The 144,179-nt window shown below is 38.8% G+C and overlaps 1 pseudogene; it reads right to left on the bottom strand.

Moving 5' to 3' along the window:
• Positions 1-60,972: 60,972 nt before the first annotated feature.
• LOC149207354 (uncharacterized) lies at positions 60,973-130,273 on the bottom strand (annotated as a pseudogene).
• Between the last annotated feature and the right edge of the window lie 13,906 nt (positions 130,274-144,179).

The following is a 144,179-nucleotide window of genomic DNA, read 5'->3' as shown; positions in this document are numbered from 1 at the left end:
CAGCATAACAGGACATCCTGGAGGAGAAAATCTGGAACATGCTGACCCTCCAAGAGTGTCTGGTATGTGTCACCAAATTCTAGGTCGCTTTCGTAGATAAGTGGCCAACTAGAAGTCTCGTGCCCACAAGAGATGAGCATAGTGGTTAACGCCAGATCGGTGGTCGACTGAAGTAATCTGCAACAATATTGGTGCTGCCCTTCTTATGCTTGATATTCAAATGGAACTGTTGTAGGTATGTTGACCACTTCTGATGGCGATCATTCTGCAACTTCCCTCGAGTCTGTATGAACTGTAGGGGCCGGTGGTCTATGTGGATGATCGTTTCCTTCCCCAAAATGTCATGCTTCCATTGTCAGTAGGCCTACACAATGATATACATCTATTTGTCATAAGTGGGATACTTCCGTACTGTGTCTAAAAGTGCCTCACTCTGATATGCCACTAGATGCCCATGTTGACTAAGAACTGCCCCAATAGCATAGTCAAAGGCATCTATCTCGATCTCAAATGGTTGTTGCAAGTTTGGTAATGCAAGCACTGGTGCCGAGCAGAGATGATGTTTCAACTCTTGAATGCCTTCTGTTGAGGTTTATACCAAAACAATTTTGCTTTCGCTCCTCCCTTGGTGACTTAACTCAAGGGCCAAGTGATATGAGAAAATACCAACAAGAACCTACGGTAGAAGTTGGCGAGACACAGAAAGCTGCGGAGCTCTGTCAGAGTGGTTGGAAATGGCCAATCCCGAATGACTTGGATCTTGGCTAAATCCACATGCACCCCCCCGTTCATCAATAATGTATCCCAGATACTGAACCTGAGTCATGCAAAAAGTGCATTTCTCCAAATTGGCACATAACTTGTGTTGTCGCAGTGTTTGGAGAACCTGCCAGATGTGGTGGAGGTGCTCTTCCCAACTCTTGGTGAAAATCAAGATGTCATTAAGTATACCACTACAAATGAGTTGGTGAATGGCCACAAGATGTCATCCATTAGCCTCATGAAGGTTGCAGGAGCATTCATCAACCCGAAATTTGAAAAGGCCCTCCTTGGCTTTGTAGGCATTCTTCCACACATCGGAGGGTTCGATTGGTACCTGGTGATATCCTAACTTTAAATCGATCTTGCTGAAATATTTTGCCCCCTTCAATTGGTCCAGAAGGTCATCAATCTGTGGGATCGAGTACCTATTCCATACAGTGATCTTGTTCAGCGCCCAATAGTCAATACAAAGACTCCAAGTTCCGTCCTTCTTCTGTGCCAACGCATTTGGGCTCCCATAGGGTGATAAACTCGGCCGAATGTGACCTTTCTGTAGCAGCTCCTGAATCTACGTCTTAATTTCATCGTTCTCCCTAACAGAGTGCCGATAGATTGGTCCATTGGGCAGCGGCGCACCTGGGGTCAGGTCGATGGAGTGCTTAACTTGATAGTGCAGAGGAACCCCTGCGTGGGAGGTGAAGATTTCCTCGTACTCCTCCACGACCTTGTCCATCTGTAGTTGTCGTGCAGAGGGGCCCTGTCTAGAGGTCGTGGCCACCGTCTTCTTCTTTCCTTGAGGGCGTATCATCAGGAAAACAAATTTCCCTGTTTTGGAAATGAGCTTACTGAGTTGTTTTGCAGTAACCAAAGAGATGGCGGTAGACGGTGCTACCTCCGGTATCCTGTACAACTTATTTCCCAAAGTAACAATAACAGCACGAGGCCTTGATTCATACACAGCATGTCGCTTCCACAAGTATGGTTGGCCTAATAATACATCACAAACATCAAGGGGAGCAACGTCACATAATACCTCATTCGTGAAGGGATTGATGTTGTATGGAAGGTGACACTGCTAGCTCACACGAAGATCCCATCCTTGGTGAAGCCACCTGATGGTGTATGATTGTGGCTGTGTTGTGGTCGGTAAGCCCAGCCGCTTCACGACCTCTACCAAAATGAGGTTCTTTTGGCTCTTGGTATCGACAATGAACTATAGCAGGGAACCCTTTACCCACATTTGGGAGTGGAAGAGGCACTCCTCCTCCTCTAGATCTTTGGATTTCTCCTTCTGGATCTTCGCGGTGGAAACAGTGGCATTGGGCCCCGCATCGATAATATGCTTCCCTTTGTCATTCCCCTTGTCAGGTTCTAACTCAGAGTCGGAACATGCACCTGATTCTGAAGCCTTTAGCTCAGCCACCAGTGACTGCTTGGCCCAAAACTCACTTGTGTTATGAGTGGAGCTCTTATGGAACTCACACAACTTTCCCTTGTCCTTTTTTGGCTTCGCGGGGCTGTTCTTTGCTTGCGGCTTTGGCAGGTTGTCCTGGGTCACCCCGCCTTGGCTTTGTCCTTTGTTCTGAGGTTTTGGGGCACCTTTCCCCTACTTCAGATTCGCAGATCCAAAGTCTCGTTTCTTCTATTTAAACTTTTGCTTGATCTTGATGGCATATCGGTATGTCATGCCGAGCGAGGAGATGTTCAAGAATTATATTTCGTCCTAGATGTACCTATGCAGGTAGTCGCAGTATTTGAGTACCAAATGCTGCTCTGAATCTTTGATACCCAATTTTGTGCGAAGGGTATGAAAAATATTGGTAAACTCTGGAACGTCTTGGTCCCTTCCCTGCCACAGCGTGGTCCACTTTATGTATTGATCCTCATAGCTTCCGACAGGGTAGTACTACTCCTTGATGGCAGCCTGGAATGATTTCCAAGTGGGTGCAGCTGAAAATAGTGAGGACATACTTTCCTCCTTCTGCTCGCAGTAGGTTTCCCACCAATCCTTGACGTGGGGGGTAGCTTTGAGAAGAGCGAAAGTAATCTTTTCCCAATTGGAAAAATCATGAAAAAAAATACCCTTCTAGCAAATTTAACCATTTATCTACAATGTCTGCATCTATCTGACCCTCAAATATGAGAATGTCAAAGTTAACTTGTACCTTAAAGGGTGTGGTGCTTCCAGAGTGCTGGAAGTAGATGTGTCGCCTCTGGGTAGCCATTGAAGGATCTGGGCAAATTTGTCCATCATCGTGTTCCTTTGTCGCTCAAGGGCCTCTTCGAGCAAGATATTGATAGGATCTCCTACCCCCTCTTCTTTCTTTTCATCCGCCATGGGAGGTCATCGCGATTTGCGAGGCTGGTCTTGCAAAGGTTCGACCAGTTCAAGACCTAACTCCTTATATCCCAACCTCATTGGGGACATCCAAGGAAAAACAGAGAAAGAGCAGGCTGCTCTGATACCACTGATCTAGATTTAAACAGGAACGCAATAAAGTACAAAAATAAACACAAATACAGAGATACAACAGAAATAATACTTCATTTCATTAATGAAGAATACTAAAATATGCTTACAAACAAAAATGGAAATAAACTAGCTCTGGTGATGGTAGTTTATCTCTGAGAAGAGATGTGGCGGCTACATGCCTTTGAATTGCCTTACAATGAGGCTCAAGGGCCTTTTTAATATTGAACAATAAAAGCAAACCCTAAACAACCAAAACCCTAACCCGAGCAGATGTAACACCAATAGTTTATGTGGCCACCGTCTTCTTCTTTCCTTAAGAGCGTATCATCAGGAAAACAAATTTCCTGGTTTTGGAAATGAGCTTACTGCATTGTTTTGCAGTAACCAAAGAGATAGTTGTAGGTGATGCTACCTCCAGTATCATGTACAACTTATTTACCAAAGTAACAATAACAGCATGAGGCCTTGATTCATACAGAGCATGTCTCTTCCATAAGTATGGTTGGCCTAATAATACATCACAAACATCAAGGGGAGCAACGTCACACAATACCTCATCCGTGAAGGGATTGATGTTGTATGGAAGGCAACACTGCTACCTCACATGAAGATTATGTCCTTGGTGAAGCCACCCGATGGTGTACAGTTGTGGATGTGTTGTGGTTGGTAAGCCCAGCCGCTTCACGACCTCTACCGAAATGAGGTTATTTTGGCTCCCACTATCAACAATGAACTGTATGGGGAGCCCTTTACCCACATGTGGGAGTGGAAGAGGCACTCCTCCTCCTCTGGATCTTCGGGTTAATCCTTCTAGATCTTCGTGGTGGCAATAGTGGGGTTGGGCTCCGCATCGATAATCTACTTCTCTTTGTCATTCCCCTTATGGGGTTCTGACTCAAAGTTGGAACATGCAGTTGATTATGAAGCCTTTAGCTCGGCCACCAATGACTGCTTGGCTCAACACTCACTTGTGTTGTGAGTGGAGCTCTTATGGAACTCACACCACTTTCCTGTGTCCCTTTTCGGCTTCACGGCACTATTCTTTGCTTGCGGCTTTAGCGGGTTGTCCTGGGCCACCCTGCCTTGGCTTTGCCCTTTGTTCTGTGGTTTGGGGGCACCTTTCCCCTGCTTCAGATTCGCAGATCCAAAGTCTCGCTTCTTCTATTTAAACTTTTGCTCGATCTTGATGGCATATCTATATGTCGTGCCAAGCGACGAGATGTTCAAGAATTCTATTTCATCCTAGATGTACCTATGCAGGCAGCCACGATATTTGAGTACCAAATGCTGCTTTGAATCCTTGATACCCAACTTTGTGTGAAGGGTATGAAAAATATTGGTAAACTTTGGAACGTCTTGTTCCCTTCCCTACCACAGTGTGGTCCACTTTATGTATTGATCCTCATAGCTTCCGATAGGGTAGTACTACTCCTTGATGGTAGCCCAGAATGCATTCCAAGTGTGTGCGGCTGAAAGCAGTGAGGCCGTACTTTCATCCTTCTACTCGCAGTAGGTTTCCCACCAGTACTTGACGTGGGGGGCGGCTTTGAGAAGAGCGAAAGTAATCTTTTCCCGGGAGAAAAAATCATGAACAGAAAAATACCCTTCTAGCACATTTAACCATTTATCTACAACATTTACATCTATCTGACCCTCAAATATGGTAATGTCAAAGTTAACTTGTACCTTAAAGGGTGTGGCACTTCCAGAGTAACTGCTGGAAGTAGATGTGTCGCCCTTGGGTAGCCACTGAAGAATCTGGGAAAAATTTTCTATCATCGCATTCCTTTGTCGCTCAAGGGCCTCTTCAAGCAAGATATTGATAGGATCTCCTGCCCCCTCGTCTTTCTTTTCATCTACCATGGGAGGTCGTCGGTATTTGTGAGGCTGGTCTTACAAAGGTTCAACCAGTTGAAGTCCTAACTCCTTATATCCTGACCTCATTGGGGACATGCAAGCAAAAACAAAGATAGAGCAGGCCGCTCTGATACCACTGATCCGGATTTAAACAGGAACGCAATAAAGTACAAAAATAAACACAAATACAGAGATACAGTAGAAATAATACTTCATTTCATTAATGGAGAATACTAAAATATGCTTACAAGCAGAAATGGAAATAAATTAGCACAGGCGATGGTAGCTTATCTCTGAGAAGAGATGTGGTGGCTACATGCCTCTGAAGTGCCTTACAATGACGCTCAAGGGCCTTTTTCATTATTGAACAATAAGAGCAAACCCTAAACAACCAAAACCCTAACTCGAGGAGATGTAACACCAAGAGTTTATGGGCCCTGTTGGGGTGAGTTGGACAGCCAACTTCCTGGGGTCGCGACTTGGTCATATTATCTCTGTTTGACGGGCATGATAACCTATTGGAAATATCTCTCTGAGGACTACGACGGAAAATATGATTTTAGACATAAAATCGCTAGCGATATATTTCCCAAAAAACATCATTTAGGGCCTCAAAACGACTCCTCTGAAAGTTTAAGATTCGAAAAACTACTAAAAATAGTAAATTGTGCTACAATTAAGGAAACTGAAAAACTAAAAGAAGCAAGGGTGGGGGTCCAAATGGAATTGGCGGGTGGCCACCAATATCCACCCAAATCATTCCTCCCCCCTTAGGAAGCAATGGTCCCCATTGCATTGAGTTCCTCCATGAGATGAGGAAACTTTTGCTGAATTTGGTCCATGGTGAGCTACTTGCCCTAGTGAAGGAGTTGGCTTGCTTTAACAACCCGATACAGTTGGATCTTCTGCAGGAAAGTGTGCTTGACCTGCGTGTCCATAATCTGATCAGTTGCAGATTGTTCCATGCAATCTGGATTTAACTCTGTTGGTGTGAGCCATTCTGCAATGTCAAATGTGTCTAGTAATGGTGGAAAGTATGGCCAAAGGTAGTTCACATTGAACACTAGGTGCAGGCCAAGGAAAGGGAGAATGTTGAGCTCAAATGCATTGTCCCCCACAGCCTTAGTAATGGTGTAAGGACCATATCGGAGTGGTCTGAGTTTCTGATAGGCTCCGGTAAGGCGTTCCTTTTGCAAATGCAAACAGACATTGTCGCCCACCTAAAACTTGTGTGGCACCTGATGTTGATCATGTCGCTGCTTGTACTTGGCATTTGATTTCTCTAGAATGTCGTGGACCTACTGGTAGATATGTTGGATGTGCTCAATGAAGTTGTTTTCCTTATCTGTTTCAGACTGGACATGAGTTCAATCTACCTGACTAGCTGCAAATGGCATGGCCACATCAATGGGACATAGTGGTTGGAATCCCAAGCCCACCTGAAAGGGTTGTGGCTAGTTGAGCTATGGAGAGCTCAGTTATAGATGTGTTGAACATAGGGGAGGTTCTTATCCCATGTGCGTGGATACTTTCAGTTGTACATGTGCAGAATATGTACGATCATCCTGTTGAAAACCTATGTCTGGCCATCAGTTTGGGGATGGAAGGCCGTGGACTTAGTGAGTTTGGTGTCCAGCATCGACCAGAGACTGGACCAAAATGTACTGAGGAAACCTGTTGTCCCGATCTGAGATTATAGACTGTGGGATCTCAAAGTGTACCCACACTCGTTCAAAGAAGAGTTTAGCAGTGGCTTGTTTTGTGATATTCTTCTTGTAGGTCGTCATAATGGCCATCTTCGAGAACCTATCGACGACCCAAAAAACATAGTCGTTTCCATGCTTAGTAGATGGAATTTCGGGCATGTAATCCATGGAGATGGATTCCCAAGGTCGACTAGGGGTAGGCAGCGAGGTATATAGGCCTTGCTTATTGATGGTCGGTTTGACAATGGCGCAGGCAGTGCAAGATCTGATGTATTTCCCGACATCCTGTCAAAGATTCGGCCAGTAAAAATACTTTGCAATACTACCACCATTTTCTTAACCCCGAAATGCCCAGTAGCATGACTGTAGTGTGCTTCCCAAATCATCTTGGCACGCTCGCTTGAAGGAACACAAAGGTGACCTAGGTGGCATAACAGGGCATCCTGGAGGTGAAAATCTACAACATGCTGACACTCCAAGAGCGTCTGGTATGTGTGGCCAAATTCTGGGTCACTTTCATAGAGAAGCGGCCAACAAGAAGTCTCGTGCCCACAAGAGTTGAGCACGGTGGTTAATGCCATGATCGGTGGTCAACTGAGGCAATCTGCAACATTATTGGTGTTGCCCTTCTTATACTTGATATTCAAATGGAACTGTTGCAGGTATGTTGACCACTTCTGATGGCGATCATTCTGCAACTTCCCTTGGGTTTGTATAAATTGCAGGGGACGGTGGTATGTGTGGATGACTGTTTCCTTCCCCAAAATGACATGCTTCCATTGTCGGCAGGCCTGCACAATGGAATACATCTCTTTGTCATCAGTGAGATACTTCTGAATTGTGTCTCACTGTGATATGCCACTGGATGCCCGTGTTGAGTAAGGACTACTCCAATATCATAGTTAGAGGCATCTGTCTCAATCTCAAATAGTTGTTTCAAGTCTGGTAATGCGAGCAATGGTGTCGAGCAGAGGTGATGTTTCAACTTTGTGAATGTCTTCTATTGAGGTTCAAACCAAAAGAATTTTTCTTTCGCTCCTCCCTTGGTGACTTGACTCAAGGGCCAAGTGATATGAAAAATCCCAACATGAACCTGCGGTAGAAGTTGGCAAGACCGAGAAAGTTGCGGGGATCTATCAGAGTGGTTGGAGATGGCCAATCCCGAATGACTTGGATCTTGGTCGTATCCACACGCACCCCCCATTCATCAATAATGTATCCGAGATACCGAACCTGGGTCATGCCAAAAGTGCATTTCTCCAAATTGGCACATAACTTGTGTTGCCACGGTGTTTGGAGAACCTGTCAAATGTGGTGGAGGTGCTCTTCCCAACTCTTATTGAAGAACAGGATGTCATCCAAGTATACCACTACAAATGAGTTGGTGAATGGCCACAAGATGTCATCCATTAGCCTCATGAAGGTTGCAGGAGCATTCGTCAACCCAAAAGGCATAACCAACCATTCGAAAAGGCCCTCCTTGGCTTTGAAGGCAGTCTTCCACACATCGGAGGGTTCAATTGGTACCTGGTGATATCCTGACTTCAAATCGATCTTGTTGAAATATTTTTCCCCCTTTAGTTGGTCCAGAAGGTCATCAATTCGTGGGATCAGGTACCTATTCCAGACAGTGATCTTGTTCAGCGCCCGATAGTCAATACAGAGTCTCCAAGTCCCATCCTTCTTTTATACCAACACGTTTGGGCTCCCACAAGGTGATGAACTTGGTCAGATGTGAACTTTTTGCAGCAACTCCTGAATCTACTTGTTGATTTCATTATTATCCATAACAGAGCACCGATAGATTGGTCCATTGGGAAGTGGCGCACCTGGGTTCAGGTTGATGGAGTGCTTGACCTGATAGTGTAGAGGAATCCCTATGGGGGACGTGAAGATGTCCTCGTACTCCTCCACGACCTTTTTCATCTGTAGTTGTCGTGCAGAGGGGCCCTGTCTGTAGGTCGTGGCCACCGTCTTCATCTTTCCTTGAGGGCGTATCATCAAGAAAACAAATTTCCCTCTTTTGGAAATGATCTTACTGCATTTTTTTGCAATAGCCAAAGAGATGGCGGTAGGCGGTGCTACCTCTGGTATCCTGTACAACTTATTTTCCAAAGTAACAATAACAGCACGAGGCCTTGATTCATACATAGCATGTCACTTCCACAAGTATGGTTGGCCTAATAATACATAACAAACATCAAGGGGAGCAACGTCACAGAATACCTCATCCGTGAAGGGATTGATGTTGTATGGAAGGCGACAGTGCTAGCAGGCGACCATATCGGAGTGGTCTAAGTTTCCAATAGGCTCCATAAGGTGTTCCTTTTGCAAATGCAACCAGACTTTGTCACCCACCTGAAACTTGTGTGGCACCCAATGTTGATCATGTCGTTGCTTGTACTTGGCATATGATTTCTCCATAATGTCGTTGACTTGCTGGCAAATATGTTGGATGTGCTCAATGAATTTGTTTTCATTATTTGTTTCGAACTGGACATGAGCCGAATCTACCTGGCTAGCTACAAATGGCATGGCCACATCAATGGGACATAGTGGCTGGAATCCCAAGCCCACCTAAAAAGGGTTGTGGCTAGTCGAGCTGTGGAGAGCCTGGTTACAGTTGTGTTGAACACAGGGGAGGCTCTCATCCCATGTGCATGGATGCTTTGAGTTGTACATGTGAAAAATATGTACGATCATCTTGTTGAAAACCTATGTCTGGCCATCAGTTTGGGGATGGAAGGTTGCGTACTTAGTGAGTTTGGTGTCCAACATCGACCAGAGATTGGACCAAAATGTACTAAGGAACATGCTATCCCGATCTGAGATGATAGACTATGGGATCCCAAAGTGTACCCATAATCGTTCAGATAAGATTTTAGCAGTAGCTTCTGTTGTGATATTCTTCTTGCAGGCTGCCATAATGGCCATCTTTGAGAACCTGTCGACGACCACAAAAACACAGTCATTTCCATGCTTAGTAAAAGGAAGGCCCGACATGTAATCCATGGAGATGGATTCCCAGGGTCGATTATGGGTAGGCAACGGGGTATATAGGCCTTGCTTCTTGATGGTCAGTTTGGCAATGGCGCAGGCAGTGCAGGATATCATCTACTTCCCGACATCCTGTCGAATATTCAGCTAGTAGAAATACTTCTGTAGTACTACCACCATTTTCTCGACCGCCAAATGCCTAGCAACCCCACTGTAGTGTGCTTCCCAAATCATCTTGGCACGCTCGCTTGAAGGAACATAAAGGTGACCCAGGTGGCATAACAGGGCATCCTGGAGGTGAAAATTTGGAACATTCTGACCCTCCAAGAGTGTCTAGTATGTAGATTTTAATTCCATATAAAAATTACCTGCATACGAATTCTAAAACACAGAAAATAAAATCCGAGAGCATAACACATATACACAGAGATTTTCCCCTGGATCCCAAAATCGGGACTACCAGCTTGATTTTTCATTATTTTCCTTTCAATGTTACAATACATATTTATACATGCCGAAGCATCCAATATCATGGACCGAAAACCATCGCGTCCAAAACCATGCACAAAACCATAGGTAGGTCCGCCCAACCTAATATAGGGTCCAAAAAAAAAAATCTCGGGGCGCTACCTCAGACACCATAGAGGGGGGCTACCCACCCCCCTCAAACCCCCCTGTGACCCCCTGCTACGCAATCGGCGCAATGAAGGGGGGGTTCCACGCACCCCCCCCCCCCCTTCTAACCCCCTAGTTAACTACGTCAGCTAGTCATGGAAAGAATATAACACAACCCAACATTCTCCCACTTGTTGTTTTCTTTCCACAGGAGAGCTTAGTCATTTATCCAACCCTGAAACACCCATTGTTTCTCTACACCAAGAGAACTTCTCAGAGCTCACAGATTTTTTCAATTCATCTGCAGTATTCTTCAAAGTGTCCACCTTTACCAGCAACACCTTTTTGTCTTCTAACATATCCCTCACAAAGTGATACTGAACATCAATGTGTTTTGTCTTTCAATGATAAGCAGGGTTCTTTGCCAAGAAAATTGCACTTTGGTTGTCATAATCTATCCTTATAGCTCCCTGTACTAACCCCATACTTGAACACAATCTCTACAACCAAACTACTTCCTTGCTTGCATGAGTGGTTGCCATGTATTTTTCCTCTGTAGCTGATAGTGCCACTACAGATTGTTTCTTACTCATCCAACTGATCGCACCTCCAAATAGGTTAAACACATACCTACTTGTAGATCTTCTCTGATATAGATCTCCAGCCCAGTCTGCATCAACAAAGCCATGAATATCCAACACTTTGACCAATCTTGGTCTTCCTTGGTAGCACAAACCATAATCACTAGTGCCATGCAAATACCTGAAAACCCGCTTCACTGTTGTCCAATGCTCCTTTCCTGGTTTTGACATAAACCTGCTCAATACTCCCACTGCATGTGCAATGTATGGTCTAGTACAGACCACTGCATACATCAAGCTACTGAATGCATTTGCATATGGAACACAGGACATGTCCTCTTCCTCTTCTTGTGTCTTGGGACATTGTTCAGCAGATAACTTCACACCTACAAAAATAGGAACCTTCACTGGTTTACTATCCTACATATTAAACCTTTGCAGTATTGTCTCAACATACTTCCTCTGGTTTAACCAGAGCTTCCTCTTTGCCTAATCCCTTTTAATTTCCATGCCCAAAATATAGTTTGTAGCACCAAGATCTTTCATGTCGAATTTGGAGGACAACTGGGCTTTCAAATCCTGGATAATTTCTTTGTCATTTCCAACCAGCAACATATCATCCACATACAAGACTAGATAAATAACACGGTCACCAATTAATTTAAAATACACACAGTGATCTTCTTTTCTTCTGGTGAAGCCAAGTCCCCATATAAATGTATCAAATTTATGATAACACATCCTTGGTGACTGTTTTAACCCATACAAAGACTTCTTTAACTTGCATACCAGTTCTTTCTTACCTTTCACCGCAAAGCCTTCAGGTTACTTCATGTAGATCTCCTCTTCCAGATCCCCATGAAGAAATGTTGTCTTCACATCCATCTGTTCTACCTCAAAATCAAAAGTAGTAGCAACAGATAAAAATAATCTAATAGAAGCTACCTTGGCAACAGGAGAAAAAATATCACCAAAATCAATTCTCGGCACGTGGGAATAACCTTTTTCTACCAATCGAGATTTATATTTCTCCACCTTTCCTTCTAAATTTGTCTTCTTCTTGAACACCCATTTGCTGCCAATGGGTTTCCTTCCAACCAGCAACTCCACCAGATCCCATGCCTCATTTTTTTGCAAAGATGCCATTTCATCAACCATGACCTCTTTCCATAGTTTGCCATCCTCTCAATCTATTGCTTCCTTCACAGTTCTGGGATCATCATCAGTAATAGATAAAGCAAAATTTGAACAGAAAGCAGATGGACTATACCTTTCTGGATGCCTTCTTTCTCGAACTAATCTTCTCACACCCAGAGTTTGTGGCTCTTCATCTTCTGATTCCTCCTCTGTTGTAGAGTTTGATTCTTCCTCCTTAAGCTCAAACTCTATCTTCTCAAGTTCCTTTGGTTGGACTTCATGATTAATAACATCTTTCACCTCTCTTAACACCATATCTCGGCTGCACACAACCTTTCTTGTTACTGGGTTCCAAAACTTATAACCCTTTAAACCATCCTTATACCCAATAAAGATGCACATTTCAGATTTACTATCCAACTTGGTTCTTTTCTCCTTTGGAACATGTACATATGCATCACATCCAAATACCCTCAGATGTGAAAGAGAGGGTTTCTTACCAGTCCATACCTCTTGTGGAGTCTTATCCTCCAATTCCGATGAAGGTGATCAGTTGACCAAGTAACATGTTGTCTCCACTGCCTCTGCCCAGAATTCTTGTCCTAACCCGGCACCACTGAGCACGCTTCTTTTCCTTTCCATCAACGTCTTGTCATTCTTTTTGCAACTCCATTTTGCTCAGGTGTGTATGGATTAGTCTTCTACTGTGTTATACCACACTTCTTACAGAATTCTTCGAATTCCTTACTGCAAAACTCTCCACCGTTATCTGTCCTTAATTCCTTTATCTTCTTCTCTGTCTGGTTTTCCCCCAAAGCCTTAAATTCTTTAAACCTATCAAAGACTTCAAATTTCTTCTTAAGGAAATATATCCATGTATTCCTTGAGAAGTCATCTATAAATAATACATAGTACACAGACTTACCCAGTGATGGAACCTTCATAGGTCCAAACACATCACTGTGCACAACCTCTAATATCCGTTTCGCACTCTTACCACCAAAGGGGAAACTCACCCGATTTTTATTCCCATATACATAATTTTCACAGAAATCAAAATACAAAGAGCTATTACTCATACCTTCTACCATACCTCTACCATGAAGTATTCAAAGGCACTTCTCTCCATTATGTCCAAGCCTTTGATGCCACAGCATGGTCTTCTCTCCAGAAACCACTAGATTTTCTGCTCCACTTTCAGGAACCACATAACTGTTGCACCCATCAACATAGTGCTTCCTTGTAGCTTGTACAGAGTTCCAATCCGAACTCCCCACATCAATACCAGTGCTCCCCAAACCATCTTGCAAGTATCCTTCTCGAACATTGTTTTTACACCTGCATCATCCAGCTTACTTACAGAAATCAGATTTCTGGCTAATGCAGGAATATGCAGAACACCCGGAAGTGTTCTAACCCTTCCACCTTAAAACTTCAACTTTACTTTTCCAATACCAACTATTCTAGCCTTCCTATCATCCCCTAAGAATACATCACCACCATCGTATTTCTCATACTCGCAGAACCACTCTCTATGGGGAGTGAAGTGAAAGGATGCACTTGAGTCAATCAACCATGCTTCATGATCTACATGTGTACTTGAAGAAGCCAAGTACACATCCCCACCTTCATCTGAGGTGGTTTTCACCTCTGGAGAAGGAGCATCATTGGATCCCTTTCCTTTGTCAAGAGCTTTAGATTTATAGTCCCTTTTTTAGTGCCCTTCCTTTGCGCATTTCCAGCACACCACCTTTACAGGTTTTCCTGGAGATTTAGATCTCTCATTATATTTAGATCTCCCACTAGATGACTTATTTTTGTTTTTGTTCTGGGACCATCCTCGTACAGACAAAGAATCACCATTCTGGCTCTCCATATTTTCCCGTCTCATATCCTCTGTCAGCAAGGATGAGACTATTTCATCAAACTACAAGGCAGTTGCATTGCTACCTATTGCAATAACCAGACTATCCCATGAATCTGGTAGAGAACACAACAAACTAATGCACTTATCTTCATCTGAAATTTTAATATCAATAGAAAATAACTGCCTTACCATAGTATTAAATGCATTCAGATGCTCTATCATCGAGTCTCCACCTTTCATCCTTAGGTTATATAGATTTTTCCATAGGAACAGTTTATTCACCAGAGACTTAGATTGGTACAAAGTCCCTAACTTATCTCACAAAGCCTTCGTCATAGCTTCCCCTAATACATTCAGAAATACTGAATCCGAGACACACAATCATATTGTGCTCTTTTCCTTCCGATCCAACTTCTTCCATTCTTCATCAGACACTCCCGTTGGTTTAGTACCTGGATCTACCATGATCCACTGATATTTATCCACCAACAGATCCTCCATCTTGAGTTTCCACAGCTCAAAACTCTGACCATTAAATTTCTCGATCTCTATCTTTCCACTGCTCATCATCTTCTTTCACCACCAGAATCGATCCCGAAGATCTCCCACTGAACAGGTTCTACCACAGGTCTGAGCGAAACCCCTCAACAACAAAGGCATTCCCTTGAAGCCAAAATAGCTCTGATACCAAATGTAGGTTTTAACCCTGTACAGAAATTACCTGCATACGAATTCTAAAACATATAAAATAAATAATGTGAGAGCATAACACATAAAACACATACACAGAGATTTTCCCCTCGATCCCAAACCGGAACTACTAGCTTGATTTTTCATTATTTTCCTTTCAATGTTACAATACATATTTATACACATCGAAGCATCCAATACCATGGACCGGAAACCATCACGTCCAAAACCATGGACCGAAACCATCGCATCCAAAACCATGTGTGAAAACCATGCACAAAACCATAGGTAGGTCCGCCCAACCTAATATAGGGTCCAAAAAAAAATTCTTGGGGCAGACCCTGTAGAGGGGGGCTATCCACCCCCCTCAAACCCCCCTGTGACCCCCCCGCTGCGCAATCGGTGCAACGAAGGGGGGGCTCCGCCCCCCCTCTAACCCCTTGGTTAACTACATAAGCTAGTCATGGAAAGAATATAACACAACCCAACATGGTATGTGTGACCGAATTTTGGGTCGCTTTCATAGAGAAGTGGCCAACCAGAAGTCTCGTGCCCACAAGAGTTGAGCATGGTGGGTAACGCCATGATTGGTGGTCGACTGAGGAAATTTGCAACATTATTGGTGCTTCCCTTCTTATACTTGATATTCAAATGGAACTGTTGCAGGTATGTTGACCAATTCTGATGGCAATCATTCTGCAACTTCCCTTGGGTCTATATGAAATTCAGGGGCCGGTGGTCTGTGTCAATGACCGTTTCCTTCCCCAAAATGTCATGCTTCCATTGTCGGTAGGCCTGCACAATGGAATACATCTCTTTGTCATAAGTGGGATACTTCCGAACTGTGTCTGAAAGTGTCTCACTTTGATATGCCACTTGATGCCCGTGTTGAGTAAGGGCTACCCCAATAGCATATTTAGAGGAATCTATCTTGATCTCAAATGGTTGCTGCAAGTCTAATAATGCGAGCACTGGTGCCGAGCAGAGACAATATTTCAACTCTGTGAATGCCTTCTATTGAGGTTCAGACCAAAAGAATTTTCCTTTCACTCCTCCCTTGGTGACATGACTCAAGGACCAAGTGATATGAGAAAATCTCAACATGAACCTGCGGTAGAAGTTGGCAAGACTCAGAAAGTTGCGGAGCTCTGTCAGAGTGGTTGGAGATGGACAATCCCAAATTACTTGGATCTTTGCCGGATCCACATGCACCCCCCGTTCATCAATAATGTATCCCAGATACTTAACCTGGGTCATGCCAAAATTGCATTTCTCCAAATTGGCACATAAATTATGTTGCTGCAATGTTTGGAGAACCTATCAGATGTGGTGGAGGTGCTCTTCTCAACTCTGGGTGAAGATCGGGATGTCATCCAAGTATACCACTACAAATGAGTTGGTGAATGGCCGCAAGATGTCATCCATTAGCCTCATGAAGGTTGCAGGAGCATTTGTCAACCCAAAAGGTATAACCAACCATTCGGAAAGGCCCTCCATGGATTTGAAGCCAGTGTTCCACACATCGGAGGGTTCGATTGGTACCTGGTGATATCCTGACTTCAAATCAATCTTGTTGAAATATTTTTCCCCCTTTAGTTGATCCAGAAGGTCATGAATCTAGGGGATCGGGTACCTATTACGGACAATGATCTTGTTCAGTGCCCGATATTCAATACAAAGTCTCCAAGTCCTGTCCTTCTTTTGTACCAACACTTTCAGGCTCCCACGGGGTGATGAACTTGGTCGGATGTGACCTTTCTGTAGTAGCTCCTGAATATGCCTCTTGATTTCATCACTCTCCATAACAGAGTGCAGATAGATTGGTCCATTGGGCAGCAGCGCACCTAGGGTCAGTTCAATGGAGTGCTTGACTTGATAATGCAGAGGAAACCCTGCGGGGGAGATGAAGATGTCCTCGTACTCCTCTATGACCTTGTCCATCTGTAGTTGTCATGGCCATCGTCTTCTTCTTTCCTTGAGGGTGTATCATCAAGAAAACAAATTTCCCTCTTTTGGAAATGAGTTTACTGCATTGTTTTGCAGTAAGCAAAGAGATGGTGGTAGGCAGTGCTACCTCCAGTATCCTTTACAACTTATTTCCCAAAGTAACAATAACAGCACAAGGGCTTGATTCATACACAGCATGTTACTTCCACAAGTATGGTTGGCCTAATAATACATCACAAACATCAAGGGGAGTAACGTCACACAATACCTTATCCGTGAAGGGATTAATGTTGTATGGAAGGCAACACTGCTAGCTCACGCGAAGATATCGTCCTTGGTGAAGCCACCCAATGGTGTACAGTTGTGGATGTGTTGTGGTTGTTAAGCCCAGTCGCTTCACGACCTCTATCGAAATGAGGTTATTTTGGTTCCCGCTATCAACAATGAACTGTAGCAGGATTCCCTTTACCCACATCTGGGATTGGAAGAGGCGCTCCTCCTCCTCTGGATCTTTAGGTTCCTCCTTCTGGATCTTCATGGTGGCAATGGTGGAATTGGGCTCTACATCGATAATCTGCTTCCCTTTGTCATTCCCCTTGTCGGGTTCCGACTCAAATTCATAACATGCATCTGATTCTGAAGCCTTTAGCTCGGCCACCAGTCACTGCTTGGCCCGAAACTCACATGTGTTGTGAGTGGAGCTCTTATGGAACTCACACCACTTTCTTGTGTCCTTTTTCGGCTTCACGGCGTTGTTCTTTGCTTGTGGCTTTGGCGGATTGTCCTAGGCCACCCTGTCTTGGCTTTTTACTTTGTTTTGCGGTTTGGGGGCACCTTTCCCTTGCTTCAGATTTGTAGATCCAAAGTCTCGCTTCTTCTGTTTAAACTTTTGCTCGATCTTGACAGCATATCAGTATGTCGTGCCAAGCGAGGAGATGTTTAGGAATTCTATTTCATCCTGGATGTACCTGTGCAGGCAGCGGCGGTATTTGAGTACCAAATACTGATCTGATTCTTTGATACCCAACTTTGTGCAAAAGGTATGAAAAATATTGGTCAACTCTAGAACGTCTTGGTCCCTTCCCTACCGCAATGTGGTCCACTTTATGTATTGATCCTCATAGCTTCCGACAGGGTAGTACTACTCCTTGATGGCATCCTGGAATGAATTCCAAGTGGGCGCGGTTGAAAACAATGAGATCATACTTTCATCCTTCTGCTCGCAATAGGTTTCCCACCAATCCTTGACGTGGGGGGTGGCTTTGAGAAGAGCGAAAGTAATCTTTTCCTAGCTGAAAAAATCATGAACAGGAAAAATACCCTTCTAGCAAATTTAACGATTTATCTACAGTGTCTGCATCTATCTGACCCTCAAATATGGGAATGTCAAATTTAACATGTACCTTAAAGGGTGTGGCGCTTCTAGAGTAGCTACTGGAAGTAGATGTGTCACCCTTGGCTAGCCGTTGAATGAACTGGGTAGATTTGTCCATCATCGCATTCCTTTGTCACTCGAGGGCCTCTTCGAGCAAGATATTGATAGGATCTGCTGCCCCCTCGTCTTTATTTTCATCCGCCATGGGAGACCGTTGGGATATGTGAGGCTAGTCTTGCAAAGGTTTGACCAGTTCAAGACCTAACTCCTTATATCCCGACCTCATTGGGGACATGCAAGGAAAAACAGAAAAAGAGCAGACCGCTCTAATACCACTGATCCAGATTTAAACAAGAACGAAATAAAGTACAAAAATAAACACAAATACAGAGAACAGCATAAATAATACTTCATTTCATTAATGGAGATTACTAAAATATGCTTACAAACAGAAATGGAAATAAACTAGCTCGGGCAATGGTAGCTTATCTCTGAGAAGAGATTTGGCGGCTACATGCCTCTAAACTACCTTACAATTAGGCTCAAGGGCGTTTTATTATTGAATAATAAGAGCGAACCCTAAACAACCAAAACCCTAACCCGAGAAGATGTAACACCAAGAGTTTATGGGCCCTGTTGGAGTGAGTTGGACAGCCAACTTCCTGGGGTCGTGACTTGGTCATATTATCTCCGTTTGACGTGCATAATAACCTGTTGGAAAGATCTCTCCGAGGACTACGATAGAAAATATTATTTTAGACAGAAGATTGCTAACGGTATATTTCCAAAAAAAAGTTGTTTATGGCCTCAAAATGGCTCCTCCGAAAGTTTAGGACCCGAAAAACTGCTAAAAATAGTAAACTATGCTACAATTAAGGAAACTGAAAAAAATGAAAGAAGTAATGGTGGAAGTCCAATTGGAATTGGTGGGTGACCACCAATATCCACCTGGATCATTTTTGTACCAACAAATTATTTCCTTATCGGGACCAACAATCACAAGAAGTGGTTCGAAATATGGTATCGAAGATCTTTAAGAAGGAAATTAGGACCGGTGGGATAATTGAGTGGATTGGTTCATGTCAAAGCAGGCCACCCTTCGAAACTGATCTACCTCTAAGGTGAACGAAGAAATATTTTACTCAGAGGCTGCAAGCAATCAGTATGAGATATTCTGGTGCAAATTATTGAAGGAGCTGTACAACTGGTTACGGAGACTAAAAGTAAGAAACCAGCCAGAAGGACCGACATCAGTACGTCACGATTAGGTCCCTACAGATCTCACGGCGCTCCATAGCTTGGATAACAACCTGACGAGGGTAGTAGATTTCTAGGTACAAACTACCATATAGGGGTACGTGGTCGATTTTGCAATAGAGAGCTACCAGCCCTTCTCGAAAGCAGATGTAGTGTTCAGATTGGGGTTAAGAGGAAAACTATTGAAAGAGGTACCCATTTGGATTCAGATGTTGATGGTGGAGGAAGGTTTGATACCTTTCTAATGATTGAGAATGGTAGCGTAAAACTCCAGTACTGGGGGAAGGACCTAAGGTGAAGAACGCTACCATTTGGGGAACTCGGATGTTGCTTAAGGAATGGATATAGAAGGATCATGAAGAGCTAGAGATGTCAGAATGCAAAGGAGAGCGATGATAGTAGAAAGGTGGCAGGAAAGAGCGGTACAGGTGCTGAAAGAGAGAGTCAAGGACCCCACCAAGAAGGAGCGGTGTCGGAGGCTTTGAAGGAGATAAGTAAGATGGAAAAAGACCCAGAGCATGAGAGGTATGTCGACAGGACAGACGGAAGCCTAGAGAACGGTAGGAGTCCTCCCTCCTAGGTCGCAGGGAAGGTGTCAAAAGGAAGTGATTACAACAATCCCGAGGAAGAAATGGAAGATGTGATGTGCGATATGATAAGGCGATTGTTTATGGAGAATGATACTCCAGATAAAATCCGGCAGCCGAATCCCTAGTGTTCACCTCGACCTTCCCCTGGTGGTTTACAATAGCACTAGTAAATTTGTTGCTAAGTTACTTAAAGTGATACATGTACACATTGTGCATGTCAGATATAAGATGGGTTTTGGCACATCTAATAGTAGTGGGACTAGAAGTATTAGTAACATGGGATTTCAAGGATCTTAGTAGCCTCGAGCCCAAGGATCTGTGATCCTAGCATGTACTTTAACCAACATGAAAGGATCCTTTACTAGATATCCTGAGTTCTCCAGTCAGGGGAATGAGGATGTGGAACAACATTGGTACCTATGTGAAGCAATATGGGGAGCTCGCCAAACACCGAACAATGTGAAGTTGATTGAATTCCAGAGTACCCTGAGGGAGAGAGATTTAAGGTGGTTCATCAAATGGGCAGAGATAAATTAGAATCCCTCCATAGATGACATCAAGAAGAGCTTTGTGCAAGAGTTCAAACTACTGTAAACATATCAGCAAGGACTGTTGGAATTGTGGGATATCAAGCAGAAGGAAGGAGAGACTACTTGGGAATTAATGTAGAGGTTCAAATATGCAATCGGCAAGTTAAGCTATACAATAGACCCCAATCACTAGAGGGATTGGTTTATTAAGGTGATCCTACCCCTTACTCGGACCCCCTTAACACAATAAAAGATAGAAACTCTCCAAGATACTCTGGAGCAAGCAATGCGCATAGAGGCTATAGCAAGGTACCCCCATGAGTATCGGGGAGTGTTATAGATCCATTTGGGCACATCAACCCAACCTACAGATCAGTACTATTAGGGCCCATCAAACCCTAATTCAGTTGTTACATTCCCTAAATAAGTAAACCATCATAATGCCTAGCTTCCCAAGAAGTTTCATGACTGAAATCATCCAGAAACTGCCTCTAAGAAGATCAGCGCAGGCAAGCCTTCATTAGGGTGCATTGGGGTTTGGTAATATTCTTATCCATTGGATGCATCTAGAAGTTTCCCAAGTTTATCTACTCCTTTGAGCTCGTATTTGGATGAGGTAGGGAGTTAAGGAACATCAATCCCTTTATCCCTTCCTCCATGGAACTAAATCCTAATTTTGGGAGGGCATTCATTATCACCATTTATGGCATAACTTCCTTCATTCACCTATAAAAAGACCACTCATATAAGTGATCAAGGGCTGGAAATTATTGAATTATAGGGAGATGTTATTAGTATGAGACTTGAGTTGATTTCAAGTATTGTAATGATGTCAAAATGTCTTGCTTGTTATGAGGAGAGGATGGGATTGAACTGGAGGAGTGATTCTGAATCAAGCAAATTGGGTTATAACTCTTCCTTTTACTAATAAAGTGTTCAAAGCTTTTTCCATATGCTTTTGTTATTCATTTATGATTTCATATGTGTATCATGTACTTGATTCCATGCTATGTTTAATCAATAGATCATTATCATATGCTTTGATTGGTTTTTGTCTTCTGTCTGTGTGCAGGTACTCTTCAAGCGGATTAAGTACGGAGAGGAGTGACAGAATTGATAAAGGGAGATAAGGAGTAAGCGAAAGCTACAGGTAGGCTTCTTTATCTCTTATTTAATTTGTTGATCATAGAAAAAGTAGAGAATGCTTTTCACTATTTTTCTAGACTTAGCTACTAGTCTAGGGGTTTAAGAATTTATCCGTAAACACTAAAACTTCCCAAAACAAGGAGGAATGGGATCTCAGGATCCATCAATCATTGGCCTCCAAAACTAGATTGTCAGTCTGACGAAGAAGTTAAAGACTTACAATCAGTTTGGCTGGTGAGACCCAATGTATGGTGCACTCACTGCCTAACAAAGGGTCATGTAGCGATTGAATTCCCAAGACTGAGAGGCACATGTAGTTTAATGGGCCTTGTAGGATCATTAGGGGCCCCACCAACAGCAAGTGTTGCGGTGGTAGGATCACAAGGAGCCTTCCTAGGCTGGAATCCACCAGACTACTCTGAGGTTTGTAGAAGTTATGGACACATTTCGTGACTACGTCCAATATTACAGAAGTACTCCAATGTACCTAACAACAACTACTGTGAGTTTTGTGTATCCACAACTCACCACACCAACCAGTGTCATGCGTTGGATGCCTTAGCAGAGCGATTGGATCAGTCAACATTCAGGATTAATGAAATTGGTCGTGGAAGACAGAGAGGAGGTATGAGAGGAGGAAGAACATGGTATAGAGGACCCGTGAGGTGCTACAACTGCGACCAAGAGGGACACGTCGCAAGGGACTACCCACTCCTAAGAAGGCCTTGGTGCTCTCAATGTAGGGTCAATACACATGCCACAGAAGATTTCCCCGAGCTGATTGCAAGATGGGTTGAAAGGGCTAGGCAACAGGGAACTAACTTGATCAATGCAGAGCCAGGGACTGTTTACATCACCCCACTGTCCAATATAAACATAGTCACCTGAGGAGGTAAGAAGATAGGGGATGATCAAAGAGCATCATACCAACCCTCAATTGTTGGGGTGGCACCCCCAAAGCAGTCATACAACCCTACACAACAGAAGAAATACTATCAAGAAGCAGCCAAGTTGTTTGAGAACTTAACAGAGTCTCAAAAGGAAAAGGTACTGGACTCAGGCCCAGATGTGAGTTCTTGACAAATTAAGGAATGGTTCAGGCTATTCCTATGAATTGTTGATAACGAACAGATGCTAGGGGAGTTGCGCAGGAATCTAAAAGTAGTGTTACCGGAAGAAGAAGCAAGAGAAGGAGCAATCTTAGAAAATCTTCTTGAAAGACATACGAGGAGAGTCCAGAGGAACAAGAAAAGGATCAGTAGGGAATTTTGGATTGATGCTCAAGTTGTAGGATTCCAGATTAAAGATACAATGCTATATCTAGGGTCATATGTTAACATCCTACCCAGAAAAATGTGGGAAGTGTTGGGGAATCTGTAACTGAAGTACTCACCAATTCAACTGCGGATGGAAAACCAATACTGCATCTTACCCATCGAGAGGCTAGAAGATGTGGAGGTAGATCTGGCAGGGGTAAAGACACATGCCAAATTTGAAGTGATAGACATATTGGGCAACAAAGACCCCTACCCAACACATCTTAGTATCGACTAGGTATACGAGAACTATGCCATCATTGACCTTAAAAAGGAGTTTATGGTTTTTGAGGTAGAAGGGGTGTGGGTGATACAACCACTAGATCTGTACCAAGGTCCAAGATTCACTAAACTCGTAGATGATCGAGATGATCTTGGAATGCTAGATCAGTTGTACTGGTTAACTATAGGAAAAAGAGAATACTACATCAATCCCACAGCAGGAGGATCAGTTAGTTAGAGAAGCATACAAAGCTCACAAGTTGGCTCGAAAGCTTCTTGGGATGCTTGGCAGCAAGGAGGATATGAGGTTGATATTATACACTATGCCAAGATATGCCGAGTAAACTAGATTGGAACAGAGGTAAGTAATTATCCAACCTTCCATAGTATAGAATCAGTAAATGTTTTCCTAAATATAGTTCTATAAGGGAAAGCCACAAGGTCCCATTGTTGGACATTGCATTGCAAGACACCCCAGTGTGATGGTGGGGAGCACATCACAACACCCTTCATGACTGGGATAAGATCAAGCAAGCCATGAGGGAAAGGTTTAGGCAAGAAGGAGACCGCCCGCGGGAGATTGTGAAGTATAGGGGGAACTCTGATCCTGAGAAACATCTAGAGAACTGCATAGAGAGATGGAGAAAGGAGTGAGTCCCAAAGGATTTATGGGTACACATGTTCATACATACCTTGGGTATGATTCCCCAAGCATGGTATATATAGGAATAACTTCGAAGGCGAACCAGAGACTGGGACATTATGGCTAAACAGTTCAGTAGCAGTTTCTCATTCAGAGACAGTGATCGACCATTCACTGAAGCCCTACATGCCATCAAAAGAATTATTTTCACTGCAAGATAATTGTGGGAAGGGTGCATCAATGAGAGGTTCTTACAACACTTCTATGAATCAAGGTATCTGAAGTTCATGGCTTGCGGCAACGTTAATGCAAATCCATATGAGGATTACTTGGAAGGACTCAGGCACTTGATGTTTCAAGAAACTGAAGGAGAACGAGACATTCAAGAGGGAATTGCAATGGATGCCTCTCACTTGCTCCTAGAAAAGATGCAGAAGAAAAAAATTGGTTCAGAAGATAGACCTAATATGGTGTCCATTAGGGATTATTGGGATGAGAAAACAACTAAAGAAATTTTTTATTTGTTGTGTGAGTATGAGGACCTATTCCCAACTTCGGTCGCTGAGTTGAAAGGAATAAAAGGGGACATTGGGGAAATGAAGATTATGTTTAAGTCGGACACATGACCAATAAATCATAAACCATATAGGATCAACCCAAGGGTAAAATAGAAGGTCAAGAAGGAGATTGATAAGATGTTAGAAGCAGGACTTATATTCCAAGTAGATGAGGCAGAATGGATTAGCCCCATTGTAATACAAAATAAGAAGGATGCCATAGAAATCAGGGTCTATGAAGATTACAGGAGCCTAAAAAATGCATGTGTACATGATCCATTCTCGACGCCTTTTAGCAATGAGGTCTTGGATAACGTTGTGGGGAATGAAGCATACTCCTTCACCGATGGGTTCTTTGGATACCATCAAGTCCGCATAAAAGAAGAAGAAAAGAAGAAAACAATGTTCACCATAAAATGGGGATCTTACGCATATCATGTCATGCCATTCGGTCTGAAGAATGCACCTGTTGTTTTCTCCCTAATTGTCATAGATTCCTTCAGGGACTACATCCACTGATTCCTAGAAGTATACATGGACAATTAGACAATCTACAGTTTGTTGAAGAAGAATACCAACCTACTTCGAGTGATGTTTAATTGATGCAGACATCTGCAAATCTATTTAAACTTGAAGAAATGAATCTTTGCAATTCCATTCAGAACACTACTAGGCCATATTGTTTGCAAGGATGGTGGTTGCATGGACCCCGCAAAGGTTTCAGCAATCAAAAATATGGACCCACCAACCTTTGTGAAGCAGTTTCAATCAGCACTAGGCCACACAGGATATTATGGGTGATTCATCCACAACTACGCATCCATTACCTCTCCCATAGAGAGGCTGCTAAAGAAAACATAATCATTCAAGTGGACGGAGGTTTGTCAAGTAGCACTAAACATGCTAAAGGAAAAGCTGGTGAGCTCTCCCATTTTGGTATATCCAAACTGGGATAAATAGTTCCATGTACACATTGACGCATCAGGAATTGCATTAGGTGTATTATTGGCGTAAGCAGGAGAAGGGAACTTAGATCACCCAATCTACTTCACCATTTGGAAGCTACCAACCAAAGAAAATAACTATACTAGAACAAAAAGAGAAGCATTGTTCATGGTATACTCATTACAAAATTTCAGGCACTATCTACTGGGAGCTCCATTCAAGTTCTTCACGGACCATTCATCTTTGAAATATCTGGTCAATAAGCCAGTCCTGGAAGGAATAATTTGCAGATGGTTGTTGTTATTCCAAGAGTTCACGTTTGAAGTTGTTATCAGACTAAGAAGATTAAATGTGGTGCCATATCACCTTTCAAGACTGGATTCAAGGGAGAATGCAGGGTCACAGCATGACCAACTACCAAATGTTGATTTTTTCTGCATAGAGACCATACTAGATTACTTGGAGGAGATCGTTGCTTTCCTGGCGACAAGGCAGTGCCTAGAAGGATACACAGTAACGAAAAAAAGGTACCTAGTAGTACGAGCAGCAGACTATCAGCTAATTGTTGGGCATCTATACAAGCTAGGAAATAATCAAGTCCTGTGACATTGTCTCCTTCAGCACAAAAGGCACGAGGTGCTATGGGAATTCCACGTTGGGGTTGCGAGGGGGCATGTCGGCGAAAAGGCTACTGCAAGTAAAGTCTTATAGGTAGGGTTGTGGTGGCCCACCCTCCAAAAGGAAGCTAAGGAATATGTAAAGGAATTTGATGTTTGTCATAGGGTCAACAAGCCATCGCATCGGGATGAATTACCTTTACATCCAGTACACACAGTACAGATTTTTGAAAAATGGGTAGTAGACTTCGTCGTTTCGATTACGTCACCAACACATCATTCTCACACAAGAAATATTATCATAGCTACCGTGTACCTCACTCGGTGGGTAGAGGAAGCGCTAGTAAAGGACTGTACAGCTGATACAATTGCGAGGTTCATCTTCGAAAACATAATATCCAGGTTCAGGTGCCCAAAGATCCTAACCAGCGATCAAGAGACTCACTTCATAAATTAAACAGTTACATCTCTCCTGAAGAATTTATTGGTCCAACATCATAAGAGTAGCCCTTACCATCCTTATCCTAATGGCACAGTCGAGGCTTTCAACAAGATACTTGAGAAGGGTCTAACAAAGATTGTTTCAGCAAATCGAGATGACTAGGATGAGTGGGTGTCAGCCACGTTGTGGGCATACAGGACGATGGTAAAGCGGTCACAAAAACAAACACCATTCCAATTCGTGTACGGGAGAGAAGCGGTAGTAACAACGGCATTCACTGTACCAAGCATCTTCATTTCTCAGGCTACTAGAATGACAAACGATGCATCCTTACAAAAGAGGTTGGAGGAGCTAATGGAGTTAGATGAATCAAGGTTTTTAGCTTAATTCCACCAATCAGTCGAGCAATGCAAACAGAAGGCTTGGAATGACAGGCACATTAAGAAAAATCCTTTCGTAGTTGGAGATCATTTTCTGTTATATGACAGAAAATTTCAGAAGTTCTTGGGCAAGTTGCAAATGCATTGGTTGGGTCCATTTATATTTGTGAAGATCAAAGAGTCTGGTGTGGTGAAGTTAGCGCAACTAGACAGAATATTGTTACCAGGATGGGTGAATGGTGCATGCCTGAAACCTTTCCACAAGTCCAGAGTCATATCATCAAATTGAAGGGGTCTCAGAAATGGGCCCATAGGTAGGTTTAGATTCAATAACACTTAGTCATTCACATTTTCATTTCTTTTCCAACAATAAATCACGCATGTCAATTCGGTGGCGACATCAATGTCATGACACCGCAACCTACTTATGGTTAGGGTAGGTGGTCACACACTTTATGAGTCTTATCCGTTGTACTCAGAGTCTTTTCCATAATAAGTAGGAAATAATACACCTGTCAGATAAATTTCTGTAGGATCTTTTCCCGTTATGGAAGAAATTAACTAATAAGTATCTGCCATTCTGGAAACTTTGTTACCCATACGCTCCACTTTTTCCTTTCCCGTGCTACGTCATCTGAGTTAAGTCCAGGTCAAGCGACGAAAGAGTAACATGATTGAGTCTGCATAGGGAAAGTTTTCATAGTAATTAGTTAGCTATTCTAGTCAGAAACATTATGTCGAAGCTAGTCTACTTGATCTGCATGGCTACAAAGAAGTTCCAAAGTTTCAAATGTAGGTGGTAGAAGAGTATGAATTTTAATCTTAGCATCAGTAGCAGTAGAAGTGCAGTAGTTATCAACCTCTAGTAACCATAATTTATCAGAGGCATAGCAAAATGAAAAAGGCCATCGTATCAATCCCTGAGGATAAATTGGATGAACACAGTGAAAATCTCGAAAATCTATATGGCAAGTATGATAAGGCAATAGTAGTGGATAATGATCTTTTCGACTGTTTCCAATTCCCAACCTTAAAATGAGAAGTCTAGACAGAGAAGGTTCCCAAGGGGGATGGTACCAAGGTCACAAGAGTTACATATACATTCAAGGGGCTTTAGCACTCAACATTGACCAACCTCAAAAGTTTACAAATTTTTGGGACACAATTGGCTGCAATGAAGTGTACCAACCTCCTTGTAAGCAGGATGCATGGCGGGTCATTGTGGCTAGATAAGAAATACCCAATTCATGTAGATGAAATCCATTGATTAACAAGACTCTCGGTACCCGAGTGGCCACAGAAGAAATGGAAGTCGACTCAATAGAGTGGTACACCAGGTCACTCCAGGGTAATGGCACTCAAATGTCCTCAGGGGTATCCTTACTCCTAGGGTCAGGCCCACTTCCAAGTGAGGATCCGATCACCTCCACACTACAGTCTACAGGAACTGAACCCTTCCAGCCCACTTTTTATATAAATTTCCTTGTAGTCCCAGACCCCGTTATTATTCCACCCACTCCTTAGTTCACCACAACATCCCAGCCAACCACCTCACCCTGCACCCACTATAAAAAATCCATTGCCAGCTGCCTACCCTTTTAAAGTAACTTCCCATATCCACACAACATGCATACAAAGACTCTCCAACATTGGTCATCCTTGGAGTTGTTTGGATTCATCCAAGAGGTTGTGTAGCAAGCAGAGAGAATACACAACGACCTCGTCCAAGAGCATAAGTAGCAGAAACAACAGTTGCAGGTGCTCATAAAGGAAAGAAATCAGCTCAAATAGGTAAACCAGGACCTCCAGTCACAAGTAAGCCAAGTCACTGATAAGCTTCAAGTTCTCTGGCCAAAAAAATTTTACCTTGTTATCGAAGATCCAGAAGATTTTTCATCCTGCACATTGGTTGACTGCTGCGACCACATTTAGGTAGTGTGCTCGGGCTTGCTAGCCATAAACACTGAGTTGAATAAGAACTTAGAAACAGCCAGATCGTCACTACCTAATTTGACTGCGAGCTCCACCTAGGAAATTGACCAGAATCTCACCACTGTTGTCGCAATAAAGTAGTCCCTTACTGAAGCCCTCATTGATGGATATGACCTAATGGACCGGGTACATGATTGGTCGAGAACCCTGGCTCAAAAGAATCAACTGGTCTACCCTCTTCATGAGCAGCTACAAAAATACATCGCAGATAGAAAAAACTACATGGACTCAGTTCGACCGTAGCAGATTGATGAAGAGATCGCCTCCATCGAGGCCAAGTCCAGCAAATAGAGGAAGAATCTGCAAAGACCAAAATGAAGGAATGTGCCCTCTGACCACTGGTCCACTGCCATGTTCTTGCTCTACGGGAGGTCTGCAACAACATTGAAGCACAGTGGAGCACACTACACAGCAGTAGACCAGATCAGCCAACCTCCATCACGACGGACGATTTCATTCAACAATCCAACCCCATCACGACTGCATGGCAAGCAGCACTTGATGATTACACCTGCTTCCAGTAAGAAATGGCCATGGATGTCCCTAAATTGAGGCCTTCATTTGGAAAACAAGTCCAACCTTTGATTGAAAAAGAAGGCCAACATGTAGCAGAAGCAGCCAAAGTAGTAGCCCCACAAAAGGAAGGACTCGCACAATAGTAGGCAGGAACAGCGGAAACATCAGCAGCACTAGAGACCGGACCCATGATACTCGAGATATATTGACTTGGGGACAATTCAAAGAACTGTGGTCGGGCTTGTTAGGGCCTTTGTTTTGAATTTTGAAGTTTTATAGGAACCAAGGTGAAGAACAGGTGGCGAGAGCAATGGTTGAGTTGCGGAGATGACAACCAAGGATGGAGACAAGGACATATAGCAAATAGGAAGTTGCAGCAAGGTGGTGAGAACAAACAAGAATAGCTGAGTGGACAAGAGGGAGGGCGGAAAGAAGCCAAGGGTAAGGGAAATCGAACAAAACTAGCAGTGGGGACGGTGAAAGAAAAGATAAAAGCAGAAGATAGCAAGGGAAAGGGGTTGGTATCCGATAGAGGTCAAAAATTTAGAAGAACAGGGTCCTGAGGACCTAAGAAGTCATGGAAGGGCCCGAGCTAGACTCGAGTAGAGGGCTAAGGCATCTCGTGTTTATGTCATTCCATGTGTTTGATGAAAGGCTTTGTGCCTTATGTATTTTGTATTGAATGCTCATTATGTTGATGTTAATGAATGAATGAGATAGTTTGGATATCATATTATGGCCAGGTGCATTGTTCTAATTTATGGACTTGCTCAAATTTTAATTAATGGGTGTTTGCTTGATGAATATAATGATCGTAATACTATGATGTTGTGATGAATCATCTCTTTGAGCTATTGATGGTTGATGTTTGGATCTCCCTTGATACCCCTCCAACCCTTCCTGTCTTCGATCACGGCACACCTCGGGTGAGACTCCTTACCCCTCAGGTAAGGTGAAAATTTCGGTGTTTTCCTAGACTACAGCGAAGCCTTGTTGACCCCTTGTGCCTAAACCCAGGGTCTCTTCCCTAATAACATTTTTGTGCCAACAAGAAGGCTTATGCACCTCCAATATCTGTAAGGAAAAATTGTGTCATGGTAAATAGAATTTGAAAGACTATTTTTTCTTCTTTTGCAGATGCATAAATCAAAGGTAAATTTTTGCCAAATCTGTGGATGACCAACTAAGGATTGCATCCTAGAAGGTGATGAAAAACTGAGAGTTGTGTGCATGCTTTGTGGCAATGTTTTCTATGAGAACCCTAAAATGGTTAAAGTCTTTTTAATTTTTTTGATAATTCAAAAGATTTTTTTATTAGTGGGCATCTATCCAATATTTCAGAAAATATTATATCAAAAAATAAATTGCTTTTATTTTTTAGTGCACCCATCGTTAACCGTATAAAGCGTACCGATACTCATGCATGTGCAGGAAGGAAGGTTTTATCTCCATGACTTTATCACTTAACAGCTGGAATATAGGAATCAAAGCTACCATCACTCTGCAGTTGCAATAGAGCAATCACATCTACTAATTCTTAGGACTTAGAGTAGCAAGGGTGCATCACGTGAATTTCCCTCTACGCGCTTACTGGTCCCGAAGTCATCAATTTGAACTATCCCAACCAATGTGCGATAATTAAATCAGCGTGGAGAGTAACTATATTTGTAACTAAATAATAACAACTAATAATAATGTAGGAATATAGATTTTGTCAAAGTGAGCTTAATAACTAGCCTTAGTTTTAATATTATCTGAATAGAAACCCTGTAATTGCTCATGTAAAATGTAGTACAAAGGTCAGTTCAAATTTCACTCTCGTGTTTAAAAATGTTAAGAATAACTATTTTTTATTAATGGGTTCATCACTGCCTATTTAAAAATTTTCTCAGAACTTTGTTTTGAACAGTCAACAAATAGTGGACTATGGCAAAATATAACCTTCCTAAACTTTAATATGTATTGAACAGCGAGGTGGTAAGCATTCATTTCCTAGTAAATTCACATTAAGACCAATATCATTCAATAAATGATTGGCCATTCGGCAAAGGATATAATACAAATGAACATGCCTGGTTCAAATGAGGAGGCTAAGGACGCTGACAGAGTTCTTGTAGCAGCGACAAGGTGCAACCAACCTTGGCACCAACCAACTAACATTGTGTAGAAATCCTGCAAAACCTCCTCTAGCACCAACCAACCCTGCAAAATAACCAACAAAAAATTAACAAGTCTGCAAAAAACCATAAATTAAAAAAATTAAAAAATTAAAAATAAAAAAAAATAATAATAATAATAAATAAATAAATAAAAAATAAAAATATGGAAAAAATAATAAGTCATGCACATACGTGTACTTGATCGTTTCCTCCAATGCACTGATGGGCCAACCGAACTAACAGCGCAATAAAAAAAAATAACAATAACAAACTAACAATACAGAAAAATTTTCAACGGCATCAGGGCCCTCATATATATAGACTTTTTTTGGCTGAAAAAATAGTTTGGTCGAATATATAGTTCGACCGAATTATTTGTTCAATTGAATTATTTGTTTAGCCGAAATAGATAGTTTGGTCGAACTATTTTATTGCCGATTTTTTCACCTCCGAAAAAAAATATGTTTAAGGGTTGGTGTTAATCTAAACAACCAATTGTTAGGTCGAATGTTAGTATAATAGTTCAGCTGAATAAATATAGAAAATTCGGCCAAAGAAAATTTTGGTTCAACCGAACAATTGAGATTGTGAATTTTTCAGGGCCATTTCTCACAAAAGTGTAACCCAGCTTCATGTTTTCACCCTCATCTTTTGTTGTAGTAGAAGTTTGTTTCCTTTGTTACTTTGCAGAGAAAAGCGCTACTGGCATGTTCAATTTTTTTAGCATTGTCTTATTATGCAAAGCATCTGAGTTTTTCGTTTCGTATAGGTGCATGGAGTCTTGAAATGTTTGTAGCTCTTCATGTGTAAGAGAGGAATTTGTCCTTGACATTAGGATTTTCCAATCTTCAAGTGTAGGTGTTCCATTTCTAAGGTATGTGAGGATCTGGCATAAAGAAAACTGGGAAGGGTTAGCACCTTGCTGGCAAAGAGTAGTTGAAAGTGTTATGAATGTGTTGAAGTTGCGCCAAAGCAAAATGCCACATGATGTGCCAACATATAGAGGAATTTACTTCATAGGTGGTAGTTGGCCTAAATCTCCAACAAGGATAATCGAGCGATTACTGAATGGTGCATTTCGATGAAGGGGGAATGCCTCTCTTAGGCAATAGTCAAAGCGGGAAAGCATTTTTGGACTGATGAAGCTCATCCACGAATGAGGATGGACTCTACATGGCAGAGCTTCTCTTGCAAGTGTAGGAGTGACTGTCCTTCAAGAGGATTCATTGATTGGATAGGGATATGAAGGGCAGAGTGGATTTAAAAGGAAATTTATGTTGAAAGCTGCAACACTGGTGGGTGCAAGTAACAAGAAATGGTTTGCGCTTGTTGGGGAGTTTTCCACAAATGCACATTGCAGAGATCTAATTAAATGAGATTTTCTTGTCCCAATTGTCCGTTGTATGATGATTTTGAATGGGGGTTTTGGTGAAGGGTTTTTGAAGTGAGAAAGAACAATGGTAAAAGTTTTTTTTGAGTGGGAGAGAAGGTGTGATATTGGGGAAGGTTTGAAAAAGGATGATGTTGGTTTTAAATGTTTGAGCGGTTGAATTCAATGAATTTTATGGTAGTTTCTTGCAAGTGGAGAGGGATAGAAGTATGCGACCAATTGTGGTTAGCATCGAAGTCACGATGGCCAATCATTTCAAGGTCATCAATTTCAATGTTGTAGCCTGGGTGGATGTGAGAGAGGATTTTCCATTCATTCATTTACATGGGGTCAGGAGGGGGATTGGAAGGAGTAGCCATAGGAGTAGATTTATCTTCAAGCTATGGGGTTTGTGGGTTTTCATATTCTTGATGAACATGCCATGGTGTATATGTCCCATTATTTTGTTCCCAGTGTGCAATTATTTCCTCATCGATGGAACCAGTGTCATTTGGAAGTGTGCGGAAAGGGAAATACAATAGTATTTCACTCCAAAAAAAAGTGGCATAACAAGGATCATGAGAAGAAGGGATGGAAATGTATCATAGAAAAACATGTACAATCATTGGAGGGAATATTTGTTTCCATTAGCTTTTCTTTTGGAAAACATAAAATAACCAAGAGCGTGCATCTTTAAGGAGGGGCAACAATTCCAGTGAAATAGGTCTATTCATGTATGCAAGGATAAAAGTTGGTGTCAAAAGGGGATTCTCATAATCATGAGAAACACATATGAAAGCAGTGATGTTAACATTCAAAGGAACAAATGTATGACTACAGAGTGAGAGGGGTAGTTTTTGTAACATATGGCATACTTCTTGTGCACCAATGTCTCTATCTGTAATGGTTTTTGTAAGGAGTTTCTCGACTATAGTAATAGTAGGTTCTTCTAGAGTAGCATTTTGCGAGAGACATGATAACATTTGGTGGTAGCTCTCTAATCTTGTTTATTCTTTTGCTAAAAACTTTGAAATATAGCTTAACACAACATGGCATGATAGAACGGGTTCACAATCAACATTTTCTCTCTAGATAGAAAGTATATCGGCATTGTGGATATTCAATCTATCATCATTGCAAGAAGGGATATAGGTTTTTCTACCTTTATCATCAATCAAAAGTGAAGATGTGGAGTTTAAGTCCCACGGTACTCCATATCAACAACTAAGAACATTGTCTTTTTTGCGAAGGCGGGAAGATTCATGACACTTTGTGTGACATAGAACACAGTTGACAAGCTCTTCATAGTCTTCAAATCGAGTCGACGTGAAGATTGATGTTGTGTCAAGAAGACATGGGTTATGAATTGTTGATTGGTGAAGAACAAGATTGTGATGTTGGGGTGTTGTGGATTCCAATCAATTACGTAGTGATCAAAATATTTATGAGCATCAGCAACTTTTGTTTCATTGTTCCAATCGAGAGTGTCCATATTTGGTGCATCTTGCAACCAAAGGAAGCCATGTATGTGTGTGGATCCTCTATGTTTCCATTCGTACCTAAATATGAGATGAAAGTCAAAAATGGTTCAGACATTTTTGTAATGTATAAATTAATGCAGAGAGAATGTAACACCCTCCTCACACATCTACCCAAGTAACTAGCCAACTAGGGTAAACATGCGATGAGAGGCTACTATGATTGGATTAGACCTCCTAAGTGACCTTAAGGGAGTGGAATCGACGGAAACATCACACACAGTCATCCAACATCAGCTTCAAGACCCACAAAAACCAATCCAACACTTCAAACAGCTTTCGCTTGGGTCCTACTAAAGTTTTGACCATCTTAGGCCTCATTCGCTCCCATGTTATAAGCAAGAAAGCATCCAGAGACCCAAAGTCGCTCTCAAAGGCTTGCCTTCCAGTAACCAGAGACTAAATTTGTCAGTGCTATGCCAGCAACTCCAGGATTTGAGCCACTTTTTCAGGCCCATAGCCCAGTCACTGCCTAGAATGGAATGATAACTCGGGAATAGTAAAAGAACAAGGAAACAATGATGCAAAAGTAATAAGTTGAACAAGACCTTCATCAGAACCCTACTAGCCATGCCCGACATTTTGTCAAACGTATCATTAACATGTAACCTACAAGTGTAAACAACATAATTAAGTGTAGGGATGTGATACTTATCCGAGAATCACTATGAACCATTGTTCCCTCATTTCATTTTTTGCATTATCATCTATTAGTCCATAGATACATTATACATTCATTTACAAGTAAAAACATGCTAAGAGCCATACATAGTCGTTGACATAAAACATACATATAACCAGCATAATAGTGATAGAACTATCATAAGCATATCAACCATGAAATCCACATATACATCAATACATTTGCACATGAAAATCAAGGGAATGAATTTCTCATTAATGAATGCAACAAAACCAACAGAAGATGGGAATACCACATTCCACCCAACCATAGAATGGTTGAGCTAAATCTCTCTTCATCCATTCACCCCCGTGCCATATTCCAAGCATGAATCTGGGACTCAAATCAAAAGAACCAACCAAGGCATACCAAGGCTAAACCATCTCACCCTCATCAATAGAAATCAGGCTTTATCGTAATCCATCCTAGATCACTAGGTCAACATAATGAACACATCATAACAGGATTTATTGTTATCTCCACCTGATCACTAGGCCAAAAAAGCATGGATTCCATTGGATTTCTCCACCTAAACCATGAGGAATTTTCCTATCTCCTAGTCTATCAGGATTTACCATAATCCAAATTCAGTTCACTAGGCCCTAAACCGAGACCCCAATCTCTAAGGCTTTATCGCAATCCATAGTGGATCACTAAGCCCTAAACCGAGACCTACTCTCCAGGATTTACCGCATATCCAAATCTCAGGATTACTAGGCCCAACGGAGAGCAAACCACCTCTTGGCTTTACCGTATATCCTGTCATTCACCAGCAAGGATTCCTAGGCCATCTGAGGCAACACAAAATATGGCTTTACCGCAACCCACAATCTGGTTCAGGAGTTACTAGGCCATGTGTTCTATCATTTCGGGGATCCATCTCACTCAAATTCGAATCCATCCGGCAATCCATCCCCACCAAAACATGAGAACCCCATCACACCATGGTTATCCGAAAATGGAAAGGCTAGGATGAAAACACTGTTACACCTAGAAAAACCCATGCCACAACAGCAAAAGAACCACATCCAATACCATGCATGCCAAATCTAGCAAGGAAAATACACGTGCAAGTCGATACCTACAATGAAGTTTGTTGTAGTTACTTGATCCTGCCTTTCCCTGCTTGATATTTTCTTCCTCTTTCCTTCTTTCCCTTTCTTGCTCCAATGCCAAAATGCTCCAAGAAAACTCTAAGTATCCTAGAGTGAGATAGAGAGAGAGAGAATAATGAGAGAGCTCCAAAACTGAACTAACAATAGGCTACCAACTGATCCTCAGAAGCCTTTTTATGAATGAGGCCTCTATTTTCTTCATTTTCCATTATGTTCCTTCTATTTCCTCCTTACATGCAACATGTGACCTTTCACCTCCCTTTTCTCATAATTTCCATTATTTTTGTAAATAAATGTGCCAAAAATGCCATTTTTCCTTTCCAAATCCTTAGTCATTGCCTTTGCCAATTTCCTTAGCCATAAACAACCAAATGAAAACCCCCTAGGATGTATTGCCCAACATTTAGCTTGGAACAAGTGTCCCATCAACTGTGGTTATTATTTTTTCCTTTATTAACTTTTATTACATGGAATTGTCACTAGGGTTGTTACAAAACCCTCCCCCTTGGGGAACACTGTCCTCAATGTTAGTCCACACCAAGACCTCAGCAAAACTGCTGAAAAGCAAACATACTGCCCATGGAAATTTATAACATAGCTTAATTCAATATTTACAATGATCACCCTACTGAAATCAAACCAACATAACAACATAATTACATGACATCATAATGACATGATACCCATACGGCTTATTCGAGCTTCATAACTTAGCTCATGGTGGTATTTACATCCATATACATATGTACATATAGCAATATCATCAAAACATATACCAAAACATATACTAAGACATTATGAAAATCACACCAAAAGACCATGCCAAAACTGCTTTCCCTCAACCGAAAAACAAGGAAGGATACATAGACCGCATCTCATCCGCCATCTCCCATGTAGCTTCATCAAGCCCGAAGTGCTTCCACTGCACTTTAACTTGCTCGATTTCTCGATTCCGAAGCATGAGCACCTTTTTCTGCCAAATACACTAAGGCTCCGGTTAGAATTCTCCATCTAGTTCCAACTGTAATACAAACCAGTCAATCACATGATCAAGATCTTTAACATACTTCTTAAGCAATGATTCATGAAAAACATCATGGAATTTCATTGTCAGAGGTAGTGCAAGTCGATAGGGTACTGGCCCAATCCTCTCAGTGATACTGAAGGGTCCACAAAATCGTGGTGCAAGCTTAGCACAAGATCCAATCTGCAAGGAGATCTTCTTCGGTTTGATGCGTAATTACACCTAATCCCAAACTTGGAACTCCTTGAAAAACATGTTATGATTTGCATAGATTTTCTGCCTATCCTGTGTTGCCTTTAGATTCTTCTTTATAACCTACATTTCTTGTTCCATGTCTGCCAACATCTCTGTTCCAATCAACACCCTGTTAACCGGATCACTCCAACTGATGGGAGTATTGCAACTCCACCCATACAATGCCTCAAAATACTCATCCTCAATGACTCTTGATAACCATTGTTGTATGCGAACTCTACTAATGGAAAATACTCCTCCCATTTCCACTGTTGATGCATCACATACATCCTCAACATGTCCGCCAATATCCTGTTGACCCTATCTGTCTGCGGATGATAAGTTGTACTGAAGGCCAACTCTGTGCCCAAATGTGCAAATAACTCTTTCCAAAACTTGGAAGTGAACTTTGCATCCTTGTCTGACATAATCTTCTTTAGAACACCATGCAACCTGACCACATCTCTAATGAATACCTGTGCTACTTCGCTAGCTGAGAATTTTGACTTCACTGGAATGAAATGTGCAACCTTTGTCAACATGACCTTGATAACCATGATGGAATCATGATGTTTCACTATTTTCGACAACCCTATAATGAAGTCCATGGAAATGACCTCCCATTTCCACTCTGGAATTGTGATCGGCTGTAGCAGTCCACCTGGATGTTTGAACTCTACCTTCACTCATTGATAATCAAAACACCTAGCCACAAACTTTGCTACATCCCTCTTGAGATTCGGCCAATAAAAAAAAAATCTCCACTGTAGTCAGCATCTTTTGATAACCCGGATGACCTGAATAAGGTTTCACATGAAACTCTCTGAAGATCACCTTCTTAAGCTCGTTGTTATCTGAGACATATATCTTGTCTCTAAATTTGACCAATCCATCTATTGTAAGATAATGATCCATAACCAATGAACTTGCACCTATACCTGTACTTGTACATGTGCCTGTACTTATACTACCACTTGTACTTGTACCACTACATGTAACTATACTTGCACTTGTACTACCACTTGTACCTATACCAGTACCCTACTGCAACCTGTGCACAGCTCCATATACATGACATCCTACTGACCTGCTTGCAAGATCCTATCTTGTAGATCTATCCCATAGGAGCTCATAGTTGCCAAGTGATTTACATGTACTTTCCTACTGAGAGCATCTACCACCCTGTTCTCTTTTCCTTTGATGTAGCTGATCTCAAAATCAAACTCACTAATCGTGGCCAACCATCTAGCCTGCCTGGCGTTCAGATTTGGCTATTCAAATAAATACCTCAACCCAATATGATCACTCATCAATACAAGCCTCCTGCCAAGAAGATAGTGTCTCCACATCTTCAATGCATGTATAATCGCTACTAACTCAAGATCATGTGTCGGGTAGTTCTGCTCATGCTCATTCAGTTTCTGCGACTCATAGTATACCACCTATCCATCCTGTATAAGGACTCCATCAAGTCCTCTGTTGCAAGCATCCGTGCATGCTACAAAATCTTTGTCCAAATCTGCAATGGTGCATGTGTCAACAACTTCTTAATTTGCTCAACGTTAGCCTCACACTCCTCTATCCATTCAAGCTTCTTACCTTTCCTCTGCAATGATGTGATAGGATAAGAAATTTGTGAGAAGTTCCTAATGAACCTCCTATAGTAGCCTTCTAACCCCATGAAAGATCTCACCTCATCCACATTATTAGGAGCTACCCACTCCATGATGGCCCTTATCTTCTCTGGATCTACTACAATGAACTCCTTAGAGACAACATGTCCCAAGTAATGTGCCTCAGTTTGAAAGAAATTACACTCGTTGAGTTTAACATACAACTGATGCTCCCTCAGCAATGCTACTAAATGTTCGGCATGCTCTTCCTCATTTTTAGAATAGACCAATATATCATCAATGAACACAATGACAAACTTATCTAGATATGGATGCAACACACTATTCATCAAGCACGTAAATGTAATTAGAGCATTAGTTAATCCAAATGGAACAACGACAAACTCATAATGCCTATACCTGGTCCTAAACGTAGTCTTGTAAATATCCTCCTCTTTTATGCGTACATGATGGTATCCCTATCTCAAGTCGATCTTGGAGAACAATGTTGCTCCCTTCAGCTGATCGAACAAGTCATTAATCCTCGGCAACGGATATCTGTTCTTGATGGTCACTTTTTTCAACTGCCTGTAGTCAATGCATAATATAAGAGTTCCATCTTTCTTCTTCACAAACAATATAGGTGCACCCCAAGATGATACATTTGGCCTAATGTATCCCTTGTCCAACATTTCCTTCAAATGTAGCTTTAACTCAACCAACTCAGGTGTGCTCATCCTGTAAGGGGCTTTTGATGCTGGAGTTGCCCCTAGCACTAACTCAATCAAAAATTCTACCTCCCTGTGTGGTGGAAACTTTGTAATGTCCTCAAGAACTACATCCTGAAACTGCTGCAAAATTGGGTACCTACTCAACACGTCTTCATCCTCAACCTCCTTACCCTTATCACTAGAAATGTGTACTGCAAACAACATACACCCTTTCCTGTGGCTACGCTTTGCTTGCATAGTTGTCACAATCCTAACTAATGTGGATTTCTTCTTACCCAACAAGACTCTTGGTTCCCCATTGTCATCAACACACTCAATAGCTTTGTCATAATAGTCTACCTTGGTTCTATGAAGATACAACCAATCCATGCCCAACAACATATTGTATGATCCCAACGGTTGTACATTTTGATGTGTTGCGGTAGGCATGCCATTCAAATCAAATGGACAAGCTCTTACCTAATCATGAACTCGCTTCTTTGTACTTGTAGCCAACTGCACTAACCAAGACTCTACATGTAATTCCTTACTCAAACCACACTTATCCACCAAATCAATACTAACATAGCTATAATTAGATCCAGGGTTAATCAAAATATAAATAACTTAAACACAAATCTTACTATCCATCTCAATGGTAGATGCCTAGTGTTCTGCCTGTTTTTTGTCCATTACTACATAAATACGAGGAATACTCTGGCCAACATCCCTAACAGTCTGTGCCTCCTGTGCATTGTATATGTGAGGCCTACCACCCTAATTCTATGGAAAATCTATCTTAAGGTGTTACTTGCCACATGCCCAACACTCCAACTGACCAGTACCAACAACTTTATGATGTTGTGACTCATGTCCCTATCTAGCTACATTAAATCTCTTTTGCGGTGCCACATTCTCTTTCTCATCTTCATGTTGAGGCCTTTTCCTCTTAGGCTTCCATTTACCTTTGTCTTTTCCCTTCCATCCTTGCTGAGATTCTGTCTTACGCTTTGATTGTTCATAACAATGCTTCAATTTCCCAATAACTTCCTCAAGTGACCGAGGCTCATCATACTTAATCCGATATCTAAATTCTAATGGCAAACCATTGACAAACCATTGAACTTTAGCCTTCTCATTAGTAAGATACGGTGCATACCTCAATAGCTCCAGAAACTTGGTCATGTACTCTTCGTCTGTCATCAATCCCATCTTTAGCTCATATTACGCTTAATCCTTACTATCATAGTACCTTTCTAACAAGTACTTCTTCCTGAAAAGCCTCTTGAACTCCCTCCAACTCAAGACATCTGTCCTAATGTCTCTGACCCGCTTAACATCTTCCCACCAAATGTTTGCTTTACCTTTAAAGTTGAAGAGCGTTACTCTAGCCTTTATGTTATCTGTGTACTCATGCAACTCAAATAATTTGTTCATCCCAAGTATCGAAGCCTCTGCATCTTCTAGTTTATTCATATCTCCATCAAGAGTAGGTGGCTTCACTTTCTTAAACTCATCTGGTATGTATCCCCTATCATTCCTCCTATAATGATGAAAATGGTGATGATCATGATGTCTATCAGAACTAGAATTAGAATAGTATATGTATCCATCACCTCTCCTATCCAAAGTATCCAACAACCTGCCATCTCTTACCGTATTAGATACATCTAACCTATGGCTACCATGAGACCTACTTCCATATACCCCATTAGTTCTATCCTCATGTCCATGGCTAATTCTAAGTAGCCCTTGTCACTGCAAGTCTGACAAACTCTGAAGAAGTATAGCATTAACCTCTACTTGTTTCTCTTGTTCTTGTATGATCCGGTCATTATCTGCCTTACAACTCCTTATCTCTTCCTTCAAGCTCCTCAATGTATCTTCCAAATCAGAAGTGTGCCTCGCACCACATTGTTGATCTGATGCATAGGGAGATTCTATGTAGTCTACCACCTTGCTAGCCATTTGATCTTTTTCCTGCAATGCATAATATGTCAGATAAACCAAATCACAATAAATCAACATACCTTAGTATAGCTTGAGTAGGTTACCTCATCTGCAAGATCAACAAATCGACGTGACACATGTATAACATAAACACAACAGCATATAGAAATGCAAAAATAAATGCATCAACACATAAACATCATTCTAGGTAGGGTCCAGTCATCAATGCAAGGCCATATCAACAATGCATTCTATGACCTCATGCATGACAAAAACCATTACTCCATTATATACATTGTCGCATGCAACTATCAACATGCATAAGCATTGCCAAATCAACTACACATACGCATAAGCACATGTAGTAGAGCATAAGCGATCAATTCTTGTAATCAACCTACAAGACTGATACATGTAATAAAACCTACAAGAATGTAGCCTAACATAAAAGGATGTAAGTAGGAAAAATAAAATCAACATGTAAGCAACATATAACCATATGCAACCAGTCATATACTCATGACGATGCATTCCACAAAATCAACATCAAATTCTCCATAACAACCTTACTTCAACCATAATCAATCATCAAGAAAATGTAGCGAGCACATGGAAGGCAAGTGTAAGAGACACACCTGCAACTAACATGCATGCATGACCAACACACACTGCCCATCCAATCTGAGGGGTGAACCATGCTCTGATACTAATCTGTAACACCCTCCTCACACATCTACCCAAGTAACTAGCCAACCAGGGTAAAAATGCGATGAGAGGCTACTATGATTGGATTTCACCTCCTATGTGACCTTAAGGAAGTGGAATCAACGAAAACACCACACACAATCATCCAACATCAGCTTCAGGACCCACAGAAACCAATCCAACACTTCAAACAGCTTGCTCTTGGGTCTTGTTGAAGTTTTGACCATTTTAGGCCTCAGTCGCTCCCATGATATAGGAAAGAGAGTGTCCAGAAACCCAAAGTCTCTCACAATCTTTCTTTTCAGTGACCAGAGACTAAATTTGTCAGTGTTATGCCAGGGAATCCAGGATTTGAGCCACTTTTTCAAGCCCAAAGCCCAGATCATTGCCCAGAATGGAATGATAACTCGGGAGCAGTAAAAGAACAGGGAAATAATGATGCAAAAGCAATAAGTTGAACAAGACCTTCATCAAACGCCTACTAGCCATGCCCAACATTTTTTCAAACATATCATCAACATGTAACCTACAAGTGTAAACAACAGAATTAAGTGTAGGGATCTCATACTTATATTAGAATCGTTATGAACTATTGTTCCCTCGTATCATTTGTTGCATTATTATCTATTAAGACATAGATACATTATCCATTCATTTACAAGTAAAATCATGTTGAGAGCCATACATAGCCATTGTCATAAAACATACATATAACCAGAATAATAGGGATAGAAATATCATAAGAATATCAACCAGGAAATCCACATATACATCAATACATTTACACATGAAAATCAAGGGAATGAATTTCTTATTAATGAATGCAACAAACAAACTGAAGATGGGACTACCACATTCCACCCGACCATAGAATGGCTGATCCAAATATCTCTTCATCCATTCACCCTCGTTCCATATTCCAAGCATGAATGTGGGACTCAAACCAAAAGAACCAACCAAGGAATATCGATACTAAACCACCTCACCCTCATCAATAGAAACTAGGCTTTACCATAATCCATCCTGGATCACTAGGCCAACACAATGAACACATCATAATAGGTTTTACCATGATATCCACCCGATCACTAGTCTAAACAAGCATGGATGCCACTGGATTTTTCCACCTACACCGTGAGGAATTTTCATGTCTCCTAGTCTCTCAGGATTTACTGCAATCCAAACCTAGATCACTAGGCCCTAAACCGAGACCCCAGTCACTCAAGATTTACCACAATCCCCAACAGATCACTAGGCCCTAAACTGAAACCCACTCTCCAAGTTTTACCACATATCCCAATCCCAAGATTACTAGGCCCAATGGAGATAAAACCACCTCTTGGCTTTACCCTATATCCTGTCATTCACCGACAAGGATTCCTAGGCCAGTCGAGGCAACACAAAATCTGGCTTTACCACCACCCACAATCCAATTTAGAGGTTACTAGGCCATGTGTTCTATCATTTCATAGATCCACCTCACTCAGCTTCAAATCCATATGACAATCCATCTCCACCAAAACATGAGAAGCCCATCACACCATGGCTATCCATAAATGGAAAGGCTCGGCTGAAAACATTGCTACACCTAGAAAACCCATGCCACAACAGTAAAAGAACCACATGTAGTACCATACATACCAAATCTACCAAGGAAAATACACATGCAAATCGATACCTACAATGAAGCCTATTGTAGCTGCTTGATCCTGCCTTTCCCTGCTTGATCTTTGCTTCCTATTTCCTTCTTTTCCTTTCTTGCTCCAATGCCAAAATGCTCCAAGAAAACTCTAAGTATCCAGGAGTGAGAGAGAGAGAGAATAATGAGAGAGCTCCAAAACTGAATTGACAAAAGGTTACCAACTAATCCTCAGAAGCCTTTTTATGAATGAGGCCTCTTTTTCTTCATTTTCCATTATTTTCCTTCAATTTCCTCCTCACATGCAACCTGTGACCTTTCACCTTCCTTTTCTCCTAATTTCGTTATTTTCATAAATAAATGTGCCAAAATGCCATTTTGTCTTTCCAAAGCTTTATCCATTGCCTTTTCCAATTTCCTTAGCCATAAACAACCAAATGACCACCCCCTAGGATGTCTTTCCCAACATTCAGCATGGAATAAATGTCCCATCAACTGTGGTTATTATTTTTGCCTTTATTAACTTTTAATACATGGAATTTTCATGAGGGTTGTTACAGAGAAATTGTTATAAAAAAATATATGCAACAATAATCAATTGTGTGGAGGTCTATTTGTAGGTCTTCTTTGAGTAAAATTGTAAATTTGCAATGCATATAGTCAGATGTTAGATGTGGGTTTTTAATTATGTTTTGAATTCTCCATTGGTAGTGATTGTTCGAAATGGAGGGAACATTAGTAGGCATGATCATGTGCAAGTCATGTCATTTGGTATTAGTTGCACTAAGAGTGAAGAAGAATGTCGGGCTTCAAATTTGCATGATCATGTTAGTTAGTTCACACCATTGCCTATTCCAGAAAGAGCACGTTCCTTTTAGGCCTGAGCCGAAGCGCGTGACTTGTTCGGGAAATTTTGAATCTAGGAAGTCACAAAGACATTGTCGTAGACCTGAAACAGTTGATGGCAACTTGTTCTCAATGCATTTCTTCACAAAAATAGTAGCAGTTTCTTGGTTATGGTGGTGCATTAGAATGTTATACAAGTAGTAGCGAAATCTTAGATGTTGGCTGAATTGGTTATCATGGTAATGCAGCAAATTCAAAGCATATTCATTCATTTCAACTTTTGTAATTCTTAGTTGCATGATCATGGCAATGCCTGTAGGAAAGAGTGTGTTGAATTCCATAGCAAAGAGTCCCTCGGTTGTGTATTCATTCATAGCCAATAGAGATATTGCAAGTTAGTCAACCGAGCTTATTGAATTTGGATGGGTTGATTGCAAATAAGCACAAATGTGCTAAATTTCCATACATGAATTTGGGAGAATTGGAACTAAAGAAGGTTGGATATCTAATGGACTTAGCATGACATCAAAATTGTAAGTAGAATCAACTATGGTTTGATGGGGTTCAAAAGAGGAGGTGGTTACATTATGAAGAAGAGAAGAAATATATGTAGGTTGATCTAGCAAAGCATAAATTGCAGATGGGTTGAGTTGGACATCCTTGTAGTAGGGATCATTAGTTAGTTTGTATTCAAGTTCTGCAAGTACACATGACTTGCAAATGAAGAATTCATAATCCTTTTAAGAAGGATTGTGCCTTTTCACAATGAGGATGTCCAATTCAAAAACCATTTGAGGTAAGTATTTGGAAATAATAATGATGTCTTGATGGAAGTTGATTGTATGGCCACTATATTTGTATTGACCACCACAGGCATGAGTGACTTGTAGAATGGGGTTCACATGTGCAATGAGCATTTCCTCAACTTGCGTTAAATTTTGAAGGACACATCATTGTTCACCAAGGTCCATGTTGTTCGGATGAGAAAACGATTGGTAGATTTAGATGATGGACAACAAAAACAAGAAAGGATACTACGTAAAAGCTTTACTTGGGTATGATTCTTTGCATATTGTGAAAACATGCATGGTAGAAATTTTATCTATCCTTTGTCGAAAGTGACAGTGTTCATCATTAAGGGGGGGTTATATTGGTTTTGATGAAGGTGAGGTGAATAGTTTGCATAGTTGGGAGAGAACTTGAGGTGGGAAGGGATGTAGTGGAATTAGTAGGTTTTTTGTGGTTTTTATAAAGAATTTGTCGATGTGCATTTATTGTATCTTTGTTTTGTGCATAAAGAAGATGCCTTCATGTGTTTTTATCCGCATTTTCATTGTTGCATGGCATATCCAAGCAAGAAGAAATAATTTATCGCTAGTTTGGAAACATAAGCAACTTAGAGTGAATCATAAATGAGTTATGTATGCATATAATATGTGTTACAAGTTTTAGAATTCCATCTTTTTATTTGAACATCATTGAACGATAGAAGCAGTAGGTAAACAGACAAACATTAAATTTATAGACACATAAATGGCGAAGAATGAATTGACATTTCTACAGATGTTGATATATAGGTTATGTAAATTTTAAAGGGGCAAGCATACATATGTTGGAATTATTGAACAAGAGTATTGTCAAAATATATGCTATTGTAGCATTAAACATTGATAGAAAAAGAGCAAGATAAGCAAATTTCCAGCTTTTTTTAATTTGAAAGTCATTAAATGATAGCATGAATAGATAAACAAGAAAGCATTCAATTTATAGACATATAAACGATGGAGGAAAAAAAATGAAATGAATTTTCTACAGATGTTGATATGTATATTATGTAAATTTTGAAGGGGTAAACATACATATTTTTGAATTATTGAGAAATAGTCTTGTCAAAGAAAGTGTGTAGCACAACAACATGGATGTATTTTACAATATTATGGAACAATGATATATACAAAGATGATACTTCATGTACAAAATAGTAGCATTCCTTGCAACCATGAAGAAAGTTTAAAGGCAGCGTATAACAGGTCGTTGTGTAATTGACATTGCTTGAACGTCCTTGAGGACTTCTTTGCATGCAAATACATATTGAAATTCTTATGAATTAACTAGTATTGTTTGCAAGTGGTTGACTCAATTGAATAAGTTTGTTTTGATGGATAGTGTGAGCAGGAAGAGGCAGCCTGAAATTCGTCCACAAATTTCTCGAAGATCAGCTGGTTCGATAGAAAGAATGAACGGGTATTTTGTTGTGATGCCCATGAGCTCATTTCTTGTGTCATTGAAAGCTATGACATTTTCTAGGTGCCCGATGTGGTCATGTAACACAATTTTAAGTTTGTAATGGTAGTCACATTCTGGGAAGTCGTCATTACACTTTGTACAATGCCAAAGATTGTTAGAATGGTGCATCACTTTTTTTATGCATTGCTTTCCGTTGAAATCTAATGGACATGCAAGAAAATAAAAGTTGTCCATGTGAAGAGCAGTCACAATTACATGAACCAAAACCCATATTGCTTTCTCGGAGGCTTGTATGCAAGTAATTTCATGAATTTTCTTTTGTGCTAGGGCTCATTTAGAAGCAACATTGTATTTTCTACTCAAAGATGGAGAGGAAGAGTTATAGCTTGTTTCACAGAACCCTGTATGGAGTTGGTGAGTTTCTAAAATTTTTGGATTTATGATGAGAGTGCTAGCGGAGACTGTCCCTATGGTGATTCCATTGAATTCAAATACATGACCTCCTTTGATTGCAAGGATTAAAGGGTTAGTAGAAGAGCACAGTTCATAAAGGTTATGTCCTATAGAGTCACAGTGATCTCCCCACAATGTCGCATCAATTCTAAAACCCGGCTTGTCCTTTAATGTGAGTGTTTTCCTTAGTGTTTGAGTTTCGTCTCTTCGTTGAATTTTCGAGGAAGGTGAGGTGTATCTAACAACACCAATAACATCTACATTGGTATTTGGGCTTCCAGACTTGATTTCAACAATAGTTTTGAAATGAAAGGTTTTATAAGGAAAGGTTGGATCATCTACCAAACATGGCTTGACATTGGATGCAGCAAAAAATTAAATCTCCCATTTGTTCTTTAGGCGGTTGTAGTTTTGGTTTTCTTCTTTAACTGTGTCATTCGAAACAATGTATAGTTGCCCAACTTGGAGTAGATTATAAAGAGATTCAGCCAATTCAACAAATGCGGAAAGGTGGATCTCATCTCTATCACGATCAATAAGGTCAAATGCAAAGACTTTTCCTAATCCATGCGCATTGTTGTAAGTCTTCAATGTTGTCTTTGCAGATTCTCTAACCTTGATTGAACAATACTTTCGGTAGGGGAGCACCTTGAATGAGATATTTGTAGTTGTGGACGTAATTGTTAGAGTCACTACAAAGGGAAAGTTATCTTGTGTTGATGAAGAGCTAGATTGGGATGTTCCTACCTTCACATGTAGCAGTGTTGATGAGTCCTTAGTCAACGTTGTTTTACGCCTCACAACCTCAAGTTCAACAACTCGGATGGACCTTGTGTAAACGAATGAAAATATATATATATAATAAAAATAGAAATAAAATTAAAATTAAAATAAATAATAATAAATTAAATTAAAAAATAATGAAGAATCCATTTTTTTTTAGTAATGCAAGAAGAGTGTAAAAGATTAAAAAAAAATGGAAGAGGGTAAATTCAAATTTCAAGCCTTATAGATATTTTTGAAGCATCGTGTAAGCCACTTTTTTAAGCAGAATGATTAAGCCCACTTGGATGTCTTCATATGCAAATTATGTACTATATACAAATGGTAGCAGAGTCTTGTGTTGATGCATTCTGTCAGAGAGAGTAATGTGGAAGTGTGGGGATGTAGTTCTTGATGAGGTAACAGAGACAATGTTGATTATTTGGAGCAGTGGTTGAATCTTAGTGGAACCACTCAAAAGCAGAGGAATGTTGTTCTTAGTCAAGGTTGGCTCCATGATATTAGCACATGACAATTTGTTTTTCATGATGGCAATACCTATAATTTATTTTAATGCATTGGAAGAGATATTAAAACATAAAATGATAACATATGTAAGGGAAGCATGAATTAGAATTGCAAATTTAATTTTCTAGAATGACTTGCTCAATATGCTATGCAAGAAAGACCCCAACTCTATAAACAGGTGGACCAACAATGTAGTTTCTAACACCCTTCATCATGCATATGGATTTTCAAACATGGGCACATCAGTCTTGAATTTCATATAAACTTGAAGTTGGGTTAAAAATAGTAGCTCACGCCAGCCACAAGTCTTCATGTAAAGATAATCAAAGGTCATCTCAACTCTTATTTCAGGTTGGCCATGTTCATTATGTACACTTGAAGTCAGCCCACCAAGTATACAATAGTGATATATATATATATATATATATATATATATATATATATATATATATATATATATATATATATATATATTCCAAAACACTTTTTGTGTCTGCTGTTATCACCCCAAGAAACTCTCCTAGGTTGTAGCTCGGAGATGCTTAGGACATCACAAACTCAACTTAATGTTGGAAATGGATGAATGGAAGGAATGATGCATATTCAAGCCAGATAACCACTCCTACTTTGCTTGACTTCATACATGCGTGAACACCCCCAGACTACAAGACTTTAGACCACCAATTACTCACAGTTTAAGGATTGGGTGAATATGGAGAATACTGACCACACCAGCAGATGCACAGGACCCTGTGATGGCCGGCTGCAACCAGTAAAAGGTCTACAAATCTACTTCCCTAGTGCACAGACAGGATGACAGCTCTCTGCCACTAAGTGAAAAGAAACTTGATTAACAAATTCACTGATACATGCAAGATTATAACACAGAGGTACGATGACAACTCCTCTAATGCTACACATCAAGAGTTCAAGAAAAATGCACATCAAGCACAACCTATAACAGAAAAGAGGTGGAAATTGAGAAATTAACAGCAAAAGAAGCTTATATTAGCTGAAAATGCCGACGAGACGCTGCAAGTATCAAAGCAGTTACAGTCTCCAGAAGTTGAACCTTACATCAAAACAACAACCATCCAACCTTGATTAAATCTTTTTTTTGGGTATATATAGAGTTTGATTACAAAAATGTTCTGCTATTCTATGCGTGGAGGGGTCATAATGGACCACCAACCGCTTTAAGTGTCTGATAGATTTTCTAATGTAATCTACCTGCTTTTATGAACAAAATGGATCTTCTTGGATGCTCTGTTGTACCTCTCGAGCAGGTGAATTGTCGTATGGATGAAGTTCCATAACTGCTGAATGCGTTGATCTGCTCGAGGCATGTCCTTTTTCTTCTCGGCCATCCTGTTCATTGAATGCGGTGGTTGCAGAGGAAATACACCAGGTACAGGTAGATGGTCACCTTCGTCCTTCGGGTGCATGGCATGATAAGGGTGAGTGGACTGCATGACGGATGTACGAGCAGGGCGGAGGAGAGACATCAACTGTTGGATCGCACAGATGGACGGCGGACAGCGCTTGGAGGGAAGTATCGGGAGGATACGGGAGCAAAGTGATCGTGAGCCGTTGGATCTCGGGTGGATAGATCCAACGGTTATCAGGCAGAAGAGATGCACGGAGGTTAACGAGCAGGGACTAGCAGATGGGCAGTAAGCGGTATTTATCGCACCGCCGTCGAGGGGAAAGTGGTAATCGTTCAAAGGTGTGTGATACCTATCATCAGGTGACGCGTGGTGGACGCGACGTGACGAAAACCGCTTTTGATCGCGGGTTATTGGGTGGGCAGTGTGCGGGCGCGGGAAGTGCATACACCGTCCGATCGCGGCGGAGATGATCGGACGATGGAGGAAATAAACGGGCAATTTTTGTCAGATGTGACAAGTGAAAGGATTACGAATGCGCGCGGTCATGTGGTTATGGTTGTATGGGGCTTTAGGTCTTAGCGTGCGGGCTCAAGAGCAAAGGCTTTTATATGATTTTTTAAACCAAAAGTATATGTAAAGAAGATAAGAGGGAAATGGACGGGGAAATGGATAAGGGTGAGGACATCCGGTGCAGGCCTTCTTTGAATAGAACCAAGGTCCGAGCTTATTTCTGCTCCTTGGACATCAGCAATCTGTAGCAGATCTAACACTCTGGCTCCTTCTGGGGATGAGATCCTCCTTGTGAGGTCTCAAGAACTCGCAGATCAGTGCCTTCCCTGTGAAAACAAAATAGCAAAATTTCTTAGTGTTCCATTGGGCATGGAGTCTAACTAATCTTACACTAAAACTGATAAATCAACATATTTACAATTTTAAGGCCAAAAGACCTTAAACCACATAAATTTTCAGAAAACGCCCATTAACTGGGCCATCAAAAACTGCTTCTCCTCCCATACTTTGCAGTATGAAAGTGTTGTTCCCTTGGATCTGAGAAATGATAAAAGGCCCTGTCCAAAAAGCATTAAACTTCCCATGGTTGCCTTTCTTTTCTTTCAATGCATCCCACTTTAGAACCAAATCTCCAACCTAAAAATAATCTGATTTTGTTTTTCTGTCAAAGACTTCCTTGACCTTCTTCTGATGTGTTGCAGACCTTTCAACCAGTTGTTCTCTGATTTGATGTACCTTTGCTAAATCAGTGATCCTTCTTGCCATGTCCTCACCCTCATTCAGCTCTTCCTGTAGGAACTTTTCCATAGGGAGAGTTAACTGAATTGGGAATACAGCTTCTGTGCCATATACCAGCCTAAACGGAGAATTCCCTATGGATTTCTTGGTGGTTATTCTGTCAGCCCATAGTGCATATTTAAGCTTAGAATCCCAATTCTTTTTATTGTCTTCTAGCAACTTTTTAAGTATCCTTATCAGGCTTTTATTTGAAGATTCTGCTAGACCATTGCCTTGAGGATAATATGAGGTGTAATGAACGAGTTTAATGCCCATTGAATTGCACATATCCACCAATTCTTTTTCCCTGAAGGCTGCTGCATTGTCTGTGACTAATTTATGTGGACAACCAAATCCGGTGAAGATATGCTCTGTCAAAAACTTCATGACCACATTATGATTAGCCTTCCTAGTAGGGATTGCTTCAATCCACTTAGTGAAGTAATCAATGGCTACTAATATCCATCTGTGCTGGCCGCTGGAATGTGGATTGATTTCTCCAATGAAATCCAAGCCCCACTGCTGAAAAGGTCCATTAGCATGTATTGGTTTTAAGGGCAGGGACTTCAATTGTTATTTTCCTTCAAATCTTTGGCACCTGTCACATGATTTAACGAATGAAAAGACATTAGAAAACAAGGTGCGCCAATAGTACCCAACTCTGAGGATTTTTTGGGCTGTAGTTTTCCAATAGTGGTGTCCTCCACACATGCTGAAATGACACTGCTGCATAAACTCAATAGATTGTTCTTTGTCTAGACACCTTAGCAGGATTCCATAGGGATCCCTCTAGTAGAGCAAGTTGTCATAGATGCAATATTTTTCTGCCCTGAGCTTAACAGTTCTAGACTGGATTGAACTAAGGCCTGGAGGGATTTCTAGCTTCAGCAAGAATTTAGCTATTGCAGAGTACCAATCACAAGAAGCTAGATTTTCTGCTAATGACTGTTCTTTCCCTGGTTCAGTTGCTTCCTCTTCTTCTAATTGACCATTTTCTGCAATCGTGCCCAGGAAATCTATGTCCAATGATCTGCAATTTTCTTCAGCCAATAACTTGGCAAGGCCCTGACCTCTAACAAGCTTGTGGGCTTCAATTCTATATTAAATTCAATCAGCTTTGCAATCCATTTAGCCCTTCTTCCATCAGCATTAGGCTGTGTTAAGACATCTTTTATTGAAGCAGAAGGTACATATGCAATTATCTTGGAATGCAGGATGTAAACTCTGAAAGCCTTCAAAGATTTGATAAGAGCGTATGCATGTTTTTCAATGATATCATACCTCAGCTCAGCATCCCTCAATGTTTTGCTGAAAAAAGCCACTAGATGCTCTGAGCCTTCTTCCTCTGCTTGCAATAAAACTGCTGCAAGGGTGTCTTCAGAGGCAAAAGAAAATATGTGGAACTCCTTGCTGTAATCTAAACTGATTAAAGTAGGAGCTTCCATAATAGCTTTCTTAATGGACTCAAAGGATTTTCTTGCTATATCAGTCCATTTGATCTCCAACCCCTTTCTCAACATGGAGGTAATATGCTTTACAAGTTCTGCAAAATTTGGGATAAACCTCCTTACAAAATTTATTTTGCCCAGAAAGGACTAGATGTCTTTCTTTGATCTTGGGATAGACAAGGTCTGTATTGCTCTTACTCTTTCTGGGTCAATTTTGACACCTGCAGCAGAAACAACATGTCCTAACAGCTTGCCCTCTTCTAAAGCAAACTGTGACTTTTTGGGATTGACTGAAATTCCAAACCTTCTGCACTTCAGGAACACTTTCTTTAAATGCTGCAAATGGTCTTGATGGCTGCTGGAGTATATTGTTATATCATCAAGGTAGATAAGGACAAACTTATCCTTCTCTCCCACAAATGCTATATACATAGCTCTCTGAAAGGTGGCTCCAGCATTCATCAATCCAAAAGGCATCTTGGAATACATGAAAGTGCCCCAAGGAGTGGTGAATGCAGTCTTCTCTTGGTCATCTGGATGCATAGAACCCTGATTATACCCTGAAAATCCGTCCAGGAAAGACATCACTTTGGCTCCTGAGACCTTTTGCAGCAAATGCTCCATCTTGGGCAAAGGATAGTTGTCTTTTTTAGAGCACTTGTTTATGTTTCTGAAATCAACACAGAGTCTAATTTCTCCACTTTTCTTCCTCACCACCACCAAATTGGCTACCCATTTTGAATATCTGAGAGGGACTATGATCTTGGAAGCTAGTAACTTCTTTATTTCTTTCTCAGTCAGAGGAAGGAGCAAAGGATTTACTGGTCTCAGCTTCTGCTTAAAAGGGATGGTGTCTTTCTCTAAAGGGATTTTATGCTGGATAATCTTTTTGTCATATGTTTTCAGGTCATTATATTCCCAGGCAAAAACATCAGCAAATTGCTTCATTGAGTTGCAGTATTCAGCATTTTGGGCAGAAGACAGGCGAGTGGATAGACTTATGTATCTTGGCTGATCTGGACTCCCTATATTATGTTTAAAAACTGCATATTGGTCTTCTTTTTGGGCAGCCTTATAAGGCACATCATTCTAGTCAAACAATCTTTCTAGCGGAATTAGACCCTTAGGTATATGATTGTTGGGCAGTGGGACAATGCTATCTTTACCAATCCTATTTCTAAGTTGGGATTGGGGACTTTCTTCCAAGGCTTCATTTCTTGGTCAATTTTCATTTCAGAAAATTCATCAATGACTTGCAGGAACCTATTTACTTCATCATCATCTTCAAAGACTTTCCAATGCTGGACATTATCAGGCAAGGATGGTCTATATTTCATTTGGACTTCATAAACTAGTATGGGAGGCATGGGAGGAATAAACATGCTAGCAGACACAGTAAGGGAATCAGCAAGCTGATTTTTGGCTCTAGGGATGTATGAGATACAAAAACTATCAAAGGAATCTCTGAGTCTCCATACCTCATCTCTGTATGCTTTCAGCCTTGGGTTCTTTGCTTGGAATGTTTTATTTACTTGCTAAATGATAAGGTCAGCATCTCCAAACACTTTTATGTTTCTAATTCCTCTGTCTTTAGCTGCATTAAGGCCCAATAGCAGAGCCTCATACTCTGTTATATTGTTTGTGACTTGGAAAGCCAATTTGAAAGACAGATGTGTGCTTTCTTGTTTTGGAGATCTCAGCACCACCCCTACTCCTGCAGTCTCCCTGGAACATGCTCCATCAAAGAACATCCCCCAAACTAGACTTCCCTGCTCTTCCTCGGCCTGATTTGTTGGTTTCTTGATCTAAATTGCGGCCTTCTGGGATTCTTCTATTTGGAGAATACAAGCTCCGAAGTCGGTTTCCACAGGATAAATGGGATGATTAGAAGGATTCTTCCCATCACTGATGATGTATGCCAGTTGTGCTTCTCTGTACATTCTCCTGCATTCTCCTCCAAAAACTGGGACAGTGGCATAAGATAGATCATTCTGTAATGTCCCACCTAATCTCTTAATCCATCCTCTAGACAGCAGCATGCCAAACTTAGGAGGGACATCAGCCACCACAATATCCATCATCATGCTCTTCATGGGAAGTTGAGTTAGGGTAATGGCAGGGTAATGGTCAGTGGAGGTTTGTGTGGCTTTCAGCTCAAGGGCCTCAAGGATAGGCTTTCTAAACACTTCACTCCTTACAAGTTCTAACAGAGGCACAGATATTTTTAACTTCTGGACTTCTGACTCAAAATTGAAAGGGGAAGGGGACTTATCAGGACCTCTTACCTCTTGAGCTGGTGCTTTGAGGATGACTGGATCAGCTGCTGGCTTCTTTTGTCTGATATTCTGTGACTCTGTCTGGACAACAGCTTTTTGGGCAGGACTCTCCTTGACATTGTTTGCTTTTGACCTGAGATTATATCTTTTCTGTTCACCAGTCTACAGAACAGCCTCTCTGTCCCACTCTTGACTGGTTTGGTTCTACAGTAATGATTCTTCATACATAGTCAATGTCAAAAAGGCAGCACTACCTTTATCTTCCATGCAATGAATTTCATCCTCTTCTTCAAACTGTTCCTCCTCCATGACTACATTTTGGAATGGGACCTTAACTTTTTGTTCTTCATTTTCTTCTTTACCCCTTTGAACGACTTGTAATTGTTCATTTGCTCTTCTGAATGGATTTGGATTTCTTGGAGCAAATGTGTCTGAAACCTTACTTTCCCAGAACTCTGCTCAACTTTCAGCTTAGATATCTCAGCAGCCAATGACTCTATCATTTTAGTCATTTTATCTAACTTGGGTTCTGAAGATGAAGCAGAGGAAGAAGAAGCCTCACCTCTCTGCCTCCTTCTATCAACATGTGTTTTAAGCTTTTCTGCATCCATAATATTTGATTCCACCTCTAGTGTTGCATCTTGCATATCAGCTAGAGTGGCACATCTTCTTTCTCTCAAAAGCAGGCAGAAATCAGAGACAAAAGCATTGGCATAAGTGAGTTTGGCAGAGGTGGGGGTAGGCTTTACTTCAGTTGGTATCTTACTATACATACGGTTAAATATTTTATTGAAATTAGGTAATGATTCCCCATTTTCCCTCTTTAGGTTTCCAAACTTTGTATGGTAGTAGAGCAAGTCTTTCCTATCTCCCCATTGCTTCAGGAATGCATCATCCAATGCCTCAATGTCTATTATGGACCCATGGGGCAATTCTCTGAACCACTTTCTAGCCTCTCCATCGAGGCTCTGGACAAAAACTCTCATCCACACATCATCTTCACTGATATCTAAGTTATCAGCATAGTTATAAAAAGATTCAAGGTGTTCTTCGATTGTTACTCCCTCTGTACCAGTGAATTTGGGCATATATTTCTGATATTCTCCTACAGGCATGGGGTTCAAAGGAACAGGGAAGACCAAGGGTCCATACCTAGCAACTATAATTCTTTCCATCTTCGTGGGAGCTTGCTGGCCTACCATGACTGGGATAGGTGGAAGGCTATTGGCAGATTGAATGGTAGGAAGTAATGAAATAGATGACAGAAATGAAAGAAATTGATGGACTATATGGGAGGCTTTCTTTGGATTGAGATCCAAAGGGGAACTGACTGAACAAGGAGCTCTATTAATCTCTGAAGGAATTTCTATCCTAACAGTGCTAGGATCTAAGTCTTCAAACTATATATCCTCAGCTATAACCTTATCTTTCAGAGATACATAAGTTTTCTTAGGCTTACCTGATCCTGATGCTCCTTTCTGTGAAATGTTCTTCTGCTTAGCAATCTTCTCAGGGTTAGGCACTTGGTCAGCTGGTGATTTCTGAGGATTTCTCCGGGTGTGCCTCACAAACTGAGCCAGAACTGAAACGTGGAGTCGCCACCAGGTAGTTTCTCTAGTAGAGTCGCCAGATAGATGATTACAACTAGAAATGTGTCCAGACTTTGTCTATCATCAAAGCATGGAACTGTGTCGTTCTCCCAGGGAAGCTGAGCTTCAATCTCCTCTCCCCGGCAACGGCGCCAATCGATGTTATCACCCCAAGAAACTCTCCTAGGTTGTAGCTTGGAGATGCTCGGGACATCACAAACTCAACTTAATGTTGGAAATGGATGAATGGAAGGAATGATGCATATTCAAGCCAGATAACCACTCCTACTTTGCTTGACTCCAGACATGCGTGAACACCCCCAGACTACAAGGCTTTAGACCACCAATTACTCATAGTTTAAGGATTGGGTGAATATGGAGAATACTGACCACACCAGCAGATGCACAGGACCCTATGATGGCCAGCTGCAACCAGTGAAAGGTCTGCAAATCTAATTCCCTAGTGCACAGACAGGATGACAGCTCTCTGCCACTAAGTGAAAAGAAACTTGATTAACAGATTCACTGATACATGCAAGATTATAACACTGAGGTAGGATGACAGCTCCTCTAATGCTACACATCAAGAGTTCAAGAAAAATGCAAATCAAGCACAGCCTAGAACATAAAAGAGTGGAAAGTGAGCAATTAACAGCAAAAGAAGCTTGTATTAGCTGAAAATGCTGACGAGATGCTGCAAGTATCAAAGTAGTTACAGTCTCCAGAAGTTGAACCTTACATTAAAACAACAACCATCAACCTTGATTACATCTGTTTTTTGGGTATATATAGAGTTTGATTACAAAAACGTTCTGCTATTCTATGCGTGGAGGGGTCATAATGGACCACCAACTGCTTTAACTGTCTGATAGATTTTCTGATGCAATCTGCCTGCTTTTATGAACAAAATGGATCTTCTTGGATGCTCTGTTGTACCTCTCGAGCAGGTGAAGTGTCGTATGGATGAAGTTCCATAACTGCTGAATGCGTTGATCTGCTCGAGGCATGTCCTTTTTCTTCTCGGCCATCCTGTTTGTTGAATGTGGTGGTTGCAGAGGAAATACACCAGGTACAGGTAGATGGTCGCCTTCGTCCTTCAGGTGCATGGCATGATAAGGGTGAGTGGACTGCATGACGGATGTACGAGCAGGGCGGAGGAGAGACATTGGCCGTTGGATCGTGCAGATGGATGGCGGACAGTGCTTGGAGGGAAGTATCGGGAGGATACGGGAGCAAAGTGATCGTGAGCCGTTGGATCTCAGGTGGACAGATCCAACGGTTATCGGGCAAAAGAGATGTGCAGAGGTTAATGAGTGGGGACTAGCGGACGGGCGGTAAGCGATATTTATCGCACCCCCATCGGGGGGAAGTGGTAATCGTACAAAGGTGCACGATACCTATCATCGAGCGATGCGTGGTCGACGGGATGTGACGAAAACCACTTTTGATCACGGGTTATCGGGTGGGCAGTTTGCGGGCGCAAGAAGTGCGGACGTCGTCCAATCGCGGCGGAGATGATCAGACGATGGAGGAAATAAATGGGCAGGTTTTGTTGGATGTGATAGGCGAAAGGATTACGAATGCGCGTGGTCATGTGGTTACGGTTGTATGGGGCTTTAGGTCTCAGTGTGTGGGCTCAAGAGCAAAGGATTTTATATGTTTTTTTAAACCGAAAGTATATGTAAAGAAGATAAGAGGGAAATGGACGGGGAAATGGAGAAGGGTGAGGACATCCGGTGCAGACCTTCTTTGAATAGAACCGAGGTCTGAGCTTATTTCTGCTCCTTGAACATCAGCAGCCTGTAGCAGAGCTAACATCTGCCATCCACCTTTTTCTGAATATAGGAGCACTCCACAAGTTTGAAGCAGACACCCTACAACCTTCTAAATTTGTTGTAATAGTCGCCTTTAATCATTGTGTATTGGGTATTTTAGTAATTGCAGCTACAGGTCTTCTTTCTGGGAGATGATGCCATATATACATTACAGATAATTCTAAGCCAAGTGAATCCTTGTGCTAGGTTAGTGGCTAGACTATGTCCTGTACATTCTTCATACTTGTGGACCTAAAACAAAACTATAGCTACAGGTCTTCTTTCTACGAGATGATGCCATATATACATTACAGACAATTCTAAGCCAAGTGCATCCTTGTGCTAAGTTAGTGGCTAGATTGTGTCTTATACATTCTTCATACTTATGGACCTAAAACAAAACTATAGCTACATGTCTTATTTCTAGGAGATGATGTCATATATACATTACATAGAATTCTAAGCCAAGTGCATCATTGTGCTAAGTTAGTGGCTAGACTATGTCCTATACATTCTTCATACTTATGGACCTAAAACAAAACTATAGCTAGCTTGCCCTTCATTCGGGGAAAAAAACAACAACAACAACGACAACAACAAAAACAAATAAACAAAACAAAAAACAAACTAAAACAAGAAACAAAAAACAAAAAAAAACAAAACAAACAATTCTGGTTTCTCAATTTCTTGCTATAGTTTTATCTTCCAGCATAGATCCAACCTCTCCACTACATGGATACCCATGTCCAACATTATATCCACAACAAGCTACAAAAAATTTATTCAGAGAAATCCATCTTATAAAGTACAACAACGCTCTCCTTTCCATTAGAAATATATCCACATGACTTCTCTTACTATGGGGAGTAGCCTTCTTCAAGAGAAGGGGCACATAAGCTCGAAATCCAAGCTGAAAACCAACCTCTTCTCTTATTATTGAGAAATAGTAGTTGAAAATATGCATATATTGTAGCTCGATCGACCATGAAATACGACAAAAGTTTGTTACCATAGTTGAGAAAACAACACCCTAGCGAGCATTTCAAATGATAGTTTCTCCTGAAAATAGAACAAAAGTACCGAAAAAGTAGTTGAAAACATAGTTTCTTTTGGGAATAGAATAAAAATACTAGAAAAGTAGTTGTAAACACTTGATCAATATATTTAAAAGGATTTTCACAAAGAAATGGGTACACTCCAACCTCAAAGGTGAAGTTTATACCATCTACAAGTTTATACCATCTACCAACTATGTCTCGTTTTGTTTTTTAGAATCCTTACAAGAGGAGAATCAATTCTCTTTATCGGGCTTATATGAAAATTTTGACTCTAGCTCTGGACATCACCTTCCTACTTTAGGCATCCATTGTTTTCTCCTTTCCCACCAAACACCTTCAATTGAAAATTTGGTAGGTTGTGTGATATGTTGGTCTTCACTTTCAAAAAATATCACATCAGCAACAAACTCTACAGGAAATTTTCCAACAAACCAATCTGACATGCATACCAAATCTAAGGGAAGAGGAGGTTCAAAATGTCCTTTTAACCATATGAGAAATCGTTCATACTCTATCATATTCCTAAATCAGATTGATGTGAGAATACCAAGCCATTTATTACCCCATCCTGAAACCATCATTTGGTTGTATGCCTGCTAGTCACAATTCTTGTTTTCTTGCTTATTTCGATATCTTTGTGGCTATTATTTTCCACCATACACTATTGTGACATGGCACACAACATATCGGCTGATGGAAGATATTATAAACAATAGTTACAAGAATACTCTAGCAAATAAAAACATAGAGAATTCAAGTGAAGTGTTTTTGATGACCTAGTTGACAGATCCTCCTTTACTTCGTCTAGAGAATGAGGTCTATCAAGAACATCTTAAGTTGTTATAGAGTGTAACACATGGAAAACCTTTTCTTGCTAAATAAATTGAGGTAGAATCTCCTTATATTACAAAAAACCAAAATAATAAAATTAATGACAAAGTTATGCTTGGTATGAACAATCCATTGTCTGAGTGGGTTCTTGTTAAAGAAAGAAGTTGATCATTTCTAGTAGTATATAGTGGGATGTATCTTGGTTTAGTGATAGGATTGTCCTTGTCTCCAATTCTCATACTCAATTTTAGGTGGTCATCTATCTTTCTTTCAATTGGCTCCCTTGGTGCCATTTGGTTTGCTTTGTGGCAAAGAAATGTATATAGCCCACCACTTGAAGATCCATATCTACGTGCAAAAGAGAGATAGTTGATCATAGTGAATAGCAATCCAAAGGAATGTGTTGAATTCATACCATGGATATTGCTTATGTCAAAGCCACCAGTTTGGACATTGATTACTAAGATATACAAGCTTTGAATATTTTATAGATTTATATAGTATAGTTTTTACTATAACATTGTTAATGTAAATGACTTCACCTATTTCATTTATATAAAAATTCCAATTCTACAGGAAAAACAAGGAATACTTTGCAAATACGACATGTCATATTCTAATAATCCACAATCCGGTTGTCCACATAAATCGTATGGAATACATGATGACATGGCATGCAACAAAAACCCAGAATATGTTTGTCCACATAAATCTTATGGAATACATTATGATAAGGCAGGCCACAGATTTCCTCTCCTCCATGAAATTTCCTTAAGCATGCCACACACTCACCAACATCATCACCATCAGAACCAGAACAAGAGCAATAAAAAGGTGACTAGGATGATGTCACTTGAAAGAGTGAAATAGGAAGATTATATCCAATTTCTTCAGTGGTCATGGCCAACTTTGCAAGCCTAGAGCCCAATTCAACAACTTCTTCTTCAGCATATGCAAATGACCTAGAATATTGGGCCAATTTTGGTTGCTCAAGACCCAATTTTATGAGAAAAGCAATGAGAATGTTCCTCACCGTGGCTATTGCCTGCTAGGGTCTTACATAGCCTAAGAAGTAGCACATAAATCACATCTTCTATTTTCTTATAACATCTTTTTCCATGGGATTTAAATGCCTCGATTTTCATTTAAAGCCAATCTATACCTCAAAGATGATTAGCAATGGCCCAATTCCTAATTTGAGAAAAAAATTAAACTCATGATGCAATAGGGGAGAGCTAAATCCAATCTATACCTCAAAATTTATTAGCAGTGGCACATTACCTAAATTGAGAAAAAAAAAATTAAACACATGGTGCAACAAGTGGCTCTCCCGTAGAGGACACCTGATTATGGTCAAATGGTTATGGTATTGTCAACTTGCAGGTGAAGCACTCATATATCAATAATCAATCAACGTGAGGAAGCACCAGATCATGATTCTTTTCCTATACATATCCTCTTAATTAGTTATTGTTATCAATCACCAATTTTTTGTAAGCATATACAAGGTGTATTACATGAATACTTCAGATGTTGCAATCTCATAATTTATTGGTCTTTCAATCTAGTTGTTTCTTTTAGACTAATATATAACAGGAAAAAGTCTTAGAAATTGTTTTATAGTTGCCATTAAGTCCGTAAGATTTACTATTTTTATTTTGCTGGGGAATTTATTTTAATTTATAAATAATCACCGCGAGGGGTGGTGCTAAAGTTTCAAGCCAAAAAACTAGGGTTTCTCTGTAAACTACCACCTCTACCAGGACTGAAAACATATTTCTTATAGAGAAAAATGGGGGCTATGAAACTGACTGTTCAAACCTACTCAGGACTGATACATTACATTTTCATAGCTTTGGCAAAGTTTATTATTTAATTCGCTTTATTTTTTAAACTTTGTGTATTTATCATTCCATTAGAATTCCTCTTCAAATGCATCTTATTTTCCAAACTTTTATATACATTATCTCTGCTAGAAATTTTCTAGTGCAATGAAAATTACATCAGTGAAATTTGTTTTGAGTTTATAAGAATGTCTTGGTATAGGTGAATCCCCAAAATGTGAATTCATTGAACTATGTTATATCCTCTGAGTTTCTATGTAGCGTTACAAATTTAATATAGATGACAAAAGTTAGTTTCAAAATTTACCACATATATTCTTGAATCAAAATCTAGAAAACAATCTATGATTCTGAATGAGCAGGTTTACACAATTGAAAAGTTATTAACAAAATTCTTCTGGAAGACTTTGTCAACAACATGATTTTCAACTCTGAAAACCTGCTCATTCAGATTCATATATATTTTTCTTCTATATTTTGATCGTGCAATAATGTATATGCTGACTTTTGAAACTCCAAAGGCATGGCATCTCTACTTATTCATTTTCTTTGAAATTATGTACAGCATTAGTCATAGGCTATAGTCAATACTTTATGGGAGAAAATAATAAGGTTTGAAATAATTTCAGATGCAACCTAGTTATTGGTAAAAAGTCACGGTGCAGGAGAGGAAATAGGGTAGCAGGAGCATGTGAACAAAAATGTTTTGACTGTTGGATGATGATCTATTTCCATTAGTACTTGAGATTTTAAGTTGTGGGGAACAGTGTTGAAATACAATGGCTCTTGTGGAAATACATTTAGTAAAGCTTATGTTGAGGCGTGGAAATCTTACATGGATAGTCTCAGGAAATCAGCACCATCCTCAGAGATGAAGAGGATGAACTCCTATGGTCCCTGCACCCTTTAGGAATGTACAAACCAAATCCTTGTTACAAAGCTTTGGCATTGGAAGGCATGGATCAGCCACCAATATAGTGATGGGAATCCAATTGGAAACTCAAATGCCCAGCAAAAACAAAGCTTTTTCTAAATAGAAAACAAAATTATATGTTAAATTAGTCCAGGTATAATCAAATATTGTAACAAGATTCAAATAAAAATAAAATTCTGGATACAACTCGGTATGCAAAATATATGAAATGACATCATTTGGATTCCAAAAATATACGATGAATAACAATTTAAACTGTGAAAATTTTAGCAGTTTATGGCATAAAAAGCTCCCAAAAAAATTGAATAAAATAAATTGAACCGGAATAGTAGCCAAAACAAAAGCCTATATTGATAAAAGGTTTAAGTACAGAGGTAATAATCACTTATGTGAAGCTAGCACTACTCTATATGCCATTAGAATTTGTTTTTATTATTTATCTCAGCAATATTGAGAATAAAAAGTCTAAATATATGAAAAACCATGTGGCAAACATCCTATTAAGAGGTGATGAGTAACAACAATGATCTTGTCAAACAAGCCATATGACAGATACACTGAGTTTGGGATCCACTGCATTGATTTGGGTATCCAACCAGGTCAACTTGTTGAAACTAAATTTTCCAACCATAATCCATAATTGAGACTCTGAAATTTGAACAGTTGCACAATATTAAAGAGCTATGAATTTATTCAAAGAGCTCTCGAGCCCAAAACCCTAAAAAAGCAAAATTCAAGATCACTTATCTGAGCAACCAAAAAATTTGGGCACCTAAGATTTGTATGGTGTGGGCGCACGAGTGTCCTAAAAACCCCAAAGGAACCTGACGGTCTCTGGATTTTTTAAAATATTACATACATTCTATTTGTTGGTGGTGGGAGGGTGGTCAATTTGGGAGGAAGAGGTGGATTTAGTAGCTTAATCTTGAGAGAGCTAGAGGAAGGAGGAGAAACAGAAAGGTAATGGTAAAAACAGCGGGTGCAAAGGGAGTTCCTCCATAATTGGAGTTGGATGCCGAATTGGATGCCTATCTCAATATTACTTTGGGGTTGTCTACTCCTCCATTGTTGGAGCGTGTCCGGCTTTGCTCCTATTTACTAAATTTGATCTCAAAGCCCTATTGTATTTATTTCTTCATTTTGTGGGTGAGATTTTTGTCTATTGGAACAAGGGTTTTTATCAATGGAAATGTGATGTCTGGGTGGGATTCGCACTGTGATTCACAAGAATATTCTTGCTATAATATTCTTGTAATGCATGTTATTGTGGTGAATTTTAATGGAAACATGCGAGTTATATATGAAGATTGCAGGAAAAAATAAATTCCACCTCTGATAAATTTATAATATATACTTGTGGAATTAATTATCCAAGAAATCCCCCACAAGAACAAACTGAAAGATCCACAAAGCTTAGTTGAATGACTGACCTGCAATTCGATATTGGACTCATCTGCCTCGCAAAACCACCAAATCTAGAGAATCTCCAACTCTTCAAAGCAGGAGAGAAATAGCTTGAATTTAGAGAAGTCGACTGAAAATTGCTTTGTGACCAAGGTCACTCACAGTGCACATCGAACAGAGGCAACAACAATTCAAACTAGAAAAAAAAACTTGGTAAGAGGGATACTACATAGCACAGGGAACTAAGAAACAGGGAAGGATAATACATAAAGAAGATTGCTAATGAAATTTGACTTGACACATCAAGTATGTTTAATGTGTGTCATGGAAGTAGGTTTTGTTGGTCATGCACCAAAAAAATCATCACAGTATGGAGGTGTATCACCAGTTTTGCAGAGACCCTGAGCAAGGACAAAGAGGAACCAGATGTGAAGCGGAGAGAGAAGGGTGGGCCTATAAAAATATGTGTCAGATGTCAGGGGGAGAGGATAAGTGTAGAGAAAAAATAGAAGTGTACTGACTCAAAAGAAATGCCTATCGGTGTAAAAATAATTAAAAGAAGAAAGCAGTGGAAAACATGCCCGGAGACATGGGAATAACAGGCAAGCCTGACGTTGGCATGAGAGGGATGTCGATCGCTACAAACATTGATGTGAAATTAAATTAAATTTTGGGAATTGAATTAATTAGAGCTCGATTTAAAATAATGAGATTGGGTTTTGTGGGTACTTGAGCAGTGGGTTATAAAAGATGCAGTGGTATCATTACACATCACAGGAAGGGCGAGAACCTGTGTTTCATTGACGGAAAAACCCAGCATATTTTGAGTACTAGGAACTGGAAAAGGTAGATCGTTGCGTTTCTCATAATGGTTAACATGAAGCCATTGCAGCAAGCTGAGGTGATCATGTCGTTAGTCCCTGTGACGTATTTGGTACATGGTGACAGAACCGCGTTGATGTTTGTGTAGCTTACGGTCGTGGGCATGGATGCGGATGGATGCCTCACAAGTAGGCAGAGCTTGGATACCAAGAAGAACATCAATGCTACCATATTCAGCCTTCTCGTCATGAGAAGTACAAGAAGAGGAATGATCATTCAGTGTTCTCATAGTGGAGAAGTATAGGAAGAGAAATGATCGGCAAATTGGCGAGAAGGGAAATGACATAAAATTTGTAACCCTTTTCACTCCTCAAATCTCAACTGTAGATGAGATGTTAAGATGAAGCATATTCTCTAACGAAAAATCATGGCCATCAGTTCAAAAGTCAACAAACCTCTTTCCACCTTGAGGTTGAAATAGGAAGCCTTCTGCTAATTGTATTTTTTAAGGTTATTTCTTTATATATATGACGATGATGAGATTTTATGTTTATTATTATTTAGAAAATATTTTAGTGAAAAAAAGGAATTTGTTTATATTAAGCAAAGGTCTTTTGGAGATTAAAGGGAAAATAGATATGGCTTTAAGTGAGTCGTTTTTAGTTATTGATTCCAATTTTAATAGGAAATAATTATGAATTTTGGGCTATTAAGATGTATACTTTGTTACATTTTGAGGATGTGTGGGATCTTTTAGTTTATGGCTATACAAAGTCAAATAATGAGGCAACCACAAGCTTTGATGGATGCATAGAAGGATCAACTCAGAGTTAATAGAAGAAGAATGCAAAATCACTTCTTTCCATTCAAAACGACGTGGATGGGATTATATTTCTCAAGATATCAAAATGAAAGTTCACCAAGACAATGTGGGATGTCTTACGTTACAGACACTAAGGATCAATTTTGAGAATTTGAAGATGAAAGAGTCAAAATCCATGGACCAGTACATGACCCAAGTCATAAACATTGACAATCAACTAAAGAGGAATTGTGAAGAGCTTTCATATTCGAAAGTGGTAGAGAATGTTCTTAGATCCTTGCCTACGAAATTTTATGCAATGGTCGAAGCCATTGGAAAATATAAAGACTTTTTACAGATATTGATGAGCCCCAAATTTGGTAACATTTTGGGCTCATTTGGCCTAATTATCCTTGTTCAATCCTTCATTTTCATAACTTATGCATTATTTTTTAGTATGTTTCTGTCATTTGTACGAATAAGGGTAGTCACTCTTCCTAGGTGGCTAACACGTGCTCATTTCAGGTTTTTTGACACATGTTGGAGCAAAATCAAGCAGTAATGGGCTAGGAGACAGCCAAGCTTGGGTTGAGGATTCGTAGGGGGGTTGTTTATGGCATTAAATAGCCTCCCTCGGGATCTTCACCCCCAACTCCGAGCTCCAAAGGCCACCAAAACCGGATCTAGAAGGCATCCAAACAGATTTTTGGAAGGAGTTGTTCACTCACAGTTTGGGCAGCCAAGTCCCATAGATTTAGGAGGCCAGCTAGGGCCTCGTGGTGTATAAATGTTAAGGCCTCAGCCTTCTTGAGGGACTTTTTGGAAACTCTTGCATACTTTGCACTACAGTGCTGCTAGCTCCATTTTGTTCTCTTGTAGCCATTGTTGGCATAACTCTTGACTTGTGATTATTTTTTGATAATGAGAAGTAGTCAGATTTGATATCAGCTCTGAGTTTTCTATAGGAGCCATAGCTCTCGGGGTTGGGCCCAACCTGAGAGCCTAGGGCCTCCTTCTTTGTACTGTTATCTTTTCTTTATGCATTGTGATTTTCCTTTTTTTGAAACGTGGTTTTGTTGAGCAAGATTTAGTTGTGTTGGTTAAATAGGTCACCGTTGATAAATAGAATTGCTTCAGATGTGTAGAGTAGATTGGTAGGGTAATAACAGATAAAGCTCCAAGAAAAAGGGTTGACAACACTCTCAGTTTCACCTCTCCCTTATTGGATCAGGGGCTGGAATTGCAGAAGCAGTGCTGCCCAACAAAAACACTAGTTTGCTTGACCATGCAATCTTTGGTGTAATGTTTTCATTTGTAGAAGTTGGTTATGCGTTCAGGCTTTTGAAATGTTTCTTTGCTTAAGTGTTGTACATGGTTCTCTTTATGAATAAAGCTGTTGCTCATTCGTTTCATTGACAGTTAGATTAGATTAGCTAAGATTTCGATTATGTGCAGGACCTAGTTGATTCTGTTAAGTGTACACCGTGCAGGGCATCTCCACCTCTCTCTCATCCACCTAAGCTTCGTCCAGGCCAGCTTCTCCATCTCCTAGTTAGGTTCCTCGTCTCACAACTGTTCTTCTGCTCACGTAACCCTACCTTCTTGCTCCTTCATTGTCTTAGCCTTCTTTAAGCCAAGCCAACTTTCCACACCCTCTCACCACTCCATCCATCAGTCCCTGGGTCATTTCAGGCCCCTACCCTACCTCCCTATCCATTCATGCACCTTACCTCACTCACCCATCCTCCAAAATCTAATTTTAAAACATCCTGTAGAAATTTCTGAACATCCTGTAGAACCCCTGCAAACTTCCTGTAGAAGCTCACAAATGAGGTTGCTGGATAGCCAAACTTTGTGAAACTCTCCAGAAGAGTGTTAGGTACTCCTTAAACCCTCTCTGAACCTTCCCAACCTTTTCCAAGCATTTCTATTCCTTGATCCACCCCTGCACAGAAAAAACCAGTTAAAACACATGCATGATAATTCTGATAACTTATTCAAAAATACAAAAAGATGTTTCCTTCAGATAGAGGTAGCCTAGACATGTGCATTTTACCTTCACAGAAGTAATGGCATCTCTTTAAATAGTTTGCATTCTCTCCTTTGCATCAGTAGGACTAGCAGGTAGAATTAGGGTTTGCTAGGGTTTATGTTACTTTTTGGCTTTCAGTTTCTTTCTGCAAGTAGATCAGCTTCCTTTGAGTTAGCTTCCATCCATCAGTTAAAAAGCTTCTTCTAATAGCTCATAGAAGTTGGCTTAAACCCCTAGCGGACTTGTGCCAGTTGACCAAGTGACAGCTGCGGCAAGAGCTAGTACTTGTGCATACAGCACCGTCGCTTCCAAGTTTGTTACGAACTACCGGGTTGATAAAAGTAAAGAAGGGAGTCCCAGGAGTTGCAGCATTATTGCTGCAATACTGGAGCCCACCATCTTTTTGGCGCCGTTGCCGGGGAAGCGTCAGAGTATTGGTGATTGTTGCTTTTCTTCTATTTTCCTACACTCGCCTTCTGCTAAATAGTTTATTTCATTTCCATTCTGCAATTTCATTTCCGCAAAAGTAAAGTAGACATTTCCTGCTTTCATAGATTAGCATTTCAATTCTGCAATTTCAATTCTGCAAGCGTAGATTAGCATTTCAATTCTGCAAGCGTAAATTAGCATTTCAATTCTGCAATTTCATTTGAGCAATATAGATTAGTCCTTTCCTGCTTTCATTTCAATTCCGCATTTTCATTTCAGCAAGATAACTAGTTGCAGTTCAATCTATTTTCAGTTTTGCAGGTGCCAGAACAAAAAAAAAAAAAAAAAAAGCCTTTCCATTTCATGCCTCGTAGGAACAGAGATAAAACCGGCAAATTCTTACCCAACACCCCCACCACTTCACTGAGTCACCCTTCTCTCTTCTTTGGTGACAGTGATCCAGAAGAACCTATAGGTGAGCCTCCTGAGATATACGAAGATCCTATAACAGAAGAAGAGTTAGAGAACACTCCATCTGAAGCCATGGCTGAAAATCGAAACGGTAGAAGAGAAGATGAGAGAATAGAAGGTGCCTTTCCCATCCGAGAGACCAATGGAGACATGAAAATGAAAAACATAAGCCCCTCCGCTTTACCTCACTTCCATGGATTGACAACTGAAGACCCTAATACCTTCCTGTTTGAGTTTGTTGTCCTTTGTCGAACCTATGACTATACAGAAGATGAGAAAAAATTAAAACTCTTTCCCTCTACCCTCAAGGATGCAGCATTACGCTGGTTCATGGGCTTACCTGGGAACAGTATCACCACTTGGGCTCAGATGCAGCAAGCTTTCAATACCAAATACCGGGACTACTGTAGGTCCAAGGAAGCCAAGGGAGAAATTTTTCAGATGACCATGGGAAATGATGAGTCTTTAGAAGATTATGAGGAAAGGTTCCAACTTAGCTATAAACGAGCCAGGTGCACACTTGACCCTGAATCTCTCAAGTTGGTCCTACTCCGAGGAGTCCCTGAAGACCTTCTAGATACCCTTCACATGCTAGCTGGAGGAGATATTTACCAACTACCTTATGAGGATATAAAGACTGTGTTTAGAAACCACTCTAGGGCAGCCCGGAAAAGAGGCAGGGGAAACCCCCTTTCAGCTAGTACTACTTTCTCCAAGCATGAGTTTGTTAATCAGCTGGAGGACCTCAAAAGTGAGGTGAGACAAACCATTGCCATGCAACTTGATACATTCTGAATCCAGCAGAAGAAAGAGGACGCTGAGAGGGCTTTGGCCATCTTCTGTCCTAGGTGTACAAGGAAGCACCCTAAGAACGAGTGTCCATTACACTCGGTAGAGGTATGTTTCGTTTGTGAGGAGGACCACCCCACAAACCAATGCCCAACCTTACCTGGATTTAAGGCCATATACCAAGGAACTAAGGCACCCACTGAACCTCTCTACTTCCTCAACCAAAGGAGGCTGCATGGACCTAGACCTTACCAGCAGGGGATGCAAGGGACATCCAAAGCTTATTATAGCCCCAACCAATCTGCTCCTATGCCTTCTTGGGGCCCCCCTGCTCATCCTTCCTGGTCTGTGCCTCCTCCATGGTCTTACCCACCTCAATACCATACTCAGCCCACTACTCATTCGTTTCACTCACATGTCCAGCCACAGCCTCAGTGGAATGCACCTCAACCGGGGTGGAGGCCCCAGTACAACACTCCTCCCGCCATTTTGCCTCCACCACCAGCTCAACCACAACCATTACCTCATGCTCCTCCAAGACAACCCCAAATGCCTGCTCAACCGAACCCGAATCCCAACAACCGACAGGCCCAGCAGGTATATAGCGGGGAAACAACATGCCCTACCTATGCTGTGGAGATCCAGGAGATCAACTTGCGATCCGGGAAGACTCTTCCAAATCACCAACCTCCTCCTCCAGAGGACGAGGAAGATAAACAGGAAAGTGAACCCAAGTCCATTCCACCCTTTCCTGAGAGACTAACAGTAACCACACAACCTGACCCAGAAGAGAATGAGCTTCTGGGAGAACTCAAACAATTGTGTGTGAAAATACCACTTCTCCAAGCCATCATAGATGTACCGATATACAACAAATTGGTTAAGGAAAAGTGTTTCAGGCACCCAGGCAGGCGAAAAAGAGATGCCTCAACCATCAATGTCATAGGACAACTGTCTGATCTTATGTTGGGGCAAGTAATCTGTCCAAAGTATTTGGATCCTGGGAGTCCTGTAGTTGATGTCCACATCAATGGCACCATCATACCCCACACTTTGATTGATTTAGGGGCTGCCATTAATGTGATGACCAGGGATACCATGCTCAAACTCAACCTTCAGGTTTCCTTAAGGAAGACCTCGACGGTCCTGCAGTTGGCAGATCGCTCCATCGTGACTCCCGAAGGGATTGTGGAGGATGTCTTGGTCTCTGTTGACTCTTGGGAGTATCCTGCGAACTTCTTGGTTCTTCAACCAAAGGCAAAGCTTACTGGATACCCCCTTATTTTGGGAAGGCCTTGGTTAGCCACTGTGGATGCTTACATAAGCTGCCGAGCAGGAAACATGACCATCAAAAATGGTCCTATGTCCAAGCAGCTAGTCCTATACCCTCCTGCCCAACCTCTATTAGAGCATGACTTACCACTTTGGTTGGAATAAGGAGAAGAGGATGAGGTGTACTCTGCACCCTTGTGCACCTTAGAAACCACCAGGGGAGGTCCTCAAACCGAGGATGATTTGATTGAGACCTTGATTCAGAATCTTCCTCCCAGTGCATTGTCCTTAGAGAAATTGGTGGAGGATACTCAAGCCAGCACCTTAGTGGACCTTTGTGTGACTGATCCGATCTCTCCCAGAGTTAAAAATGTGGAGTTTGGCCCCGAGAGAACGTTAAAGATCAGCTCCTCCCTATCTCCTTCCCAGGAAAAGGAGCTGTATAGTCTGCTGGCCAGTCATCTAGATGCTTTTGCTTGGAGCTATAAGGAGATGAAAGGAGTCCATCCTTCGGTCTATACCCATCACATCTACATTAAAGAAGATTGTAAACTGGTCAGGCAACCTCAGAGGAGAATGAATCCAGCCCTTAAAGACATTGTTAAAGAAGAATTGCAAAAATTGTTGGATGCAGGATTCATCTACCCTATCTCGGATAGCGAGTGGGTGTCCCCTCTGGTGTTGGTACCCAAGAAAAATGGAAAGTGGAGAATCTGTGTGGACTACCGAGAACTAAAAAAAGCCACCAAGAAAGACCACTTCCCTCTGCCTTTCATAGATCAAGTGTTGGATGGACTGGCGGGAAAGAAGTTTTTCTCTTTCCTAGATGGGTTCAGTGGGTATAACCAGATCCAAATCAGCCCGGAAGACCAAGATAAGACCACCTTCACTTGTCCTTGGGGTACCTTTGCTTACCGAGTCCTTCCCTTTGGGCTATGCAACGCTCCTACCACTTTCCAAAGAGCAGTATTGAGCATCTTTTCTGAGCTGGTCCATGATTCGGTGGAAATCTATATGGATGACTTCACTCCTTATGGGTCCAACTTCCAGGAAGCATTGTCCAATCTGGGAAAAGTTCTAACCAAGTGCATTGAGATGAACCTGTCCCTTAGTCCTGAAAAATGTGAATTCCTGATGACTGAAGGGACCGTGCTAGGACATACCATTTCTCGCCAAGGATTGCAGGTGGATCCTAATAAAATTGCTCTCATCAAAAAGGTTCCACCTCCTCAGAAGGTAAGAGATGTTCAGAGTTTCTTAGGCTTAGCAGGATATTATAGAAGATTCATTAAAGACTTCAGTAAGCTAGCCTCGCCACTATTTGGCCTCTTAGCAAAAGATGTTGAGTTCAAATGGACGGACGACTGTCAAAGGGCTCTGAATGAATTAAAGGATAAGTTGGTGTCCGCCCCGATATTGAGAGGTCCAAACTGGGCCCTACCTTTCCACATCCACACTGATGCCTCGAACAAAGCCATAGGGGCAGCCTTAGGACAGGTTGAACAAAAACTCCCATATGCCATATACTTTGTCAGCAAAAACTTATCCAAGGCAGAAATGAATTATACTGTAACTGAGAAAGAGTTCTTGGCCGTGGTCCATGCCCTGAACAAGTTCTGACACTACATCACTGGCTATCAAACATTTGTACATATTGATCATGCTGCAATTAGATATTTAATGAATAAACTAGATGTGAATTCCCGTATTATTAGATGGTTACTTTTGTTGCAGCAATTTGATTTGACTATCGTTGATAAACCTGGTAAAGAAAATGTTGTTGCTGACTTCTTGTCTATATTGGATTTACCTACAGGTGAAGATGAAACAGTGGATGACCAGATGCCAGATGAACATCTGTTTGCTATCTCAGTGTCCTCTCCATGGTTTTCTGATATAGCAAACTATCTGGTCTCAGCACAGTTCCCTCCGTATCTATCCTCAAAAGAGAAAAGCAGAATTGTGAGGAAAAGTGCCTCATTCACTTGGATCGGGGGCAACCTGTTCAAACTTGGCCCCGATCAGATCTTAAGGCATTGTGTAAGGGAGGAGGAAGTCTTTGACATCCTCCTAACCTGTCATGATGGGCCTTGTGGAGGACATTTTGCAGCCAAGAGGACTGCCTTCAAAATTCTACAGGCAGGCTACTATTGGCCCACGCTTCATCAGGATGTCAAAAGATATATCAGCCAATATGACCGATGCCAAAGGATGGGGAAGCCGACTCCAAGGGACGAAATGCCTCTCCAACCTCAAGTGACTCTTGAACCATTTGAGAAGTGGGGTATGGATTTTGTGGGTCCTACCAATCATCCTTCAAGGCAAAGGTCTTACATTATTGTGTGCACAGACTATCTGACAAAGTGGGCGGAAACCAAGGCAATCAAAGCAGCGATAGAAGAAAGGGTGGCTGAGTTTTTAAGAGAAAACATCTTCTACAAATTTGGCTACCCAAGAGAGTTAGTCACCGATCAAGGAAGCCAGTTCACCTCCAACTTAATTGAAGACTTGCTCGCCCATCACAAGATCAAGCATAGGACTTCCACCCCCTATCATCCTCAAGCAAATGGGCAGGTGGAAGTCACCATTAGAGCATTAGAAGGGATTTTGACTAAGGTGGTGAGCAGCAGCAGAAAGGATTGGGCAGATCGCTTGGTTGAGGCCACTTGGGCTTACAACACCACTTGGAAGACCACAACCGGCTTCACACCTTATGAGCTGGTCTATTGGAGGAGAGCTTTGTTGTCAATTGAGTTCGAGTACAACACATTGAGGATGGCAGTTCAGCTGGACCTAGATCTCAGCCATGCCCAACAAGAAAGGTTATTGCAGCTGAATGGGCTAGATGAACACCGAATGCAGGCCCTTCTCCACTCAGAAGTGGTTCAACTTCAGAGGAAGATATGGCATGACCGACACCTCAATGACAAACAATTCCAGCCGAGAGATTGGGCGCTGCTATATGATTCCAGACATAAGGATTTCAAGGGGAAGCTGAGGACAAGATGGCTAGGACCATATGCAGTGGAGAAGTGTAATGATAATGGTTCTGTTCTTATTCGGACCATTGATGAGGAAGCCATCCCCATGCTCGTCAATGGGCATCGACTAAAGATCTACAGGAAACCTCTTTCGAGGCAAGAGTTCATCAAAACTATGGAAAAATCAGTGCTTGTCATAGAGAAGGGTTATGCCTCTGTTTTGGGCATACCCTGAGCATCATAAAAATATATATATATAATAAAAAAGATCATTGGGTGAAAACCTTTCTGAGGCACCCAAGGCAGATGGTAGGGGTGAAAACCTCATTGAGGCGCCCCTGTTGTCTCTCTGAAAAAGAATTGGAATAAAAAGACCCTTGGGTGAAAATCTCTCTGAGGTGCCCAAGGCAGATAGTAGGGGTGAAAACCTCATTGAGGTACCCCTGCTGTCTCTTAAAAAAAAAAAAAAAAAGAAAGAAAAAAGGAGGCAGAAACAGAAAAACGGGCTTAATCTTTGGAAATTGATGCAGGTTGCAGGTATTCCATGCAAAAAGGAGGCTTCTCAACTCAAGGACAAGGGTCCCTACCATGCTACCAGATGACCTCACAAGCACTCCCTCCATAAACACTCATCTCTTCCAAGGTTTGGGCGCAATCTGGTCATAGTTTAGCCTTCTACAGGAAGCTATAGGACTTTCTACAGGAAGTTCTGTATTTCTACAGGAAACATCCTGTAGAACCTTTGGACGGGCCATGACCAACTATGAAGAAGAATTTGAAGCTCGAAGTCCGATGAGGAGGCATGTAACCACTTTTTCTTCTCCATCCCCCACTGCTGTCGCCTCCTTTCACCACCAGTGCTGCCACATGATTGAAATACCTGCACAGTCATACCAGAACGATGGTTTCTCAGAAAAAAAAAAAAAAAAAAAAAAAAAAAAAAATTAAGTGGGAAATAAAGCATGTAGAGGCTCAACGCTTTACCTGTCAAGGCAATCTAAGGACCCTGCACCTGTGAACGTGACTCCATTATTTCGGCATGCACCCCAGGAGGAGAAACGGCTACAGGATGTCCTACAGGAATCCTGTAGCAGTTGATCCGGCTAGAGCACACACCATGAAGAAATCTGCAACTCATGAAGCCGGCACATGCAACATTCACAGCCAGGAAACCGGTCTCGCAACTAACAGCCGTCCATGAAGAGGAGCTCCCGTGCCTGTGCACAAAGCAGTAGCAAGTGGATCCATCATCCCTCGTCCTGAAGCCTGAGAAAAATCACGTCCACGGCCGCACAGGTAAGTGCCTCACCCTATTTCGTCAAATTACATAAGCTATACACTAAAATGTGTGTAACTATGGAAACGAACGGATTGAACAAGTCGGGTAGCCATTCAACTGGCCACCACAACTAGTCCGACGGCCTCGTTGGATCCGAAAGGCTTTGGTTATGTCGACAAGACACGAAGTGGACACGTGGGAAGCGTCCAGTCGGAGAGAAGCAGCGATCTAACAGGAATGGCGGCGGTAGATATACGAGGAAGGATTCGGCGGTTAGGCATACATGCAGCGGAATGATAGTGGTGACATCGGCCGACGGGGACAGCTCACCCCCGCACCACGAATTCCGTAGAAATTCAAATCAGCCGGCTGAATTACTCATGGCGCACTGCAATCATTTATTCTCAACCGTTTTGCAGCCGAGTACGCATCCTAAATTCTCTGAAGGCTGTTAACCCGAGTTCTCGGCCTGTTCCAACGTCCTGTTGCTGCACAGAAGGTCCAGAACCACTGAAGCGCTCCCCAGAATCCGTGCACGACTTCTACAGGAAGCCCAACATTACGGAGGAATTTGGACTGTTCACGTCGAAGGTGGCAATTCTGGAATGAGGTAAGCCTGAACATAGTTCTCCCATGCAATTGGTTCGAAAGGTGGTGAATTCGACGTGTTGAAGGGGTAGGAAACCGTGAATTAAAGTTTGTGCATGAATTTACAAGCGTTTTCTTATCGCTACATGAGAATTGTCGTCGTAGTATGTATGCGGGATTTTCTCCAGGGTTTAATTTATAATTGAGCCACTGTTAAGGCTCATTCGTAGAAAGTCGTGAATTTTATGAACCTGTGTGCATAACAGAGACATAGCTCTGCGCTCTGTCTAAGAAAATCTCGAAGATCCACTTATGTATATGAGCAGGCAAGCTCAGGACAACAAAGCAAGTTTTTACCATGCCGGGAGGGTTCATTAGAAAAGAGCCTACAGACTCAAAGAAGTTACGGGAAATCCCTGAGGTGGTGGACTTGTTTTCCCGTGCGCAATGGATGTCATTCTGTGACAAGCTTCAAGGTCAAGATGACAAGGTTGCAGAAGAATTCCTACGATCCTTGAAGCCAAAGTCAAAGACATTGGTCGTTGTCAACTTCAGAGGATTGACCCTCAGACTCATGCCACAGTTCATTAGCAGAGTAACTGATCTACCGATGGGGGTACCCTGGGATAAGGAGGAAAGAAAACTGGGTCAGAAAGCTAAGAAGGAGTTCTTCTTGCCAGAGGAACAATTCTCAGAAGACAAGAATGGAGTTCGAAGAACCAGCCTACAGTCATTCTGGAGTGAGGTCAGCCTCCAGATTATGAAGTATATTACGTGTGAAGGGTGATTTAGCATCGTGTATGGCTATCATTTCCGGTTGCTCACAGAACTCAGGCACCAAATGGACATACCCTCAGAGAAAAAGTTGAGCATTCCCTACTTCCTCCTGCAATCCATGACTGAGTGTGCCACCAAACTGAGAGAGGGAACGCCAGACCAGATAGCCCATCATGGGCTCATCAAGCTCCTCGTGGAAGATGCACTCCACATGTACACCATCCCTCTCTCCTGGGAAACTTTTCGAAATTTGACTAAGGATGATGACATCCAAATTTTGGCTAAGGAGCTCACCTCCTCCAGCAGCGAGGAGAAGGAACACACTCAAGCAGAGAAGAAAGGTAAAGGCCAAGAAACCCCGGGCAAAACACCAAAGAAAGAACAGAAGGGAAAACAAAAGAAAAACCAAGCTGCCAAAACAGAGGGTGACAGAACCACACCAACACCTAGGGAGAAAAGACTACAGAGCAAGGTGGAAAGGACTGAAAAAGTCCACGTCAGTGAGGGCACCTCTAAGGCAGCCTCAGCGAAGTTAAAAGAAAAAGCACCCTCAGCCAAACAGGCTAAAACGGTGCCGTATGTTTCTACAGGAAGGTTAAAAACGGCTTCTACAGGAAGCCAGAAATCAGCCACTACAGGGCTTTCTACAGGAAGTCCTGAAAAAGGAAAACAGAAGGAGAAAACAGCCGAAATTCTTGCTAGGGAAGCAGCAGTTGTGCTGGCCACCCTAAGTACCTCTCCCAAGCCAAAGGAAAAACGAAAGAGGGAGACTCCTCTGTATTTCAAAGCAAGGAGGAGTGTAAGAATTAAAAGCGGCAAGCCCCAACCTCCATCCAAAGACCTAATTACTATTGAAGACACCCCTACCTCGCCAAAGGAGAAGTCCCCCTCCAAAGTATCAGTCACTTATGAGCGAGGGAGCCTGAAGACAACTACCTGGAGGGAGAGAATGGAAAGGTTAGCTTCAAAAACCCCTCTACAGGATGTTGAAGCCGTTCTACAGGAAACATTGGCCAGGCTCAAGGAGACCGAAAGAATGGAGGGGGAGGCAATCAAATCACCACAAAGGGAAGAAGAGGTAGAGCACATTATGGAACCTAGCCCCCAGCCCAGCTTGAGCTCTTATTATAACTTTTTGGAGGCCAGGAAAATCATTCCACAGAAATTCATAGTGCCACTTTTCTTTGCACTGGAGGAAGAAAGAGTGAGGACCCACACATGGATGAGAATAGCTAAGTCTAAAGGAGTAGCAGATATAGGCCCCTTGGAGGAACAATTCAAGGATGCAAGAAGAGAATTGTCTATGGCAAAACATGTGGGAAACTGCCAGCGAGTATTTCTACAGGAAGAGAATGAGAAGCTCAAACTGCAGCTACAAGGACAGAGGAAAGAAAGGGGCACAGCATCAGAGGACACCACAGCAGAACCTCAAGGCAAAGAAGGAATGCAAGCTGATCTTGAGGAACTAAACCAGCAACTACAAGAAAGAGAATTGCAAGCAAACATAGAGATACAAGCTCTCAAACAGCAGGTGCAAGAAAAGGAGGCACAACTGGCTTGCATGGCCAGTTGGGCTATGGATGCTCTGCAATGTAGGCAGGCGACCAAATCTTATGTCCTATACGTACGGGACCAGTGGCTGCAATTCCAAATTAATGCATTGGCACAGAGGGGTATCTCCCAAATCCAAAACCCCCAGCAGTTCACAGATTTATGCAACAGCAGCTCAACAGAGGACAAGGCCAAGCTATCAGAGTTCTACCTCCATAATTTGGCCCTTCCAAATGTAACTTCATGGGACCCCAACACAGTCGTGGGAGATATGCAGCTGATGGCACTAACCTCATGGTTAAACCACGAAGAAAAGAGAGCGGCAGAGGTCAAAGATGTTATGAACTGAAAGTTACATGAACCACTGCTGATTAGAGTAGAGCCAGGGGACCCCACCGCATTGATATCAGCCCACCAGCACCTAGCAACCAACTCTCAGGCTTTATTAAAATACATGGATCAGCAGGCTCAGGCTATAGCACACTTCGAGGATATGGAGCGATTATTAGGGGACAATTGTGTTCATGCTTGCACCCGTAGGTGGAACACATTGTCCCACAGCCTCAAAATCAGGGAATATCACACTCCAACTAGAATGAGGGAGGCCCTGGCACGGGTGCCTCTCAACAAGAAGTCCATGCAGAACCTCCAGGCCAGCTGGATCGGCCTCAAGCTAAGCCCACCTTTGCTTTTGGGATTGGTAGAAGGAAGCACAGAAAAAGAAGAGCATAAGCAGTGGGAAGAGGTGGAAAGGAAGGCCGGGTTCCATGACAGTGAGGAGGATACTACTTCAGAAGCCTGGGATGTGAGAGTGGTGATTAAAGCAATGAAAGACGAGGAGCTGGACTAGTTGCTCAGGGATGAGCAATCATTTTAGCAGGGGGGTGATGATGAGCCCCAAATTTGGTAACATTTTGGGCTCATTTGGCCTAATTATCCTTGTTCAATCCTTCATTTTTCATAACTTATGCATTATTTTTTAGTATGTTTATGTCATTTGTACGAATAAGGGTAGTCACTCTTCCTAGGTGGCTAACACGTGCTCATTTCAGGTTTTTTGACACATGTTGGAGAAAAACCAAGCAGTCATGGGCTAGGAGATAGCCAAGCTTGGGTTGAGGATTCGTAGGGGGGTTGTCTATGGCATTAAATAGCCTCCCTCGGGATCTTCACCCCCAACTCCGAGCTCCAAAGGCCACCAAAACCGGATCTAGAAGGCAGCCAAACAGATTTTTGGAAGGAGCTGTTCACTCACAGTTTGGGCAGCCAAGTCCCATAGATTTAGGAGGCTAGCTAGGGCCTCGTGGTGTATAAATGTTAAGGCCTCAGCCTTCGTGAGGGACTTTTTGGAAACTCTTGCATACTTTGCACTACAGTGCTGCTAGCTCCCTTTTGTTCTCTTGTAGCCATTGTTGGCATAACTCTTGACTTATGATTATTTTTTGATAATGAGAAGCAGTCAGATTTGATATCAGCTCTGAGTTTTCTATAGGAGCCATAGCTCTCGGGGTTGGGCCCAACCTGAGAGCCTAGGGCCTCCTTCTTTGTACTGTTATCTTTTCTTTACGCATTGTGATTTTCCTTTTTTTTGCATTTGAAACGTGGTTCTATTGAGCAAGATTTAGTTGTGTTGGTTAAATAGGTCACTGTTGATAAATAGAATTGCTTCAGATGTGTAGATTAGATTGGTAGGGTAATAACAGATAAAGCTCCAAGAAAAAGGGTTGACACACTCTCAATTTCACCTCTCCCTTATTGGATTAGGGGCTGGAATTGCAGAAGCAGTGCTGCCCAACAAAAACACTAGTTTGCTTGACCATGCAATCTTTGGTGTAATGTTTTCATTTGTAGAAGTTGGTTATGCGTTCAGGCTTTTGAAATGTTTCTTTGCTTAAGTGCTGTACATGGTTCTCTTTATGAATAAAGCTGTTGTTCATTTGTTTCATTGACAGTTAGATTAGATTAGCTAAGATTTCGATTGTGTGCAGGACCTAGTTGATTCTGTGAAGTGTACACTGTGCAGGGCATCTCCACCTCTCCCGCATCCACCTAAGCTTCGTCCAAGCTAGCTGCTCCATCTCCTAGTTAGGTTCCTCGTCTCACAACTGTTCTTCTGCTCACATAACCCTACCTTCTTGCTCCTCCATTGTCTTAGCCTTCTTTAAGCCAAGCCAGCTTTCCACACCCTCTCACCACTCCATCCATCAGTCCCTGGGTCATTTCAGGCCCCTACCCTACCTCCCTATCCATTCATGCACCTTACCTCACTCACCCATCCTCCAAAATCCAATTTTAAAACATCCTGTAGAAATTTCTGAACATCCTGTAGAACCCCTGCAGACTTCCTGTAGAAGCTCACAAATGAGGTTGTTGGATAGCCAAACTTTGTGAAACTCTCCGGAAGAGTGTTAGGTACTCCTTAAACCCTCTCTGAACCTTCCCAACCTTTTCCAAGCATTTCTCTTCCTTGATCCACCCCTGCACAGAAAAAAACTAGTTAAAACACATGCATGATAATTCTGATAACTTATTCAAAAATACAAAAAGATGTTTCCTTCAGATAGAGGTAGCCTAGACATGTGCATTTTACCTTCACAGAAGTAATGGCATCTCTTTAAATAGTTTGCATTCTCTCCTTTACATCAGTAGGACTAGCTGGTAGAATTAGGGTTTGCTAGGGTTTATGTTACTTTTTGGCTTTCAGTTTCTTTCTGCAAGTAGATCAGCTTCCTTTAAGTTAGCTTCCATCCATCAGTTAAAAATCTTCTTCTAAGAGCTCATAGAAGTTGGCTTAAGCCCCTAGCAGACTTGTGCCAGCTGACCAAGTGACAGTTGCGGCAAGAGCTAGTACTTGTGCATACAGCACCGTCGCTTCCAAGTTTGTTATGAACTACCGGGTTGATAAAAGTAAAGAAGGGAGTCCCAGGAGTTGCAGCATTATTGCTGCAATACTGGAGCCCGCCAGATATCAATAGACAAGTTATTAGGATTCTTGTTATCACATGAATATCAAATAAGCGATCATGATTAATATCTGGAAAAAGGCATTCAAATCGCAAGTTTTTATCTCAAGAGGTATAGGAGGATCAAGATGAATAGACAGAGGGGGAACAACTGAAGCAACAACCAAAGAGAATATTCAGAACAAGAAAATAATTTGTATCAAAATCTGCATAGTTCAAGCAAGAGCAACGATCTAATTTCACAATCAAATAAAAGGTATGACAAATCAAAAGCTAAGTGCTTTTATTGTAATAGGTTGAGTCATTATGCACTTGAATGTAGCAAAAAAAAAAAAAAAATCTTTGTAGACAAGATGTAAACTATTCTTCTGAGAAGTGTAAAAAGTATTTATTCCTTACATATGATGTCACTCAAATTTTATCTAATGATATCTGGCTAATAGATAGTGGATGTAGAAATCGTATGATAGGAAACTGAAGCATAAATGCAAATATGAATGATTCAATAAAAATTAGTCAAGTTGGGCTTAAATGATATTCTAAAAGTAATGGGAAAATGAATTGTTAAAATCTTTACCAAACAAGCTCAGAAGAGGAACATACCAAATGTATACTTTGCTCCAAGTTTAAAACACATTCTTAGTGTTGGCCAACTTACTCAAAAAGGGTATAATGTAATATTTAAGGGATATCACTATTTTATATATGATAAACCTCCCTATACGATATTCATTGTGAGATCAAAGGTGATAAAGAATAAGATTTATCCTCTTTCCATAAAGTATGATAGCGATGATGGCTCATTTTCTTGAAAATTAGTTTTCTTGGATGATTTATGGTTATGGCATTTCAGGTTTTTTTATCTACATTCGATTCCCTTAGACTATTACAAGGACAAATATGGTTGACAAGTTTCATTCCATTCAAGAGCCAACCAGTTCATGTGAGAGTTGCATTCTAATAAAGAAAAACAAATATAGTTCTTTGAAGAGAGTATTTTATAGAGCAAAGGCATGTGTGGTGTTGGTTCATTCAAATTTGGGTGGTTTGATGTAAATGCAGTCACTCAATGGAATTTACTACTTCTTAACCTTCATAGATAATTACAAAAGATAGAATTGGGTGTATTTTCTTGCAAAGAAGTATGAAACTTTTAACAAGTTTTGAGAATTCAAGGTAATGGTTGAGAAACAAAGTGGTCAACGGATTAAAGTGTTAATATCAAACAGAGTATGTGAGTATGATTCAAAATATTTTCATAACTTTTGCAAGCATCATGGGATCAAATGCAATTCACAACAAAGTACACACCACAAAAAAATGTTGTAGTTGAAAGGAAGAACATAACCACCATGAATATGACTAGAAGCATGTTGAAGAAAAAAACGTCTATCAAATGAGTTTTGAGGAGAAGAAATAACTTTTTTAGTTTATGTTTTGAATTGATATCTCAATAAAAGTGTGAAAAAAAAAAAAAAAAATCTCAAGAAGAATGGATATGTGTGAGCTATACTATAGCACACTTCAAGGTATTTGGTTATGTAGCATATTCTCATGTGCTTAAAGAGTTGAAAAAGATTCTAGATGAGAAAAATGAGAAGTGCATTTTTATTGGTTACATTGATCACTCCAAGGCATACAAGTTGTACAATCCAATAACAAAGAAGTTTATAATCAACATAGATATTGAATTTAAATAAAATGAAACATGGGATGAAAGCATTGATAAATTTATAACATTTATAGTAGCAATAGCTAAAGTAAAAGATGATGGAGAGGAACAAGTTCTACAAGGAGATCAACAAGATTTGGAACCCGATTATCGATTATAAATAATCCAACAAGAACTCTATGACATTCAATTCAAGGTGAGTCATCTTCTCAAGTAATTAAGTCTACTCCTACTCAATCAAGTAGTGAATTTGATCCTATAATTGATTCCTTAAGGTCTACAAAGACTTGAAGTTTTAGATACATCTATGAATACTTAGATGTGAATTCAAAATTTTCATTGTTTACTTGTCGCTAACATGTTTTGATAAGAAATGAAAGATCAAATTGGGTAAAAGAAAAGAAAAAGGATATGGATTCCATAGAGAAAAATGATAGATGGGATCTAGTAGAATAAACAAAAGATAAAGATTGCATAGGTTTAAAATGGATTTACAAAACAAGGCTCAATGGGAAAGGAGACAAAAAAGTTATTGAAAACAAGTAATTACTGAGAAGGGGGATGAATCAATAATTATGTATTTTTAAATGACCAATTTCAAATTATTTTAGCAGCCTTATATCTCTTTCTTTAATCAATTAGCATATTTATATGTGTTCAAACTTTTAACACTCTATTTTATGTATTAGCATATTTATATCAGAGTTTGGCACTTAACAATGAATTCACGGGAATACATGTAAGCAGTTCATGCAACACATTGAGACACCAAGTATATATGGAAACCAATAAATAGAAAAACCACAGATTTTGGTTGTTGATGAAAAGGAAAGAACCCACTCCTTTTACATCAATTTTTTGCAGGCTTATACTTATAGGAGACTTCTCCCTCAATTTTTGTATGCAAGCTACAACTTGCTAGGAGAACCCATTCCCTCTTCTACAAGCTCCAACCTACTCTTTATCATGATACTCCCTGAAAGGAGACACCAATATCCCGATAAGATTATAAATTAAATTTGTTGATTTATTTAGTCTTTGTCTCTGATCTAAACTTTGTCTATGTCATTTTTTAAAATGTTTATCTCCTCTACTCTTCTTCCTCAATTTTTCTTTACTTCTGCTCCTCTTTCTCTTTCTCTCTTTACCACAAAATGCATGAACTTGTTCTAAGAGAAATTTGAATTTACTTGCAACTTTATCATTCAAAATAAGTCTTTTATATACAAAGTTTGTTAATTGTTTGTATTCTGATGCAGAAATTTGAAGTGAAGGGTTTCATGTTTGTATTCGAGGGATCTTTATGGTTTATCTCTTCATTTTCACATTTGAATATCAAGTCAAGGCAAATAGTATTCAAAAAAGATCAAATAAATTAGAAATGTAAATTTAGCATATATTTTTGCCCTATATAGTGCCTTCCTGAAAATGTAAACTCAACATATGTCATATTGAAGGATGATAATAATATTTATATACAATGAAAGTAAAAATTTCTTCAGTTTCCATGTATTCACTTTACTTATATGAGTTTAAATAGTATTGATCTTTTAAATATTTTTGTTCTGGGTTTAAATTATTGTCAAGTCTTCATTGGAGAAAGCCACTTCTAATTATTCCATGTGTTGGTTTCCATGCCCATTTTACATCAATTCCAACACTATTAACATTCTTCCCCTTTGGCACTGATGGCAACATTTATTTGGTCCTCCCCCCTTTGTCCTGAGAATCATATTTCTCCTTATCTCTGCTAAGAATCACTTCTCCTTATTTCTTCTAGCCTCCCTTATTTATCCTAACCCCCCCTTTGACATCAATGGTGAGGGGTTCAGTGGACAATGAAAATAAGTAAGGACACTCCTATGTTTTCATAAACAAAAAATCCCTTTGTTGTGTGTAACTTTATGTGAATATTGAAATTTATGTCAATACATTTATGGCACTAAATTTATGATCATGAAAACAATATTGTTCGATTCCCCCTGAGGAACAAATACATGAATTTGATTGCAAGTTTTTATCCTTTTATCATAGTCTTGAGTTTAAAATGCATATATATTTATTGAAGGCTAGAGATGAGAGTTGTGACTTCTCTACTTTCAAGTTGGTTGATCTTGAACAGATAGTTTGGTGTTCCAACCTGAACATCTCAACAAATCTTGATAAAACCCAGCAGTTAACAGCCCTGTTGATTTCCTCAAGGATTATTCAAAAATGATTCAGGCATAGTTAATGAAATAATAATTCAAATAAGAAGTGATTGGAAAACACATCTACAGTCATCACTAGCAGCTAGTCATGGTTACAAAATTAGTCTGTAGAAAAACCCATAGTGAAAAAAAATCCCAATGATAGTCCTCGATTGAATGTTTGCACTCTGATCTATAAAAGAACCCTAGAGCATTCCTGTGTTGCATTTCTTGTGATTAATATGACATGTGCACATACAATATGCAGGTTTTTCTATGTAAGTCCGCTAGCATACCTCTGCATACATATAACACCTTGAATCCTTCTTACAATGGCTAGACTTTTGGCACTAATGAACATTTGGATCTCAAGACTTAATATTGAGATTTCACCTAGGCATTCGCCTCTTGATCTGTGCAACTATACACCTAAGCATCACTTCCAATTCAGAATAGTTATGGACATACAATTCATTCTCTGACATCATTTCATAATGTTTGTCATCCTGGCACCCTCAACACATATTTATGGCATAATGAAAACTAAGTAATAAACACCAATGTCTAGGAAGATTATTTGTATCAAGATACTGATTAAACCCTCCATAATGTATCTCTAGCATCCTATTTCCTAGCTTTTTGTGACCTGGCCCCTATTCTGACATGACTTATGTTGATCTTACTTGGAAGACCTTTGACATCCTCTAACTATAACACTCCTCTTATATGACCATAATGCACCTCTAGTTCACCACGTTCTAACATAATTCTTGCATATAAATACCAAGTAATGTTTCATTCAAGGGTCTTTGCATACAAAGACTAAGTAATTTTTTTGTTCTGACTTGTCTTCCATCTGGAACCTATGCATCTTTTTCATCATTGAAGCTTCAGGTTCATTAGCATACCTCTTCATATATGTTTTTCTTTGTTACAAATGATAGCATTTGTAACTTCTTTGTATGTCTAAGCCCTTGATAGTTACAATTCAATTTCTCTATAAGTTCACTATCAACTGAGAATGTGTTACCTATTAAAGTTCTATTTCATTGAATATCTACATCCTTTCACCTCAGCTTCAATCCAATACAAATATTCATGCTCTTGGTTAATGAGGTCTATTTAGGTCATTGTTTTCTTTGCTCTGTATGTCATCATTTGATTACTCTTTGAATGGAATCACTATGTTAATATTTACTAATACTAGAAAAATCTTATCCTAGTTTGTCATATCCTTGAAAATTTCCTTGAGACTCTAATCATCTATGACATGCCCCTTCTCCTACATCTCTTTGATGATCACATCATATGTGTCAGCATCCATCTCCATCGATCTATCAACAAGCAATTTATCCTCTATATATTTAGCAGCATTGTCAATATTCTTGATCTTTTGGTCAGTCTCATAGGCTTCCTAAAAGTATGATTCGAAATTGGAATCATGAACATCCTCCGTAATATCCATTTGTAGTGCATCTATTAACTCCTCATCACTTTGATTGTTTTTTCTTGAGAGCACTCTTTTCATCACAAGTTTTGTAATCACCTCCACATTATCCTCCTTATCGTCATAGTACTTTCTCAAGTCCTTTAAAATTTCAATGGTTTCAATGTATCCTATGGCAACGTTGTACCAGTTTTCATGTCATCCTCTCATCAGAATATTCAATCCAAAACTAGTGTTGATTGTTCACATAGAGCTCTTTCAAGTACCAGTGGCATGTCAGTTATCTACATAGGCTATTCGAGTCTTCTCTCTAAGACTAGTGCAAAGATACATTAAAATTGATGTCATGGTTGGATGTTGTGTTGTCATCCTTGTGATGGTGTGCCCCCCCTTATGACCAATATATCTCTCAGACAATGCTATAGTCGCTCCCATGGTCTTCAGTCTTACAGTTATTCTCTATGAACATATATTGGTTTTTCTGCAATTCACGTGATTGTTCATGTTGAATGTATCAAGAGACCATACATGAATGATAACTTAATTAAAATTTTAAAGTACAAAAATTGGTTCATTGTATGTATATTTAATAATAGTATGTTAAAATCATGATGTTGATGAAGTTATGGCTTGTATATTGAATTAGGTCGGTTCCTAGTGAATATTTCTCAAGTGTTATGAGTTTTATGCCTTTGAAATCATATACTCTTAATGTATTATGTGTCAATATATAGTGATGATTATTGTTGTTACTGTAATTATGGATTCTCCTTTAATATTGATATGTCTTTGTTGTATGTTGGTCACTCATTTATTGCATAATATTTTTGCATATATAACTTCTAAAAGTTGAATCAATTTTATGATTCTCCTCATGACAAAATTGGTTTGACTCTATGGTTAAGCCCCGTTTGTTCATTATGTACAAGCTATTCTCTATTCATATTATTTCAAAGATAATATTTGTCTGCCTCAAGGTCTTGATGTCTAACTCAATGTTGTCGTATTTCCAAATATATTAGTTGTCATAATAGCTTCAGAGATGCTTATTTTAGCAAGGATATTGTTTCTAGAATGTTATGTGCCAAGAATTGTAATGCCACTTCTAATATACCACATTTTTTAACAAGGTTGCCCCTCAAATCATATGTCACTTTTTCAAGCATCCAACAGTCCTTTGATTCTCCTCTTTGAAGTTAAACAAATGATAAGAAGTAGCAGTGACTACTCCCAACTTTTTCCTTGGATATTCAAAGGCTTTTTTTCCAAAGGCTTGGTGAATATGTCAGCTATCTTCTCTTTAGTTGATATATATTCCAGCTTCACTATTTGCTTAGCAACCTACTCTATGAGGAAATAACACTTTATGTGAATGTGTTTAGTTTCAGAATGTAGCACTAGGTTCTTTGATATGCTTATTGCACTTGTATTATCTCTCTCAATAGATATGGGTCCATTGTACATTAAATTCATGCCTTGTAGAGTTTTCTTTATCCGAAGTACTTGTGTGCAACAAATTGTTGCTACAATGTATTCAGGTTTAGAAGTAGATAATGAGATTGAGCTTTACTTCTTGGTCATCTAGGCAACCAATGATTCTCCTAGGTAAAATGCACTGCCGCTTTTATTTTTTTATCATCTATGTAGTTGTCCCAATCTACATCTATGTATGTTGTTAGTGAAAATTCTTTTCCTTTTGGGTACCACATTCCATAATCTATTGTGCCTTTTAAAAATTTAAAGATTCTTTTTCTTGCTAATAGATGACTTTTCTTTAGTGCTAACTGATATCTTGCTACTAATCCAGCTACTAGCATTATGTCTAATCTATAAGCAGTTGGATATAATAGGCCAAAATATGGAATTGTATTGTCAAGCTAATGTAGCATGCCTCCTCAATGTGAGTTAGACTGAAATAAATGGCTCCAAGGGCCACAGAACTATACCTTAGGTATCAAGAATGATTTTTAATAAATCTTATGTGAATCTCGACACATCGCACTCTTGGTGGCATATTAATGGGAAAAATAAAGATGGGAAATCATATGCAAAAGGTTATGCTTGATGGTGGCATGACTACATCTGATCAAGTGAACCATGCATGGGAAGCCTCCTCTTTAAATTCACACACTCCATCCTTGTCATTCAAACAGATCCACATGCCTCGTACAATCCCAACACCTCTCTCTATGATGAATCTTGAGAAGATGGACATTATAAATTTTAATGGTGAAACGATGGTCTCTCAGTGTGAGGCATAGAAAATTTTAGGGGCTAATATTCGTAGGTGGGAAAATTTTCCATGGTTTTTCCAAAAAAAAAGATTCGTCAATTTCCCTTTTTTCTAAAAACGATTCACCCAATTTTTACAATATAATATTATTTTAACTTAAAATTTGACAAAATTATATAGATATTATATATAGAATCATTAGAAATTTGAATATTTTTACAACTATATCAGCACACACTTTATATTTTTCATATTACAGACTAGTGAAATTCGCCAAGGTTTCTAAACTTTGAGATAAATTTTCATCCTTAAAATTGTAGAAATTTTGACTATAGATTAACCTTATAATGCAATATAACTAAATAAAAATACTTTAATCTACTTCTAAAATCAAACTTGCCAAAGCTTAATAGATTTGAGTAAGATCAAGCGGAACACATATAACCAAAAGAAGAATCAATACACATGAAACACAGAAGAATACTCTCGGGAAAGCCTCAGCTAAAAACCCCGCTATCTGTATTATCATACAAGTGGAAATATATCAGGATTACACAAAGCTTTAGCTCTCACAGCTAACCAGCTCTCAGTACAATCCATGATACTCAGCAATAAAACAACTCAAGATCATCAAACTTCAGCTCATACAAAAACTATCAAAACACACATTCAATGTTTCTACTCACAATGGGATCCATCCTTAACACATCAATCATTCTAACTTATCTCCAATTTTTGTGAAGTGATGATGGTATCTAATATGTGTTACTGCTTTAATAATACCAAGTTTTGTAGAGAAAAAAATGAAAGTCTGGGAAGTGAATTCAGTATAAGGATTCTTTGAGACTTGTCTTTGAATTCTCGTGTTGAATATAGACCTTCCAGATATTACACAATAAAACCTTTAGTGCACTTATACTATGAATTTGTCTTGAACCAGAATTTGCTCCTGGACCTTTTAGGTGAAACCCTTACTACCAATTAACAACAAGACTTCTTCCATTGGAATCACCAAGTCTTCAAACTCAACAATAGTAGTCAGAGGTAGGGTAAAGAAACATCATCCTCTATATAGCTATCTAGTTAATATTCAAATAAGTTTCAAGAAATATTGTATGAAAGCATGCATCATATTTCTTGTTGCAACCAGTACCCACAAGTATTCATCACTTTATCCACTAGTCACCATGAATTGTGACCAGAGAAAGAACTCGTTAGTTAGTAATTTAATTGATTCTCATTCACATCAATAACAACATTCCTGGGTCATATTACATAAGGGGTCCACTGCATTTTCTATCTCAGTCATATTAACTTATTCATCCAAAATTGTTCTCACATATTTTATAGGACTTATGTTATTTTTCAATTCTATGACATTCTGTTACGAAACCAGCTCAAGAAAAGATAGAAAAGATAGATCAACGCCTTAGAATTCAGCCTCTTGAAGGGGCCAACCTCCTTTACATTACATAAATGAACAATTCTTGGATGATTCAAATGACAAAACCTCCTTTCTATATATAGGAGTCTAAGGAGTCACAATATAATCCAGCCGACCTAACAATAATAATATAAAGCCACAAAAATAACAATAGAGGGATTCTATGGGGCACAGTAATAACAATATGGGGGCAATAGGGGCACAACAATATTAATAAGGGGTATAACTACAATAGTAATGGGGTAATCACTAGTATTATAGGGACCCAACATGCCCCTCGCCTTCAAAAAAGTGTTGTCCTCAACGCTTGAGTAGTTCTGGATACTTCTGCATAAAATTCTCATCCTCCCATGTGGAATCTTCAGCGGATAAGTTCTTCCACTTGATAAGATACTCTGAAATTGATCGATTTCATAGCTGTCGAGTTCTATTTTCTATGACTGCTTCCGGTTCCAATATAATTTTTCCTTCCTCGTCAAGTTCTGGCAATATTGTTTGAACTGGGAGCTTGTCGCCTATAACCTTCTTTAAACATGAAACATGGAAAACTGGGTGCAATCGAGAAGCTGCAGGAAGCTCCAATTTGTATGCCATAGTACCAATCTTTTGCAACACCTTGTACGGACCATAATACTTTGGTGATAATTTATTATCCTTCTTAGCTTGCTTGAGGGACATTTGCTTATATGGTTGTAGCCGTAGGAATACCCAATCACCTACATCAAAACTTCTTTCACTGCGATGTTGATCTGCTTGTTGTTTCATTCTATTATGTGCCAACACGAGGTTATCCTTTAAGAGTTGGAGGACTTGTTGTTGATGTTCGATGTGATGTTCCACTGCCTGAACCTTAGAATTTTCTCTTAAATATGATGTGATGGATGGTGGTTGATACCCATAAAGTGCCATAAATGGGGTCATTTTTGTTGCTGTATGGAAGGAAGTGTTATACCACCATTCAGCTAGAGGCAACCATTTGACCCATTGTGTCTGTTTATCAGATACAAAGCAACGAAGATATCCTTCCAAACATTTGTTTACTATCTCAGTTTGCCCATCAGATTGAGGATGATAAGATGAGCTATGAGCTAACTGAGTACCAAGACAAGAAAATAATTTTGTCCAAAAATTTCCAGTGAAAATGGGATCTCTGTCACTTACAATAATCTTTGGGTTTCCATGTAGCTTTTGAATTGTTTCCATAAATGCAGTAGAAACTGTACTGGCTTTAAATGGATGTGATAATGCACAAAAGTGTGCATACTTGGTAAGTCTGTCAACTACCACCATGATGACACTCTTTTCCTCAGACTTGGGTAAACCTGTGATAAAATCCATTGAAACCTCCTCCCAACGTTGGCTTGGAATGGATAAAGGTTGTAATAGACCCGGTGTCTTAATTGTTTCAACTTTATTTTGTTGGCAAACCAAACATTCCGCCACAAACTTTTGAATATCTGATTTAAGGCCATCCCAAAAAATTCCTTCTTAACCCTGTGCTAAGTTTTTAGAAATCCTGAGTGCCCTCCAATGGGAGAAGTGTGCAATTCCATATGAATCTTTTGTTTTTGCTGGGAATTCTTACAGAGGTATAAGCGATCTTTGTACCATAACGAATCATTTTGCCAGCTATATGTACCAAACGTACTGGAATCTTGTTGTAGCTTTCGAATAAGTGCCCACACTTCTTCGTCATTCTTCCATTCCTCCCTTGCTTCGTTTATCCAATCTGGTTGGATAATAGAAATGGCGCACAACAATGCTTCCACATCCTCATCCTTTCTTGAGAGTGCATCTGCCACCACATTTTGCTTCCCTTTTTTGTAGATGATTTCAAAGTCATAACCCAACATCTTTGTGACCCACTTTTGTTGCTCTTCAGAGGATAATCTTTGTTCTAAAAAGTATTTAAGGCTATCATGATCCGTTTTTACCTTGAAGTGTCTTCCCATTAGGTAGGGTCGCCATTTCTTAAGTGCATGGAGTATTGCCAACATTTCCTTCTCATAAATAGCTTTGCTTAAAAACTTTCCCTTGATTGGACGACTTTCAAAAGCAATGGGTCTTTCATCTTGCATTAGAACAGCACCAATTCCATTTCCTGAAGCATCACATTCCACAATAAAGGTTTTTGTGAAGTCCGGTGTAGCTAAGACCGGTGCTTGGCACATTGCCTCTTTAAGATGTTCAAAGGCCTTTGTTGCTTCCGGAGTCCATGAAAATGCATCTTTCTTCAATAATGTTGTTAGAGGTGCTGCTATTCTCCCATAATTCTTAACAAACTTGCGATAATACCCTGTCAACCCAAGAAATCCTCGCAGATGCTTTATGGATGTGGGATTTTCCATTCCTTAATGGCTTTAATTTTGCTAGGGTCTACCTTAACTCCTTCATGAGATACAATATGACCCAAATATTCCACCTCCTGGACTCCAAAGAAACATTTGGATCTTTTTGCATATAATTGTTTCTCCTCCAATAGTTGTAGCACCCTGTCAACATGTTCAACATGATCCTTCCAAGACTTGCTGTAGATTAGTATATCATCAAAAAATACTAACACAAATTTTCTAAGGAATGGTTTGAAAATTGAATTCATCAAACCTTGAAATGTTGAAGGTGCATTGGTAAGGCCAAAAGGCATGACCAAAAATTCATAATGACCCTCATGAGTTCTAAATGTTGTTTTCGGAATGTCTTCAATCTTCATTCTGATTTGATGATATCTGAACGAAGATCCAACTTGGTGAAGTAAATTGATCCATGCAATTCATCCAGTAATTCATCAATGACAGGAATGGGGAACTTATCTTTAATAGTGAGCTTGTTGAGCTCCCTATAATCCGGACACATGCGCCATGATCCATCCTTCTTGTGCACCAATACTACTGGAGTAGAGAAAGAACTTTGACTTGGTTGAATTATACCAGCCTCTAGCATTTCTGCAACCATACGTTCAATTTCACTCTTTTGGACATAGGGATATCTGTACGGCCTGATGTTTGGAGGAACACTTCCTGGAATCAGATGAATAGCATGATCATGATCACGCATAGGTGGGAGACCTTTGGGAGTCTCAAATACCTTGGAATGATTGTCCAGGACTTTTTGGAGATCTGGAGAAATAGATGATTCCGATGTGGAAACATCTAGCGAACATAATTGTGCAATTACACCTCTTTGCTCCTTTTTTAGAAGCTTTGTCATACCATTAGAGCTGATTATCTTTCCTGGTTTCCCTGCAATACCCCTTAATTCAACTTCCTTTCCTTCCGCAGAAAATTTGATGAAAAGTTCTTGAAAATTAAAAGCTATTGTACCCAAGGATTGTAGCCATTGGACTCCTAGTACAACATCAGCACCTCCCATTGGAATGGAAAGCATTGGGCTAGTCAATACATATTCTCCCATGGATAGCTTGATATTATGGCACTTTCCAGAGCAATTTATTGTTCCTCCATTTGCAATCATCACTTGACACTCTGGTGCTGGATATAGGAAGCAATTCAATTCTTTTGCTACCCTACAATGAATAAAATTGTGGGTGCTTCCTGAATCAATCAACACTATTACCTTTTTCTTCTTGATTTGTCCTTCTATCTTGATGGTTTGAGGAGTGGTAATTCCCGCCAATGCATTACAAGATATGGTCAGATTTATTTATTCTTCATCTAGGCTTTGTTCCTGGAGTATATCCTCTTCTTTTGACCTTTCTTGCTCCTTTTCTTCTTCCTCTTCACAATCTATGTAGAATAATTTCTTCTCAGCACACTTATGACCTTTAGTGTATTTGCTATCACAACTGTAACAAAGCCCTTTTGCTCTTTTTTCTTCCAATTGTTGTGGTGTCAACCTTATAGGTTGTGGAAGACTAGGGGCAACAACACTTCCGTCTTTATAGTTGTGGTTGGTATGCTTCCTGGTTGCCATAATTTTGCTTTCCATTTTTCTTGCTAACCTGAATGCCTTCTCTAATGAATCAGGTTCCCAAAGGTGAACATCATGTTGGATATTATCCTTTAAAGACCCTATGAACACATCAATCCTATGCTCCTCTGGAATATCTTTTACCCTTATGTTCAATTTTTGGAACTCCTCAATGTGCTCCATTATTGAACCCTTTTGTTTGAGACTTATCAATTGGCTAAAAAAAGTGTTGCTTTTTGTATCCTCATAATGTGCTATCAATTCTTCCGTAAAAATTGCCCAAGTGATAAATTGTTTACAAGAGCAAAGCCATTGATACCATACAAACTGATTTGGTTCCAAATATAAAGTTTCCATATGTACCTTTTGTGTGTTTTGCACATTATTGAGATCAAAAAATTGCTCCATCTGTAATATCCATGTTGCGGGATCCTTGCCATCAAACTTCCTCATATCGATTTTTGGAATATGGTGGGTCTTCGATCCAACATTAGAGTCTATGATATCATGATTAACATTTCTTTTGTTCGCATCATGAGTTTCCTTTACTACCTTTTCACCATTAGTAAGTATTTCTTGTAGAAAATTTGTCAAATCTGTCTTCATATCTGTCATGCCTGTCTTCAAGTTTGTGTTCAAATCTATCTTCAATTCTTCCATGTCAGTCTTCAAATCTATCTTCCAATCATCCATCTTAGCTTCCACGCCCTTTATCTTAGATTCCATGCCATTTATCTTAACTTCTGTTAGCTTTTGTGAGCGTGACATTTGTTGAACTTGTTCTTGTAATTTTGATATATCATGTAGCATTTCTTCCTCTTCTTCATGAGTCATGCTAGAGCTTTCAGGTTCCTTACTATGTGTTTTCATTTTCTTTCCTTGGGGCATCAGTTACCGATAATAATTCCTTCAAAATCATTTTCAAACCAATCTTAAGCAAAAATTTAAGAAAATCTACACACCTTTTTTCACTTTGTAGGAACTTGATATTGCCTCTGATGTATCTCTGTACTTTCGATCATCTAGTTCTAAATTTGTGACCTGCAGTAGCCCTCTGTGTCCTCTTTCCAATGCCACAAGTCTGACCCAAATTGGATTCTCCACGCAAGAGTTATGCGAAATCTCCCACAGTGACTTGATTATAGACTAGTTCAGTAGAGAGAACTTGTACGACGTGGCACGAGTCACTGTTTTGACCTTTGGATCTGAAAAATGCATACAAGAAACTAGAGTCCGTCCTCTTTCTGTACCTTCTTAATAAATTTCAATCCGATCCCCAGAGAGAGAGTTATGATGATTTTCCCCAAGTCACCTGTTTGGAATGTAATTCAGGAGTCTGCAAAAAGACCAACTTCCTCAGATAATATCTCCGCAAATATAGCGCAAAAAGCTCTGAAATTCGGATCCAAGGTTCAGTGCGATTTCTTCTCAAATGGGTTTTTTTTTTAACTTCTGAAACGTCGCAGAAAAAAAGTTATAGCGAAAATGCCACGATGACCTGTTTGGAGGAGCGAAACCCTAGAATCCAAAGCTCTGATACCAAATGTTATGAAACCAGCTCAAGAAAAGATAGATCAACGCCTTAGAATTCAGCCTCTTCGAGGGGGCAACCTCCTTTACATTACATAAATGAACAATTCTTGGATGATTCAAATGACAAAACCTCCTTTCTATATATAGGAGTCTAAGGAGTCACAATATAATCCAGCTGACCTACCAATAATAATATAAAGCCACAAAAATAACAATAGAGGGATTCTATGGGGCACAGTAATAACAATATGGGGGCAATAGGGGCACAACAATATTAATAAGGGGTATAACTACATAGTAATGGGGTAATCACTAGTATTATAGGGACCCAACAAATTCCCATAGAACTTAGATTCATCTTGAGGAAAAATGGGGATGTAATGGTAAGTCGTAGAGGTCTGTGCAAAAAAAAAAAAAAAAAATTCACAATGATTATGAAATATATCTCTACTTGCAAATTCAATCCAAGATTTCACAACTGTGTTTATCCCACGCACTAATTTGCATGACATACTAACAAAACTGAACCAGGCTTTTATAAACAGTGTCCATCCAACACATTAACTTGGTTTTTGAACCAATCGTCAAATGACAAAGTGTAGTGACAACTTATATTGCTCTATTTGCAGTGATTCCAGTTTTTACACAGAGTTCAACATCCCATAGAAAAGGTTCCATAAGAAATAAGCTCCTCATAATTAGCAGCATACCAAAAATTTCATTCAATCGTTATGTGACATCAATTCCAATTGTAGTAGATAGCTCGCATGGGATTGAACTATTATTCACTCTCAAGCATATACAATGAATTAATCGTTAATTAAACCATCGCATTGTTCTACCACCATGCATCGAATGATTTTAGGGGATTAATAATTCAGTGAAACCCAAAAAACAAATTACAACAAATACCCAATTGTAAGTACTCCTGGAACAATGCGTATATATCCACGAGGGTTAGTCCTCAACTGGTATAGTGATAATTCTCCACAAATGTGTCAGTGACGTCTGGCAAAAAGGGTTGAGTAGGTCTGAGGTTTTATAGTGATTCCAATAAAAGTCTTCAAGGGTTTTACCCATAAATTCGACCTCATGTTCAAGATATGTGAGAGTAGTCTAGGCCACAAAATATATCATAGATAAGTCCCCCAACAGAGCCCAAATGAATTCATTACTACCAAAAACAATAGAAAAAAATAATTAACCAAAACCTAAATCTTTCCAAAGATTTAAACCTTCTTCAGATTTGTAATACTCCACAGGGTCGAATAATTTCAGGGAGAATGTGACTTACTTCCTTGATCATTTGAAGATAATCGATCACAAATATATGGTTTAGGATTGGGTTGTTAGAGCTCACTTAGGAGGGGAAATAAAAAAAATTCAAAAATTAGAGCCAAAAACCATTCTGGAAATAATTTCAATTTGAAATTCTTGGAACCAACTTGGATTTGGTCTTCAAAATAATTCAAAATTAATTTGAAGTTGCGTTTTGGATGCCTTGTAGACCAAGTGATATTATAAACTTTTCTTAACCAACTTGCACAATTTTCAAGGAGTGATATACCATGTGGCATGTAAACTTTTTAACTCTTGGGTACCTTTACCATGCTTGGAGATTTCCAACTTCTGACAGGCATATCCCTCAAATCGTGACGGCCCATGAGGAGCTCCACATATCAACCGAATCAACATGATGAGGAGAATCCAATGATGAGGGTATCCAAGGAAAATTCATTGATATGCATCTTAAAAACTCCTTAACAAATGTGGGGCTTCAACCTTGACATGCCATCTAATTGGGATCTCCAAACCCTATAGCTAAGGCTTCCTCAATGCATCATCTCATCCATGCATACCAGCGTACCAGGACATCAATGACGATATTCTGCAACTTCTTTGACATAAATGACAACATAAACATAATAAACCCCTAAGAGCTATTACCTCAACCGAAAGGTTTGTCTCAGATCCCAATAGAAAATATAGTGTAATTCTGAGGATAAAGCAATATAAACCCCACATCCACAAACCATTTTTTGTGTGGCCCCATCAAAGGAACCAGCTAGATATAGAGCCAAACAATCAATATCAATGTTTCTTTGAGGCTTTTCTTTATGAGCCAACCGACCATATTCTTTATAAGATGCACATATCTCGTTGTTAATTCTTCTAATGTTGAAAGGGGAATCCTAAAAAAAAGTGGCGTCCCTTCCTCGCAAAATACCCTAGATAATGGAAAAACAAAATGTCATGTCCTCTCAAAGTACTCTTCAATAGTCAAGAAATACCATCATGTAATAATTTTTAAGCTCTGTAAAACTCTTACCCAAGTGGCAATGGAACAAGGGCACTGAATGAAAAAATGTAAAATGTTTTCAACATAACCCTAACATAAATAGCACCTATTAGGACCATAAAAACCTCTCCTACATAGTTTCTCCCAAGTGATAATTATTGAAGGCATTGGATATCGCCAAAATATAAGGGGGCTCCCCGCTGTGAATTCCCAATTAGACATAACACAATTAGGAGTAGGAGCCCCATCTAGAGTATCGACTCGGCCACCATAACTCTAAGGTTTGCCTTGGTTTCAATGGATAACATAAGAGATTATACACATAAACTTTGAATAAACAAGTAAGTTGACTTTGTTAAACACCAATTGCAATGTGTAAAAGGAGGCCTTCACGAGAGGGGAGACAAGAGTGAGTATCTAGAAGGAAAGTAATAGTACTATCCTAGGGGAGGCGCATAAGAGCAAGGAAAGATTCGTTAGTTATATAGCGAAATAGTTCACATTGACACAATGATCATTAAAGCAAATGCAACACACATTCAACAAGATAATCACCAAATCCAATGAAGTAGTTCAATTTCTTTAGTACATATGAAAATAACATATATTGTTGGTGTGGAGCCTTATTATCTTCTTAATTAACAGGTCTCAGCCGCATTACACCCAGGTTCCTAAACAGGGAAGCAATTTCGCCCAAATGATAATAGTCAAGGGGGTCCATGAGGGGGGGTGACGGCTACTCTTAATAAGCCACCCCTCGCGGGGATTCGGTGAAAGCGCCCCTAAAGCTAAAAATAGATGAAAAATTGTCTTGTAAAATATTGTAATTTCATAGTCAATCTCGGTCGTTCATTAGGTGGATGATCTTATGGTAGAAGCTATGTTAATTTAGGGTTTTTTACCCTAGAAGGAAACCCTCAGTTTAAATGAGGGAATTGTATTGTGGCTGAGTATCATTATTCTAAGTGAGACAGAGAGAGTAGATTGTATGAGAGCAAAGAGGAAATTACAACGAATCTATTGTAGGTTGTATCTCTTCATTTTGCTGGATAATATAAAAGGAAGGACTGGTTGTTTCTCCATGGACATAGCCCAAATTGGGTGAACCACATATATTTGTGTCTCTCTTGTTTTATGCATTTATGTATTTGTGTTTCCACAATATTTTATGTATTTCATTGCCCCGTTAATTAATTTCTAACATATACCGCAAACATCTAAATAATAGTCTTACCACATTCACGATACATGCATGAAAGTGTGTTGGCTCAATAAGCTTCTCATTATTAAGTGAAGTATCCAAGTACACAGTTACAGTGGTGAGTCACTAGCTCCAACAATGGAACATTAAGTCACTTCTTGCTTCTCCAAAATAATGATTTTCTCTCCTATGCCAAGCTAGAGAAGCCAAGGCTAGCTCTCCAAAGCCTAAGCCTCAAAAATCCTTTTGCTTGAGTTATAAGGTTCATTTTATAACAAAAGGGCTGACCTTTCATATCCCTTATGACTCTTGAGTTACCCTTGTGACTCTTGGACTCCTAAATGACCTTTGAACTTCTATATGAATCTTTGGTCCACATGTGATTTTTCATATTCCACATGTGACTCTTGGACTTCCACACGTTTACATTTTGTCATTTTCCTTTTGAAAATACATAACTACATTCCAAATCATGTGGCAAGGCATATTGACACATATGACATTGTGATGACACTTATACAAGCCATAACTTGGAAATTATGGCATGGACCTTCATGATGATGTGGCAATGTCAAGCTGCTCTTTGTGTTGCTTTGAATTTGTCTCCTTCATGATAGATCTTTGCATGTTCTTCATTGTCACCCTCCAAAGGGTTTGGATCAGAGTTAGAACCTTCTAAAGTAACATGATATGTTTCCATTCTATCTGGTCAAAGATTTGCTTCATGCCTTCATGATGGTTCTTCTTTGTGTTTCTTCTCTGTAAGTGCTTCTTTATTCTTCCTATGTGACATCTTCCTTGAGAATAACCTTGCCATGTTGAGTTGGTATACCTACCAACGAATTTCACTCATGACAAGGCAAGATCAGTATGAAAAACTATTTATTCTATCCCTAATTTATCACGGAAGAAACTACTTGTGATGGTCCTATGTAAGGACTGAGGAGGAAGGGCTTACAGGGAATGGTGCAGTTGAGCTCAACAATGGTTGAGGAAGGCGCCACTATCAACTAGAACTATCACGTGCACTATAAAGTGTGGATCCTTAGGGTCAAGTGTAATGGGCAAGTGCAAGAGAAAATGCGATGAGATTGTTGATGAAAATTGCACAGTGCACAGGGCTCAAGGGAGTAGAAGAGTGTGATAGCACATTTGAGCTTCATAGTGACTGAGGGAGGCCTTGATTTTGGACTAGAACTATGACATGCACTTAGGAGGTAGGGAAGGATTCAATGACTGTGTAGTGAGGGAGTATAGTGGGCAAGGATTGAGGGCTTGTTGACTAAAACTATGACATGTGCTATGACTGGGAGGCAGGCTTAAGGAATAGCATAGTTTTCTTCAACATTGATCTAGGAAAGGCTCCACTATCCACTAGAACTGTGATGTAACAGAAAGGAATGTAGAGCAAGTCTTGAGCACAGTGAGGGATTCCAATCAGCAAAGGAGGCAAACTAGACATTGAAACTGTGACATGCGTCGTGCTTGAGGGTAGACTTGTATGCTATCATAGTTGAGGGTTGTAGTGGTTGACTGTCTGCTAGAAATACGACCTGCGCCAAGGGAGGCTCACTGGGAAGGAAGATTGTGCAACTGGCTAGGCAAGCAGTAGAAGATCAAGTCACTTTGCCTAAGGAGAGTTTATTACACTGTGAAGCGAGGAAGACCTTTGCATGGCACATTTTGTTTTTGCAAGGGGATGAAGGGAGTCCTTTCTATCAACTAGAAGTGCTCCTTGTACTATGCAAGGTATAATTGATCAAATCTCAGTGGAGTGCGTCAGTATAGCCAAGAAGAGTTAGGTGACTATGCTGTTATGGTTCTCAATATGCAATCATACGAGCTGACCTTGAGAAAATACTTAGTGCAAAAGTCTGGGAGGGAGATATCTCATTAATGAGGCTCATGGATAGGTAGTGCTCATCACCTAGTGAAGGATTGATGCTTTCATAACTTGCACTGGGCAGGAGAACCAAGAAGAGCTCTAGAATGGCTAAATGTGAGAAAAGTAGAGTAAAGGAGTGAAATCATTTGAACAAGACTCAAACATGCATCACACACGTGAAATCCATCAATACAATCCAAGAGAATGAACATGACTCATGATCATAAATCACACCTTTAAACGATAGTGAAGCGACACTTACTTCTAAGTGTGATAGTTGAAATGCAGCGTGGTCACACTTAGAACACAAGTTGCAACACAAGTATCGATTGTGATCAAGAAGTGCGCTAAGCTATATGAATGTGTCTAACACATATTCTTATGATATGTAGGACCATCAAATATAGAAGAGTGTGTTATAGCTTAATCTAATGATGTGAAAAGGTGTGACACATAGAGTGAAAAATTTTAAAAGCGACACTTGCGATAGTATGAAAATGACACTTGCAAAAGATTAAAAAATTGAAGTCGACACGTGCCAAAGAGAATATAACATGAAAATTCCAGTTGTTAAAGTGAAAACAAGCAAAAACGACAGTTAAAAACGTGAAAGCGACACTTTTGAAAGCAAAGATGCGCAAAATAAACGACTGTGAAAACTCATTGAAATAGAAGTACAATTGAAACCAAAGTGAGAGGGAGACTGCCAATGGGGATTATGCACTAACTTTCATAGACACTATCCTTATGGACTACATAGTCACTGTCAATAGTGATTGTGCAAGCATTACTTCCAAAAATTGTGCAATGTCTATCTAAGCTTGCAGAGGAAAGATGCACTTATGAATTCAACATGGACTGAGCATCTGTGAGCAAGTGGCTTTGACACTTAGGATCTTAGAAGAAGACTTGAGACACTTATTAAAACTTCAATCTACCATAAAGTGACTATGAAACGACAGATCACAAGATCCTCAATAGGCTCCAAAATTCAAGTGTAGGAAAATTTTTGGAGGGTGTTGATCGCAGCATCAACACTTGGTTGTGCACTAGTAGAATTCTAGTTTCTATGTTCACATTTAACCTTAAGTGAATGGTCTCAGCCTTTCAGGGAGTATTGATTTTCAATGTGGATTATCCTAACTTTCCACTTATATTGGTTAAAGATATAGTCTATTCTTTTCCTTTCTTAGCTTCAAACACTTTTACAAGTCTAGTCATAATTCAATTGTTTCAATAGGGGAGAAAGATAATAAGTATACCAAGCTTTTGATAAGCACATTCCCTAGTGTTGCTCTGCTACTAACGAGCCTATTCAATACCCTGACAGTGTCACCTCAAGGAATAACAAGCATCGCTTCATTTCCAGCAAGCATGTTCAGTACCCCGGTGAAGTTGCTTGCTTCACCTCTCTGCGCAAGAAGTATTTCTCTTCTTCACCTCTTTATTTATTTGCTAATAGAATGTGCAAAGGAACTTATTTATTTTGAAGGCAGAAGAGGGATCTCATCTTAGTTATGTGCAAGAGAGGTTTTCCTTGTTTAAGGTATTTGAAAGATTTCTGAAGTTAATATGCTCGTTTTAAGTTTTTCTCATTTCCCTTCTCTACTTGATTGAGTCGACAGGTCAAAATTCCATTCAATAAAGGGCTGAGTTGGGAGTGAAAATCCTAATAAAGATATGGGCTTCATAGTTTGACCAAAGGTTCTTCATCTCGAACGAATCATATTTTTCATTAAGACATCATTGAATTTAAAGGATATGTAAACCCAAATAGATAAGAAGGTAACAAATTAGCCAAGCATTATTTTCCACCACAATTCCCCTTTTCAAGCTTTGCCACATTTTATTTTGGGACAAACAAGAGTATCTTTCATGTCAAGTCTTATTTAGCAAAACCTAAAAGAAAATACATGACAAAAGAATGAAACAAAACTAAAAGGAAACAACAAATGGGGACTAAATTAGAAGCAACATGCGAGACAATAATAAGAAAACAAAAGAAAAATGAAAGGGAGAAAATGAAGGATGAGTGCAAAAGGAAACTAGAATGCAGCTAGACCTACTCCTAACCTAACCAGCTAGAAATTCAAGGCTAAATGTAATGAAATTTCGAATGTATCCACTGTAATTGCTCCCAACCCGCAAAAATAAATATACAAGCAATTAAAACTGATATAAAACAATGTGTAATAAAGAAGACAATAACTTGAAAATCTTTCACAATGAACTGAAGGTATTGGCTAATTCCAGAAAGATGTGTCGTAGCAACTAATTCTAACCATTTCGCAACTTTACCTTCACCTAGATCAATAAACAAATAAACCTCGAAAGCTTGTTGCGAATGTACTTGCATATGTGTTGTCTTGCTTAGTAAACATCAGAAAATATTGCTATAATCATTATTAGCTTTATTATTAGCAGAGGAGCTTGCCTAGTAATATTGCTATAATCATTCAGCAATTAGATCTTTATATTCAAAACAACCAATTTGAAAACCTTGAGACTCATGAGAAAATAAATGTTCAGCTAAGACATTCGAATCACAAAGAGAATCTCTGGTATTATGATTAGGTTGGTTAATTAACACATAAGGTTCTCAATTATCTATTGGTTCCCTTTGTATCCAGCTACATGCAAAACCAACAATATGAAAGCTTAGGGCATTAAAAACAATTGCTGACATTGTAAATCCAGGAAACCAATTAGGATACTAAGTTGAAAAAAGATTGGAAACGTGTGCCAAATCAAACCCAGTATTTGTGTCGATGCAAGGGTTTTGGTCCGTTCAATGTTTTAAGAATTTGCTATCACTCAAGGAGAGAAATTGTGCTGGGAAGATGATTAACTTCATGACATACACAAAAGGGACAAGAGGATAATCGATATCGGAAGAGTTTGATAGAGAGAAATCCTCCAACCCAAAATGACCTTTATCTTGATAATCAGAATGACAGGCTTTAAGAATATAAGGATCCGCAAAAGATGTGCTCCCCAACCCTTTGTCTAATACAAGGCATTCACATGAATAGGGACTAACCAAACAACAATCCTTTATCTAATGATAAATTATATCTTGAGGATCAAGAAGATTAACTTGGAAACACTGGAACTCCTTTAAGAATGAACTCACAACCAGTGTATAGACGTTAAGGAAAGAACTATGCATGAAAAACTGGATCCAACTTAGTTCGGAGATCTCAACAGGATTGCGAGAACCTGGCATAACCAACAACAAGGGATGAAGTGCCTCGACTTCCTAACAAGTCTATGAACTTTCTAATGATATATTGTCGAATCCACAGTATGAACATTTTTATACCAACGTTTCAAATCCCAAATGGGATCCATCATCAGGGTTAAGAATGATGATAAAAGAAGAGCAATCAAGACAGAATAAATACTTATGAGGGAAAAATTTTAGGAATCTTAAATTAATTTTAATTTTAATTTTATTTTTACTTTTTATTTTTATTATTATTTTTATAATTACTTTTATTTTAATTAAAAATTTTGAGGAGATAATATCAGGTATTAGAAATAGATTTAGTTTAAAAGATTGAACTAAAATTTTTTATTTAATTAATTTAATTTCTATATAAATTAATTTAATATATTAAATTAATTCATATTAACAATTATAAATATTTATAATTGATTAATATGATAATTAATATATTAATTAATAGTTATATAGAAAATATTATAACATTAAAATGTTAATTAATATGATAAATAGTTAATACTAGAATATAAAGGGATAAAAAAATTTACTTCATATAAAAATACTAGGATAATATATCAATTTCTATATATAAATTAAATTAATATATTTAACCAAATTAAATTAATATATTTAACCAAATCATATTAACAATTAGAAATAGTTAATATTTATAATTAATTAATATGATAATTAATATATTAATTAATAGCTATATAGAAATTGATATATTAAAGAATTTTAATGATAATAATTCTATGATAAAAAGTTACTGACCACTGATAATAGAATAGGGTAGGGATAACATACCTGCTGAAGGCCTTACCTGGGGATGGGTTGGCGCTTTTTTATTTCACTGATCAAGGGAAGCCAACTCCCGCTAATCTCCATACCATTGTCTCTGTTCAGATTATGAGGATGCTTAATAATCTCAAGTGCTTCTCTGATCTTTCGCCTCTGATGCTGCTCTTCCCTTGCGATAATAGATGCGTTTTCTAGACAGATGTGGTGCTTAGTCTTCAAGGAGTGTTCTGCCAAGGCTGAGGTACGAGATCTTCCATTCCTAATGTCAGCGCCATGCTCTTTGAGCCTTGTCTGGAGGGAGCGACCTGTTTCACCTATGTAGCTTTGATCTTGACTCACAGGTAATTGCTGAAGACCTACTTTTCTCTTCATCTTTTTGAAAACTCATGTCTAAGCCTTGATTGTTAATGTCTCTCTAATCATATTAATTAATTATAAATATTAACTATTTATAATTGTTAATATGATTTGGTTAAATATATTAATTTAATTTATATATTGAAATTGATATATTATCCTAGTATTTCTATATGAATTAAAAAAATTTATCCCTTTATATTCTAGTATTAACTATTTATCATATTAATTAACATTTTAATGTTATAATATTTTCTATATAACTATTAATTAATATATTAATTATCATATTAATTAATTATAAATATTTATAATTGTTAATATGAATTAATTTAATATATTAAATTAATTTATATAGAAATTAAATTAATTAAATAAAAAAATTTAGTTCAATATTTTAAACTAAATCTATTTCTAATCCCTGATATTATCTCCTCAAAAATTTTAATTAAAATAAAAGTAATTATAAAAATAATAATAAAAAGTAAAAGTAAAAATAAAATTAAAATTAAAATTAATTTAAGATTCCTAAAAATTTTCCCTCATAAGTATTTATTTTGTCTTGATTGCTCTTCTTTTATCATCATTCTTAACCCTGATGATGGATCCCATTTGGGATTTGAAACGTTGGTATAAAAATGTTCATACTCTGGATTCTCCGGTCAATAATTCGAAAGATACAAACCACAGATCTCTTAAATCCAAGATATATTGTCGAATTTAGGTGGCTTAGAAAAATTGACAGGTAGACATGTGCCATTATCATCGTATGTATCGATTAAAAAATTGTTAGTGCCACTGGTTTGATCAAATTTAAGATTAGGTATATCAAACTCTTGATTAATGGAGCATTTAAATGCATCAATAAGAAAACTCCCTGGATAAAATAGAGTTGTAACATCTTCCTCCTGACTTATTAAGGATTTATTTTTAGAACAAATCATGAATAATAAATTCAAACTTTTCGTCCTCTGATTGTTGGATCACACCATCCTGTACTTGATTGCAATCACGACCAGTTGGACACAAATCTAAAGTATTTAGAGAAAATGTTGGTATAACAAACTTATCAAACATATATGGGTACAATGAATAGTGTGTTAGAGGTGAGGAAAGATGAAAAGGCTCAGGAGGAGGAGCTCTAGTTGTAACCAAATCAGATTGAGCTTGTAACGACAACATACCAATATCATTGTCATAAGTATAATAGTCAAAGAAAGGCATACTAATGTGACACTCAGATTTACCTTGTTTTTTGTCCAACATGGTATACTAAAGGTTCAAAATCTTGAAAACTTACCTCTTAAGGTTTTTCATGTGAAGATGTATGAATTAAAGGAATTTTGGGATCATTTTTGAAAGAGTATCGCAACCCATAAATGGATATTGTATACTATAAAAAGTAGATTTTGAGTTGCAAATCTAAGTCCTCTGAAGAATAAAAGATATCATATGATTTACTTGGACACTCATCACCATATGTATTAGTGGAAAAATGGATGTGAAGGTGATGGTTATCCAAAGAATCAACTTGAATGCAGGGCTCATAATCATTTGGCCGATTATCAAGACTACAATATCAATTATCAACCAGAAATGCAAGATTATCATCTTGAAATAGGGAAGAAAGATAAGACATATATCCAACACTTTGCTCTTGTACATGTGAAATACAGCTACCCCATTCTTGATTACCACTTGAAACAACAGGTTGAACATCATTAAGAGTTGAAGTAGGTTGATCAAGTGGACTAAGGAACAAGGAATTAGGAAAGATGAATGGTAGAGGTTGAAGGGTATCCCTTGAAGAAATCATAGTTTTGATCAAATCAGATTCAATATTGAGACTACGCGTGTTAATATCATCTTGAAATATCAAGGGATTAGTCTTCACCTTAGGCTTCATGAACCACTCCAAACTTTCCTCCATTGAACCTGCATCATGGGAAGTGGATGAAGGAGGAGAAGATGGATCAACAATTTGATTTAAATACTTCCCAACTTCAACATCATCACAAGGAGGCACCCAAATTGGTACTGAAAAAGGAGGAGGACAAGGAACAAAAGGAATAATGGGTTCCTCCTCACAGATTTGAGGTGTTTCATGATCAATATAAGTTGGGAGAATGGAATCATATGAGGGTTCAAATTCAAAATATTTGACAGAGAAAAGAATTAGACTCTAAAACTTTTTGCTGATAAAATTATAGTCAAAATCTTGTTTAGGAAACTCACAACAAAGTTGAAGAAACAGATTAAGGAAATCCTCTAAAGATTCACTTGAATTCGTTCTAAGTTGAACAATTTTATCACATACATCTTGATAAGCATACTTTTCAATGGCTTCACAAATCTCCTTAACAAGTTGCTCAAAGGAATGGATAGAATCAGTTGGTAATGTATGACACCTTTTCTTGACTCGACCTTCAAATGTGAGGGTGAATAATCTCGCCATGACATCCTTACAATGTATTCCATTATAAAGACAAAATTAAGAAAATTGAAACACATGTTCAAGGATAGTTAGTTCACCGTCACCATCAAACTTAAATTGAGACAAGTCATCAATTAATTCCGTGGGAACTTTAAAATATGATATATTAGAAAAAAAAAATCTCGGGATTATGATTTGGGAATAAGCCATTTAATATAAAAGATTAAAAACGGACTCAATAGGCACAACTTGTCAATTGGCCCTCCTTCTAGCACCAGAATGTTGATGGTGCTGGATATTGCCGACATACGGGGGTCTCCCTGATGTGAAGTCCCAATTAGACCTCACACTATTTGGAGTAGGAGCCCCATCTGGAGTATCGGCCCGACCACTATAACTCTAAGGTTTGTGTTGGTTTCAATCGATAACATAAGAGATTATAAACATAACCTTTGAATAAACAAGTTGACATTGTGAAACACCAATTGCAATGTGTAAAAGGAGGCCTTCACAAGAGGGGAGATAAGAATGAGTCTCTAGAAGGAAAGTAATAATACTATCCTAGGATAGGCACATGAGAGCAATGAAAGATTCGTTAGTTATCTAGTGAAATAGTTCACATAGACATAATGATCATTAAAGAAAATAAAACACACATTCAACAAGATAAACACCAAAGCCAATGAAGTAGTTCAATTTATTTAGTACATATGAAAATAACATATACCACAAACATCTAAAGAATAGTCTTACAACATTCACGATACATGCATGAAAGTGTGTTGGCTCAATGAGCTTCTAATTATTAAGTGAAATATCTAAGTACACAGTTACAATGGTGAGCCACTAGCTCCAACAGTGGAACATTAAGTCACTTCTTGCTTCTCCAAAAGATCGATTTTCTCTCTTATGCCAAGCTTGAGAAGCCAAGGATAGCTCTCCAAAGCCTAAGCCTCCAAAAGCGTTTTTCTTCAGTTATGAGGTTTCTTTTATAGCAAGAGGGATGACCTTTCATATCCCTTATGACTCTTGAGTTACCCTCATGACCCTTGGACTCCTAAATGACCTTTGAACTTCTATTTGGTTCACATGTGACTTTTCATATTCCATATGCAACTCTTAGACTTCCACGTATTTACATTTTGTCATTTTACTTTTGGTAACACATAATTACATTCCACATCATGTGGCACGACACATTGACACATATGACATTGTGATGACACTTGTATAAACCATAACTTGGCAATGATGACATGGAACTTCATGATTATGTGGCAATGCCAAGCTGCTCTTTGTGCTACTTTGACTTTGTCTCCTTCATGATATACCTTTTCTTGTTCTCATCTTCACCCTCCAAAGGGTCTAGATCAGAGTTGGAACCTTCTAAGGTAACATGAGATGTTTCCCTTCTGTCATGGTTCAGGATCTACTTCATGTCTTCGTGATGGTTCTCCTTTGTGTTTCTTCACTACAAGTGCTTCTTTGTTCTTCCTCCTTGACATCTTCCTTGAGCATCACCTTGCCATGTTAAGTTGGTAACCTGTTGATGAAGTTCACTCATGACAAAGCAATATCAGTCTGAAAAACCATCTATTTTATCCCTACTTGTTCATGGAAGAAATTTCTTATGATGGGCCTACGTAAGGACAAAGGAGGAAGGGCTTGCTAGGAATGGTGCAGTTGAGCTCACCAGTGGCTGAGGAAGGCACCATTGTCAACTAGAACTGCGACATGTGCTATAAAGGGGGCCTCCACAAGGTCTAGTGCGGTGGGAAAGTGTAAGAGATAGTGTGATGATCTTGCTGACTGAAAATGCACAGTGCATAGGGCTCAAGGGAGGAGGAGACCGTGATAGCATAGTCGAGATTCAAATTGACTGAGGGAGGCCCTGAATGTGGACTCAAACTGCAAAATTCTCTTAGGAGTTATGGAAGGACTCAATGAATGCACACTGAGGGATTATAGTGGACAAGGGTTGAGGATTTTTTGACTAAAATTGCGACATGCACTATGACTGAGAGGTAGGCTTAAGAATAGTATAGTTTTCTTCAGAAGTGATCTACGAAAGGCTCCACTATCCACTGGAACCATGACATATGACACAAAGGCAACCAGAGAAAGTCTTGTGCACAACGAGGGATTCCAATTAGCAAAGGAGGCAGAATAGACACTGGAATTGTGACATGCCCAATGCTTGAGGGTAGACATTTATGCTAGTGTAGTTGATGGTTCTAGTGGCTGACTATCTACTAGGAATGCGACCAACACCAAGGGAGGCTCACTAGGAAGGAAGATTGTGCAGTTGGCTGAGGCAAGCAACAGAAGATCAAGTCACTTTGGCCAGGGAGAGTTTACTGCACTGTGAAGTGAGGAAGAGCTTTGCATGGCACAATTTTCTTCTACAAGGGGGTGAAAGGATTAATTGTTGTCAACTATAAGTACTCCATGCACTATGCAAGGTATAAGTGATCAAATCTCAGTGTACTGAGTCAGTATAGGCAAGAAGGACTAGGTGACTATGCTTTGATGGTTCTCAATGTGCAACCATAAGAGCTGACCTTGAGAAAAGACTCAGTGCACAAGTCTGGGAGGGAGAGATCTCATCAATGAGGCTCATGGATAGGTAGTTCTCATCATGTGGTGAAGGATTGATTCTTTCATAACTTGCATTGGGCAAGAGGACCAAGAAGAGCTCCTGAATGGCTAAGTGTGGGACCAGTAGAGTAACAGAGTAAAAGCATCTAAACGAGACTCAAACATGCATTATACACGTGAAAACCATCAATACAATTAGCAATCACACCTTGAAACGACAATGAAGCGACACTTATTTCTAAGTGCGACAACTGAAACACAACATGGCGACACTTAGAACACAAGTATTGATTGTCATCAAAAAGTGCGCTAAGATGTAGGAATGCATTTAGCACATATTCTTATGATATGCAGGACCATCTAATACAGAAGAGTGCACTAGAACTAACTCTAGGGATGTGCAAAGGTGCGACACATAAAGGAGTGAAATATTTTAAAATCGACATTTGCGATAGTAAGAAAAAGTGAAAATGACACTTGAAAAAGCTTAACAAAATGAAGGAGACACATGCTAGATCAAAGATAACATGAAAATGCCACTTGTTAAAGTGAAAGCAAGCAAAAATGACAATCATGAATGTGAAAGCGAAACTTTTTAAAACAAAGGTGTGCAAAAGTGACAACTGTGAAAACTCATTGAAATAGAAGTACAATTACAACCAAACTGAGAGGGATACTTCCAATGGGGAGTGTGCACTGACTATCAACATAAGTTGAACATTGTGCAGGCACTATCCTTATGGACTGCATAGTCATTGTCAATAGTGATTGTGCAAGCATTACTTCCAAAAGTTGTGTAATGCATATCTACGATTGTAGAGGAAAGATGCACTTATGAATTCAACATGGATTGAGCATGTGTGAGCAAGTGACCTTAACACTTAGGATCTAAGAAGAAGACTTGAGACACTTATTAAAACATCAACCGAACATGAAGTGACCATGAAGCAACAGATTGCAAGATCCTTAGTAGGCGCCAAAATTCAAGTGCAGGGAAAATTTTGGAGGGTATTGATCACAACGTCAACAAAAATCTTATTCTTCCACTCAAGCCATCAAAAATGTTTTACTTTTAGAGGCATATGCTAGGACCAAACATTCTTGAACCATTGCATCTTTGCTTGAGCTTGAAGAGAAGAAGAAATATGATAATAGATCTCTTTAACTAATAAATTTCCCTGGATAAGACATCCAAGCCATCTAATATTATCAGTGGACTTCCCAAGAAAAATATCTGCTAGAAATAACTTTGTAATGTATTTTTCCCAAATAACAACATTATCACCAAAAAAACCCAACTCCTCAACACATATCTGGGTGCGTATAACTGTAAATAATCCAAATCTGCTTTGATTTGACTAATGAAGAAAATGCATCTATCATAAATATTTAGAACAATCCCATATGGAAGAGAGTGTGCATCTTGCATACCATAAATGGGATCAATCTGACTTCAACCAATTTACTATAACCTATATCACATCAAATATTTCCAAAAAACCACTTTTTATTTTCAAAAATCCTTTCCAGATATAGGAAACATTTTTTGGAGCACCTGCCCTAGCCTTGAACCATGCCTGGAAAGACAAGTTTTTATAATAATATTACTCCTTAACATTCCTTTGTCGAATATCAGAGCTAGATATGGTGTGCCATAAAAAAATTGTCAAGAGAGCCCATCCAAAACTTTTGATGTTTTTAAAGCCCCATCCACCTATCTCCTATTGTTGGGTGATATCTCCCAAGCACACTAGATGAATATTTTTTCCTCCTTTCCCACCAAAACAAAGATATTTTGCAATAATGGCATTGATTTTCTTTATGATGTGTCTAGGGAGAAAATATGAATGGATCCAATATACACAAATATTTGGTAAAACTAAATGTGCAAGAATCATTATGCCACCCATCGATAACCATTTATGAGCCCAAGTAGTCAACCTACAATCAAATTTATTGATCAACCATTGCCAATTTGAGTTGAGATATCTATTTGGTTTCAGTTTTAAGCTCAGGTATGTGAATATGTCATTCAAAGGAGAAGTACCAACATTAAATATGTTTTCAACCTCCAAAATTTTGTCCTGATCACTTGATGCATGAATGAGTAAAGGTTTAATATTGTTCATGTATAATCGAGAAGTGTCACCAAATTTTGATATGATGTGAAAAAGATGTCCATTGATTCGAGGAGACCTATCCAATGGGAAGAATGGAGTCAACAAACATAAGATGAGATACAAAAACATTTTTTATGTGTAGTCCAGAAAAGTGTCCCTTAATATTTGCCTCTGATATTTTCCTGCTCAACCCATCAATGACCAATAAAAACAATAACATAGATAGAGAGCATACATTTCGCAGACACTTGTATGCCAAGAAAAAAATTGGATGGAATTCCATTAATCAAAATTGCATAATTAACCATGGATACACATGCCATTATCCAATGAACAACCCAAATAGAAATCCTGATCTTGTGCAAGATCAATCAAAGTAAATTCCAGTCCACACAATCATAGGCTTTGTGGAGATCCAATTTTAGAATGATAACCTCCTTCCTGCATGCCTTCATGGAGTGCAAACTCTCCTAGGAAATGACCACGACATCCTAAATTTGTTGGTTCCACAAGAAATCGAATTGTTCCAGGGAAATATGGGAAGATAGATCAAGAGTTAAGTCTTAGTGCTTGATAGAGAATCTTAACTTTTGGTGTTTGATAGAGAGGATTTGATTCCTCTTGGCACATGATATATCATCTTAGTGTTTGATAGGGAGGCTTTAATTTCTTTTAGAAATTGATAGATAATCTTAATTCCTAATCTATTGAGTGCCTAGAGGAATCAAATCATATCAATTAAATGAAATTATACTAGATTTGTTTATACTTCATATCTATCAAGTGTTGATAGGAATCAGGTTTCTTGAGGTATACATCTTAATTCCATATCTATCAAGTGTCAAGAGGAATTAAATCCCTTCAAGTGTTGTTAATATCATTTATTTAGTTATGTTGTAAAATATTATAATTAGCATAAATCTAGATGAACTCCACATTTTTAATTAACATTTAACATTAAACCATTTTTCTCTTATATTTTAAGTGTTATTTTTTTAATGCTCTTATAATTAATAAATACAAAATCAACAGTAACTAATGATAATTATTCTCATAATTGTAAATAGATTTATTAACCCCACATATACATTATATCACTAAGCATGGGTTACGATATGTAGGCGGGATGACTTACTAGGTATTTTTCAATCCTTTGGATCTTGAGAAGTCTTAAGGTCAAAATCAAGAATTATTGTATATTAGACGCTAAAACCACATATGTCCTTGATGTACAAGACTCTATAAAGACATTCCACTACAAAGTTATAAAAGGGTAAAAAAAAGAAAGAAAAATGATATGGGTGTGATCAAATATATTTTTGTTTTTTCTCAGGGAGAAAATAACTAAAATTATATGTAAGGTTTTTGCGAAATATTTTTCACAAACTTTTTGTATAATATTTTTTCACTAATTTGTTTTGTACTTGATAGATTAGGAGTTAATTCTTAGTGTTTGATAAAGCATCTTCATTCTTGATGTTTGATATAGAGGATTTGATTCTTTTTGGAACTTAATATATCATCTCATTTGATTAGGAGACTTTAATTACCTTTGGCACTTGAAAAATAATCTTAACTCTTAATTTATTGAGTGTTGAGAGGAATCAAATCTTCATAATTAGACGAAAAAATGGAGATAATGGAGAAATGCTCTAGATTTGTGTGAGTTACAAGGTGTTGTTCTAGAAGCCATTGTTTTCCAATGTGTGTGAGTTGTAGCTCAGTCAAAGTCTCTATCCTCTAAATTGTTATGTCTATCGAGTTAGTTGATCCCATCATTATATAATGGGACACATTGTCATGTATTTAGTATGAGGAGGTGTGAGCCTGATATAATAAAAGAGTTATGTTGTTGTATTTATTTATCTAAGTTGGTATCAGAGTCAAGAGGGTCAAGATCTACAGGTATAGAGATATGTGAGGGTCATGTGGTCGTTTTGTTCCTACTGACTGTAAGGTTGTGTTGGTGTTTGAATCTACCAAGAGCCTGTGAAGGAGTTAAATTCAAGCCTGTAGAGTTCATGCTTCCTTGGGATGTGAATGTGAAAAAGTGGAGAAAATTTGTGTTGGGGTTATCTACATATGGTGGGAGTATGCACCAGAAGAATGAAAAGCAATTGTGTGGTGCGAAAATCTGGATTTGAGATCCTTTTATGTTCTTTGCTCGATGCGGAGGAGTTTCTAAGGAAAGTTGTGTAGAGTTAAAATTCTTTGTTGTTTTTGTGACTAGACAATGTGCTAGCTCCAGCGTTTAGAGGTCATCAACAGAGAAGTTGTTTATATTTGTGTTGCAGAAGATGGAAGTTGAGTCTACAACAAATGCCTTTTTTGTTTTACAAATAATAAGATCGGAGGTTGAGGTGAGTCTCTATGAGTGGACTTGTTTTTATTTTCCCTGGAAGAATAAACAATGCACCCATAAAATTGTTGGTCCACCTTATTTATTTTCTACTAAGCGCCATGGATGGGTATTTTAGTGGTTAATTTAGCTATCAAAATTCATATATATGGTCCAATCAATAGGCCATACATGTTTATGCATCATATTCCAGAGGGATAAGCATTGATTAGTGGGAAAATGTATGATTAGAAAAACACACACACACACACACACACACATATATATATATATATATATGATGATGATGATGATGATGATGATGATGATAAATTGAAGTAGATTGTCACAACTACGAGCGAATACAACTGCATAATATGGATCTAATTCTAGCAAGAATTGTCTTCCTCCTCTAAGTGCTTCAGTAGAAGGTATGAGAAAATTTGAAGAAAGAGTGGGGTTGATTCTCTCAGGTTGGGTGACTCTGCAAATGGTAATGAAAAAAAATGGGGAGGAAGAGATTCTCTCTAGAAAAAGTAGAACTCTGCAGCCAATATTGTTGCTTGGATCTCTCGCTCCATTAGAAAATCAGTTGTCCCTACACAAGCGGATCTAGATTTGATCAGAGAAAGAACGAAGAGATCAATAACATTGGTGTACAAAGGCTCTCTTTTCGTATGAAGTTCATTTGATTAATTTCTCCTCAGATTGAAGGATCACTTTGGAGCTTGACTATGGATCTACCATCTGTATGATGCAGAGTGGCCATGGATTCCACATTTCTGTGATGGGGGATTGGACAAGGGCATTTAGCTTGGTCTTTCCTAGATCAAAAGACCTTATAATGAAAAATTGGATCTCGAGGAAGTTTTTTAGATTTTTGTTAAAACATTAAGTGGGAAATCAATCCTTTTAGGGGTTCAAGGATCGAATCTAGTGGAAACTTGAATCTGGCCATAAAGAATAACTTAGGTATGCTAGTGTTTTTACAAAGTTTGATTTTTTAGGGGAAAGTGTCGTAAGATGCCATTAAGATGAAGTTTATGGAATTGAAAGAAAATCCACCATAATAGTAAATTTGAGGTTAAGGGGTGGAGCTTTAGGTATCAAAAACCCCAATGGACCTACCTCATTCAAAAGATGAAGTGAAAGGGAAGCTTGTAGCTCCTGATGACAAGATCCAAAATACGTTAGGACCTTACATAGTCGAACAAACGGAAAAAGCACCAACAATGGATGTTAAACCCCAAAGGTAAAATCACTTTTTGTTGGCCTACAATCAATGACATTAATATGCAAATTTAATGGCTTTTGGATGAGAACTAAAGATTTACATTAGGGGGTATATTCTTCTTGGACAAAAAATTGTGAACTTTACTTATGTTCCAAGGGTTTCTTCATAGTTCATTTTGATACATAGAAATCTAGGTTGCAAGTCTTAAATGATGGGCCATGGTTTTGGGGTAGAGTTGGGCTCTTTATTACCCATGGTTCCTAGAATTTGATGCTACAAGTATGGTGGTTACTACAATGTCGATCTGGGTGAGATTACCAAATCTCCCTCTCCCTTTTTGGCACCATCAAGTCCTAGAAGATATTGGGAATACTCTTGGAAAATTCAAAAAAATGGACACTAACAGAACAGAAAAAAGGTCTCTTTACATTTTCCAGAATTTGTGTGGAGATAGACCTTAGTAAAGGTCTACCTGATCATATCCATCTAAAACATGAAAACTAAGTGGACCCAGGTTCTAGATTATGAAAATATGAACAACCGGATTTGCTTTCAAACAAGACATCTGTAGAACACATGCCCACATGCAAACAATATCCCAGAAAAGAAAAAGAGGTAGGACCATAAGCCAAAAGGATGGTAGGTACCTAAAAGTTCTGAGGATGGTGATAAATGCTTGGAAATTACTAAGGGGGGGTGAATCCGTAATTGTATATTTACAATTATTTAGCTCAACTTAATTTCCTTTTCCAAATATCTTCTTTTGTAGCTAATGGCTTATGTATATGTTCAATTATTAATTGTTTCTTTTGTAGTGAATAGAGAGAGAAACATTTGCATATGTACATATTCAGAATTCAAAAGCATTCACACAAGTGAGACATTCAACAAGCAACACATGATGACACCAGATATAAATGGAAACCCATAAAGGGAGAAAACCATGACTTTTTGGTTGAAAGTGATGTGAAGGCAAGCTCCTACTCCCCTATTACATCAAAATTTCTATACACTCCAACCTACAGGAGGATACTACCTCAAGGAAGCTCCAACTCCCACAAATTTTCTGCAGGCTACAACTCACAGGGTCCTACCTCTACCGAATACAACCTATTCTTTATCAAGCTACAACTTGAAAGGAGACTATAATCCCCCAGTCAGATTACAAATCAAATTTGTTGGTTACTTGATCTTTGTCTCTGTTCTAAAATATATTTTTTTCCTCTTTTCTGCTAGTTATCCTCTCTACTTATCTTCTTCAAATTTGCGTCTTTTCTGCTACTCTTTCCATTCTCTCCTTACCAGATTGTTCATAAACTCTCTAATACAAATACTCAAGTCACAAAACTTCACTTTCATTCAAAATGACATTCTTTGATATACTAAGAGTTGTTGATTATTTGTATTCCATGCATGAATTCTAATTGGAGAGTTATCACTTAGTCTTCTAGAGTTGTTCCCAATCTACCTCTTTATTTCCAAACCTGAAATTCAGTTCAAGAGTTTTGAAATATTAAGAAAATATGAAATAATATAAGCAAAAAATAATGATTGCATTATATGGCTTTGAGATGTAAATTCAACATATAATATTTAATGAAAATATCAAGTTCTCTAAACAATGTTCTTCAACTCTCATGTGCCATTATGTCTTCATTTTGTTTGATAGATAAACAACAAATCAATCATCAATGTAATCATCAATTGTTAATCATCAAATCCTTTGCACATCACATCACTTAATTGACATTTTTCCACACGTCACTTTGATCAACCTATGCACATCAAGCAATCAACATAATCAACCTTGAGTAAACCACCTCATCAGCATTAAGCAAACCACCTCATCAACATCAAGAATCCTTAACATTAACATAACTCAACAACATGACTAATGACCATGACCATTTGACATCAATGCCAATATTACCAACATTATCCCCCTTTGGCATTGGTGGCAACATAATGATCCTCCCTATGCACATCTAACCTCCTTTTTGTCATGAAAATAAATAAATAAATAAAATTCCATACCTCTGCTTACCTCCCCTTTTGACATCAATGCCAAAGGATTTGGAGACTTAATAAAATTCCCTGGTTGTGTGAAAACTTTCTAACTGTGTAAAAACTTCAAGGATAGTGCTTTTCCTCCCAAAAACTATAATTTGATGATGACAAAACATCCCAATATGCTTTTGTAAAGTTGTTGGAGCACAAGCTTTGAAGGAATTTCATTGAAAGCTCATTTGGATTGCAAGCACATTTGTCGATGGAGAAAAAAAATTGGTTCATGATGCATAGCCATTTGAATATTTTCAAAAGGTGAACCAGAAATAATATTGTTGCCCATCCAATTTGCCATGAAAAGAAGCAAGGGATTCTATATTTTGGTGCTTATGATACATTTTAATATTCTTAGGGTTTATAGGTGCCACTTTTAAGAAACATAGGATTAAATAATATTGCTTCATTCTTTTTTATTCAATGGAGAATATTTCCTTCTTCATGTCCCCTATTCCCTTTAAATGCATAGTCAGGTTGAGAAAGGTGCATAACATATACTAATCTTAGTTTATAACTTGATCTTTTAGTTAACATTGCTTGATTTTCCTTTGATGGTATACTTTTCTCAACTTATCCCATATTTTAGACAGTTATTGATGCAAAATATTTCCATGCTCCTTCCCATTCATATAAATGCACGATATTGATAGTTTTCATTCTTAAAGGATAGGATTTTCTTCATGGAGTTAAACAAGTAGTCTGAATGTAATCTAGAATGTATACTTCATTTGTTTGATGTGATAGTCCATTAAGTATAAACTTGAGTATTAAGTCCAAAATTCAAAAACCCTACTTTTCACCGTTTGCCACCCAAACTCCAAAAACTATTATTATACAAATAAGAGTATTGTGATTCTATAATATCTGGTATAGAATTTGGTATCGTTTATCTATAATATAAATAAGTCAGCTTCAGTGTGTATTGTGATTCCAACTGAACAAAGAAGACAATACTACTCACATCGTTGGCAAACATAAGAAAGCAAATATATTATATTCACATTATAATATATTAATATCGCCATATCACCATATTATATCACTATTTGGCAAGCTGAAGTATATTTACTATGTATTTTAATGCCATGTTTTATTGGACTATCTGCAAAAACCTGCTTTTCATAGTCGACCGCCCAAAATCCAAATATTATACAAAATATTTTCATAGTGTGCCACAAGCTGGTATCGCGTCAAAATCTATGGTATGAATAAGTCGGCTTCCCTGTGTGTTGTGATTTCGATAGAATAAACAATTTTCGATAGAATAGAATAAACCAACAAAAAGTATAAACCATCTTTTAGCTTGTCGCTTCAACAAGAGAAAAATCGGATTGATTCAATTAAATATTGATCAACTTGTCACTCATAGCACACGAAAATTGTCAACTAACGTCAATCGAGCTGGAAGATGTTATCATGTTCTACAAGTGAATTCACAAGGGAACATATTAACGGTCTCCAATTTAGTCAAGTTTCCTTGGAATTAGGACACAAGACCCTAATTACAATATAACAACACACCATCTGAAGCATTAATATGAACGCCATATAATAACGCACCATTTGAAGCAGTAATATCAACGGACAGCTATTTGAGATATAACACACATCATATAATGCAACACTAATGAATATATAACACAATACCAATAAATGTATAGCGCAACATCGTTATTTGAGATATAACACACATCATATAATGCTAACACCAATGAATATATACTACATGGATATTTGAGATATAACACACGTCATATAATGTTGGCAAGTTGAATATATATGGTTGTTGAATAAATAACGTTGCCATAACAATGTTAACACTACAACCATTGCCATATGATGTATGAATGAATATATATTAATTTATAACCTAGCAACACCAATATATATATAACACAACAAATGTACTCCATATAATGATCAAAGGCATAATACCATATAACATAATACACGATAACACACAAGAACGTAAAACAGTAACACTATATGTAACACACAACCACAATAATATGTCAATATCATATGTAACGCACAACAATAATAATATGCCAATATATTCACATTGTCAATAATATGTATAGCGCTGACAACATTCATTATCTGGATCTTTGTCTCTTTTCATATTTGTTCCTGTCAATTATGCCTAACCATAATTATACTTTTGTTCTCAAGATCGTTACCCTTATTTGTGTTACCTTCCCTGCCAATATTCATTCCCTTAATATTACAAATAGTTATTCTTCTAATGGCTCAACTCTCGATGGGTTGTCATTTTCCTGTTGGAGTGTTTGTCTAGTCTTTGCGTTTTAAGTGGAGCTTGTGATCGATTCACACAATATGGATCAATTCTTGATCTCCAGCGTTCGGCTTCATTTTCATTTATATAGGTTATGGTGTCCTTCTCTGTTAGTTATTTTATGCGCCTAATATGATGCCCTCTTTTGCAGAACACGATGATTAGATCATGATGAATTGATGTTATATTCATATCCTTATGAGACTCTGGCTCTTCATTTGATCAACATATTTCTGATCAATTTGATTCTATCGAAGCATATTGTCATTTGATACCAAATAAACTTCAATATTTTATACATTCATCATTTGTATACATGTGTTAGGTCCCTATGCTACTAGTGTAACCCCTTATTGTTATTAGTACAACCCCCTTATGATATTATTGTGCCCATGTAGTCCCCATATTGTTATTATTGTGCCCCATATAAGCCCACTATTATTATTATTGTGCCCTTACATTATTATTGTTATGTCGGCTCTGATTATATTATGACCCCTTAGACTCCTATATATAGAAAGGAGGTCTTGTCATTTGTATCATCCAAGAATTGTTCATTTGTGTAATGTAAAGGAGGTTGCCCCCTCGAAGAGGCTGAATTCTAAGGCGTTTATCTATCTTTTCTATCTTTTTGTGAGCTGGTTTCATAACATTTGGTATCAGAGCTTTGGATTCTAGGGTTTCGCTACTCCAAACAGGTCATTGTGGAATTTTCGCTATAATGTTTTTTGTGCAACGTTTCAAAAGCTAAAAAGAAAACCCATTTGAGATGAAATCTCATTGCACCTCGAGTTTGAATTTCAAAGCTTGTCTCACTATAGTTTCAGAGATATGACCTGAGGAAGTTATAGTTTTTGCAAGCTCCATAATTTCATCTAAAACATGTCATCGTGGAATTTTCGCTATAACATTTTCACTACAAAGTTTTAGAAGATAAAACAAAAACCCATTTCGAAAAAATTGGTCTGAACCTCGGGTTCAAATTTTAGATCTTGTCGCGCTATATTTTCATATATATGATCTGAGGAAGTTAGGGTTTTTGCAAACTCCCGAATTACATCTTAAACAAGTGACCTTGGGAAAATCGTCATAACTTTCTCTCTAATCATCATATTCAAATTTCGTAAGAAGTTACAGAAAGAGGACGGTGGTAGCTTTTTGTGTGTATTTTTTAGATCTGAAGGTCAAAACAGTGACACGTGACACCTCATACAAGTTCGTTATTATGAAAAGGTGTATAATTAGGTCATCTTGGGAGATTTTGCATAACTCTTTCTTGCAGAATCCAATTTCGATCAGACTAGTGGCAGTGGAAGGAGGACGCAGAGGACTACTACAGATCGTGATTTAAAAACTTTGAGATCTGAAAGTACAGAGTTACAATCATTTCAAGATCGAGTTGTTGAAATCAAGAAAAGGCGATATGAGGAAGTTTGATGGAAAGGATCCAGTAAATTGGATACTAAAGATGGAGCAATATTTTGATCTACATGGTGTACCACTGTTACAAAAGGTATGTATTTCATCTTCATATTTAGAACCAAATCAAATTTTATGGTATAAAGGGTTTTTTTCTCATAAACAACTTGTTACGTGGTCAATTTTCATGAAGGAAATGATAACACATTATGAGGATACAAAGAGCAACACCTTCTTTACAGCAACACCACAACAATTGGAAGAAAAAAGAGAAAAAGGGCTTTGTTACAAAGTGGAAAGCAAAATTATGGCAACAAGGAAGTCTACCCCTCACAACTATAAAGATGGAAGTGTTGTTTCTCGTAGCCTTCCACAACCTACAAGGGTTACACCACAACAATTGGAAGAAAAAAGAGAAAAAGGGCTTTGTTACAATTGTGATAAGAAATACATTAAAGGTCATAAGTGTGCTGAGAAGAAATTATTTTACATTGGTTGTGGAGAGGAGAAAGAAAAGGATCAAGAAATTTCAAAAGAAGAGTATATACAACAAGAACAAACCCCAGAGAAAGAAGATATGAATCCGACCATATCTTGTAAAGAATTGGAAAGAATTACCACTCCTAAAACTCTCAAGATAGAAGGACATATCAAGAATAAAAAGGTTCGAGAAGTCAAAGATCACGTTGAGAAAGAAGAAATGAATCCGACCATATCTTGTAATGCATTGGACGGAATTACCACTCCTCAAACTATCAATATAAAAGGACAAATAAACAAGAAAAATGTTCAAGAATTGAAAGATCACATCGAGTCTCAAGAAATAAATCCGACCATATCTTGTAATGCACTGGAAGAAATTACCACTCCTCAAACTATCAAGATAGAAGGACATATCAAGAAGAAAAAGGTAAGAGTGTTGATTGATTCGGGAAGTACCCATAATTTTATTGATTGTAAGATAGCCAAGGAATTGAATTGATTCTTATATCCAGCACTGGAGTGTCAAGTGATGGTTGCAAGTGGAGGAACCATAAATTGCTCTGGAAAGTGCCATAATATCAAGCTATCCATGGGAGAATATGTATTGAATAGCCCAATGCTTTCCATTCCAATGGGTGGTGTTGATGTTTTACTAGGAGTCCAATGGCTACAATCTTTGGGTACGACAGCTTTTAATTTTCAATAACTTTTCTTGAAATTTTTTTGGGAAGGAAAGGAAGTTGAATTGAGGGGTATAGAAGGAAAACCTGGAAAGATAATCAACTCTAACAGCATGACAAATCTTCTAAATAAAGAACAACAAGGTGTAATTGCACAATTATGTTCACTAGAGGATCCCACATCAAAATCATGTATTTCTCCAGATCTCCAAAACGTTTTGGAGAATCATTCCAAGGTATTTGAGACTCACAAAGTCCTCCCACCTATTCGTGTTCATGATCATGCTATTCATTTGATTCCACAAAGTGTTCCTCTAAACATCAGTCCTACATATATCCATATGCCCAAAGGAGTGGGAACCCATTCAAAAGTTGCAGAAGATCCCAGTTCAAACAGTATTGTGAGAACTTGACAAGAAAGGAAAAATCATATTGGAACCTAAAGAAGTCACAGAACCAAGATATCAAAAGCTACGAAATAGATCAATTTCAGAGTATCTCATCAAGTGGAAGAACTTACCCCTGAAGATTCCACATGGGAGGACAAGAATTTATACAGAAGCATCAAGAACTACCCAATCATTGAGGACAACACTTTTTTAAGGAGAGGGGCATGTTAGGTCCCTATACTACTAGTGTAACCCCTTATTGTTATTAGTACAACCCCCTTATTATATTGTTGTGCCCATTTGGTCCCCATATTGTTATTATTGTGCCCCATATAAGCCCACTATTGTTATTATTGTGCCCTTACATTATTATTGTTATGTCGGCTCTGATTATATTATGACCCCTTAGACTCCTATATATTGAAAGGAGGTCTTGTCATTTGTATCATCCAAGAATTGTTCATTTGTGTAATGTAAAGGAGGTTTCCCCCTCGAAGAGGCTGAATTCTAAGGCATTGATCTATCTTTTCTATCTTTTTGTGAGTTGGTTTCATAACAACATGGGCATAGGTCAAAAATGTAGCATCAATAGATATAGAATTCAATTCTTTGTGATCATAATAATAGAGTTAAAGGATTTTTATGGAATTCCTAGTGACGCATTGAAATAGATTCAACAAATTTTTTAATCCCTTTTGTTGATGATATATCAGATACATACTTCTTGCATAGATTTTGATGCCAATGTTATAATGTAGTTTGATCAAATGTTAGCCTTCTAAATATGGATCCATTTGATGGTTTTCTTCATGATAGTAGTTGACTCAATATTGTGCTTTAGCTTTGTCTCTAACTTTGATTCATTTCTGCACAAAATAATCTTTTACACCAATACTATGATAGCTTAGATCCTCGACAAAGACTAGATGTCTTCACTCCTGCACATCTATATGTGTGTGTGTGTGTGTGCGTGTGTGTGTGTTCATTTGTGACCTTATTGCAATTGTCTACAAATAATATGGTTTAGATGTTGATCACATGGCACTTCATGATGAATACTTCTAGAAACTAGACATAAGATGTATAGAATTAGCTCCTTTTGAGTTGATGTCATCATATTTTCTTTCATTTATATATTCAAAACACTCTTTAGTTATGCTTTCTTCATAGTTCAGAGAATATCAAATGAATATATGAGTAATACAATATATTTTGATTCATAGGTCATACATATTCAGATTCATCAGAGGAAGAAGAATTTTTTAGGAATTATTATGATGCAAAATTATACTTTGAGCTAGGCTCACATTCGAAATGTTTTGACTAGATATGCAAATGTTAAACTAGCTCATAAGCATTTTGTAAATGCTTATTTACTTGTTATATATGTACATTTTGCCACAAAAATTGTATCAAAGAATAAACCTCTGAATTATGGACCTAGTTGGTGTTGTCTTTTCATAGTGAAAATGCCATAGTTCTACAAATATAAGCTAGTCTTTTTCATGCTGCTTCTCTGACTACCTTCTTTACATCTTGCTGCTTTTGTCGAGTCTCCCCCTTAGATGGTGAAATTATTTTTCATATTCTCTACAATCTTTTGAGGCTCCTCTTTGAATTCAAACTAGTGGGAAGAGGGAGCGGGGACTATCCTTAATTGGTTAATTAGATATTTGAACGATTCTCTAACAAGTGGCTTAGTAAATATATCTGTTATATTCTCTTTTTTTATATGTATTCCGGCTTCATTGTTTTCTCAACCATCTATTATTTGAGGAAGTGATACTTTATAAGAATATGTTTTGTCTTCGAATGAAGCACCAAATTCTTTTAGATACTTATTGTACTAGTATTGTCACACTTAATAAATATTGGTTCACTGAAAGTTACCTTCATATCTTGCAGAGTTTGTTTCATCCACAACATTTGTGTGCAACAAGCAACAATTGCTATGTATTTGAATTCTTCTATAGATAGAGATATTGAGGATTTCTTTTTTCTTAAACACACAACCATTGATACTTAAGTAGAATGCACCACCACTTGTACGCTTCTTGTCATCTATACAACTTGCCAAGTCTACATCTGTGTATGATATTAATGTGAAGCCCTTTCCTTTTGGGTAACATAGTCCATTGTATGTAGTTCCTTTCAATATCTAAATATCCTTTTTGTTTCCAGTATATGACTTTGTTTAGGTGTTGATTGATATCTTGCCACCAATCTAATTGCCAACATTATATCTAGTCTATAAGTTGTTAGATATAGTAAACTACCTATCATAGATTTGTAAAGCTTATGGTCAAAATTAGGTGATTCATCATCTGCACACAAATTGTATCCAATTTCCATAAGGGTTGATACTGGATTACAATCTTCCATTTGGAACTTCTTCAACATATCCTTTAGATACTTTTCTTGAGAAATGAATATATCTTCTGACTTTTGTAAAATTTGCAACCCTAGGTAAAAAGTAATTTCTTCAATCATTGACATCTCAAATTTAGACTTCATCTCATCAACAAACCATTGTACTAGGTGATACTTGTTGCTTCCAAAAATAATATCATCCACATACACAACCACAATTAAGAGTTCATCTTTATTGGCCTTTATGTACATGTACTATCAATTGCACCTCTCTTGAAACCCTGCTCTTGAAGGTACTTGTCCGACCTAGAGTACCATGCTTGTGGTGCTTGTTTAAGTCCATACAATGCCTAATTTAACATGCATACATCATTAGAATTATCTAAAAATAAGAAGCCCTCCAGTTTTTCTATATAGACTTCCTCTTCAAGTTCTCCATTCAGAAAAACAGACTTTACATCCATCTGATACACTTTGAAATATTTATAACATGCAAAAGCAAGAAACAATCTGATTGCCTCCAATCTCGACACCAATGCAAAATTTTCTTCATGATCAAGACCTTCTACCTACGTGTAACCCTTGCATACTAGTCTTGCTTTATTTCTAACAATTTTTCCATGTTCATTCATCTTATTTTTGAATACCCATTTTGTACCTATGACCTTATTTTCTTATGGTCTTGATGTCAGTGCCAATGTCTTGTTCTTTTCAATTTGATCTAGCTCCTCATTCCTAGCATCTATCGAGTGTTTGTCTTTGCTTGCTTCATAAAAAAATCGATTCAATCTTTGATAATGTGGCTATTTGAGCTTGATATGTTGTCTTTGTAAGTTGCCTCCTCGTTTGAACTCTTTCATTTTATCTCCTATTATTTGACTATCAAGATGATTCTTTTGAACATACCTCAAAGGATCCTTTAAATGAGTCTATGTATTTTCTTATTCTTCATCATGTACTCCTTCTTCATTGACATGGTGATGATCTAGTGGATTGATAAAACATGTGTTCTTGTTCTTGTCAGAAAACTCTTCATCAAAATTCACATCTTTACAATCCACAATCTTATGCAGTTGTTTATTATAGCATATGTATCATTTACTTTTCGTTGAATATCCCAAAAATATTTATTCATCTGATCTCGAATCAAAATTCCCTAACTTTTCATCATTGTTTTTTATATAACACGTACTTCTGAATTCTTTAAAATGTTTGATAGATGTTGGTTTACCATGCCACAATTCTTATGGTGTCGTATCATAATTTGGTTTGATATGTGCCTTATTCAAAATATGAACTATTATGTGTACTACTTTTGCACAATAGGTTTGTGGAATGTTTCTCTCTTGTATCATGGCTCTGGCCATTTGTTATACGAATATGTTCTATCTCTTTGCAACTCCATTTTGTTGTGGAGTGTTTGCAATAGTATACTACATTTTTATACCAAATTCATCACCAAAATCTACAAACTCATCTAAAATGAATTCACCTCCTCGGTTTGACCTTATACACTTTATCTTGCACCTTGTTTGATTTTTTGCTAATGCCTTAAAGATTTTGAACTTCTCAAATTCTTTTGACTTGTTTCTAAGGAATGCTACCATTATCAATATAGAATAATCATCAACTACTAGCATGAAATATTTTCCTCCTCTTGGTGCTTTTGTTCTAGAAGGACCACACAAATACATATGTACTAACTATAAAGGCTTACTATTTGACAACTTATCCTTGACCTTGAATGAAGTTTGAGCATGTTTTCCCATTTGACATGACTTGCAAATAGGATTTTGAGGTTTCTTTATCTTTGGTAGATCTCTAACTGCTCTCTTTTTACTAAACCTAATGAAGTGATCAAAATTTGAGATGCCCCAATCTCCTATGTCATAAAAAATACTCCTCTTGTTTGTTGATGTAACACTCTTCATTATCTTCCTTCAATATATATACATTATTTTATGTTCGAACTCCTTTAGCCAACACCTTCCCTGTTGTTGTTGATATGATCTCACAATATTGAGCTCTGAAGAGAACATCACAACCTTTGTCACACATTTGACTAACATTCAACAAATTATGTTTCAGTCCTTCAACAAACAATACATCTTGAGCCTTTCCTCTACCATTATTCACACTGATTGTACCCTTTCCTCTAATTTTTCACGCTATATCGTTTCTGAATGTGACATTTCTTGCTTTGTTTTCATTTAAGGATTCAAACTTACTTTTATCCCCTATCATATGTCTAGAACAACAACTGTCCACATACCATTGAATATTCTGATTTTTAGCATACATAACTATGCCACACTTACCAACTTTTGTTTCTTCTTTCTCCACTGCATATGTTCTTATATACTACAATTGTTCTGAGATTGTGAAATATTATTTTTGAGCTAACACTCATATGATTTATGCCCGAAATTGTGACTGTAGAAACATTCAGTGATACCAAGGAGAGGAGCAAATTGATTGTTGTCCATATTCATGTTTGTTTTGATGTTTACATATTTGTCGTTTACTTCACTTCTTCAAGGGTTTCCCAATTCATTTCTTCTGACATGTCCTCTACAATTTATAACTTTGTGTCCAAAATTTTTAAAACAGTGACAATATCCATAGAAAAAAATTTCATACTTGGTAATGGATGATACTTAAGGATAGAACCATCTAGGCATTTGATAACTTTGTCTCTTGAAGAAGTATGGTCTTTGATGCCTTAATGTTTGTTTGTCCACTCTTTTTGTCTGTTGCAATTGACTGAAAGTGGTTCTTTATGTTGTTCCCTTGATGCAAAGTTGCTTTGCTATGGATTAGATGTGAAAATCAATTCCTTATTCTCAGGCTGATGTGAATTTCCACTATCTCCCTTGACAACTTTTACAAAAGTAATTGTCTTTTTGTCCTCTGTCTTACTTTCACTAGATTCTCCTTCATAGCCTAACCCAACTTTCATAAGTGGAGTCCTCTGAACATTTAATATCAAATCTAATTTTTTAGATCCTTTTATATTTTCAAGGTTCATATTTAAATTAGTATGTGTCTTCTCTAGATTTTTCTTCAGGATTACTATTTCTTCTTCCAATCTTTCACACTCCATGCTTTTCTCTTTTATTTGTTGTAGCAGAATGTGCTCCACCTTCTTTTCTTCTTCTAGTTCAAGTTTCAGCTTGAAAAACTCTTTTGAATTAGATTCTTCTTTTAATTTTAACAAAATATATTTTTGTTTCTTATTTTTTTATTTAAGTCTCTTTATTTCCTCTAGGGAAGTGATCAACTCCCCCTCAAGGTCTACCTCACCTCCTCCTCCTTCTTCATATTCATTGAGTTCTTCTTCCAAGTTTTTCTAGGGGCGACAAAATAAATTCACTATCTCCATCTTCACTAAAGGATTTACTAAATCTTTATGATGTGCTACTGCCTTCTTGTGCATAAAAGCTCTTCTTTTTAAAGTTTTTCTCCTTATGCACTTTGTTAAACTTGTTCTAACTTGTTCTTTTTCTCCTTCTGCACTTTGTTAAACTTGTTCTTTTCTTCTTTCTTATAAGGAAATTTGGAGGCATAATGCCCCACTCTTCCATAATTGAAACATTTAAATGGGAATTTGCCTTTGTACTTACCCATGCCTTTCTTCAATCTTCTGAAAAATTCTGCATCTTCATCAAAGTCTGAGCATGAACATTCTTTGTCTTCTGTAGACTTGTCTTTTTTGAAAGCTACATCTTTGGTAGTTGACTTTCTTTTGAAATTCTCATCTCATAAGCTATCAAAGAAATAGGTATTTTATCCCTATTTAGTGTCTCAAAGTTGGATATTTCTTTTGTAGCAGATATCTTAGGATTAAACCTTGAAGGTAACGACCTCAGTATTTTTCGGACTATTACATTCTCTTTGAGTGTTTCTCCTAGACCCATCATGACATTAACAACTGCGTCTACTCTTAGAAATAACTTAGCATTATTTTCATATTCATTCATTTTTAATGTCTCAAATTGCATTATATATACTTGTACTTTGGCCACCTTTACTTTGGCATCTCCTTCATGAATATTTTGCAATTTATCCCATATTTCTTTAGTTGTTTTACAATGCATTGCCTTAATAAATTTTGATTCACTTAATCCACTAAGAAGAGCATTCATAGCTTTTGCATTAGTTGTGAATTCCAGTTTGTCATCTTTCTCACTACTCATTTTCTTTGGTTCTTCATACCCCATCAACACAACAACCCAAACTTCTACTCCAAGAGACATTAAATATGTCTTCATTCTCACTTTCTAGAAAGTATAATTTGTGCCAATAAATAAAGGGGTTTTGTTTGTTGAGCATCCTTCTTGGCTAGCCATTTTAATGATTTAGGGCCTCCTTCAAGTTGTTAAACTGATGTTGAAGGAACTTGGTTCTGCAACCAATTGATAAATGCTTGGGAATTATTATACTAAGAGGTGTGTGGGGGTGGGGGGGTTTGAATCAATAATTATATCTTTTCAATTATTTAGCTCAACTTAATTTCCTTTTTCAAATATCTTCTTTTGCAACTAATGGCTTATGTATATGTTCAATTTTTAATTATTTCTTTTGTAGTTACCCGAGATAGACATTTGCCTATGTACATATTCAGAATTCAAAATAATTCACACAAGTGAGACATTCAACAAGTAACACATGAAGACACCAAAAACCTATAAAGGGAGACAACCATGGATTTTTGGTTGAAAGTGATGTGAAGGCAAGCTCCTACTCCCCTATTACATTAAATTTTTTGTAGGCTCCAACCTACAGGAGGCTGATACCTCAAGGAAGCTCCAACTCCCACAATTTTTTTGCAAGCTACAGCCCACAAGAGGAACCTACCTCAACAGGCTACAACTTTTTATTTATCAAGCTATAACTTGAAAGGAGACTATTATCCCACAATCAGATTACAAATAAGATTTGTTGGTTCCCTAGTATTTGTCTTTGTTCTTAAATAAATTTATGTCCTCTTCTCTATTGTTTAGCCTCTTTGCTTCTCTTCTTCAAATATGTTTCTCTTATGCTACTCTTTCCCTTCTCTCATTACTAGGTCATTCATAAACTCTCTCGTACAAATGCTCAAGTTACAAAACTTCACTTTCATTGAAAATGACATTTTTTATATACAAAGAGTTGTTAATTTCTTGCCTTCCATGTAGGAATTCGAATTGGAAAGTTATCACTTGGTCTTCTAGAGTTGTTCCCAATCTTCCTCTTCATTTCCAAATATGAATTTTAGTTCAAGGGTTTTGTAATATTAAGAAAAATTAAAATAATATAAGACACCAATAATGATTGCACTATATGGCTTTGAGATGTAAATTCAGCATATAATATTTAATGAAAATATCAAGTTATCTAAACATTGTTCTTCAGCTCTCATGTGCCATTATGTCTTCATTTTGTTTGAAAGATAAACAACAAATCAATCATCAATGTAATCATAAACTTTTAAATATCAAATCCTCTACACATCACATCACTTAATTAGCCTTTTCTTGCACATCACTTTGATTAACCTATGCACATAAAGCAATCAACACAATCAACCTTGAGCAAACTGATGAGCCCTCGTATTGCACCAAGGATGTTGAACCTCCTAAGGACTTCTCAACTTAAATTATCAACCCGGGCTTCGTATAAACTTAGAGGTGACAGTGCAATATGCACATTTGGTTAGGTTCTACTTGTGTCACCCTCATTCATGAAATCAGAGCAAGGTGTTCAGAGACCACTCCTCCAACTAATTACGGTGAAAACTTCTTATGAAAGCATAAATGAACACAATTCTAACTACAATGGTGAAAATGCCATTCATTACATGTGAATGATAATTGAAATTTCATGAAAGAAAAAGGCTGATCTATTTGCATAAATAAATCATGCTACTTTACTTGCACACTTAATAAAATCAATAACATACTAGCATGCATCATTTATCTACTCACACTTGCTTGAAAATGAAGGATCCAATCTTTAACATACCAGTGAAGAAAAAATACTAATTCTAACGTTGTTTTGTTATCTGATGTTTGCAGTGAGGAAAGGATGAGGTTGGAGTGGACCTAGAGTCTGCCCTAATCATCAAATCATAATGGGGGGGCCATTATTCAACTTAAAAATTCCAGAGTCAAAGTATGGGGCAAAACTAGTTGAAGAAAATAGTGTTACAGGTTTGCTACGGGAGGCCCTATATCACTATAGGAGGAGGGTCCGAGAGCTTTTTTAGGAAAAAAAATGATTTCTTGGAGGCAGAGGAATGTGGATGAAGGTAGAAAGAGGTGAATGAAGGGTGTGGGAGCCCCTTAGCCAAGCCTAGTACCCCTCAAAGGTCTATCTTGCACTAAATTTGATGCCCATTGTGCCCTACATTTACCTTAACATAGTGAATTCAGAGATAGAGTTTGGAAGCAAACTGAGGTGCCTAGGGGGAAGATGGAAAGGTCCATGTGGATGTGGAAAGGTGTGTCCACCCCCGCAAATAAGAAAAGTTCCTGCAACTATCCAAATACATGCAGCAAATGATAATTATTGCAACAAAGTAAATAATCTTGAAAAAGATGAGTTGAATTTTATTGAAGTATACTCTAACCTACAACACAACTCCAATTGCCAAACCAATGCTGCTAACTCCTAAGTTGCAGAGACTAAACATGCAAAAATATTGCAATCTAATACTTAACACTTTCCAATAAATCATAAACAAATATTTTTGAGTTATTATTATGGATCTTTCCAATCACTCTTCCAACAAGAGAGGTGATATGCAAACCTGCAATTACAAGTTTTTATGATATAACATCTACTGAAACAAGGAAAGAATTGCAATTCATTTAAACAAGAACAAGAAAGAAATACAAGAGAGGGACTAAAGCCTATGGGTTGGGCCCAAACCCAAGGGTTTCAACCCTCCAAAACTAACTCATATGTAGACCAATGGTAAACTTCTCATTAACATAAAATGATAGTCACATACATCATATGAAAAATAAGAATAACAATGTCAAGCATTAGGCTCTCAGTAGCTACTCCTAGCTGCAACAAAAATTTGAATCCTAATGAGCCTCTTGGCTGGTTTATTTATACAAAAAGGTAGTTGATGGCAGCTCCCTTGAAAAGAGGAGTGATTCCCTCCAAGATCTCGAGATTTGTGGATCTGGTCCTCCTTGATCTTCACATGTACTTGGAGTCCCTCAGCTACTAGTGAATTCGAGCTATGAGTGAGGATTCTATGATCTCAAGCCAAGTTAGAGAGTTAATGAGGTGGACAAGCCCCCTATATTCTCTCTTGGTTGTCTCCATCAAGCCCTTGCATAGTAAATGCCTCCAAAAATGCTTCTTTTCCTATAAATTAATCACATTACTCCATACAATATGACAAGCACCCTTTAGTCTTCCTACTAAGCATATTATGGCTAAAAATGTGAATTAACATGAGAAAATGAGAGTTTTAATTGTTGGAGGATAGCACAATGAACTTCAAAATATACCTATTGATGGGAGCCATCATCACCCCCTGCTAAAGGTGTTGCTCACCCTCTGAGAAATGCAGTCACTGATATGAAGTTCATTCATAGCCCTAGTGGCCTCTATGACATCCAAAGGCACCTCAAATGGTGTGAGCTAGTGTGGATAGAAACCTGCATTTGCCTCTATGTCTGTCTATTCTTTTTGTTTCTCTACCTGGTTTCTTCCTTCCTGTAGGCCCAATAGTAAGGGAGGACTAAGTTTGAGTCCTATCCATTTGATATTCAACCTTTGCATGATTCTTTTGTATAGTGGGGTTCTCCCCAAGGCATTCCTTAGTCTTTCTGGGGAGTGATATTCTCTGATTTGTAAATTGTGAGGCAGGGTCTGCCATCTTCTTTGGAAAGCTTGCAAACCTTTTGTCCCCACCATCCTAAAAGTGTCCTCAAAATGTAGGATGGATTGCTCTTGGGCTGCTATGTACCTAGGTGCCAATTCATGATTAGAGGAGATGAGATTGTGGTTGTTGACGACAGCCTTAGGGCTCACTAGTTCTGCTCAGATATATAAGTTCCCTTCTCTTCTTTTGTCATCACCCTTTTCACTTCTTCAGCCCTTGTCTCCTCATGGATTAACCAGGAGGCTAATGCCATGAAATTCATGTCTCCCAATCCTGATTTGGGGTCCCAAAAATTCATGTTTGTGAGGATCATATTGTGCATGTAAAACTCGGCCAGTTTGGCTCTATCCTCAATACTTTCCCCTTTCCAAAATTCATTGAATTTCCTGTAGTCTTAAAAAGGTAGGGAGTCATACTGTGCCAATGTCTTAATTTGGAACTAGTGATCCAGGTGGATGTTGGTGGCCACCCGCCTATCCCACTTGGACCCCCACAACTATCTCTTTCAGTTTTTCAGTTTCCTTAATTGTAGCACAGTTTACTATTTTTAGTAGTTTTTTGGGTCCTAAATTTCCGGAGTCATTTTGAGGCCCTAAACGATGTTTTTTTGGCAATCCACTGCCATAAATTTTCTATTAAAATTGTCTTTTCTGTTGTAGTCCTCGGAGAGATGTTTTCAACGGGGTATAATGTGCATCAAACGGAGATAATATGACCAAGTCACGACCCCGGGAAGTTGGTTGTCCAACTAACCCCAGCGGGACCCATAAACTCTTGGTGTTACATCTCCTCGAGTTAGGGTTTTGGTTGTTTAGGGTTTGCTCTTATTGTTCAATAATAAAAAGGCCCTTAAGCCTCATTTTAAGACAATTCAAAGGCATGTAGGCACCACATCTCTTCTCAGAGATAAGCTACCATTGTCGAGCTAGTCTCGTTTCCATACTGTTTGTAAGCATATTTCATTATTTGATATTAATCAAAGGAAGTATCATTTCTGCTGCATCTTTGTATTTATGGTTATAACTATAATTTATTGTGTTCTTGTTTAAATTCAAATCAATGGTATCAGAGCGGTCTGCTCTTTCTCTGCTTTTCTTTGCATGTCCCCAACGAGGTCAGGATATAAGGAGTTAGGGCTTGAACTGGTCGAACATTTGCAAGACCAGCCTCGCAAATCTCGATAGCCTCCCATGGTGGATGAAAAGAAAGACGAGGGGGCAGGAGATCCTATCAAAATCTTGCTCGAAGAAGCCCTCGAGCGACAAAGGAATGCGATGATGGACAACTCTACCCAGATCCTTCAGCGGCTTCCCAGGGGCAACGCATCTAATAGCTACTCTAGAAATGTTGCACCCTTTAAGGTACAAGTTAACTTTGAAATCCCCTATTCGAGGGTCAAGTAGATGCAAATGTCATAGATAAATGGTTAAATCTTCTTGAAGGGTATTTTTCTATTCATGATTTTTCCAGTTGGGAAAAAATTACTTTCGCTCTTCTCAAAGCAGCCCCCTACATCAAGGACTGGTGGGAAACCTACTACGAGTAGAAGGATGAAAGTAAGAAATCACAGTTTTCAGCCGCTCCCACTTGGAATTCATTCTAGGCTACCATGAAGGAGAAGTACTACCCTATCGGGAGCTATGAGGACAAATACATAAAGTGGACCATGCTGCGGAAGGGAAGGGACCAAGATGTACCAGAGTTTACCAATGTTTTTGATACCCTGCACATGAAGTTGGGCATCAAGGATTATAAGAAACATTTGGTACTTAAGTACGATGGCTGCCTACATAGATACATCTAGGACGATATGGAGTTCCTAGACATCTCCTCGCTCGGCACGACATACCAATATGTTGTCAAGATCGAGCAGAAGTTCAAACAAAATAAGTGAGAATTTGGATATGTGAATCCAAAGAACAAAGGACAAAGCCAAGGCGGGGTGACCCAAGACAACCCGTTGAAGCCACAAGAAAAGAACAACACCACAAAGTCAAAGAAGGACACAGGAAAGTGGTGTGAGTTCCATAAGAGCCCCACTCACAACACAAGTGAGTGTCGGACCAAGCAGACGATGGTGGCTGAGTTGATGGCTTTAGAATCAGACGCGTGTTCCGACCCTAAGTCAAAACCCGACAAGAGGAATGACAAAGGGAAGAAGATCATTGATGTGTATCTGAGTGCCATTTTTGGCACCACCAAGATCCAGAAGAATGAGCCCGAAGATCCAGAGGAGGGGGAGCATCTTTCCCACTCACAGATTTGGGTGAAGGGTTCGCTGCTACATTTCATTGTTGACACTAGGAGCCAAAATAACATCATTTTAGCAGAGATTGTGAAGCTGTCGGGCCTACCGACTACACCACACCTGTAGTCATACAGTATCGGGTGGCTTCACCAAGGACAAGATCTTCGATTCCGCCAGAAGTGTTGCCTTCCCTACAGCATCAAGCTCCTCACAGATGAGGTATTGTGTGATGTTGCACCTCTTGATGTTTGTGATGTATTATTAGGCCAACCATACTTGTGGAAGTGACATGTTGTGTATGAGTCAAGGCCTCACGTTGTTATTATTTCTTTGGGTAATTCATTATATAGGATACCGGAGGTAGCCCCACCTACCGCCACCTCTTTGATCTCTACTAAGAAATGCAGTAAGATCATCTCCCAGACTAGGAAATTTATTTTCTTTCTGGTTCACTCTCAAAGTAAGGGGAAGAACGTAGTCACATCCATGGCCCCCATGAAGGTTTCCTCCACGCAGGTGAAGCAAGTGGATACGGCCATGAAAGAAGACAGGAACATTTTCTCCTCACCCACAGGGGTACCATTGCATTGTCAGGTAAAGCATTCGTTCGATCTGACTCCCAAAGCACCTCTACCCAACGGGCCGATATATCGTCGCTCCATTATGGAAAATTCTAAGTACAAGCAGCGACATGATCAACATCGGGTGCCACACAAGTTTCAGGTGGGCAACAAAGTCCGGTTGCATTTGCAGAAAGAACGCCTTACAAGAGCCCATTAGAAGCTCAAACCACTCTGATATGGTCCTTACACCATTACCAAGGTTGTGGAAAACAATGCTTTGGAGCATAGCATTCCCCCATTCCTTGGCTTGCACCGAGTGTTCAATGTGGACCACCCTCAACCATGCTTCCCACCATTACTGGTCACCTCAGAGATTGCAGAACAACTCACCAAGGACCAAGTTCAGCAGAAGTTTCCCCATCTCATGGAGGCACTCAACGTAATGGGAACCATTGCTTCCTAAGGGGGGAGGAATGATCTAGGTGGATGTTGGTGGCCACCCGCCTATCCCACTTGGACCCCCACAACTATCGCTTTCAGTTTTTCAGTTTCCTTAATTGTAGCACATTTTACTATTTTTAGTAGTTTTCGGGTCCTAAACTTCCAGAGCCATTTTAAGGCACTAAACGACGTTTTTTTGGCAATCTACTGCCAGTGATTATTTTATTAAAATTGTCTTTTTCACCATAGTCCTCGAAGGGATATTTCCAACAAGGTATCATGTGCATCAAACAAAGATAATATGACCTAATCACGACCCCAGGAAGTTATTTGTCCAACTAACCCCAACGGGGCCCATAAACTCTTGTTGTTACATCTCCTCGGGTTAGGGTTTTGGTTGTTTAGGGTTTTCTCTTATTGTTCAATAATAAAAAGGTCCTTGAGCCTCATCGTAAGACAGTTCAAAGGCATGTAGCCACCACGTCTCTTCTCAGAGATAAGCTACCATCGTCGAGCTAGTCTCGTTTCCATACTATTTGTAAGCATATTTCATTATTTGATATTAGTCAAAGGAAGTGTTATTTCTGATGCATCTCTATATTTATGGTTATATCTGTAATTTATTGCGTTCCTATTTAAATTCGGATCATATAGGCACTGCTCCTTGAGGAAAATGGCATAGGATTTGGACGGTTTCCTACATTGTATGGCTTCCATAGTAGCAAGTTGCGTCTCTTTTTCTTGCAGTTTCTCTCTTAGCCTTATGTTTTCTACCTGTAACCACTCTCTCTTGATTGACTCCCTTAGTTTAAGATCATTCAATTCTTTGCCCATTTCATTGACTTTCTCTTCCATGAGACCCACATCTTCTACATTTTTGGATTTTTCAATTTGCATCCATCTATGTGTTATGCCTCTTTCCTTCTCTAATTGAAAGAAGAGTGGGATGGAAAATTTCTCAGGAATAATCCTACCTCACTCAAAAAAATTATAGTAGGATTCTAAATTAGGTTTGTGGATCAATTTTTGGAGCCCTTGGAGCCCTTTTTCATATTCTTTTGGGGTGGTTTCCCCTTTTTGTAGCACCTCCTACTACTCATGTAGCAGCCCTTGTTTCTCTTGCAAACACAATTCGAAGCAACTATGTGGCACCCTAGGCAGTCTCTGATAGCACTGGCTCGTCCTTCTCTAACTATTTTTTTAGAAATGAGCGATTATAAAAATGGAGTTGAGCCTTGTACTTAATATTCCTTTTTGTGGTAAAGGCTTGGAGCACTTTGGTGACATGGCTCTTGCATGAACTTCCCTTTTTTAACCATTGTCCCCACTCCTTGCAATCATCACCCTACTCCTTGTGATCATCACCTCACTCCTCGTAATCATCACCTCACTTGAGTTGACTTTTCCACGTTTCATGTGTGACTGAATGAACTTTAGTTTACTAATCAAAGGTGGCCAAGTTTACTGGCCACCTCCAACCCATAAAAAATTCCTTTCTCAACCATTACACATTTTATCATTATATGCATAGGGAAGAGGTGAGGGTTGTCATACTTGAGCCTACTTGTGATGTCAAGTTGTTGGAGAACCTTACATGTTGGAGCTGGACTTCATAATATGATTATCTTAAAGGTGTTGATTTCCTTTGCTTTCTTCTGCACAAGCCCTCATAGCTTAATGATTCTTTGACTGATAAAATTGTTGTGTGTGTGAAAATTTATTCTCAGTGTCCAATATGTTGTTGGTGGAGTGGATGGATTATATGATATTTGTTTTCTAAGGATGGTGTGTCCATTCTCAACTTCAGAAATGGCTTCATGATCCTCAAGGTGGCTGGATCTTCTGCTTTGTGGGTGAAAAAAAAAATTGGTGTTGAGTTCTTTTGTAACTGTACAGGCTGTTACAAGAGAAATCTCCTTCCTATAGAACTCATTTAATTCCTCTTTGAGACCTCATATTGTATGTATAAGGACATGATTAAAATCATCAAGAGGTGGTGTAGGTGGTGGAAAAGTTGAAGACAAATCCTTTTCTGATTTTTTTAATGTAGGGTAGAGTGGAATTTGAAGATGACTCCTAGTTAGATGGAGTGGATGAGTGATGAAGGTGATATGGGTGGACCTCTCTCAACATTTCCTAAATAAGACATGACCTTTTGGCCCCTTCCTCCAATCAAATCTGCCTCCTGTAGCATTTCAAGTTTCTCCTATAGCATTTCAGGTTGCTCTTGTAGCATTTCATAATAGTCTTGTAGCACTTCAAAAAGGAGGCAAAACATGATTCTATTGTTGGCTAGATGATGGAGAGAGGTAGGGAGGTGAGTGAAGAGGGTGAAAATGAAATGGATGGCTGGAAAAATGGAGGAATGAATTTGTAGAATATGTTCTGTAGCCATGGTTTTGTTGATTGTCTGGAGTCCTACAAAAGAGAGATGTTAGCAAAATTGGTGTAGGAACTCCTTCCTTGTGTTTTTTTTTTCTTTTGTTGGGACATGGAAGCTGCCTCTACAAAGGTTTTCAACCTACATGCCTGCCCTAGGTGCCTCAGAGGAGGTTTTCACCTAGGGATCTTTTCATATATATTTTTTTTCTCTTGGCCCGCCTCAAAGAGGTTTTCAACCCTAGAGTTGGCTTTAGATGCTTCATAGAGGTTTTCACCTAGGCCCCTTATTTCTTTTTATCTTTTTGTTTTTGTTTTTGTTTTTAGAAGCTATGTGTATTAAGTATTGTGATCCTCCCAATCACATTCAATTCTTTGTTGATTGAACTAATAAATTCTTCCATTAACAGGTAAGGGAAACCCTTCCTCATTAATTGTTTTGATCTGGATATACCCATTCTCATGACATTTCTCTATTAGATAGGGACCCATTCATCTTCTCATTAACTTTCCCTTGAAATCCTTGAATCTGGAACCATACAACAGGGCCCAATCTCCTTCTTAAAAAGTATTCTCTTTAATGTGTTTTTCATGCCAAATCTTCCTTTGTAGCTGGATTACCTCGGTGTGCAAGAGAGTTTGCAACCTAAATTCATCTAGAGCATTGAGTTGGAGCAACCTCTCTTGTTGTGTTGTAGTGATGTCCAAGTCTAATTGAGTTGCCATCCTTAAGGTGTTATATTCAAATTCAATAGACAACATGGCCTTCTTCCCATAGACTAGTTCAAATGGAGTGAATCAAGTGGTGGTCTTCCAAGTGGTGTTGTAGGCCCAAGTGGCTTCCACAAGTATGTTTGCCCAATCTTTTCTGTTGTTGATAACAACCTTGGTTAGAATGTTCTCCAATGATCTGTTTGTGACCTCCACCTGCCCATTTTCTTGAGGGTGATAGGCAATAGATGTCTTGTGCTTGATGTGGTGAATCTTCATGAGATCTTCAATCAAATTTGATGTAAATTGTGCTCCTTGATCAGTGACAAACTCCCTTGGAAAACCAAAGTTGTAGAAGATGTTCCCCCTTGGAAATTCAGCCACCTTTTACTCAGTTGTTACCTTTATTGCCTTTCTTTCATCCCATTTAGTCAAGTAATCAGTGCACACAATGATATATTTTTTTTGTCCTTATGGGGGATAAATAGGTCCAATGAAATCAATTCCCCACTTCTCAAATGGCTCTAGAGTCAATGAGGTTGTAAGGGAATTTCATCCTTGGGTGTGGGGTTACCTATCCTTTGGCATTGATCACACCTGGTGGTGTACCTCCTTGCATCTTGATGTAAAGTGGGCCAATAATAACCTAATTGTATAACTTTGAATGTTGTTCTCTTAGCAGCAAAGTGGCCCCCACAGGTTCCATTATGGCATGTTGAGAGGATGTCAAAGACCTCCTATTCCCTCACACATATCCTCAAGATCTGATTTGGCCCCAATCTAAAACTATTTCCCCAAATTCAAGTGAATGGGGCACTTTTCCTTACAATCTTGCTTTTATCCTTGGAGGATAGATTAGGAGGGAAAATCCTAGCAACCAAGTAGTTGGTTGTATCAAAAAACCAAGGAGAAAGAACCCAGATGGAAAAGAGATGTTCATCTAGAAGTTGATCATCCACCATTTCTTCATTTTTTATGTAGGCAGGGTTAGTCTTGACAAGAAATCTGCAACCACATTCTCTTTTCCTCGTTTATAAATAATAGTCAAATCAAATTGTTCTAATAATAACAACCATCTAATGATCCTAGAAATGGCATCAGGTTTATTCATTAAATACTTAATGTTTACATAATTAGTGTGAACAAAAGTTTGATAACCAGTGATATCATGCTTAAACCTGTTCAAAGAATGTACTGCTGCCAATAGTTCCTTTTTAGTGATAGTGTAATTTAACTCAACTTTAGAAAGGATCTTACTGATTAAATAGATAGCATAAGGCAATTTGTCTTCCACTTGTCCTAAGGCTGCCCCTACAACTTTATCTAATGCATCTGTGTGTATATGGAAAGGTAATGCCCAGTTGGGACCCCTAAGGATGAGTGCATTGGTCAACTTTTCTTTCAGTACTTCGAATGCTTCTTGATAGTTGTTTGTCCAACAAAAATCTAAATCTTTAGCCAACAATCCAAACAAGGGTGAAGCCAGTTTAATTAAGTATTTAATGAACCTTCTATAATACCCAACTAATCCAAGGAAACTACTGACATATCTTATTTTTTTAGGGATAGGGACCTTTTTGATGATGGAAATTTTGTTTGGGTCAACCTATATCCCTTCCTTCAATATAGAATGACCAAGGACGCTCCCTACATTCATAAAAAATTCACATTTCTTTGGACTTAATAAAAGATTCATTTCAATGCATTTATTTAAGACTTTGAACATATTAGAAAGATCTTCTTGAAAGTCACATCCATTAGGAGTGAAATCATCCATGTATATCTCAAAACAGTCATGAACAAGTTCAACAAAGATGCTTAGGACTGCCCTCTCGAAAGTAGCAGGGGCATTGCATAAACCGAATGGAAGGACTGTCTAAGAAAAGGTGCCCCAAGGACATGTAAATGTGGTATTATCTTGGTCTTTAGGGCTGATTTGAATTTGGTTGTATCCACTAAATCCATCCAGGAAGGAGAAGAATTTATTTCCTGCAAGGCCATCTAGGACTTGGTCAATGAAGGGAAAAGGAAAATGTTCCTTCTTTGTAGCATTTTTAATTTCTCTGTAATCAACAAAGATCCTCCACTTCCCATTTTTCTTGGGGACTATAACAAGAGGTAACACCCACTCTGATGCAGGAGCATTCAACTCAACTCAGCAATATCATTCTATTTTAATAGACATAGGGGGTCTTGTGTTTTAAAGGAAGTTGGTTTCCTATGTATCAAAGTAATATAATTATTAAGGTTTTGAGTGATTTTAATGAGAGAAGCTAGAATAGGATTTAATTAAGTATTGTGAGGCATATTTGTAAATGTTCTCGAATATTGGAGAACATGAGAAAATTAGGATAGTTGAGAGATTGAGAGATTTAGGAAATCAATTGTAAAGCTTATATTGGGAATTAGTTAATGATTTTGTGGATTAGAGAGGATCCTTAGAGATAAAGAAGATATTTTAGGATTTTGTTGAGAAGGTTATGGATCTAAACCAGGAATCAGATGATTTCTCTAAAGGGGAATTTTCTTGTTTCTTTTTGTTCTTCCCCTTTTTCTTGCTCCCTGGTTGCTTTGGATTTTTGCCTTTGTCAAATGACACAGCATTAATCTCGGAGGCAAGAGTATTTTCTGATGCATTGGTAGTTTGATTGGAAATAGCAAGAGTTTGACTAGATGGTCTTCCTACTGTTTGCGTGCTTGAAGAATCGATCACACCATCGTCGACATGAGAGTCCTTACTCGATTGTGGAGGAGGGGGAACAGTGAAAGCTAGTCGAGGTGCATTGGGAATTTTATCATAAAGCGTGTCGGATTATGTGTAAATCAAATCCAAGTATTGGGCACGAGCAATAACTTGCTCTTCTGTGACAACTCCACCTTTTGCCACATCCTCGATGATTGATGGCAACAAGGATTTTATGAACCACTCAACTAAAAGCTGATCAGGAACATATGTCTTAACCATTCGACGATGACGCCGCCACTCATGAATATGATCTGATATATGGGTAGCAGTAGTTTGTTTAAAGTTGGTTAGGAGTTCCGTTCCAGTCTCGTATCTGATGGGTAACTGGAAGTGGGTCAAAAATGTAGTGGCTAAAGTGGTGAAATTATCGAAAGAAGCTCTTGGTAATTCAATGTACCATTTAGCAGCTAGACCAGTAAGTGTTCTTTGGAAAAGACGAAGTCTGACTGAATCATCATTTAAGGAGTTTGATGAACACCACAAATGAAAGGTCATGACATGATTTGATGGGTCTTCTCCAGGATTTCCGTTAAATTTCGGAATGTCAGATGGTAACTTATGCGGAATTATTGGCCACCAAGGTGCATATAAGATTGGATCATTAGTGAGCCGATTTAAATCTGGTAATTCTAAAGTTGCTACAAATAGCAACTGTCGATTCAAGTCAAGTTGAGCATACCTAGGATATGATGGAATTGCCTGAGCAATAGGTCTTTGCATACCAACATAGGGCATCTGCATTTGGTAACCTTGGTATGGTTGTTGAACAAAACCAGTATAAGGTGGTTGTTGATAACCAGGTTGAATGTGTGGTTGTCCATAACTTGCAAAGCCTTGTTGACTAGGACCTTGGTAAGCTTGAGATTGACCAAAACCAGGTTGAGCCTGTGGAACAAGTCCAAACTGGGGTTGGAATTGCTGGAATTGGGGTTGTTGAAATTGAGGCTGCCACAATTGTTGAATCAACTGTTGTTGTTGTTGGTACAATTGTTGTTGATTTAACGGTTGTTGTTGTCCAACAATGAAAGGTTGGCCAGGTTGTGAATAAACTATACTAGTGTAAGCCCGAGTTGGTCCAAATAAGGGTACACTAACCTGAGGTTGTTGCTGAACTCCAGAAACAAGTTGTTGTACAACAACTTGAGGAATTTGAACTTCTTAACCTAAAACTTGTGGTTGCAAGGTAGAAGGATCAGTTTGTACC

The sequence above is a fragment of the Pinus tabuliformis genome, chromosome 1_2 (assembly GCF_031772625.1).
Source record: "Pinus tabuliformis cultivar Carrire ecotype Pingquan chromosome 1_2, CPIR1, whole genome shotgun sequence".
Lineage (NCBI taxonomy): Eukaryota > Viridiplantae > Streptophyta > Pinopsida > Pinales > Pinaceae > Pinus > Pinus tabuliformis.
This window is presented reverse-complemented; position numbering and strand designations above follow the sequence as displayed.